The sequence below is a fragment of the Brienomyrus brachyistius genome, unplaced genomic scaffold (assembly GCF_023856365.1).
Source record: "Brienomyrus brachyistius isolate T26 unplaced genomic scaffold, BBRACH_0.4 scaffold51, whole genome shotgun sequence".
Taxonomy (NCBI): Eukaryota; Metazoa; Chordata; class Actinopteri; order Osteoglossiformes; family Mormyridae; genus Brienomyrus; species Brienomyrus brachyistius.
The window spans coordinates 838,664-948,951 of record NW_026042326.1 but is presented as its reverse complement, the minus strand read 5'-3'; the positions used below and the strand labels follow the sequence as shown (position 1 = coordinate 948,951).

Genomic DNA, 110,288 nt, shown 5'->3' with positions numbered 1-110,288 from the left:
AGCAGTCGGCGCAGTCATTGCTCGTGTTTAGTGCCAGCCCCCTTTACACTGACACTTTTTGGGAATGCCTCCTCCCCATTTTAACTTCCGTCCTGAGGTCTCAGCATCAGGCACCTTGCTTGGCAAAATAACCGGTCAAGTTCACTAAGGAGTGAATAGTATTTTGTACATTTCCTCTCTTGTATTTCTATTCTAAATGTTGCACATATAACATATAAGCTATATGAAACGTTTTTTTTAATTGACTTGACATCATTTGACTTCAGATGCTTTAATATAATCTATAGCTGGACAGCTGGTGACAAAGCAGCAGGGCAACCGGGCTTGTGTCGTATAAAACAGACTGCGAATGAATTATCATCACATATTTTAATAGAACGCTCCCCTTCATTGGTTAAAGGAAATACAACCGCCAGATAATACGTCATCTTCATTATTGCATTTACTGCAGAAAAAAGATCGGCGTTTGTTAATGTAAGGTTTGTAAAAAGCCGTACGTTTAGTGCGCAAGTGAAAGAATTTACAGGAGGGTTGGGCGGTCTCCAGTGCCATTTTTATCTTACGGTGAATCAGTGAAACCGGCTTTTCCAGATCTGTGTCTGGTTTGCCCTGCGCTTCAAGGCGCTGGGGCCGCTCGCCTTTGCGTCAGTAAACCTGCTACTACGGGAGGCGTTGCTGCTCACAATCGCACATACTGTAAAAATTCAGTAATAGTGCGCAGCCCTGCTACAAAACCGACTGGCTTTTATTCACCTGGACGCCATATGCCTTCAAGATTTCTATTTTGCTGTGAAAACCAATCCTGGTACCTTCGCCTACGGGATTCCTGACGGGAGATATCGTTCATATTTACTGATTTTTGGTCAGAAGCAAAAATTGGAAATCATACTCTAGGTAGGTTGCGTTCTCCGTTATTAAAAATAGTATGAAATAGATATAGATATCTGTGAGACAGGTGTTTATGTCTATGATTGTACATAGAAGAGATATGTAAATGATGGTACATTTTAGCAGAGTATACTGTAATACTTTTATTGCATATTACATTTTACTACATGCGCAGACTAAGACGTCTTCCTTGAAAAGAATAAATAGTCATAAGAATGAAATAAGAATGCATGTATTTTACGTGCTCGGACTAGCTTATGGTAAAAGAGACAGGGCTGGGCGTCTGAAATCTTAGGTATGAAATGTCACCGAAGCGTCCGTGTGTCTGTCACACGCTGCGGTTTTGTGAGACCAGCTGCACTCTCTGCTTGGGGTGTGAAATCATGTCCGATATCTCAGTATATTAGGCCTGTATCATCTTCCAGATGTGCCGCAGACTCCCAGCTTCTGCGATTATATTAATTTATACATTTTACACACACACACACACACACACACACACACGTATGTATAATATTATATATATATATATATATATATAGGAATGAATAGAAATATTAATTTATATAAATATGAAAATATAGGTGTGTATTTGTGTATCATTTCGAAGTATAAACGACGCACATAATTACATTACTGTATAAAAAAGTAGCAATAATTCAAGCAAAACATTAAAGACAATAATAATTGTTATTGAAACAACTATTAGTCATAATAATCATAAAATGGACACCTCACATTTTTTTTAATCTGGCCACTCATAGTTCCTTACTTCTGCATAGCAAGAAAAGGTTAGTATAGATTTTTATTTCCATGTTATGACTCCATGTAGGATATGGAATGAGAGATGAGCTTCTGTTGTGTGACAGGGAAGGCTGGGTAGAGTAGATGGGTTGATACTGAGAAGCCAAAATCTTGTGGAGGAGGGTGTGGCTTTAGATCAATTAGGGGGACTTCTTGGTGTACAAAAGGCTAAAGCATCTGGATTATCTGCCCCAACTACTGACTGTAGAGAGATGCTGTTGTAGTGAAACTTAAGTATTGAAAGGGAAAAACTGGGGGAAGACACACTGCCTGTTAGGAAGTATTTTTGAATTTGAAATGTTAATTACTAGTCAGTAGCCAGGAACATTGCTGCTATCTTCCAAGTTGGATTGATTTTCGACTGTTGCACATCACATGTGTGCAAATAATCTCGTTTAAGCAACTTCAACAAATCTATTCTTCAGTAAAGACATTATAAATAATGTTTGCCCAACCTTCTCTAAAATAAGCTTCTCTAATAATGAAGTTAATCCATTTAGAAGCAATTTTCAATTTACTTGAAGGGAAGTCTAAGTAAATAAAAAATCACTTTCCTATCAGCAGTTGCTATCTATCCATCTATTATGTGTTCAAAACAGGTCAATATAAATAAGTCAGGTTAAGGAATAAGGAAGTTTGTAGAGGCCAAACCCTAACAGTGAATAATTACTGAGGTCTTGGTGAGTTTAACCCAGCAGGTAACTAAACATCCATGCACCTTCAAACCACTTATTCCAAGGAGGAAGGCAGGGGACTGAGAGGCCCATGCAGGTGGCACAGGGCAGGGAGACTCTGGATCAGGTGCCAGTCTGTCACAGAGCACCTGAACACTACAGAAAACTGCCTTTCTTTGTGTTATGGGAGGAGACCCCTGCGATCCAGCTAAAACATGCAAACTCACAGAGAGGATGCAGGATGCTGCTCACTGACGCAGCGCGTCGCTCCCTTAGTGAAACAAACCGCACCTGCAGAACAAATAAGAGAGGGATCCTCAGAGAAAAGATGAGATATTTTAATAAGAAAGTAATAGAGTGATTAGGCTCTGTGTGGTCAGTCTTATAATGGATTCTGGAACCGGAAGAGAGAGTGTGGTGATGCTTGCAAGGATCAGTGATATGCGGGGCTACCAGAGAGTGCATTGATGCCACAGTACACACTTACAATTATTCTTGCTTATCCAAGTCCATGTACTTTCACACCAAGGACAATGAAACTGAATCCATTGTGATACTGGCCATAAAGGATATTCCAGTATGCTAACTTGTAAGTTTTTCAACTACTTTCTTTGTGACTTTGTGGGGCTATTGTCGTGATAATGCAGTTGTAACTTGAACAGAGTGTTAGCAGTTAGATGTAAGGAATCTGTGGTCCTGGATTTGGTCTCCTGACAAGATAGGCTGTTTCTGGGATACAGGCCGAAACTGTCTCCATCTATTGTTAGGGTATATGCCGTGAACAGTGCCCCATGCCGTATCTGGGTGACAGTACCCCACTGTTAATTCGGTTTTATTTTTCCTAAAGAGTCTGCCCTCTTTATTTAACATGCATACAGCACAACGGTCAGGGCCCAGCTGCAAAACAGCTGTATTATGTGGTTAAACTTGTTTATAAAATGTATAAAACTTCTCCCTTAATTCAGGTCACAAGACGAAAAAGCTTTTTAGATGTTTTTTATGCCTCTAATTGAAATACGAAATTTATGGGTAATATTGAGCAAACAGTTTGAGATGGCACTCTGCCTTTAGCAGCAGGTAGTGGCTGAGCCACCCATAGCTGTGGAGTCACCAAGCCTACAGACTCAGAAATATTAGCCTTCATGTATATTCTTGCTATTCTGGGGAAAATAAGATCATAATTGTCATATAGGTGGGTTTGGGAGAATTGTGTTCCGTGTTCTATAATCAACTTCACTCAGAGCCAAAGAAAGTGGAGATGAGTGGCATCCAGGGCTCCGCCTCTCCCTGCAGGCTTGATTCCCATGCATGACTGTGTGTATGTTTGTGTTTGCATATTAGATGCTTTTTTCTGGTATTTGTAGATCTCTGGTTTTCCCTTGCAGTCCCAAAGCATGCAGTCAGGTGAAGTGGTATTCTAAAGTTGCACATAGTGTGTTTGTACTCATTTACCTTGCTGTGGACTGACAGGCCATTTAAGCTGGATGCTGCCCTTCCAAGCTTGCTGTGATCCTGTGTCGCATAAGCAGTTATGGAAAATGGATGAATGGATTGTCTGTTTTATTGGTGAATATTCTAAAATCAGTTGATTTTTAGTAGTTGTGATTTTATGCAAATTGGATACATACTCGGTGACCTGAAGTTTCTCTATGTATCCTGCTCTTGCTGGCTGTTTCTTTAACTGTTACACTATTTGTATGCCAATTTTACACTGCTGAGCTACACCACTGTCTGCCTAGCCCTTAATAACCTATGGTATTCCTCTGGGTGTTGAGTAACTTCTTATGCTGGAAATAGGCTAAATAGGGCTTAAAGCGGGTTTTATGCTACCTCCCATCATGGGGACCTATATTTACGCACTTTTCAATGTTCCCTGGCTTCTTGGCCAATGGGAGGCTAATCCAGTGGTAGGAATGTTGCTCATCACGTGACTCTTATAGTGTGAGCCATGAGTTCAGCACAGTTGAATTGAATTGCAAGTTCCATTGACTTAAGTATATTTCAGTTTCTAACACCAGAAAACCATGTTTTTTTTCTATTTAAAGCTTGAATGAGTCCGTTTTACATTGCATTCTAGAAGGTACTTTATCAGTTATGACTGAAGTAAGTTCAACCACATGATGCTTCAGTGTTTGAACAGGTCTAATGGTATTTGCATTAATTAAATGCATTAAATCAGCATATTCATGTTGGGAGGCACATACTTACATATACCTTGTGTGCTTAATGAGATTCCTGCATCGCTGGTGTTTTCCGTAAGTGTGCTGCATGAGCCTATGCACCTGTGTGCCTTCCAGGATGCGCCTGGTGCTGTGAGCGGCATTGTGAAAATGAGTGTGACCTCCTGGTTTCTGGTGAGCAGCTCAGGCACCCGCCACCGGCTGCCCCGCGAGCTGATTTTCGTGGGCCGTGAGGACTGCGAACTCATGCTGCAGGTGAGGAGTGCGATGCACATATCACCATGGCGAAATGTTACCCTACCAACACATGTGTACATTAAGGCTCAGTCACATATCTATATGCAAGCACAACAAGCCTCACAATTTCAACAGACACCTGAAGTCCAGAGTATATATAGCTGAAGGCTGCACTGTCTGAGTCTGTTTTGACATCATTCAAAATTTTTCGATACCGGTACCAGAACGATATCTTGATTTCGATACTAGTTCCTGAACAATACTTTTTTCAATACCAGTATGTTTTTAAATCAGTTTCAACAACAACAAGAATAAATTAATCATTATAGTACTAATCTTTTATGTGATCATGTTGTTTTGTTAGTTATTGGTTAGTCACTGGGGGAATAAATCACGATTATAATGGAGCACAGCCTTCATTTATATTTTAACAGGACTCTCAAGTTTCATTAAAAGTCTGGAGTAAGATTACATCTGTTAGGGATGCAGCATGTGCCTCACGGTCAGTGTGTGACACTTTAGAGCCCTGCTCACTGCATTCATTGGTTCTTGCTCTGCAACTTTCACCTTGTCTTGTGCAGATAAATACCCCCACATGTTCCTTTAGATCCAGCCTTAAGAGAAAATGCTTAACAACTTTCATTATATTTATTTGTAGATGTACTATATTATATACTATTTATATAAATTATATAAATGTTTTGAGAAAATAGCAGCAGCCGAAACCTGCACACTGTAGGAAACACCTTTCTTATTGCTAACACAATCGACTAATATTCATTTTTTATATTATTTGTTTTGAGTGTTTTTGCTTATCCTTGGCAGTATTCACTAGTTTCGTGCTCTCATTTTAATGAAGATATCAGTATATAAAGTTATCGTGTAACGTTACAAACTGGACTTTAGAAACATTATCATATTAAATAGTCCATTTTGTAAGCAAGAATGAATCTCTTCTTGAATGTTATTTTTATTGTTTACTTATCACATACACTGAATGTGTTTGAAATTATCAGCTCTTTGTTGATGTCATTTGATGTTATGATAGTAAACCTACATTGTGAAAATATATATAATCAATACAGTACATCGTATTGGGGGAAAATTATTTAAGATATAATTAATCAGTGGAAACAGTGTGAATGTTGTATAAGAAATAGCACGGTGTAGTTTTTTTTTGGGTTGGTTTGACAGGTGAAAGTGATTGCCTTAGCAAATAACATAAGTGAAGAATAAACATACCTGTACTAATGTATTTAAACATACCTGTACTAATTAATTTAGTTTTGTTTATTGTATTAGATGGCATAGGTGTGATGTGACAGGAGGCCTCAGGTGGTCAAACTCACTTTGTTTTGTCATTTGATTCTCATAAGATATATGCATCAGTCACTATTGGTGAGCTTGTAATAAAACCTCTGCACTATCTTTTTAGTCCTGCACACAAGGTTGACCTGTCACGTATGGAGTTGAAAATGAAAATGAACTGACACAAGTTAAGATGTACCAGTAATTGTGTCAATGCTGTAAGGGAGTTCAGGCAGACACACAGTCATAGATACTAGGCAGGTTGGGAAAAGGGTCATCTGGGCTCACACCGCGGAGCAATATGATTGCAGAAGGATGCAAATGCAATCCATCTCCGATTGCACCTCCGCAAACTTAAGAAAAAGGGGAGCCCAGATGTCAGCTGATCAACCAAGCATCCAGTTATAATTGAAACACAAACTGCAACATAACGTGGTACAAGCAAGCAGAGCAAGTCCCTTTAATGACAACCGAATGAGGTTCAATGCTATAAAGTACAATAAAGCACAACTCAAAGGTCCTGTACATTGAAAGGAAAGATGGAAATCCACATCTGTCTAATCCACATCTGTCTAATCCACATCTGCCTAATCCACATCTGACTTATTCCTGCCCTAAAATGCAACAGTTTCTCTACTCATAAGGAAAATGATCACATGTTTTATCTGATAAGGTTGTCTAACTTGCATGTTTCCTGTAGTCTCGCAGTGTAGATAAGCAGCATGCTGTCATCAACTACGACATGAGCTCTGATAAGCACCTGGTGAAAGACCTAGGCAGCCTCAATGGGGTGAGTGTATGTGCCAACTATGCTAACTGTCCAAAACATTCATGAGGAATGTCATATTCTAAAAGAGAGAGCTTTGTCAATCTTATACCTGTAACATCTCTTATACACTCAGTGACAAAAAAGTGAAGCACCCAGATGGAGTGGTGAAAATGGAATTAATCTGCACTTTGTGAAAGGTCATGTGACTGTATCACAATGATTATGATATCAAATCAGAAGCTCAACAGAGTTGGTAGTATGGGCACACTGCTGGTCCCATGTCAGTAGGGTGTGGCCTGGATACATGAGGTGATACGTTGCGGAAGGGAGTCGTACAGCCGTTGTATTCATAATTGTCAGTCCATAGACATATGTACTGTGTGTGGACGGGCGTTGTCTTGTTGAAAGACTGTACCAGGGTACTGTCTCAGGTGGGGTAAGACATGTGGGCACAGGATGTCACTGATGTAGTGCTGTGCCATCAGGTCCCCCGAATCACTAACAAAGATGACCTGCATTTGCACAATATGACTACCCAGTCTCATGCAAAACCACAATATGACCTCTATCAAACGCCGTCAAGTGCTGGTAATGCTGTCTAATGTGTCTATGAGGCATCCTCTGTGTCTGGTGACTAGTCATGCCAGTTCCTTGAAAATCAAATCATTTATATACCAATCGCTGGTCTGCATGTGTACCAAATTACATCCAAATCGGACCATTACTTCTGGGTGCTAAGCTTTTTTTTGTGTATTGTGAGTAAGCATGATAAACTCTGTGACTCGGATTACAATCCTGGAATTAAAAAAAAATAGCAGATTAATTCTCAATGCACATGTCTTCTCAGAGATACTGATATGATGTCCTTTGGCACAAGATTCACTAACTCGTGTGCTAACATCAGCAGTTAGCATCAGAAAGAAGTGTGACTGAAATGGGCTTTGTATACAGGCAGTCCCCAGGATATGATCGAGATCTGTTCCCTAAATCTGTCTTTAAGTCGAATTTGTATGTAATTGCGAGTAACTTGGTTTGCGAGTGTTTTTTTTTACTTTTTTTTTTAGTAAATTTTAATTTGATAAACGAGCGAGGTCTTGCAATATGAGTATTACATATACGCTTTGTCTGCTGAGCATCACAACTGCGCCGATGGTTCTTTTCTCTCTCTCGCTGTGGGATTGTGGGTAATCTTTTCCGAAGCTTGGTCTCAGTTGCCCTGCCTCACTCGTATAATAAATATTTAGTAGAAAAGCACCACTTGAATAAGGGTGTTGCAGTGCGAGCGATGAATCTGTTTAACGACAATGTAATGTCCACATTTCCGCAAAATCAAAAAGGAGACAAAGGCAGCTGTCATTGGATAGGTTCCTTGTTAAAGTCGCATAAAAAGAAAAAGATTCCAGTGAGCCAACAGATAGCAGTGATTCCGTTACAGTTATATAGTGAAAGTCGTCCTACAAAATAACCCTCCTCTTCTCCTCTCTCTCGTCTCCCTCACACCATCCACAATTCTTTTCAAAGGTAAAGTGCAGGTTAATTTGTTTTATGTATTTTTACTTTATATTTTGTATTAATCATTTTTATATCAATATTTTTGAGTCATGGAATCATCTGAGTTTCCAATTATGCTCGCAATCCGAGCTTTTACTGCAATAATAATAATAATAATAATAATAATAATAATAATAATAATGTCAGGCTTCCATGCGTGAGGACGGCAGGCTGGCAGGAAGGAGGCAGGGAAGGACGAAGCAGGCAGGCAAAAGGCGGGAAAACTGGGGATTTGTTACGGGCGAGACGGCTACGGGAAGACTAGGACATCACAACGGTACTAACAACAATGACAGACATCGGATAGGGCAAGACGTGGACTGATATAGACAAAGACAGGTTAAAATAACAGGGCACAGCTGGGCATGATTGGGGAAGCACATGTGGATAATCACGGGGCGTGGCACACACGAGGAGCGGACGAGCCGGGCATGACAAATAACATAGCACATATTAATAACACAGCAATAAAAGAAGGAACTACATGCGATCCTGTACTTTACTTCGACCCAAAGAACCTCAGTAGCCATGCAATGTTTTCACAAGCATCACACAGTAGTGTGTGTGTTTATTATGAACCATTGTATTTAACCTGCATTTTTAATATAATAGGCTTTATATCAGTCCGTTTGTAAGTACAAGTTGTCCGTAAATGTAGCTATTGTGAGACATCCTGCTTAAAAATATAAAATCAGCAAATGTAAAGGAGAGGTCAAGTTCATTAAACAATACCCATGCATTTGTTGACTCAACCACTAAACATACCATACCATAAACAATACCTCACCAAGTTATTTAAATAATTAAGGTAATTATTTAGGTGAGTTGGTGGTGAAATTTAATGAATAAATGCCTGGAGTGAGAGGAGTAAGGTGAGAGGTTTGGTGCATGAGGTGTAGCTCAGCAGGTCAGGCTGCTGTGCCTGTCAGCAGAAGGTTTCTGGTTTGCAGGGTGACTTCGCCGCTGGGTATAGTGGATAGCTATGAGTTATGAGTTTGTAAACTACCAATTCAATTAAAAGGACCGGGATTTCACTTAAGCATTGGGTTTTAACTGTGCTGATACATAAAATCATGCATGTAAGCAGGTTAATATGAAACAGCTGAATGAGTCTTTCCATGAAGGACACAAACCAGTAAAAGTACAAGACAAGTACTTTTCAGTTTTAAAGTAGTGTGTAAAACCTGACTAGTGTCCCTCCTGGCATGGATTAGGTGGTCACCTTACTATTGGGCCCTTGAGCAAGGTCCTTAACCCCAAATGCTATCGTTCTACCCATCTAACAAGATATCAATAACTTTTTGGATAACAAAAGAAATGTTAATTGTATTGCTGTTCATTTGCATATATTCTGACATTAAATTGCGTGTTGGCAAGCTCTATCAGTGCCCCTTCCTATACGTTGAGTACCACTTTTATACTGTGATGCTCCTACAATAATGCCCAAGGCTATCCTGTGTTGTGAATAACTATCTTGTACTGTGGTCGTTATTTTTGTTTATCCATACAATGTGTCTTATTAATTTTTTTCCTACAGACTTTTGTGAATGACCAACGGATTCCAGACCAGACATACATCGCTCTCAAGCTCTCTGATGTCATTCGCTTCGGATATGATATCCTTCCATTGCATATGCAGCTTATTTTAAACATTGTGAATAATTTCTGGGCAATATGCTTAATAGTGTTGCATTATATACCATCTCCAGTAAGTTTTTTTTCTGGTGTAATGCTTTCAGACATGTGGGTTTGGCTGTCCTTCATACTATTTACAGAGGTATGAGGAACCTCAGATTTTTTTTGAATTAGCTGGCCATAATTTTTTTGGATACAGCTTTACTTAATCATTTTTAATGTTCTGTGATGGGTTGGCACCCCATCTTGGGTTGTTCCCTAACTTGTGCCCATAGCCACTGGGATAGGCTCCGGAATAGGGTGGTTTTATCATTTTCTGGCACTGGATGCTGCCTACAAACCATGCGCATGTGTGCGAGCACAAGTGGTGCTACTTTCAACATCCCGGACACACAGCTGCAGCGGAATGAAGCAGGGCAGGTAGTCTTACCCAGCAACGTTTCTTTCGGATTTATATTATGATGACTTTGGAGCCATACACTGACAGCATATTATAAATGGTGAAGCAAGGATTGTCGTCCACTGAAATTTCTACAAGGGTGTTACACCAGTTCAGGGAATCAAGGGGTTTTTCTGCAAGGAGTATAAGAAGATTTTGTACTGAACGTGGTTCAGGCTTGTGATCAAACTGACGCCTGCGCTGCATATTTGCATTTTTTTCTATGCAGAGCAGTTGTGGTCTTTTGTGTGTGTGTGTGTTTAGATTAGGTTTATATTACATGGTGAGGACTAAAGGTTCCCTACAATGTGGTAAAAGCCTGTTACTTTGACATTGTGGGGACCATTTTTTAGGTCCCCAGAAAGATCTGTGAATGCGATCAAAAAACTAAAAATGTCATATTTTGTTTGGTTACTTATGGGCTGGGTAGGGGTTAAGGTTGCCATGTTGGAATTAGAGTTTTCCCCATATAAATGAATGGGGAGTCCCCACAAAGATATAATTACAAGTGTGTGTCTGAGAAAACTCTGGTTAAAATTCTGCAGTGTTGTAGAACTAGTAAAAATATTATTATATTGTTTCCAACTGGCTCAGTGTCAGACTTGTCAAATTATTTGGTTTCTAATCAGCACAAAAGGAAAATGGCCCATAAGGAACTCTCCTGAGTCTCTCGACTTGTTTCTCGAGGCCGAGTTTTATCTTTTAAAATCGATTTGATGGCATATTGTGAAGTACATTTATCTTCCTTAACTCAGTAATTACATTCTCAAGTCTACATCCTCGAGAGGAGTCAACACAAGGTTCCAGAAGAGGCACTTAAGGTTTGTCTGTAACTCAGTCTAAGATCTGTTGTCTTTATGTCTCAGCATTTGTGTGCATTTCCAAGTATCATGAGTTTCATCTGTTTTGGTTCTATTATTCTCCGTATTTAGTGTCTAAGATTTAGAATTGTTGGTTTTCCTGTATTTAATTTGATTACTATATCTCTACTGTAAAATGCCAGTTTGAAGGGAGTGCTGGTTACATTCAGGTGGAATTCAGTCTTTCCTGAGGGAAAGAGCCTCTTTGCTGTGGATGTTTTCTTTCAGATCAGGATAAGGTCAATTGGCCAAGTATGTTCTCACATACACTCATGGATTTCAGTGGCTATCATGCATACAGAAGACAATGGACACATACAGTCTAGCCGATATATACAATGTGTGGATAACAGTTCAGGAAAACATGTCCATGCAAGAGTGGCCCATTGACCTCCTTGTACTATTCCAGCACGAGAAATACACCAGCCAGCTGCAGATGACCTTAAAAGCATCAGAGGAGAAACGGCTTGGAGAGGCAGATGGTGATGTGGCAGAAGCCCAGCGGAGCACAGAGCAGAAAGCCATATCGGGTAAGGATGCCATAAGCGCTGTGGTGTTCTTCCATCATACAAGGGGTCCTCACAGCAATGGTCCTTTTATGCTGTGGTGTTCTTACCTCATAGGAGGGGTACTCACTGGTACTCACTTGTCGTTCAGTAGTATATGTAACCGGTTTATCTGTATTGTGTCAATTTTCTATTAAACACACTCCGACAAAGTGTTGCAATAGCAAATTCACAAATTCAAACTAAACAGATTTTGTGTGATTATACACATTAAACAATATACACTGCTCAAAAAAAGTAAATGAACACTTTGAAAACAAAGTGATATCCATGCTGGACATCTATACTGATGTAGGCTGGGTAATGTGTTAGGAACGAAAGGATGCCACATCGTTTTATGGAAATTAAACTATCAACCTACAGAGGGCTGAATTCAAAGACACCCTGAAAATCAAAGTGAAAAATGATGTGGCAGGTTAGTCCATTTTGCCGAAATTTCATTACAGTAACTCTTTGTTACTTTTGTATGGCCCCCATGTGGTTGTATGCATGCCTGACAATGTCGGGGCATGGTCCTAATGAGACCACAGATGGTGTCCTGGGGAATCTCCTCTCAGATCTGGACCAGGGTATCACTGAGCTTCTGGACAGTTTGAGGTGCAACCTGGTGGCATCGGATGGGAGACACATAATGTCCCAGAGGTGTTCTATTGGATTTAGGTCAGGCAAGCGTGGGGGGGCAGTCAATGGTATCAATTCCTTCATCCTCCAGGAACTGCCTACATGCTCTTGCCACATGAGGCCGGGCATTGTCGTGCACCAGGAGGAACCCAGGACCCACTGCACCAGCATAGGGTCTGACAGTGGGTTCAAGGATTTCATCCTGATACCTAATGGCAGTCAAGGTGCCGTTGTCTAGCCTGTAGAGGTCTGTGCGTCCCTCAGTGGATATGCCTCCCCAGACCATTACTCACCCACCACCAAACCAGTCATGCTGAACAATGCTGCAGGCAGCATAACATTCTCCATGGCTTCTCCAGACCCTTTCACGTCTGTCACATGTGCTCAGGGTGAACCTGCTCTCATCTGTGAAAAGCACAGGGTGCTAGTGGCAGACCTGCAAATTCTGGTATTCTATGGCAAATGCCAATCGAGCTCCATGGTGCTGGGCAGTGAGCACAGGGCCCACGAGAGGACGTTGGGCCCTCAAGCCACCCTCATGAAGTCTGTCTCTGACCAAACAATCAGAAGCATTCATACCAGTTGCCTGCTGGAGGTCATTTTGTAGGGCTCCAGCAGTGTTCATCCTGTTCCTCCCTGCACAAAGGAGCAGATACCGGTCCTGCTGATGGGTTAAGGACCTTCTACGGCCCTGTCCAGCTCTCCTTGAGTATCTGCCTGTCTCCTGGACTCTCCTCCATGCCCTTGAGACTGTGCTGGGAGACACAGCAAACCTTCTGGCAATGGCACGTATTAATGCGCCATCCTGGAGGAGCTGGTCTACCTGTGCAACCTCTGTAGGGTCCGGGTATCACCTCATGCTACTAATAGTGACACTGACCGTCGCCAAATGCAAAACTAGTGAAAAAACAGTCAGAAAACACTAGAACTGGCCATTTCCCATATCAATAAACATCAAACTCTAACTCCAAGCAAGACGTAAGTCGCCGTGTTCAGCCCTTTTGCTTGCGATAATGTGCCATTAGTGTTAATAACAGCAGCGAATCTAACAAAAAGCCTAAATTTTCCTAACAGAGCGGCTGCTCTGTCCTGAAATCCTACAGCCGAAAAGTTCAAATGCAGTATTTTATAAAATGCTGAATAAATGGATGTAGTTAATTGGTTATTTCATGTTCGCCTTTTTACCTTACCTTTTTTTAACAATTGTCTAAAGTAATGTTATTTTTATACAAATCAACTCATGTGAAACAAGCCCCCTCCCCTTTACAAAATGAGTGTATCACGAAAACCTATATTAGTAGGAACATATCAAATGAACAGGCTCTTTCAACAATTGAACAAGCCTTTTCCAGATGCACACTTCTGCAAGAGATGGCGACATTTTACCTCCATAAAAATAGCCCTAAACGTCTATTGGTAACAAAGATTGATAGGCTATAAATCTGAGTCAACATACGACCTACAACTGGGCAATTAACCACTCCTTTTTCAATTCAATTAAATTACATTTTATTTATATAGCACTTTTAACAGCAGTCATTGTCATGAAGCACTTTACATATAAGCGGCCTGATCCCCACCAAGCAAGCCTGAGGCGACAGTGGCAAGGAAAAACTCCCTCTAGCAAGAAGAACCCTTGAGAGGAACCTAGACTCAGAAGGGGACCCCATCCTCCTCTGGGCGATGATAATCAGGGCCGCTGGGAAATTTAATCTCTAGTCCACATCTAGACAGAATGATCCTCTCTTCTGTCTCATGATTAGCAGGGTAGCAGTTGGGGTGTTTATGCCACAAAGTTTTTCTTTTTTATTTCAACAACGAACCCACCTTCACATGAAGCATGAGCCTCCTCTTGTTTTGACTTTTTATTTGTTTTGCTTGCTCCCGATTCATAATGCTGTTTGGAGGCCATCTCTCCACCTACATGGATCCAACTGCCTGTCGGTGCATTTGATCGCTGACTGGTCAGATGCTGCCTGCTGTCAGTCATTGTGGCAATGCCTGCGGTGTCAGATTACTCGTCTCTTTTTTTTTATGACTTGGTGCTCTACGCGCGCCTCACGGCAGCGATGCGCATCATTTGGAAACATGGCCCATTTGGAAAATGCGGCCCCCCATGGATCGTTGGGCCCTACGCACAATGCGTGTTCTGCTTGTAGGGAGGGGCAGCGCTGCGTACCTTCCAGTCTTTATATTTTGCTTTTCATCCTTTAGTGTCATAGGCACAGTTCTGCTGTGAATTGGGAGAGGCTTAGCTATCGTAGCATCATAAGAACATAAGAAATTTACAAACGAGAGGAGGCCATTCGGCCCATCAAGCTCATTTGGGGACATCTTAACTAATAGCTCAATAGCTGACCAATGTACCCTGTTATCGCACATTGCCAATTTCACTCAGTGACACAAACGATGGCAGCTCTGAACACAGTGAATTAATCATACACATTGTCTTTCAGAAAATTCTCATTGTCAACATATCTTTCTGTATTCAACCTTTATTCTTCAGTGACAAATTCACTTTCTGGCAGCATCTTCTAGCAGGACTGCATACTGGGACCTGACCATTAAAATATAATTTGGTCTGAGAGAGATTATCGGTCATCCACTTTATGCGTTTGAACCAGTGAAATATTTCAAAATAATTGAAGACAAACAAACAAACACATAAATAAAACTAGGCACTATTATTCATAGAGAAAGTCCAATGGCTCCGCAGGTATCACTGTGGCTTTGCACTTCCAGGATTGTGGGATTGACTCCCACCCTCAGGCCTGTGTGTCTGGATGTTGCACGTTCTCCAGGGCTTACTTGGTTTTCCTCTGTGTCCTGTGGTTTCCTCCCACAGTCCAAAACCTGCTGGTGCAGATGAATTGGTGTCTCTAATTGGCCCATATGTTCTGATGTTGAGTGATTCCCCTCTGATGGACTGGTGTCACACCCAGGGTGTCCCTTTGCCTTATGATCGGTGCTTCCTGAGACTGTGACCATGTATTTTACATGCATTACAGGAAATGGTTGGATGAATTACTTTAAACCTATTGAAACTGTAGATAGAATCGCTTCATTAACACATGACACTCTGCATGTTTGGTGTTCAGTCCTCTCCAGATTGGAGTCAATTGGATACGGTCACATTTTTTTGAGTTATGTCATCATTTAAGGTTTTAGGTCACCTCTTTCATTTTGCTCCATTTCCCCCTTTTAACTCTTGTTCATCTCCAATGTTTTGTTCACAATGTTTTTGTGATTGCTAAGAAACAGGGTTATAGTGATGAATTAAATTCTTAAACTAAACATTGTGAAAGTATAACAGTAAGAAAAATTCTGATTAAGAAATATGCATAAAAACTATCAAGAAACGTTTTATGGACCGCAGGATATATAATGATTTACTTATCGGTTTCTAGATACTTCCTTTGATTACAATGGCTGCTTTGTGTATAAAGCTCCATAATAAGAAGCAGACAACTGCATAGAATAATTCATTAAAATAAAAAAGAATAGTAAATATAGCACTACGATGGGCGGGCATCCTGTCCATGGCATACCATGGATTGTGCTCCTTGGGACAGGCTCTAGGCTAAACACAACCCTCCTTTGGATTAGCGATTACCAGAAATGGATGGAATTAATGCTGAACAGTGGCAGAATAATGTATTCCATCAAAATAATAAAAAATTCCTTTTGAACAGTGTTTACATTTGTAATGATGGCTTGGTAATAGTTTGTGTTGAATTCTTAATTCATAATCTTTACTCTGATTAGCACTGGAGTTTGAACAGGGGCAAGAAAATCATTCGGACACTCACATCTGACAATATCACATCTATGATAACTGGTTTCCCTTCCCCCCACCCCCCAGCAGGGCTGGTTGCCATGGTTATCAGCATTCTGTTCTTCTCCAGCGGGTGACCTGGACTATCAGCCACACTCTGGCAGGGCCAGACTAACAAAAACAAAAGAATGTACTGTGTAATAAAAGAGAATAGCACTGACAGATGTAGTTTGGTTGATATCAAAAGCCAGTAGCCATTAATGTTAATTAAATACCTTATTCTGTGTTGTGTAGTATCTGCTCTGTGCTATAAAAGTCTTTCTTTCACCAGTCACCCATTCTGCACACCTTCTGTTACTCTGTCGTACTCTATGCCTGCCTCTGTTTGAACGCATCTTTCGTTCTTTCGTTCTCTCTGTCGCTCTCCAGTGCCCACACTCCCTTTGTCTGCCTCTGTCTCCACTGCAGTCACATTCCGTTTCCATGGCAACTGTGACCTCACCCATAGCAGGGCACAGATGGCCCTGGTTTGCACAACCCTGCTTATGCTCATTTCAGCTTGGTTCAGGATGCGTAAATCTTGCAAAACACCGTGACTGTAGGCAGATTAGTGCTCAGTTGCGTGTTAGCTGGAACTTCCAATAATTTGCAATGACTTAGTATTTAGTCAGTGATTTGGTAACAGTCAGTGTCAGTGAGTCTTCTTGTTCTTCTCAGTGTTTGGTAGTTGCCATATCAGAAGGAGATACAACAGACATAAGAACATAAGCGGGAGAACATTTCAAGCTGGATTTAAGGAAGCACTTCTTTACACAGCGCGTAGTCAGAGTATGGAATAGCCTTCCTGATAATGTAGTGCAAGCTGAATCCTTGGGTTCCTTTAAATCAGAGCTAGATAAGATTTTAACGACTCTGAGCTATTAGTTTAGTTCTCCCCAAGTGAGCTTGATGGGCCGAATGGCCTCCTCTCGTTTGTATAGTTCTTATGTTCTTATGTTCTTATAAGAAATTTACAAATGAGAGGAGGCCATTTGGCACATGAAGCTCATTTGGGGAGAACGCCACTAAGTTGTTAAACTTATCCAGCTCTGATTTAAAGGAACCCAGGGTTTTAGCTTGCACTAAACTAACGGGAAGACTATTCCATACTCTAACTACACGCTGTGTAAGGAAGTGCTTTGTCATATCCGTTTAAAAATGTTTTCTGCCAATTTCCACCTATGGCCATGCGTTCTATTTCCTCTTTTGGAGTTAAAATATTAGAAGAAACTTTTAATGTCATCCTTAGCCTCCCATGCAGTCTCCCTTTCTGCATTCCTCTTAGTGAGTCTAATGATATTTTTTAACTTGAAATCATTAGTTATTTTCCATTTGTGGAAGAGAGCCCTTTTCCTCCTGACTTTATTCTTAATTTCCTTAGTAAACCACCTTGGCTGCAGTTTCCTAGATTTAGTTTTGCTGTAAACATGTATGAAGTCCTCCTGCACTTGCAACAATATACTTTTAAAAACTCCTATGCATCTTCAACATTTTTGCTATTTAATTCCATCCAGTTTACAGTTTCTAGTTTCAGTCTCATACCAAGTCATGTTGAAGTAGAAACTTCCTTATGATACTGTCTTGTGCTTCTCTGCATATGGGTTCATGCACGTGTGTTTGTGTTTAAACAGAGGCCCCCATGTCGCGGCCCACGCCCCTGTATGGCCAGCCTTCTTGGTGGGGGGAGGATGACACGGGAAGCAAGGGACATCTCAACAGTGAACATCAGCAACATGAAGGTCACTCAGCTCCCTTATTCTCCGGCATGTTTAATTCTGGGTAAAGTAAAGCAAGTCAGGGAGTAAAGCTGTAATTCAGGATGCTGAAATGCACCTTTAATTTCTGCGCTGCCTCAGCCATGCACAGTCAGCCATGCACAGTCAGCCATGCACAGTCGCTGAGTTTCCCTTCTTCTCTCATACCAAAAAATGTCAGTATGACCATTTCAGCCTCTTATTTAGTAAGTCTGATGGTTCACCATGGGTATGTTACTGTTCTTTCTAATCAAGTGAAAAAAAATCTGCTAGTGACCTTAAGACAATATTACTAACTAATCAGCTAATAATCAGTCAAGGTGACTGAAGCTCTTTTACCAAAGTTTTAGCTGTTAGGAAATTTATCCTTCTTCTGCGCTCAAATTATGACCATTATTTTTTTAAAGACAGTTGGGATGCAGTCATACATTATAGCTGTATTGGATGAACCCTTGTAGGCTGGTCTGTTTGTAGAGGTAATGCAAAGAAGTCCAAGTAGGTCTCCTGCACCCAGATTCTAAGAAATGCATGATCCTCCAGCTACCATGAATGTCAGTCTTTCAGTGTAGCTTGGTTAAGCTAATTATTAATTTTGCCTCGTGAGGAATACAGTAAATCTATAGTCTGACATCTTTGAACTTTTGTGTCTTCAGGCTGTAGATCTCTACATTTACATTTTTGGTCTATATTTATGAAAGGAATAAGGTTTGCTATAGTCCCATCCGATATAGACCGATAGAGTTATATAACAGATAAAAAATATTCACTGGGTGTCATAAAGATATTCCTATTCCAAGCTTGGAAGGAAAACAAATAAAAACAATTGAAAAGGTTGTACTGTATCAGAGGTATTAGTCAAAAGATTTAGAAAGGTAAGCGTCTATTTACCACTCAATACTAGTAAATATCAGTTGAACATACACTATATTGCCAAAAGTATCGGGACACTTGCTTTTACACACACATGAACTTTAATGACATCCCATTCTTAATACATAGGCTTTAATAGTTGGCCAACCCTCTGTAGCTATAACAGCTTCAACTCTTCTGGGAAGACTGTCCACAAGGTTTAGGAGTGTGTTTATGGGTATTTTTGACCGTTCTTCCAGGAGAGCATTTCTGAGGTCAGATACTGATGTTGGACAAGAAGGCCTGGCTCGCAGTCTCCGCACTAACTTGTCCCAAAGGTGTTCTATTGGGTTGAGATCAGGACTCTGTGCAGGCCAGTCGAGTTCCTTCACACCAGACTTGCTCATCCAAGTCCTTATGGACCTTGCTTTCTGCACTGGTGCGCAGTCATGTTGGAACAATAAGGGACCATCCCCAAATTGTTCCCACAAAGTTGGGAACATGAAATTAACCAAAATGGCTTTGAATGCGGCAGCATTAAAAGTTCCTTTCACTGGCTAAGCTCAACCCCTGAAAAACAACCCCACACTATAATCCCCCCTCCACCAAACTTTACACTTGCACAATGCAGTCAAGTACCATTCTATGCTATTGCTATTGACTCTGCAGACTTGTTGTCTTCTGTGCGCTTCAGCATACCTTGTCCTCACTCCGTGGTTTACCACTATGTGGCTGAGTTGCTGTTGTTCCCAATTGCTTTCACTTTGTCATAATACCACTAACAGTTGACCATGGAATATTTAGTAGCAAGGAAATTTCACAAATGGACTTATTGCACAGGTAGCATCCTTGAATTCACTGAGCTCCTGAACACTTGAATTCACTGAGCTCCTGAGAGCGACCCGTTCTTTCGCAAATGTTTGTAGAATCAGCCTGCATGCCTGGGTGCTTCATTTTATATACCTGTGGCTATGGAAGTGATTGGAACTCCTGAATGTAATGATTTGGAGGGGTATCCCAATACTTTTGGCAATATAGAGTATATGAGTACCCCAAGCTGGACTTCATAGCAATTCTCCTTTTTCCTAGATTTTCTGATGTATAGATGTACAAATGTTTTCCTGCAGGCAGCCCAAAAGAGGGTTCAGCAATCATGCCGGAGGTGAATTGTTCAGACTACCGAGAATCCCAAGACGATTCTATCTACTCATACCGGCGGGAGCCCAGCTACTTTGAAATCCCCACTAAGGAGTTCCAGACACAGCCGAAGACCCATGAAGCTGAGCTGCATGAGATCCCGACTAAGGACACCGATACCCCACCACTGGCCTCCACAATCACCCCCACACCCCCGGTGGTACAGAGCCATGCTTCCTTCACCATTGAGTTTGATGACTGCATGCCAGGAAAGATGAAGATCAAGGACCACGTCACTAAATTCTCCACTAGGCAGCTCAAGCTGCCGCGTAAGCAGCTGGCTGCCACACCCACAGAGGTGATGTCAGCAGAAAGCAAGGTGGCTGACTGGCTGGTGAATAGCAATGTCAGCATGATGAGGCAGAAGAATCCCTCAGAGGATGTCTATAGTACCAAGAGTGACTTAGCAATGCACATTAAAACTCTCAAAGGTGGGTGAAAGTGTTAACGGTCACAGCTGAACATTAAGCAAGACCATATTTAAGCATAGTTATGACTTTCTGTGAAAAAATGTAACTTATTTGAATAAAGCTTGACTATTATGTAAATAATTTTAATACTTTTTATTTATTGGGTGGATATAAGTTGACTAAACAGTAAAATATTAAACAGTAAAATATTAGTCAATATCAGCAAAAAAATCATCAAGAAGGAATGAAATGAGATCATAACCTTGATTATATATATTTTGGGATAAAAAGCAATAATTGTATGTGAAGGCTTAGACTGTGTCTTATCTGCCTGAAAGTTCTAGGTTCTTTGTGATGTTTGGTCTTTTCTTGACCTCTCTGTGTATTTGTAGGGCACCAGCACGAGGATGGGACCCAGAGTGACTCTGAGGACCCAGTCCTGAAGCAAAAGTGCAGCACGACATCAAACCTGGTGCAACCACAACCCTCTGTTCAGTCACAGCAATCTGTCCTTCGACACCAACTGCTGCCAACAAAGTTCACGCTGCCTACGCCTGCAATCTCCAAAGAGACCCAATCTCCTTCTGAGACTCCATCTTCTCCACAAGAAATAGCCAAGACGTCCCCACAGGACGTTAACCAGCAAGCCTTCATTATTGAGTTCTTTGACGACAACCCGCGTAAGAAGCGCTCACAGTCCTTCACACATAACTCCACCCATGGCGACTCCTACTCTGCCCTCAAGGCCAAGCTGGAGAGACGGAAAGCTGGAGGCCAGGGTGGGGAAAGAGTGTCTGCTTCATCAGGGCAGATCCCAGCCACGCAGCAGGTGACGATCCCGCTGAAGGGGCCTGGTCCTGGGCCTCCGCAGAGGGCCGGCTCGTTAAAGCGGGAGAAGGGCGAGGAGAGGCTCAGTAGCGCCCCCTCTGGGTCAGGCTTTTCCTCACACTCCACCTCTGCGGTTTCCACCAGACCTTTAGCAAGTGTTGCCAAGACATCCAAGCTGGACCAAGACTTTACAGGTGACTTTGTGAAGGAATGTAACAAAAGTACCTCACCCACCAAGGAGAACACACCTCCTCTACCTACGTCTGCTCCACCAGTCATGGAGACCTCCACCCATCTACAAACTTCCCCATCTCCCCATACTAGCCCAAACCTTCCACCCTCCATAAATCACGCTCCCACCCCTGATCACACCCAACCACTCAGTCATACACCCACAAAGTATGCATCTCCAGTGCTGGCCTCGGTGCCCCCACCTCCGCTGTCAGTAAGTGCCCACAGCATGGACCCCAAGGCCTCAAAGGCAGTGAGAACAGAGGAAGAAGACAGCTTGAGTGATGCAGGTACCTACACCATCGAGATGGAGGCCCCGGATAAGGAGGTAGAAGAGGCGCGCAGTATGATCGACAAGGTAAACACACTGCCGTGTTGCAGCTGCTCTAGTTAATAAAGAAATATCTAATTTTACATAGGATTAAGGATTCAAGCGTTTTATTTGTTACATGCAAGGTATACAGTACAACTGTAACCTGCAGTGAAATGTGAGGTGGTCAACTTCTAAGTAATGCAAGGTTCCATTATAATAAATATGTAATAATAACAGTAAGTTATGCTGGTAATAAGATAAAGAAGACCAGATATGTGCAACATAGCTCCAGTAAAGTGCTTGGTATGTAGAACAATATTGCTTAAGGCCTTGTTGGAACATTTGTCGGAAATACTGGTGTGTTTACTTACATGATACAAACTTACTAACGTACTATTGCTCACAGTTCATTAATCACATGGACTGGAAAAACCCTTGTTTGAATAATGAATAGTATGAATAGTATAAAGACCTCTTGGGGATACATGGCGGCTCCATGGGTAGCACTTATTGTCTCAGATCTCTTGGGTTGGAGGTTCAAACCCTGTTTCCATTCATTGTGGCTGCATTTGGAACCACACAAGTAGGCACTATGTCAGGGCTGTTCAAGTCGCGGTCCTTAAGGACCAAGCACTGCTAATTTTCCAGCCTTTCTTGATCAGTGACCCAGGTGTGAAGCCTCTGTGGCCATTCAGTAATTATAAAACTAACTACTGTACCTGGAAGAACTGAAAACAAGGCCTGGATTTTGAATCAAGGGCCAGATTTGAAGTGCTCTGCACTATGTACTTAAATGGGGAATCAGTACACACAACATAAATGGTCATTCCGTACTATGTGAGTACAAACTTAGTAAACTTTTCCAGATGCACTATGTCACATTTTAAACTACGGGACTTTAATGACCTTTAATGACGGATGTCCTGCATATGAATGGAAGTACCGATGTCACAAAGTGTTTACCAAATGCACCAAAATGCCTTCCACTTAGAGCGGGGGTGGCCAATCTTATCTGCAAAGAGCCAGTGTGTATGCAGGTTCTCACTGCAACTCCCTAATGAGGTCACTAACTAGAGGACTGATTGGCTAAAGAGTCCTCACACTTAACATCAGTTAAGTACACAAAAAGTTCCCAGATGGCACGCTACTTCTTATGGTTTCAGATGCACTAGTATATCTTGTGTACTATTTTGCCGCATGATTTAGTATGGAAGTGTGCAATTTCAGATGCAGCATGTGTGTGTGTTTGCATGATCTCCCCACATCACATGGGTTTCATTTAGGTACTCATTAAAGACTACTGCAGAGCAGGAAATGTGACATTGTAGTATCTGGCAGCTTGCAGTTTGATTTGATTATTTTTAATGTTGCATATTTTGTGTATGGTTAAAATGAGTTTCAAAGTATTCACAGTATTACATTTGAAATGGCTGTTTTACTTAAATAAGTGATTATCCTAAAGCAAATTAAAGATTCCATATTTCAGGGAAAACTAGTTGTACATGCATCTTTCCCAGTGACCAAGGCAATATTACTGCATAAAGAATGAGATGTAGCTGTAAATACCCAGATGATGTTGATCTTTCCTAGTTGACTAGGATTCTTCTTCATATGCTAGCACCTTCACTCACATGTGCCTTTTTTCTGCCAGGTGTTTGGGGTCCCCGATTGTCCCGAGTATGCTGGAGTGACTGCTCGAGTACTGAGACCCATCATAAACAAGGAGCAAGACCAACAGGCTGTCCAGCATCAAAACCAGGGTGGTGCTGGTGACTTCAAGGCAGCACCGGTCCAAGATGTAAACTCCGCAACCCCTAGTGACAGTCTCATCAGCCAGTCACAGGTAAAGTCCATTGATTTCTCATATTCATTTTGGGGTTCTGCTCAAAAAATACCTAATAAACTCATATTCCATCCATTTTCCAAACCGCTTATCCTATTGGGTCGTGGGGGGTCCGGAGCCTATCCCGGAATTAATGGGCACGAGGCAGGGAACAACCCAGGATGGGGGGCCAGCCCATCGCAGGGCACACTCACACACCAGTCACTCACACATGCACACCTATGGGCAATTTAGTAACTCCAATTAGCCTCAGCATGTTTTTGGACTGTGGAGGGAAACCGGAGTACCCGGAGGAAACCCCACGACGACATGGGGAGAACATGCAAACTCCACACACATGTAACCCAGGCAGAGACTTGAACCTGGGTTGTAGAGGTGTGAGGCACAACCACTGCACCACCATGCCGCCTCCTAAACTCATATTGAGAAAAGAAATTTACTTTGCAAGCTCCCTTCTGCTTCATTCATGAAGTTACTTTGGTAACACTTTACTTGAAGCACTCTTCTATAATGCATGATGCATTATAATGGTTGGTTTAAGAATTAATAAAGCATTACAGCATTTCCTATTGACAATCATAAGGTGTTGATGTTGTTGATTATAATACTTCATAAGCGCCAATGAAGCTCTCATCTATAATGTACTATACATACCTTCATAATGCATTAAAATGGCCAGTACAAGAATTACGGATGCTTTGTATTGCATTATGACAGTATTTATAATGCATTATAGTTGACAGCTTCATAAAGCTAAGTAAACATGGCTATAATGTATGCCTTTTTATAAATATTTATAGCCATTTTTATACTTTATGAATGCATTATAATGTGTTATGATTGTATTCATTGTATTCATATTTTTATAGACACAACATTCCTAGAAAAGTGTTATTAGTCAAACACAGACCACACAGACTTATTAGTCAAACACAGACGTCTGTATTTCAGGTGCATGCAGCCTCATCTGCAGGCACAGGTGCCTCCAAGTGGGTTTCCCGCTGGGCCAGCCTGGCAGATGGCTATAGTGAGTCAGGACCTACAGCAGCACTTTCTCAGGAGGATCTTTCCAACGCAGGTGAGTCACACCAAATGGCAGCGGCACATGACTGGAGACCACATTACAAGTATTCTGGTTAATAGTGCGTCATTAAATGGCATGTTTGTTCATGTAGATGGCCATGCCAAACCAATGCTGAGTCAATGCATAGATAACACAGATGTGGAGAACAGCCAAGGATCCAGAACAAGACGGCTCCTCCCCCAGGTACCACAAGTGGAAAAGTTGGAGAGTGCAGCTCCTACTATTGTCATTCAGCATGACCCCGTCACAGAATGTAACACATCAGAAAATGGCTCCACTAAGCCCCATCAACAAGAATCAAGGAAGTTGCACCTCCAAGATGACTTGGACCCGGACAGCCTTAGTGATGCCAGCAAGTCAGATGAGTGCTCTGTTGTTGATCGAAACAAGGGCAGTCGAGCTAGAAGGAATCAGGAGAAAACTGAGAATGAAGCCAAAGAGCCAGAAAAGACTGCATCTTCAGTCAAATCTACATCGTTCTACATTGGGTCAGAGGAGACCTACTCCAAAACAGACTTGGCACCTGCTCTGTTTCCTACTAGGAGAGAACAGGATGGACCTCCCAGAATTTCCCCAGCAGCTGTTCTTGCAAGGCATTCAAGTAACCGTGAGCCCCGTAGAGCTGTCAGGCCAAATGCTTCTGCTCCCAGCCTCCATTCACAGGGCACTGATGGCCAGCTCAAAAAGGAGCCCAACGTCTCCTTTGTCAGACAGGAGAGCTTCACTAAGGATCGACCAAGCGATGACATCCCCATCAGCAGGCTTCCACACATCTCCAGCCAGCCTGCTCTGTGTATCATTGAACATGGTGAGCTATACCAGAGCCCTTCTCTTAATGAGGTGGAGCAGAAGCATGCGGGATCTTCCAGCCACGCAGGGGACTCACTGTCTGGGGATTCTGATTTGGACACAGGCAGCACTGTCAGTCTGATCAGTAACAAAAATGCTCCCTCTGCACCAGCCAAGATGTTGACCAGTAGTATCCTGCAGAAGGGGAAATCATCATCCAGTCCGTCTGCCCAAAGTCTAGTGGCCCGCCAGCCAACCGCCCGTGAACGTTTATCTGAGAAGCGCCGTGCCCATGTCACCGACCACACCAGCAAGGGCGAGCCGAATAAACGTCTTCAGATCCGGCGAAGCACTGGGAACCGTGGCTCACTGGACTTCACGGATGAGCAGCAAAGCTCAAGCCTGCAGTACTGGCCCGAAACTGCCTCCTCTGACTATGAATCTGGTTCCCGGCTTGGTACCCGCAAACGTCTTCCAGCTGTGCTCCAGAAAGATTCCTTGAAAGGAGCGGTGTACCAAGCACTGACTCGCTCCAACAGCCTCTCCTCCCCACGACCCACCCGTGCATCTATGCTGCGTCGGGCCCGTCTGGGCGAGGCTTCTGATACTGAGGGCACAGAGACAGACCGAGCCTCTCAAGGTTCCGATATCAACCCACCAACCAAAGCCCCGGCTGACAGTAAGAAATTGTCGCGCCTGGATGTCTTAGCTTTGCCTAGGAAGAGGACAGGTTCGTTCACCATGCCTAGTGATACTGAGTCCACCAGCCGGGCTGATGCCCTTAATCGTAGCTCAGAGCTCAGTACCTCCATTCGTAAGGCAGGAACAACTGAGATGAAGCCTGGGGCCGGAAAGGCACCCAGGACGGCTCCCTCAAAGCAGCCCATCACCCGCGCTCGATCCAGCAGTGCCAAGTATTCTAGCACTACCGGTAAGTGAAAAGGTCTCCAGTGTGTTTATCTTGGCTGCTGACATGTTAACTTCGCTGAGTTTGTTGCATACATGTACGTGTTAATAGAGTTGTGCAATGAAAGAGTTTGACAGGTAACTTTTTTTGTGGAATGAATTCAACCGATTAACGAAAGTAATTCTTAGTGAATGGAATCTTGTTTTAGCATGTTTTTTTTCAAGCCTTGCTTCCTGAGTGAATAGGTGTCACCCCCTTGATTTTGTACATATAGCAGTGGTCCAGAATTAATATGCTATTGACTTAGTGTTAGTGCAGTATAATGTACTACAGTGTAGTATACAGTACCATAGCATAGTATAGTAGTATAAGTCATACATTAGTAGGTCTACAGTATATGATTTGCTTCTGCCTGGAGTTCAATATAACAACTAACACTTTCCAGTTAACACTTTTTTTGGCTGTCTGAAAACGTTAATATTTTCTGCAATAATTCATTTTCTTGCTTTGCATTTTGAACTATATTAATAATACATTAATAATAATAAATGAGAATTTCTTTTATTTACACCTTGGAGTATATTGTGAAGTGGTCATCTGGATTCACCTGAAATTGTATTTCAAAACAGATTCATGGCCTTAAAATCAAAAACTGTATGAACAAAATGATTACCACTTCAAATTTAAATTAATTTGGCTTTTGCATGCTGGTGAATTACTGTAACTATATCTGCTTATGTCCTATCTATTTTCTTCATCCCTTTACCCTAACCCTTCAAATTTTCAACTGTATATCACCAACACCTGGTGCAACATTCTCCTCAAATGTTAACATTCAATCCTGGAACCCCTCATTTTCCAAAATCTGTCCTTCAAACCACTATCAACCACCTGTTTCCTTTCCTCAAACCAACTAATTTGGGAAGGTTCTCGGCAACGGCAGAAAGGCTCTGATTATTCCTCTACATCGGAGGAGGAATATGATGCCCCTACAGGCACTGCTAAACACAAGCGCTCCCATGCTTCAGCAGCTACACAGACTCCGAGTATCACCAAGGCTGCCCCAGTCCAATCCAAAGCCAAAAATGAAGGTTCAGCAGTGGACAATGAGACCAGCTCCTTCCAGCATTGGTCCACACACAGTGCTGAAATTGCCAGGTAACTTTGAGTCATGGGGGAATAAGGAGCTTCTTTGTTTGGTGCATTGGAAGAAAAACCTGTTTATTCAACAGCACTTAAACACAGATACACATGTACACACATTTCTCATCTTGGTATTCTTTGAGAAAACAATCCAGTTGAGAATGCCTGAAGCAGTGTATGTATATGATATATTATGCATCTGTGTCTGACTGCTGCAGGCTCAGTCAGGACCTTGCCAAAGACTTGGCTATGTTGGCTCAAGAGATCCATGATGTGGCAGGTGAAGCTGACTCGGGAATGGGCACTGCAACCTCACCTGGCTCTATGCCCAACACTCCAGCCTCCACCATTTCTGCCCGGGAGGAGGTAGAGGACCACAGAGTACCCACAATCAGTGCACTACTTTTGTAGGGGATTTCTGTTGCAATTAACTTTCCAGATACAACAATATAGGCTGGTTTGGATAGCTACAGTCAGCTGTATAAAGTTGCACTAATGCTTTAAATAACTCCATGTATGGTATACATTTCTTTACCCCCAATGTAACTGTATTCTAGAATTAAACTATACGCATAAGGACATTTCACTGTTCAGATCTGCTAGGAGCGTAGATTGTCTTTCAACACGTGCTTGATCTTTATGGCCATTTTCTTTTTCTGTTTGTAAACAGAGAATATTTCCATCCTTGCAGGCCACCCGCTTTTCCCAGGTGCATTCCTCATTTATTGTTTATATGTTTTTATCAAGCCCATTTCTCACAGCTACCATACATGTAAATCCTACGTATGCTACCTGATACCCAAAATAAACTAACAATTACACTAAATAGCCATACCAAACTACAAAATGTGTACAGTACTGTGCAAATGTCTTAGGCAGTCAAATAATATATGTTTAAATGAACTTCATACACAGACACACAAACACACACACATAGGTTTGTAATTATTTCTTTGTGAGGACTCTCCATTTATTTATATGGGGAAAACTAATCCCAACATCCATCCATCCATCCATCCATCCATCTATTATCCTCCACTTATCCGAGGTTGGGTCACGGGGGCAGCAGTCTCAGCAGGGAAACCCAGACTTCCCTCTCCTCGGCCACTTCATCCAGCTCCTCTGGGGGGATCCCGAGGCGTTCCCAGGCCAGTCGAGAGACATAGCCCGAGTGAGACATGTCCGGAACACCTCACCAGGGAGGTGTCCGGGATGCATCCTAAGTAGATGCCCGAGCCACCTCATCTGGCTCCTCTCAATGCGGAGGAGCAGTGGCTCCCGAATGGAGTCCCTCCCGAATGACCGAGCTCCTCACTCTGTCTCTAAGGGAGAGCCCAGCCACCCTGCGGAGGAAACTCATTTCGGCCGCTTGTACCCGCGATCTCGTTCTTTCAGTCACTACCCATAGCTCATGATCATAGGTGAGGGTAGGAACGTAGATCAACAGGTAAATCAAGAGCTTTGCCTTTTGGCTCAGCTCTCTCTTCACCATGACAGACCGATGCAGCGCCCGCATCACTGCTGACGCCGCACCTATCTGCCTGTCGATCTCCCGCTCCATCCTTCCCTCACTCGTGATGAAGACCTTAATCCCTACCCAGCCCTAACCTTAACCAAAAGTAACCAAACAAAATACGTGACTTTTGACATTTTTTGAACTCTTTGCCTCCTTTTCCTTCACTTTCTGGTCAAACTCCACCAAATCCATTCCTACTGTGTTTACGTCAGGTGGCCTGGTCATTTGATGTAATACTATCACTCTCCTTTGTAGGTGGCTTGCTGTCTCCAAACTTTTGACTGGCACTGTATATATTGGGCTAGTCATTTCAATACCTCTTCTAAAGTCATTCCAAAAAGTATTTGCAGTAACTGTCCAACATATCCATGTATTTATTGAAATATCCACTAGCATACCATGTTTGGCTAATCAATATCGCATCACATTATGAACTGATTAATTAAATTGGTGGTGAAATCTAATGAACACGTGGAATGGCTGAGGCGCCGCTGTGCAGAGGTTTGGGAACTGAACCTGTGTTCCTCTAGCTGTCCAGCAAGATATCAATACATTTTAAGGGAAGAGAAAAACTTCATATTACTTTTTACTGTGTTACTGTTCATTTGCATGTATTCTAATGTTGAACTGTGTTTAGTTCTTTTCCTGACAAACTAACACTTACTACCCTGATAAATAGCATTAAACGCACAATACTTTTGCACAGCACTGTACATGAATGATTTCTGTGAATGTGTGAATGACTTCCTGTAATTTGACTGACTTTTGTACAGTTAATGATCTGCTAGAATTGTGAGTGCCCCTCCTGAACTCTGGAGTGCCATTTCTAAACAGTTAGTGTCCACCCCCTACCCCATACGTTGAGTAACATTTTCATACTGTCATTGTTACCCACTCATCATATAGTATACAGTATAATCCCATATCCAGCTTGTTTATGATGATAGTCTGATTAATTCCTCCTAATGGCCATTTATGTCTTCACTCACAGTTAATTCAGCACATTCCAGAAGCCAGCTTGAACTACCAAAAAGTTCCACCAGGTGCAGTGGGAGTCCGGGACCCAGACCCAAATATGAATGAAGAAGATTCCAAACGGCGACTCTGGAATCGTGAAGAGGTCATTTTCTTTCTTTTCTCAAAATTTTCATCCTGTTGGTATCTCCAGGCAGCAAAATTTCTCTGGTGTGGTTATTTCTTTAACGTTCAACTCTTTTTGTTCTTTTACAATTTTCTGTGGGAAAAAGAATACATATGGGCAATTTGACATAGGTGCAATTTGAAAAACACACATTTTTACTTTGCAGGTCATTTTAGACAATCTGATGCTGAATCCTGTGTCTCAGTTGTCCCTGGCAATTAGGGAGAACACCGAACAGCTGGCAGAGAAAATGAAGTAAGACTGTATGGACTTTTTGTCTTTTCAGAATTGATTGTACAAAGCAGGTACTTTTCTGGAAATAAACGAGAGCACATGTCTGTTTCCATACAAACATGAAAGCATGAAATGAGAGAAATAATAAAAAAAAAACTTTTTTTATCAGTTCTTAAGGATTTAAATTGTGCCTAACCTTCAAACCACTTTCAACCACCTATGTGTCTGCCTTCCTCGGACTTCTGACTTGAAACTCCTACATTATGTTTTTTATCGTTTTGAGTCTGTCCCTTCTGTGCCATTTCAGGTCATTGTTCCACAACAGGACAGAAGTGTGGGAAGAAATCGAGGCAAAGATCAGTGCTGAGAATGAAGTGCCTATACTGAAGACATCAAATAAGGTCTCCTTTGTCCTTCTCTCTGGTACCAATTCTTAGTTATTGTGAAACGTCATAGGATAGTGTATGTAATTTGTGCTATGTTATGGATATTCATATTCATGCTGTTTATATTGTCACCTCAGGAAATCAGTTCCATTTTGAAGGAATTAAGAAGAGTTCATAAACAACTAGAAGGTAAGAGCATCCAAGGTATTCTGGATGTGATGTATGGCCTGTATTCTTCTATTGAATGCTCCATTCTCAACCTGTTGACATTAAAATGTAGTACAAAGTTCTTGCTTTAAAATTGAGATTAAAATTACGATGATATTTATTGATCCTGGAGGGAAATTTGGGTGCTTACAGCAGCAAGGGTGTAGTGCATAGATAGATTACGTATAGTGCATAGACAGTCAACAGTGCAATCAGGTAAACGTGGTGCAAACAAATGTAAAAAGTATACAGTACACAAATTGAATATCCTGAAAATGGAATATTGTAAAATTATGTACATAAACATTTAATAATAATAATAATAATAATAATAATAATAATAATAATAAAATTAGTTAATGGGATATGTGCAGTTAAAGAACAGATAAGCACTAGACTGTTACTGTTGATTAGATATCTGTTGTCTTGTATTCTAATTGATAAATTGGTGGTCTTACTAAAATGTTGCTATTTGATGTAACTCCATTGCATTGTCGTGCCGAAAAGTACAGTTCCTACCAGGATATGTCCATACAATTTTTGTCCATCACTTCAATACATTTTATGAAAAATAATCCATTTCTGCTCCATGGTGCCTTTATGTGGCTTTGTTTTTCAGTGCTAAATGTGAAAATAAAAGTAACATATAGGCCTCTTATTGTGCGTATGTAAGACTAGCTGCAAGGGGATAGTTGCATTACTCCATGTCTTTCTGTTTTTAGTTATAAACACTATTATCGAGCCTGGACGAAGTACTGACCCACTCAGCAAGGTCCCCTCGGGTGGGGCAAAGCCCACATTGGCTTCCCAGCCCCCGACAAGAGGGGCCCGAAGCTCAGCTGCTAACGCTACAGGCAAGAAGCCCAGTGAGGTACGCAAGAAGAGCCTGGCGGGTGCTGGCAGCCAGAGCTGAGTACTGTGGACTGGCAAGGTCACGGTCAAGACTGTCTGGTCATGTGGAAGCAGTCTGAACCATTGAGTCATTTTTGTAAATATGGAATGACACAAAACCGAAAGGAAAGCAGAGAAGATCTCCAATGTGTGTTTGAAATGAATGTAGGGAACAAGATATAACTCATGTTAATGCAGATTGTTTTTTGAAAATACAGCATTGCTGGCCTGAGAAGAATGCTAATACTAAGTGTTCAGCAGGCAGGTTGTGCCGGGGTTGAATTAGGGAACCTCATTGTTTTGTCATTTTGTTTATCTTTTGTTTTACAATTTGTTTGTAGCATTGAACAGCTGATGCCTTTAATGGGGTCAACAAATGAATGCTATAGCTGACATCATAATACAAGAATATTATATGTGGACAGTATTTACTACAGAAATTTCACCTGGTCGTGTGACAGAGGCCTTTTAAATGACTCGGTATGCATTTTGTTTCTCCTCTATTTATCATGCATTTGTTTAATTGTTTCAGAATGACTTGAATGTCGGTAAGTGCAGATAGGTACATTCATGCTTTAAGGATCATGTGGTGCCCAAACATCCAAAACCTGCAGGAAATTGGAACAGCTTTTGTGATGTGCTCCATGTGCACTGTGAAGATGTGCTGTGCTTGTGAAGTGCTCCATCATGAGCTTAGCTGGCAATTATGAAAATTTTGTCCACAAGGCTGCATAGCATTTTTCTTTTGATCTAGTGTTTTTTCAGTGTTTTAATTTTTGAAAAGATGCTGCCTTGTCATGTATACATTTTTTTCTTCCTTAAACTGTGCAATGCTAATTATTGAATACATGTTGTTGCTTTCTACTGCACACCTAAAATCATGCTCTGGAATTAATGCAAGCAGTGTTGGCGTATTTGTATTTATAAATAAAGCTGAAGGTGACCTGGAACCTGGAGTAGAATTGGCTATGAAATGACTTAAGAAGAGTGAAGTGTTCTTTTATTTATTTATTATATCTCTCCTGCACAAGAAATGACGTCTCTCGGATATAATGGATCTTTCTACTTACCTGTATACCCATAACCTGGATGACCTTTTAAACAAGGCGAAGTACCTGTGGTTACTTCCATTGTTGCTGAAACAGAAAGGATTTTGCATTCATTGTGAATTACAAAAATCCTGCTAATGATTGGGAGTCAGAGTATAAGAATTCTGGACTGAGTCAATCAGTTAATAGACTTGTGTGTGTTTTCTGGGAAATGGAGCTCTCCCCAGGGTACGGTCTTCCAAACATCCATATTAGTCTTCAAACAACTGCTAACTTACTGTGAACGGGTTTATATGAAGGCTGTGAGCCCTTCCACTGTTTAGTGTAGGTGTTTCGTGTGGCGCCTTGGTCAGTTTGGGTGTTAGGGTAAGATGTTCCAAAGCTATGAATCCCTTTTATGTCTTTGCTGTCCAGATGCCCATCTCTGTAGGCTGTGTAGACTCTGGATATTGTAATGCTTACATTTATGCTTTAAAACATAGTGACTGTCCTGCAGTAGAACCTCAGCTTAGCTCCTCTGCTCAGCCTGCTGTCCACCATATTAAATAAACAGATTTGTTTACATTCACCAGCAGACACCTTTGGAATAAATGTGTAGAAGAGGGTTGCAGAAATGAATGATTATCGTTTCACCTTTAAAATGCTTGGTGTTAAGTATTTAATTAATTTGTAAGATGTCTCTTTGGGTTAGATGTATTGTGGTGGTGGTAGGAACCACAGGACAAAGCATGTACAGTAGCATCAACCAAAGAAGACCGAGTGTTATGTTTTTGTCAAAGGCAAGCAGACTCCGTATTTGTGATTCATGCGTATAAATTGTGCAAAGTATGACAAATTGCCCAGAACAGCCCCAAGTCCGATGTATTGTAGGGGAAACACTCCTAGATAATGTATTCCAAATACCATGCATTATAGTCAGTGTTCTGTAAATCTGACATTTATATTAAACAAAACATTTTCCTAATCTCATTGTATGTTTTCTGTTAGCTTGATATTTTGAGTTTCGAGGCAGTTGATTTACATTATCCTTTCTTTGTGTAAGATGGCTGCACCACTGTACCATTTAAGGTGTTGTGATTGAGCAAATGGAGGTAAATAAATAATCTGTACAAAGGAATAGGAATGCACTTAAAAAATTAAAGAAAATGAAAGTAAAAGATTATTTTGTGAAGATGCTGTTTTTCTGTTACCCATGCACATAAGTGTTCATTTTAAAAGGTGTACTTTTCGTAAGAAATGATGTTAGGAAAACATGCTGTATAAAGCTTAAAGCTAAACGTTAACATTCTGCTCATTTTAGAAGCATAAAGTAAAATAATCCCCACCTGTGATGGGTGATCTTTGACAGTTATCTTTGTAAGACCTTGAGGGTTATTTTGAGGTCTTGTGCTGGCTGGTGAATGTATCGATTTTTATCGCCGGTATGGACCAACACCTTTGTATTTCAGACACTTCATTGAGGGTGATGCTGTAGAGGCTGCTGCTAAGTTACAATGTCTTGAGCTTTCATTTATTTCTGCTTTCTGTTTTGTTTAATTCTCCTCACCTGCATGCAAATCAAAGATAAGCTACACGTCTCGTCTCTACATTATGTCTGTAAATCAGGCCTAGGTGTCTTTGCCTGGTTTTGCAGTTTCCTATTGTTAAACTCTATTATCCAGTTTTCGGACTGATTGCGTACTTTGGGCATTGAAGAATGTGCTCCCCTTCAGATTTAGATCCTTATTTTTAACCATTGTTAAAAGCTTTATTTTTCTTTATGAACTTCTTGTGAATGATTATTCTTTTCTGCCTTAAATAAGATATTTCATTTTTATCATGTTTTTAACATAGTAATAAATATAATTTAATCACTAAAATAATGAGTGTCCTCCAGTATTTATTTAGTGTAACCAGTATAACATAAACAGGTTAAAATTATGCACAAATATACATACTGCAGCTGAATCAGTGCGGTGGGTCATGTTTTATCTTGTTCATGTAAACAAGGAGTTCACCTTTATTAGCAGTGCACTGCTAGGGACAATCAGCAGTGGCACAGATAATGAAAGCCTATACTTCACACAATAATCACAGTCGGCAAACATCACATTCAGCACAATATAAAAACATTTACTATATACAACATAAATACACAAATGCACACATTTATTGACAGGTTATTTAATATGACAATGTGGGACAAAACAGTATTTGAATGACTAAAGTCTTTATTACCCGGCCCTGGAGCATAACAATATATTTTGTATATGAATATAGATATTCATATGTAAAACTCATTACATCTGCAGATTATATGGCTGAAACAGGCTGGTCTTTACAACATACAGATATATATGAAATAGCATACATATATTTTTTCCATTCTTCTATGAGCAATATAAATAAGCAGCTATTAAGTTTTTACATTGGATGGAGATGTCTAAGCTGAAATGGAATAAGCACAGGGTCAGTCATGTATCTGACACCCTTAAAGCATTTCAGGGGTATAACAGATGTGATGCCAAGGATGGGATTCAAATCAACAACTTGTGCATCGCAGACAAGGGCCTAATTCACTGAGCCAGTTCAAAGCGGCATCACTGGGATTCTTATTGCTGAATTCAACATCCAGGTGCCCCTGCTTCCTGATTATACCCATAAAATACTTATGGGTAAATAAAGTTTGGTCAGTTTTCAAAACTTTATGCCTTAAGGCTTCCAGTGCGTTTACATTCTGTTAAGGCTGTACCAACACTTACAGGTCAATAATTTTAGGATGTTGTGAGATGGCAAGATGGCTCTTTTATAGCCGACGATTGCAGGACCTTCCATGAGTGACATTAATGATGTACACAGACTGTGGAACCTAATGTCACCATCTGAGCCTGCAAATCAAACAAGAGCTGGATTCTCAGCTCCTGTTTCAAGAATGGTCTGGCTACACAACACTGGGCGTCCTCCACTAGGGGGATCTCCACTTTGGGCCTGAAAAGCACATGTACTGCACACCTGGCCCAGACATGACAATAACCAAACTTCAGGAACGGAAGGAGAATATTCTGCCTCTGTTTCTGAAGTTTGCTTAAGGTCATGTCCGGGGCAGGTGTGGACGTCATGTCATTTCTGGCCCCACAGTTCCCCCTAGTGGAGATCACCCAGTGTTCTGCAGCTATATTCTATTGCCTGGTTCTACCATTGCAGTTAATGCAATTCTTACAGAAGATTTTCATCCAGATGAAGAGACATGTCCAGGAATGCGGGCTCAGACATAACAGTAATTGAGATCCAGACTGATGTCCAATGGATGCAGCCCTACTTCTCAAAGGAAGCGATCTACAGTAACTAGACCACCTCAGAACATTCATGTTTTTACAGCTAAGACAATGTTGAGTGTAACACTATTCTTCCATGATTTTCCATGAACTTTTCCCTGTCAGTCATAACATACTGAGTAACAACAGTTCTATGGTACAATGCTATTAAGCTACCACCATACTTGAAGGTGGAAAAATGGTGTCGCTCACATTGCTGACTCCTGCAGTTCTGGGAAACTTCATAGATGAACAACATCCTATTCACTCCATCAGCTTCCATTGTCGGTAGTAGCTGCAACAGTAATAGTAGTAGTAGTAGTGCTGGAGTAGATTTTGGAGAGAAGGAGAAGGCTATGGCAATAATGCATCTACAGTCATGCACTGAATAACGACGTTTCAGTCAACAATGTACCACATTTACGATGGTGCTCCCATTAGATTATAATGGAGCTGAAGAATTCCTATTGCCTAGTGACGTTGTAGCCACCATAACATTGTACAGTAGCATAATTCATTACTCAAATGTTTGTGGTGATGATGGTATAAAAAAACCTACTGCCCTGCCAGTCAAGTAAAAGTATAGCACATGCAATTATGTACGGTACATATTTGAAAATGATAAACAACTATTAGTGGTTTATGTATTTACTATATTATATTTTTTAGAGTGTAATTTACTGTAGACTATGTGTTGCATGCTACACCATCTAGTTTTGTGTAAACACACTCTCTTATGTTCACACAAAGATGAAATCACTTAACACATTTCTCAAAATGTATCCCTGTCATTAAGCAATGCATGACTGTAGCTATTTTCCACTGCTTATTGTCATTACAATGATGTGTATTACAATATATTTATATATGTAAACTGGCACAAATTAGGAATGCAAAGAAGTTTAGGTTTTTGCTTTTCTCCTACCCCCAACCAAAAAAAAACACCATTCAGGACAGTCTAGTTCCTCCATACTACCATGTAGCCATTAGCAAACAACAAAGCGCCCACTCTGATGGTGTATTTATCATAGCTGGACATGTGCACATGATGTGCAAATGAGCAATAGAAAACTTTTTGTGCAAAAGTCACAACCATATTCTTTTGTACTGGTGCGCCAAGCTTCCCCGGCAAGTGCGCCCAGGGCATAATCTCCGGAGGAATGTCAACTCACCCATCCAATTTCTCTGTCTCAGATGGAGGGCACTGGCAGTGAAGCATGTCTAGGTGCCTCATGGGCTTCTATACTGATACTGAGCTCATGGCAGCTTTCTGTCCCCCTGGTCCTGATCCATTTGGCCCAGGGAGCTCACCTTCATGTGTCACACAATGAGTAGCTGTTTGGAGTGAAGGCTTACGGTTAAGTTAGCTTTCTGCATCTTCCTGATCCTAATCGGAGGTGTTTTGGAGCCATAACAGCTCATAATTATAAAGTACATAATTCCAACATAATTATATAACATATACAACAAAATTATAAAAGGTCCAAATAAACCAACCAACTGCTTTGAGGAAAACTAGGGGAATATATTCATATGCAAAGTATTACTATAGAAATGTCAAAAATCACATTGTATTTGTTATGAGAAAACTGAAGCAAATGAGTTTGAGGAGTTTTTGTGAAGTAATAACAGTATATACAAATATATTTGGTAAAAACTAACCTAACAAATACATTTGAGACTTTAAGCATTATTGTATATTTGCAAAGTTTAAGTGTTTTCAGATAACTGAACTATTAACATTATGAATGTGAACACAAGACCAGTAAAACAATAACAATAATTAACAATAATTGATAACAATAGATAACAATAATTGTAATCCATCCATCCATCTGCAGCTTTCTTAGTACAGAGTTGTGGGGTGACCTCTAAGCTAAGGCAAGAAGCACAGCACACAAGGCAAGTAAACCAGGAGGGTAAATCATTTCCATTGCTGAGCACGCACGGTTGCGTGCACGCACGCACACGCACGCACGCACGCACACGCACACGCACGCACACGCACGCACACGCACACGCACACGCACGCACACGCACGCACGCACGCACGCACGCACGCACACACACACACACACACACACACACAAACAAACAAACAAACAAACAGATTAGGCATCTATTTCTTTGTGGGTGCTCTACTTTCATTTCTATGATCATAACCCTAATCCCAACAATGACAACCTTAACCCTAGCCCCGCCCCAACCTTAACCATAAATGACCAGACAACACATTTGAAATTTTTAGTTTTTGTTTGCAGTTATAGAATTTTATAAAATTGAGGTTATCCTTGTGTGGACTGAAAAAATGTCCCCACAAGGTCAAAATAAAAATAATATGTTTTTATCACAATGTGAGGACATTTGGTCCCTACATAATTGCACATTATTGCCCATTTAGAAACACCAGGTAGCTTAATCTTGTGTTTTTGGACTACAGAAGGAAACCCACAGAACACAGGGAGAACATTAAACCACCATACATACTATCACATGATGAAAAATGATTTTCCTAAAAGTAGTTCATTGACTGAGATACTGAATATCTGTCATTGACGTCAAGTCACCCATGAAGTTATAAACCTTGTAGCAGAGGTATAACCATTTGGTCATTTGATGTGAAATGCTTGGGCTGAGACACACACTTCAACGATATTCTGAGAGACCTACCGTATAGTGACACAATGCATAATATTTATATGACGATATATTACAACCTCTGATAAATGCATACATTCTGAATGAGTAACATCATCCTTTGCTGAGGCATACAGCCCCTCACACACACTGCACTTTAAATCTGGCCTAAGATGTACCAACCGATCCTCATGATCAGCTAAAGAAACACAAGGAAGGCTGGTGCTTCTTAGCACTTGAAGCAGTCCTTAATCTCATCATCATTAGCATTATATACATCACAAAAAAAGGATCTGCATACTTGTCCACAGTGACAGTGAACGTGTACAATGTGACCAGCAAAATTAACACAGAACATTACAGCAAAGAAAGCACGCTTACGACTGTCAAAGAAGAGCCCTATGATAGCTTGACTTACAAAAATGGCTAAAGCTATATTTATCATTCAATCTCCATATATTTTATTTGACATATATACAGGTATCTACACACACAGATATACATACATACTTTTCCCACACATCAGTGAGGCTATAATCTAAGGTCACAAGAATGCTGTTTTAAACAAATGATTTTTTCACAAGTTAGGTACGAAGTTGAAAATGATTCAAAATTCTCCCAAGAGAAATTGTTAATATTCAGCATTCCACTATATGAGGCAAACCATCACATTATTGGGCGGTTAACTTCTTGACCAGTTAAGTTGTTTAAGGGAGCTTTTTTTCAGCTTGATATGTTATGTTGAAACTATTTAAATTTAATGTGTATAAATATTCAGGCAGCATGAGGATATTATATTCATATTTTTACAGTTAAGCAGCAAGAATGGCACATGAAGTTTTGCACAAAAGTAAACTTGAATGAACTGAAATGAACAGGTTTAAAGGGGCCTTCATATGCTTTGCCAGTGTTTCCCTTTCCTTTAGTGTGTTATATAGTTATATAGTGTTCATGTAATCAGTCAGCAAAGTCTTATGGCCCAAAGTGCACCACTGAAACTACTCTTCTCTAATCTGCCTGAAATGCTTCACTGGAATTCCAGTCCTTACCTGCATGACATGGTGATATCACCTTCTAACCAGTGTTAATTTTGTTGACGAAAAAGTTTCGTCATAGTTATCGTCAACGACCTTTATTTTCAGACTAAAACGAGACAATAACTAAATAAAAATGATTTCACGAGGCCTAAGACTATGATGAAGTGTATTGCCTAATGTAGTTCACGTAAGGCAGAGGTATTCAACTAAAATTTAAGGAGGTCTAGTTAGAGAACATTTCTTGAAGCAAAGGTCCAGAAGATCATAATGTCCAACTATTTAGTGTGATATATATTTATGTAGCCTATTAGGCGTGTGAACATTGCAAGTATTCAATACCTGACTGTCAAATGAAATTAATTCAGTACAATTCAAAACCTTTTTGACAATATTATTTGTCAAGTGACACAGAACTGAAGATACGTGTACTGTATGACTGCAGATTCTCTCATTTGCTGTCAAAATTAACACAGCTTCTAACACAATCCTTATTGGCTGACTCCCTGCAAGGATCTGTCTGCAGACTGCAAGACAGGGACGGAATGTGTAGGGCAAGCTGACCAATCAGGCAAACTGTCCAATCAGGCAAGCTGACCAATCAAAACTACACTGAGCTCATCTGGATTGGGGCTTGAGGCTCTAACCGAGTGTTTCAGACAGAGTGAATAGAGATGTACCGTATCAGAATAATGTTCATTGAATCATGTAAATCTATTCTAGTATACCCCCAAAATAAAATTATAAACGGTAAAAATGAGCATAATAGGGCCCGTTTAAAGCATGCTTACATTCGATGTCATACTGAGGAACTTCTCCCTCAAGTTTTTGACGTTACTCTGCTGTCCAGTGTCATTCTCCATGTTTCCTGTGTTCTCTGTGTCCTCATACTGTTCATGGAGATCTGACTGGTGGTCATTCTCCCTGCTCTCACTGCACCTCACGGCCAAAGCCCCTGTCACGCAACCATCCTCCCTTTGCCGGTACTTTTCTAAATCCCAGTTGGACCTGCTGTGTTCGAAGTCAGCCATGGCAGAGATCTTGCCTTGGCATGTAGGTGAGGCGTGCTCGTCCTTCTTCCCCCACACTTGTGCTTTGTACAGTTCTGTCCCATCTGCCTGCTCAGGTAGCACAGCAGCATTTTCTGTGGCTCGTGGCCCAGGCAGCTCACACAGCTTGTGCTCTGGGGATCCGGCTCTGCGCGTCCGCGGCTTACCCTGGCAGAACTCCCACCTCTGAGGCTTGGAGGCCAGGGCTTGGCTGAAGATAGCAGTCTGTGACCCTGAGAAGCTGGAGGAACTACTGGAGCGCCTCCTGGGGCCCCGACTCAGGGTCCCGGATGAAGCCTGCAGGCAGTCCTGGGCATGATCTTCTCCCTGGAAGGAGTACCTGGAGCGCAGCTCACGCACATCTGGCCAGTGGAAGCCCTCGGTCTGCGTGGGGCTGGGTGTGCTCATGGGGCAGGAGCGGCTGGGGGATCGATCCTGAGGGCTGGGGGACCTTGGCAGGGCTATAATCATTAATGCAATCATTTAAGAGCAGTTCACTACACTCCTCTTGGGTTTGACAATATAGTGGTCTCACCTCAAATTTTTGTTTTGAGACACTGAAAATGTATTTACATAAATATATAAATCTAGAATATGGGAATCAGATTCATCAAAAGATATATGACATATATGTTATGCATTTTTAAGCTAAAGCAAGACGGTGCAGTTCGTCAGTGTTTGAAGAGTACAAAAATCATGCTAATAGTCTCAATGCAGTTCAGATAGTAACAAACTCAGCCTGGTAGTGTCATTGGACTGATATGAAATGATAATTAAAAACACACATTCACCTATTTATCCTTCACAATTTCTTATCTCCACAAACAAAATTGTTTGCATTCTCATCAGGACAGACCCCTAATGTTCTGTTCACAAAATATAATTGCACATGCATGTGAAGTATGTTACCTACTATATCTGTTGATGCATACTGTTTTGTATTGGTGTCAACTTTTAGCATTGCCCTATAGACAGTTCCCAGGTTATGAACGAGATCCATTCCTTAAGTCTGTCTATAAGTTGAATTTGTAGGCAAGTTGGAAAAATAACAATGCCGTGCATAATAACAATAATAGTAATACAGTAATAATAAATGTAACTACATTTGGTACTGTACTGCAGGAGTCCCCAACCACCGGGCCACGGATCGGTACCCGGCCGTGGAGCATTTTGTGCTGGGCTGCGGCGAATGGATAACAGAGGCTGTTTTATTTCGGAAAACATTTCCATCTGTGGCTCATAGATGGCGATAAGGCGACGCACTTGGTAATTATAATAAAATTCCATTATAGTGGCCTCGCTTAAAACAGAATATCGGATGAGGTCCCGGCTGTACGCCTTTAAGAACATGCAGAAAAAGCATTGGATATAGCGGACTCGCATGTAATGGAATTTCGCTTTTAACGGACAAACAATTTCGTACCCAGGGCCGCTTTTAACTGTAGTTTTGTTCGGCTGAAACGAACACGCAGGCTCCGCCTACAAGGCGAGTGGTGTGCCGGTGATATCCAGTGCAGATACGTAGTCGGGATTATTAATAGTCACACATCTGGTCAGGTAAAGTTGGATTACTAAAAGTACAATATAATAATCTATACCACAAGTGTGTCTGCTGGGGTGTGGCATGAGTAAATGGTGTCCTGTAGTTGTGTTCTGGGCATACTCAACGCTCAGGCTCTCAACGGAGGCGGTCGCACTTCTCTCCCTCTCCCTCCCCTTATCTTCCCTGCTTCGCTCCTCTCGTCTCGTCTAGTCTACTGTCTTATACTGTGTCTGTGAAGAGACTCTCTCAGCCCTGCTCTCCAAACCACGAAAAATTATGGATTTGATCAGCTGGTCTCTCAACGCAATTGACACCATCTTCTCGACGAGAAGCCTAGGGTCGGGGGAACCTGACTGTCCTGCAGGAACGTACGCAGCTGGCTACACGATGGACGGATGGGAGCGGTGGAGGGTCGTGTGCCTGGCAGCTCTTTCCGTGGAGGACATTGAAGACATCTACTTATTCGGAACCATGATTACAGGTATTATGCTGATTGGCTTAGGCATTGCCCTGGTTTATCAAAGATTGAAGAAGACGGTGACAGCCTCTCAAAGCCCCACTAGGCTGGCCGGAATGATTGATGGAGTGGGCAGAGCTGTTAGCACTCAGACTGTGCAGACTGTGCAAATGGATCGCAAACTGGATAACATCATGGAGAAGCTAACAGCTTTGCAAAAATTATTGGATGGCGGAGATCAGCGTGGACATTAGAGGAGCTGGAAATTTCAGCTCCTCGCATGGAAACCCAAACAACCTTATTCTATCAAGTATTTGGCTCCCCCATATCAGCACTGGCCTTGGCCAAGGCTGCTGCTGGAACTAACAACTCCCCCAGAAGAACAAGGCAGTGAGACTCTCTTGCATTCCTCTCCCCCAATCCCAAGGACTTACCCTCCCCCCATCCCACGCCTTCGCCGCTTCATACCCCCAGCGTGAACAGGCGGGTCTGTGACCAGCGCCGTCTCTATGGCAGCAGGACCGGATGGCTGTCTGTCTCTGCTGGGTCACCTCCACACCACCTTTCCCCTACCCGTTGCAAGTCGTGTCATTTTTATGTAAGGTGTAGTGCCCATGTGCTTATGTTGCTGAGGTGTTTTTTTCGGTTCCCACAATGTACTCCCTACTGGAGTGCAATCTGGGGGGTGTTTTTTTATTCTCCTCCTCTCCCACCATGTTATCTTGTTTCTATTCTTCTCACTTCCCCTGTCTCCCGGCCGGTCTTCCCCCTACTGTGATGTCTGTGTATATGTAAGGTCGGTTGATGGCCTGCTCTTCACCGGTACTTGTGACTGGTGCCATGGTATATTGCATCAGCAATAAAGGGCTTTTCCAATCCAATCCAATCCAATCCAATATACAGCAACTCTAGATATAACAGACTCTTGTGCCAGGTCCCATGAAGTTCGTTATAAAGGGATTTTAGTGTAGTTAAATATTGCGCACCTCATTACAGTATCTTTGTTACATGTCTCCGCACTCACCCCCAACCCGGCTCGTAAGAGAGAAACAAGCTCAGGACTCCCACTAATTCAGTGGGATGGTGAGTTGTATTTTTACGCACTTTGTTTTTAGTTGTTTCTATACCGGTCCGTGAAAATATTGTTTTACATGAAATTGGTTCGTGGTGCAAAAAAGGTTGAGGAGAAGGTTACACGCTTCTGCATCTCTCTTAACATGCCCTCACCCCCCGGTCTACGGAAATGTTAACGGAATAAAACCGGTCCGTGGTGGCAAAAAGGTTGGGGTCCACTTCTGTACTGTACCTTGAGCCAATGAACCACTGAAGCCAGACAATGTTTTCACAAGGGTCACAAAGTAGTGCATGTGTTCGGTATTATGGACCATTGTATTTAACCCACATTTTTTATATAATAGACTTTATGGCAGTCTGTTCATATGTATGAGTTATCCGTAAGTTGGGCGTTCTTAACCCAGGGACTGCCTGTACTTAAATTTGCATAAATCACATTATTTATTACCTTCCATTTACTCTTCTCCACTACAGTATGTGTCTTTTGTGTTTTGTCTTTATTCTCTGTAACTGTTAGTCTATTAACATGTCCCTAACAGTAGCAGGTTACATGAATCCTACCTTGGTTCTCTGTCTCTGGCCGCTCCTCCAACACAGAAGGCAGGTTAACATCATGCAGGTCGTCCAGATCTGGGTTGTTCTGTATAGATTTTCTGGTGGTTTTCATGCGTTGACTGTATTGCCGGGCCAACTGAAAAACTGTAGTTTTTGCTTTCTCCTCATCCTGCATCTGCCTGTCTTCTTCGATGTCCATCTGAAGAAGAACAGGCCTGGAAAGTCGACCCTGATGGCTATGGACCCGGGATGGGTCTTCATCCAGGTTGACTGAGTGGCCTAGGATTTTTCGGGGTGCTACGCATCCATGTATGTTCTCAAATATTACTAAAGACTCAATCTGAGAGCTAGGCACAATGTCTTCGGAACTCATGCAGGATTTTGCACCAAAGCCAAAGAATTTAGGCTGTTGTGTTTTATCTAAACCTGTTGTCTCAATTGCTTCACTGGGTGTAGAAATACTACTGGTGGAAGGAGCTGAAATCATGATAGGGGAACACTTTGTCTCCTTAGCAAGAGCTTCATCTTTGGGGATGCTGTTGAGTTGGCTGACAGAGGTTTGGACCAGGCCTGTGGGAATGGAGGTGAGACTTTCTCTACGTGTGCGACTGACGTCGGCTTCCTTGTACTCAGCATTCTCATAATAACATCTTATTTTGTCAATGAGCAGTTGGTCCTGTCTGGAGAGGCTGGAGTCTTGCCTCCGCATTGGTATACCACTCCCCTCAAAGAGGTCGTTTGCTCTGGGACAGTTTGTGGTGGTGGAGTCCCGATTGCACAGGTTCTGTCGAGCTTCCACAGGGTTATTGTGGAGCCTCTGCACCGTCTCTAGAAAATCTGTGCTCATACTCATGGTACTGCCACTCCGGCTGACGTGCTTCTGGCAGGGCCCACCCACAGAGTGTAGACTCCCTCTCCGGGTGCTGTTGAGGAAGTGCTCGACAATGACAGCAGCCTGGTTCAGCACAGACGATGGCAAAATACTGTCAGATTCACTCTCTGGCCCTGCTACATTCCCCTCTTCCTCCGATTCCGATGATTCTTCCCTGCTTACAGATTTCACCCCATCCCGCTGTGTGGCATGCTTCTTCTCCCGCTGCTTTCGTTTCTCTGCATTTTGGCTTCCGCTGGATCCCGGTTTTTTCGGAACCGTGGCTGTGATCGGAGTGGTCTTGGTGAGGACCAGCAGATCTGATCCAGTTAGGTCTGGTTCAGGTCTCTCTGGGAGACCAGGCTGACTGTCATGGCTGTCTAGCACTGACCCATTTGATGCAACCTAGCATAAGAGACGTGAGTTTAATTACCTTACTCATAGATTAAGAAACTAAACTCTCCATTTATGTCATAGTATAAAGCCACAAACAGTAAGGCATGATGGTCATTAGCCTCTGCTGGATATAGGATGTTAAGCATCCTGAAGCATAGCAAGACAGCTTAAAAACAAACATCTTCTTTGATATATATGATATATACTGGTTCCTCAGTGGTTTTTACAAAAGTGCCTATAACCAGTCAGAGCTTTCTAAAGTGCAGCATACTCTAGAGCTCACAATTAATTATGACTGAGGCTATGAAGCGAAGCCAGGTAAAAAGGAAGAAGGTTACATGAAAGGTATGACCATCAATCAGTGGTTTTGCAGTGTACAGACTAAAACAACAGTACCAGAGACTCATGACCCCTTCACATGACCAGATGGTCCCCCACAGTACAGTAAATTTTCTTAACATTTAAAAATTTTTATAATAAAGATCCTGGAAAATGATCCAGGCCCCACACTGGGAATCCTTTGTCGATATATCTTTTTTATCATAATAGCATAATTTTTAAATGGCATCTAAAAAAGATGATCTCATCGTCTTTAATGAGATTTCACCATTACCTGATGTGGCCGAGATAAATCCAAGGGTGTCACACCTAACTCATGCTGGTAGGATGTCTGGAGGTTCTCAGTGGTAAACTTGTTCTCTTCCAAGATGCCATCCTCCTCATTATCCTAAAAAAATAAGCTTATTGTAAGAGCCTTATAAGAGTTGTTACTAATTGATAATAATAAAATGCTGATATGGTACTAAAATGATTAAATTATTGCAACAAGTTGATCAATTTTTTCATATACATATCAATTTTCTTATTTCTAATTTCCATAGTGACACCATAGTGAACAAATGACAAAAACTTCCTGTTTTTTTGCCTCTATTTTGATCTTTTTTTATATTAAAATAAACATATACTACAGGCCAGAAGTTTTGGCACCCCCTCCGATTTAAAAAAAAATAATGCTTTTCAAACTTTTATTACAAGAAAATATTAGAGATACTTAAAAAATGTAACTGACTGGTTTTTGAAGTGTAATGTAGCAGTTGTTGATCTTCAGACTTTGATGTCACTACTTGCCCCAGACTCTTATTGGTTACTGTTGCTTCCTGTCACTCTTTTTCTCTGTAAACAGTAGGTCCTCTATGCTTAAAAACATTTATTTAGCAATGAGAGAACCCTTCTTCACTCGAAATTTCGAATTGAGCCGTCTGTTCAATTGTTAGCTGTGCCTTTCTAGCCATTTTCAGCCTTTGTGGCTAAATAATGTGATACTACAAGCCATAAAATGCTGAAAATCAGTCACATTTGTTTTAAGTACTTCTTATATTTTCTTTTAATAAAATTTTGACAAAGTAGTGTATTGTTTTGTTTTTTTTTTAATGAGAGGGTGGGCACAAACTTCTGGCTTGTAAAAAGTATTATATACTTTTTCAAAACTTTTTACAAAAACAGCAAACACAAAACAAATTAATTTTCAATGGTTACTCAAGGAATCCAAATAAAATACATACAGTATATAAAATAAAGTAGTACAATATTAATTCAGCCATTAGCTGTTCTAAACATTTCCCTTCATTGAACAGCAGTTGTTTGAATGACAGAGTAGCATTTATAGGATGAGTTAGCAATCATTGTTTGAGCATACAGAGAGACATTGTGTCCTCAACACAAATGTAGGACAGGATTTATAAATTTCTGACTTAAATTAACAAACTGAAGTAGGGTTGAAAATATCTGGAATACTGTATGTCTCCAGACAGAACATGGCAAATCAAAGCTATACCTAACACAGAATATGGAAAATCCAAGTAATACCTAACACAGAACACATCCAAGCTAAATTAACACAGCATAGCACATGTATGCTATACCCAACACACACAACACGGCACATGCATGCTATACCCAACACACACAACATGGCACATGCATGCTATACTCAACACAAACAACATGGTGCATCCATGCTATACCCAACACAAACAACATGGTGCATCCATGCTATACCAACACACACAACACAGCATATGCATGCTATACCCAACATACACAACATGGCACATCCATGGTATACCCAACACACACAACAGGGCACATCCATGCTATACCCAGCACACACAACATGGCACATCCATGCTATACCCAACACACACAACATGGCACATCCATGCTATACCCAACATACACAACATGGAACATCCATGCTATACCCAACAAACACACACCACGGCACATGCATGCTATACCCAACACACACAACACGGCACATCCATGCTATACCCAACACACACAACACGGCACATCCATGCTATACCCAACACAAACAACATGGCGCATCCATGCTATACCCAACACACACAACATGGCGCATCCATGCTATACCCAACACAAACAACATGGTGCATCCATGCTATACCCAACACACACAACACAGCATATGCATGCTATACCCAACATACACAACGTGGCACATTCATGCTATACCCAACATACACAACATGGCACATCCATGCTATACCCAACACACACAACATGGCGCATCCATGCTATACCCAACACAAACAACATGGCGCATCCATGCTATACCCAACACAAACAACATGGTGCATCCATGCTACACCCAACACAAACAACATGGTGCATCCATGCTACACCCAACACACACAACATGTTGCATTCATGCTATACACAACACACACAACAGGGCACATTCATGCTATACCCAACACACACAACATGTCACATCCATGCTATACCTAGCACAGAACACAGCAATGTTCACACAAATTTTTAATACGCATGTTAATTCCTTACGAAGGACTTGCTTCATACAGTTCAGAAATATTTCAAGACTACGCAATTTTGAACTACTGAGTGTAATGTATAATGACTTCTCTCTGAAACCGAAATACTCGAGCAAGAGGATCAACATACTCCCTGACAGAGGGATAAGCAGAAAACCACCATTCAATAACAGAACTGACAAACTTAGGTGTAAAATAAGGTGCACAGGGAGGGTGTGGTGGCTAGTAGTTGTCCTCCAATTCCCTCTTCTCCATCTTCCATCTTTTCACTCATGGTTATCTTTTTAATCGTGCATGCTGGAAAGGGTGCTAATTGAACCTAAATACCAGCATGCAGAGCAGTCCAAATATATGGTAAGATGCTGACTGTAGCTTGTAATTTAAATAATAAAATTATAAATTATATTAGTGCTACCATCTTCTGTATATATAAATAAAGTTAAGTGACCATAAAATTTGCAAAAACCAAACAGTTTGGTTGATGAGTAACACAAACGAAACAAGAAGCAAAGTGCATATTCATATGATAGGTATAGCAATGAAGAACACGGACATTAAAAAGCACCTCACCATAGTGGCCTGGTTTGAAAGCAAAGCCCTCACTCTATAGTGCCAGCTGGAGATGGCGGCCAGCATCGAGCTGGCAAAGTCGTCCATTTGGTCGTCCTCCATCAGTATATCATCGCTGTCGCTCTCCCATTCCTTCTCAACCTTTGAGGTTGGCAGCCCTGGATCATTACTGCCCTCTCTCAGGCCCATCTTCTCCTCTTCTTCCTCCTTGTGAGACCCCACATCCTCTAGGCCATGTAGGCCAATGCCCTGTTCACCGGCACTAGTGTAAGTCTGCAGGGAGAGGGCACCATCCAACGGTGTCCCACCAACCCCTGCGGGCTGCAGCATGGAGTCACAGAAAAGAGGCTTGTGATTGTGCAGCTGACTCACTTTGGTCTAACAGCTCTAATGTGTAAATACTAAGCATATTTGAATTTTTTTTTTTTTTTTTTTATAAAACTTTGTCATTATATTGAGAACAGAAGGATGGCAAAAGATAAAATGGCATAGCAGAAATATTTCAAAAACCTTAATCATAGTGCATCACCTTAATTCTAGCATACTAAGAAACTGAAGATGTAATCTACATAACAAGGAATGCAAATACTGCTTGCTAAAACAGGAATTGGTGGCAGGACTGTATAGTAGACAAAGATGAAGTGTGTTTAGATATACACTATTATTATTAGAAAGTGGCTTAAATGTTCACTAGGAATCTGTAAAATGTTGTGGCAGAGGGAAACAACAGGAATGTGGTTGTCAGAGTGGATGTAGGCTTGTTGGGATTTAATCTGGGATTTAATCTGGGATTTAATCTGTTCTAGACTTTGCAAGTGTTTTTCTTTCCCTTAGTCTTAAAACCACCCAGCACTTAAAGCCCTTGGATGTCACTTTTTGGAGGTACAGGCTTATCATGTTAACAAGCCATGATTCCTAAAAACATTATCATCACAAAGGAGAAAACTTGCACTGCTCCACCGCACATAAGTAAGATAATAAATAATATTTGGTATAAGAGGGGATCTTGTCTTACCTTAAAAGTATCTGTTTTACACAAGAGATGCAGAAGAGAAAACATAGGAAAAGGTGAAAAAGCCATAATCAACATTAAACACACAGAGGCATATTCAAACATTCAGACTGTTTAATGCATTAATAATAATGGCTTCAAGCTGTCACCCGCTGCTCCCAAGTCAACATGCTCCTCACACGGCATATATGCTGTAAAACACAGAGGGGAAGGGGGTGTCCAGAGGGGAAGGGGGTGTCCAGAGGGGAAAGGGGTGTCCAGAGGGGAAAGGGGTGTCCAGAGGGGAAAGAGGTGTCCAGAGGGGAAAGGGGTGTCCAGAGGGGACAGGGATGTCCAGAGGGGAAAGGGATGTCCAGAGGGGAAAGGGGTGTCCAGAGGGGAAAGGGGTGTCCAGAGGGGAAGGGGGTGTCCAGAGGGGAAAGGGGTGTCCAGAGGGGAAGGGGGTGTCCAGAGGGGACAGGGGTGTCCAGAGGGGAAAGGGTTGTCCAGAGGGGAAGGGGGTGTCCAGAGGGGAAAGGGGTGTCCAGAGGGGAAAGGGGTGTCCAGAGGGGAAGGGGGTGTCCAGAGAGGAAAGGGGTGTCCAGAGGGGAAGGGGGTGTCCACGTCCCAGGGGCGTCGGAAATGGGGGAACGGATCACCCCCAATATCTTCAGACATCTTCACTCTGTCATCCTGTCACTCTTACTCCTTCACACTTCATTTACACTTCATTCTCCTTAACTCTAACTTTCCCTCTACAGCTTTCACCACATCCTCAGTAATGTCACATCAGCAGATATCTATTTAGGGCTGAAAAATATTGAAGGAAAAAAAATTTGGGTTTTGCAATTGCCCTTCATAATGGTGCTTATTGCTATTTAACACATTTCTAGAGGGGTATAAATGAAGCAAATAAGACAAATTAAGAATATGTTTCTTATTTTTCATTATCAATATTAAGGTAAATTCGCTGAGTGTGCAGGGCACAAGGGCAAAACATATACCGGACTGCAGTCCTATATCAGACAAAATCATTTTATCATATGGATTTCTTCAGTTATGTTTAGCTGTGAATTTCTTCTGCCCTTCAGAGAGTGACTGATACCTTGCTGGATGGCTAGATGCACACCACTTCATTTCCCAGACCTCAGCGCACCTCAGCCATTCCAGGTACTCCCTACTCATTTTACCACTGGCTCAGATAATTAAATTAACATAAACTTAAAATTAAATTTAGTTCAATCATTTTAGGAGGTTTTGACTGGCCTAACATTGTATGGTAATAGTCAAGTCAACAAATACCTAGACATTGGATGGTTACTTCTGATATAGAGACGATTTTCAGAGAGGTTTTGAACTGGCTAAGCTAAGGTTTTTTTAAAGCTCAACATGAAGACAACTTAATTTTCTTCAACAGCCTAATCCATTTGCATTACATTTACATTTAATTATTCATACTGTTCATGAAGATATGATGAATGGCAGTTATGGGAAGATATGATGAATGGTGGGGGGGGGGGGGGGACCACTTAACAATTTAAATACAAAAACCTGTTTATAACTAAACCCCGGTTCCTATGCCTCTGTTATATCCATAATAATGGCAAGATATCTTGCTGTTTTTGCTGACTGACTCTTGGTGAGTTCATTGTTTCTGTAGTTTCAGATATTTAGATATTACTATCTTTTTCGGTCATCTTCACAAACTGCACTAATAATTTTGGAGCCAGCTGGATTCGGGCTAGGCATTACACATATAAATTAATCTGCAGGCAGTGTAACCCTTCTTACCTTTAGTGCTCTGTATGATCTGTTTGGCTGGTTCTGTTGGACAGACAACAATGAATAATTCACATTTTAAGATTCCAGTTAACCAGCCATTTAATATATTCAGTCTCCATCCATCCATAAATCCATCCATCCAGTCATCACCACAAATATAGCACAGGGCTAGACTAAGCATCAGACAGAGAGGGCACAATATGCATCTGCTCACCTGACTGTCGTCGTTTTACATGGACCCCTACGTCATCTGGTTGGCAGGACATGGCTTTCTTCATTCTCTCTGGGCTGTAGCGATACTTAGGGTCTGGAATACAGGTGGAGTGTAAATGGAGCAGGGACTGAACCAAAATAAACATTCCGAGTGACACAAATAAAACATGTCACTCTGTCTGTCAGGATATGGCTCATTAAGTATGTTACACTGCCCATCAAGAATGACCCAAGAAAGGCATCAATTCCAGTACTAAACAGGAATTCCCCCAGGTCATGCAAGTTCCAAGTTGTTGTTCAGGCCTATTTGATTTCTGCAATTCTTTCAAAATAACGTATCACTATTAAGATCTATGTTGTTCATGTGAATTTTATCAATTGACCTGGGGCTAGAACAGCACATATACTTACACACAGAATCCATTTGTAATGCATCCTTTGCCTGAGAAAGATAAAGGAAAAATAGCTTTTGTTGTACAGCAATTGTTTTTATTAACTCAGCAGAAATTATATGAGCAAAGCAGGGTCTGACTTGCCTTCTGTGGGATAATGGCCTGGTGGTTTTCCAAAATAAGCCTTTTAATATGATGGGCCCACAACTTCCTCTCCTCAGCAGTCTTAGCCTTAAAGTCATAAAGAGAGCATCATGAGATTGCCAGGACACTTCAAAGCTGTTTAAATATAAAAAACAAAGTAAGTAAATATACCGCCGCTTCATACCCCCAGCGTGAACAGGCGGGTCTGTGACCAGCGCCTCCATGGCTGCAGGACCGGATGGCTGTTTGTCTATGCTGGACTACCTCCACCTCCCCATTTCCCTCACCTGTTGTAAGTTGTGTCATTTTATGTTGTAAGGTGTAGTGACCATGTGCTTATGTTGCTGAGGTGTTTTTTTTTTGGTTCCTACAATGTACTCCCCACTGGAGTACAGTCTGAGGGCTGTTTTTTTATTCTCCTACTCTCTCCTCATGTTATTCTGTTTCTTTTCTTCTCTCTGTTTTCCCCTGTCTCCCGACCTGTCTACCCCCTACTGTGATGTTTGTGTATAGGTATGGTCGGGTTGATGGCCAGTTTGTTCGCTGGTACTTGAGACTAGTGACATGGTGTTTTGCAATAGCAATAAAGGGTTCTCTCATCTCATCTCATACAGGCTCCTAATATCTTTCTCTAAAGCCACATGGATTTCAAAGTCACTGTTCATTCAGCAAGTCCAATACAATAATATTTATATAGTGAAAGCGATTTTAAAGCGAGATCAAGTAAAGAACATTTTAGATTTGTTCACTACCATTGTCTGTTGGCAAGCCTACACAACTGAGTAATTCAGTTGTTTTACCGATTAGTAAATTGGGAGCACATCTGGACCTACCTGGACAGTGTGGGGCTGCTTAGGATATCTGTAGTGCGTGACACTGAAGCACAGGGAGTCTTTGGCACTCTCAATCAACATCAGCGTTGAGCACTGGAGTAGGTGACATAACCAAATGTCAGAACATAGCTTTGTCACCCAAAGAAATCAAAATTTAGCCCTGCACCCCAAGGACCTGTCCAATAGTACATTGTCCTGCCTGTCAATGCATGGCCCTGCTCACCAAGAGACTGCACAAGGGCTTGTCCTCTTGGCAGCGAAGGCCTTAGCTCATCCTGGGTCACTCACTGAGATGTGTGTCTTGTAGACATAGTGCTCCCCATGCTTCTTGGTGATGAGGAGCATTTTCTCAAAGAGGAAGAGCGTTCGTTCATTCTTGGAATGGTGCACACGGAAAGTGCCCTCCAGAACCAACTCCCCGTAGGTTGTGAGGTCCGGCCCCTTCCAGTTGATCAACAAAGACTGCACCTCCTAGAGATAGGACAAAGAACAGGTTTATCACTACTCCTGGAATCAAGATTACTGCCAACACCTGAGTCGGAGACTCATATGGGAGGCGGCCCAGCCAGTATCAAAGCCTCCAATGAGGCTTCCAATCAGCACCATCAGCCACCGGAATTACTGCTGATGTCCGGCCCTGCCTGTAAGGCCCAGACACAGGAGCCAATGCCCACTCTGAAGGTGGGAGCCTGGCAGGCACAGCTAACCCGCAGGTCAATACCAGCCTCTTCACTTTAAGTACTGCTGGTGCCAGGTGTTCACAGTTGAAAGCGTAGCCAGGATCTCTAGCAGATTACCCTGACCTGTGGCATGGCGATCAGACAGAGCTGGTGGTGGTCTCTCAATCTCATGTGGACAATGCTCACCATGGTTAACATGCACACAATGAGAATGAGTGTAACAGAAAAAATATATAATTGTTTGAGAATGAATCCCTTTTATCCAGAGCACTGGTATCAGAATGCCCTCTAGTAGTAAACGGCACATCTCAGTGTTTCCATATCTCTGCAGAAAGGAGTGACTATCCTGTGGGTGTGTGTATTATTTTGTTTCGCTCTCACATTTCACTTAATATTCAACAACATACTACTCCAATCAAAGAAAGCACTAGTTGTTATCAAGGTGATGCACAATAGTGCATGTTTTAATGATACCTGCCAGGTTTTGCCTGTATTATGCCTGTTTGCCTTTTAAGCTTTGATTTAACGTTATACCTCAGGAGCTTTAAGTTCAGTATACACTGAAAAAAAGAATTCTGCTTAATTGTTGGTGTTAAATTATGTTGATACAATGGAAATGTATTAATTTTTATGCAAAATTCTTTGAATGAACTCAACTTGAATGAAATCATGGACAGTGCTTCCACCCAACTCGAATGAGTATTTTGGAAATATAACATTTTTTTACGTTAATGCATTGACTTTGTGTTCTGAGAACAGAACATAGTTGAGCTAATCTCACTAAATTTTCTAATGTCTGATTAAACCAGATGAATAACTTTCATTCTATTTAAGTTACATTATAACATCAGCTGTGACTTATTTCACCCACCACCATGAAGAATATTGACCTTACAGGATGTTCTCTATTTATAATAAAATTTGGACAAATGTGGTTGTTTATGAAATCCCCCACCCCCCATCCCTGCACTGGTGATAGTATATTTCTTCATATAAAGCCATTACGATTACCAGGCTTGGCCTTGTTGATTTATACAGTGGTATGGAAAAGTTTGGGCTCCCCTGATAATTTTCATGTTTTTCCTTTATGAATCACTGGTTGTTTGGATCAGCAATTTCAGTTAAATATATCATATAGCAGACAAACACAGTGATATTTTAGAAGTGAAATGAAGTTTATAGGGTTTACATAAAGTGTGCAATAATTATTTAAACAAAATTAGGCAGATGCATAAATTTGGGCACCCTTGTCGTTTTTTTTTATTTGAATACCCTTAGCACTAATTATTGGAACACAAAATATCTTTGGTACACTCATTGACCCTTGACCTACATACACAGGTGAATCCAATCATGAGAAAGGGTATTTAAGGTGGCCAATTGCAAGTTTTTCTCTTCTTTGCATCTTCTCTGAAGAGTGGCAACATGGGAGCCTCAAAACAACTCACAAATGACCTGAGAACAATGATTGTTCAGCATCAAGGTTTAGGGGAAGGATACAAAAAGCTATCTGAGATTTCAGCTGTCAGTTTCCACTGTGAGGAACATAGTGAGGAAATGGAAGACCACAGGCACAGTTCTAGTTAAGGCCTGAAGTGGCAGGCCAAGAAAAATCTTATATACGCAGAGGCGAAGGATGGTGAAAACAGTCATAGTCACCCCACAGACCAGCTCCAAAGACCTACATTATCATCTTGCTGCAGATGGTGTCACTGTGCATCGTTCAACTATTCAGCACACTTTACACAAGGAGATGCTGCATGGGAGAGTAGTGCAAAAGAAGCCTTTTCTGCACACATGCCACAAACAGAGTGGCTTGAGGTCTGCTAAAGCACATTTGGACAAGCCAGCTTCATTTTGGAATAAGGTGATGTGGACTGATGAAACTAAAATTTGGACATAAGGGACGGTATGCATGGTGGGAAAAGAACACAGCATTGCAAGACAAACACCTGCTACCCACAGTAAAATTCCATCATGTTGAGGGGCTGTGTGGCCAGTGCAGGTGCTGGGAATCTTGTTAAAGTTGAGGGTCACATGGATTCCAGTCAATATCAGCAGATACTTGAGAACAATGTTCAAGAATCAGTGACAAAAAGTGAAGTTGCGCTGGGGCTGAATACTTCAAGACAACGACCCTATACACTGCTCAAAATCTACTAAGGCATTCATGCAGAGGAACAAGTACGGCGTTCTGGAATGGCCATCTCAGTCCCCAGACCTGAATATTATTGAAAATCTGTGGTGTTATTTAAAGCAGACTGTCCATGCTTGGAAACCATCAAACCTGACTGAACTAGAGATGTTTTGTAAGGAAGAATGGTCCAAAATACCTTCAACCAGAATCCAGACTCTCACTGGAAGCTATAGGAAGAGTTTAGAGGCTGTTATTTCTGCAAAAGGAGGACCTACTAAATATTAATGTAATTTTTCTGTTGGAGTGCGCAAATTTATGCACCTGCCTAATTTTGTTTAAATAATTATTGCACACTTTCTGTAAATCCTATAAACTTCATTTTTCTTCTCACATATCACTGTGTTCGTCTGCTATATGATATATTGAACTGAAGTTGCTGATCCAAACAACCAGTGATTCATAAAGGAAAAGCATGAAAATTATCAGGGGTGCCCAAACTTTTCCATACCACTGTATATGCAGAAAGGTGTTAGGAGAGTTCTCCTATTATGATGCTCAGTGGTACTGTGGGTGACTGACCTCCCTGGGGGGGGGGGGGGGCACCGTAGTTTTCCTGGGGGAGAAGTTTTTGAGCAACACAACTGCCATATTTCAAATGTCTGCAACTGACAGCTTAACCCTGACTGCTCCTCCTAAGGTACTGTATACATTCAAGAGAATCCTCCTGGATTCCTTCGGCTCTACACACCAATAAGTACTACTACAGTTCAAAATGAAAGGGGCCCACTGGCACATACCAAATTAGTCTGGCAACCCAAAGAATCATAAAAAATAACTCACAATAATGTTTAGTAGAGACTAATATCCATGGCATACCATCCCCAATCACAGTGGGCTTCTAAATATTAAGCCTGAGTTTCAAAAAATGAATCCTAGTAAAAATCTGAATATAAAATAAGCAAAATGATATGATTTGTTCTTCTATCCCATAACAGAGCCTCATACATGATTTTTCTTGGTCAGAAGTGCAGCGTCATTTCCCATCCGACAATGTGTCTGGCCACCCCTCATTTAAAAAACACCACTCCTGAGAGTGTGAAGCCGGGGCAAAAATCATTTGTTATACCAATGCGCTGGTACAAAACTTGCAAAACCACTTTGTGTTGTGCTTTGCACCGATGGAAAATAGGGCACTTAATGTTATGCAGTCTAGCAACCAATTCACTTGGTTTAATTAGACATGAGAAAATTTTGTGAGATTAACTGAACTATATTCTGGTCTCAGAACACAAAGTGAATGCATTAAGTTAAAAAAGATTGTTTCATTTTTAACATGCTCTTTCTAGTTGTGTGGAACAACCATACATTTAGTTGAGTTCATTCAAAGTAACATTTATTCGGTGTTGAGTTCGGTCAAAGTATTATGCATGAAAACAAATACATTTACATTGCATTAACATAATGTAAATAAAACCATCAAATCAGTTGAATAATGTTTTCAGTGTTTACTGGCACTCCATATATTGCAGGGTATAGGAGACAGTAAGCTGTGCCCTATTACTTTGAAGGAGTGTTTGCATTTTAGTTCTCCCTGTACAGTTTGTCATATCTGCAGTAAGAGTGGTGTAATGAAGAAACGTTTTGCATTTGATGTCAAAGCTCCAGCAGTGTTCATCATGTTCCTCCTTGCACAAAGGAGCAGATACTGGTCCTGCTGATGGGTTAAGGACCTTCTACGGCCCTGTCCAGCTCTCCTTGAGTATCTGCCTGTCTCCTGGAATCTCCTCCTTGTCCTTGAGACTGTGCTGGGAGACACAGCAAACCTTCTGGCAATGGCACGTATTGATGCACCATCCTAGAGGAGCTGGACTACCTGTGCAACCTCTGTAGGGTCCAGGTATCGCCTCATGCTACAAGTAGGGACGCTGACCGTAGCCAAATGAAAAACTAGTAAAAAAACAATCAGAAAAGATGAGGAGGGAAAAATGTCAGTGGCCTCCACCTGTTAAAGCATTCCTGTTTTGGGGGTCATCTCATTGTTGCCCCTCTAGTGCATCTAGTTCTTAATTTCATTAACACCAAAGCAGCTGAAGCTGATTAACAACCCCCTCCGCTATTTAACTGACCAGATCAATATATCAGAAGTTTAACTGACTTGATACTCTGATTAAAAAGTGTTCCTTTAATTTTTTGAGCAGTGTATATTAATAAGCAGCACTATAAGAGTATAGGAGTAAATTACTTTCATGGCCATTGATGTACAAATTCATAGTATATGCACATAGAATTAATTATTATTATTATTATTATTGTTATTATTATTATTATTATTATTATTATTATCATCATCAACATCATTTCTTTGTCATATGGGGTGAGTGACCTTAGCAGAGAGGAGCATCTGTGCTGTTTGTCCCCTTTCTGCAGTTTGCCTGTTTTAGTGAAGAAACTTTTTGTATTTGATGTTCTAGTAAACATCAGAAAAATGCAGTCCTTTGTCTGTGGTGATTTTCTTTGTGAGTGATTTGTGATGAGTCTGACAGCAATGATGATCTGCTAACAGTCCAGCTGAGGACCGATACATGAGCAAAAGCAAGTATATAACTACCTGGTGTAGCCGCAAGAATTCCAGCAGTTCCAGGATCAAAGAAATTCACCACTTCATTGAGGCACTACCTGATGTAAGGGTTTGTCAGTAATCTGACTGCATCCCTGAAGCACTCCCATGCGATATGGAAGAGGACATGCAAAACATTACCTAGCTAAGTAATCGTGAAATCCCATAGTCCAGCCAAAACAACTTCCACCAACTAAACAAAGTAGACAAGTTTAACAGCTACCACATGCCCTGTGTGAATGACCTAATTGAACATTAAAGCCCCATTCAGACACACTGCCACCTTGAATATTTCTAGATATTACCTGGAGAGACTGCATGTGTGAAACCAAATATCAAAATCAATAATTTCAAACGGTAGACAGACTTTCTCCGGCTATCTCTCTAGTAGTCCAGGTAATTTCTGATTGACCCCCTTGTGTAATTGGAGCTGGCAATTATCTGGAGACTTCACTCTGACCGAGTGGGTGAGTTGATGACATTTCTATCATGCAACTGGGGTGGAAACAAAAGAATACAAACATCCGCGGGTGAGGAATAAGGGTCATGTACTCGAAGAAGACCCTAACAAAGATGGCTAACTGGAGAGACAACAAGATTCAGGATGTTCTGTCAATAGTGCTATAAACAAAACACTGCAATTTGCACAGTGAACTTTTTGCATCATGCCCTGCATGCTCTACCCAAGAGGAGTAACCAACTGCAGTATTTCTAGTAGGTGTGAATGCATCTGACACGGACAATCTCCTGTTGTGTGCCACATGTGTTAAAGGACAATTCTGGAAAATTTCCAGACCTGATTCAGACGATTCTCCAGGAGTTCATGTATGAAAACAGCTTTAGATAAAGCCCATTTCATCTCTGCCCTGGATCTAACCATGGTGATATCAGCAAGTGCACCTGACCTAGGAGAGAAATGAAGTCACTAGCGGTATGTGGTGTTTTGCTTCGGGGTCCAGAGAGCATTTGTCATTTTCTGAAGGATGATATATATTATCCTTCATTCTCATCAAGGGTTTGTCGCCGATGATTCACCAAGACGATGGACCACACCCTGCCACAATGGATGACGACACAAATACTTGTGTGACCCAGTGGTTTCTGCCTCTGCAACTCTACACCTTTGACCTCTAGAGCTGATCCTGGGCTGCAGATGGTTCATCTTGGACAGATTGCTTATAGGGCTCCTTAAGCCTGGTTTGCCTCCCTCTTACCCAGCAGGCCATTGTTCTGTGCTATGTTATGTCCTAAAACATTCTTAATTATTTGGTTGTTGGTATCAAGATGTTGTACATATCATGGATGTATCATTTGTGATTGTGGTGTAGGTTGCTTGTGGTGTTCTGTCAGTTCTCTGCTCCCTTCTTTTAACAGGCAATGAAGACAACTAGGGGGTGGAGACTTGCTTGTTAACAAGACCGGATTTGATTGGGTGAGGGACACTGAGGTTGTGGATAAAAGCCTGGCTGCTCCTGTTCCTGACACAGAGATGACTGCAGACGGCACTGCAGACGGCACTGCAGACGGCACTGCAGACGGCACTGCAGACGGCACTGCAGACGGCACTGCAGACGGCACTGCAGACGGGTTGTTGGTTGAGGTTATTTTGCACGGTTTAGAGTAGGATGTGCTGTAAGCTCAATGTTTATTTTTTTGTAAATAGGCCTTTTTGGGAGCTTGGTAGAGAGGTGGGTGCCATTTTGTTTGAGTTTGCTTTTTCTCCTGTTTATAGTTAGGGAGTTTAAAACAACTGGAACAATGGTAAACAAGCCTGGACGAAGACGCAAGGTTATTATGCCACCACGTACAGTGAGGAGGATGGTAAGAGAAATAAAAAGTTCTCCAAAGCTCACTGTTAAAGAATTGCAACAAATGGTAGCATCTTGGGGTCACAAAGTCTCCAAAACAACCATCAGGTGCTATCTACATGCTAACAAGCTGTTTGGGAGGCATACACGGAAAAAACCTTTTCTCACTCACAATCATAAACGCAAACATCTGGAGTTCGCTAAGCAGCACTGGGGCTTCAACTGGGATCGTGTGCTTTGGTCAGATGAGACCAAGATAGAGCTTTTTGGCAACAAACACTCTAAGTGGGTCTGGCGGAACATAAGTGATGAGTATGCAGAAAAGCACCTCATGCCCACTTTGAAGTATGGGGGAGGATCGATGATGCTGTGGGCCTGTTTCTCTTCCAGAGGCCCTGGGAGCCTTGTTAGGATGCATGCCATCATGAATGCTTTGAAATACCAGGACATTTTAAATCAAAATCTAGTGGTCTCTGCCTGAAAACTGCAGATGGGTCGTCACTGGGTCTTTCAGCAAGATAATGACCCTAAACATGTGGCCACATCTACACAGAAATGGTTCACCAGACACAGAATCAAGCTCCTCCCATGGCCATCTCAGGCCCCAGACCTCAACACCATTGAAAACCTGTGGAGTGAGCTGAAGAGGAGAGTGCAGAGGAGAGGACCCAGGTCGCTGGTTTATTTAGAGAGATTGTGCAAAGAGGAATGGTCGAAGATCGCTCTTTCTGTATTCTCCCATCTTGTTAAACATTATAGGAGAAGATTAGGTGCTGTTTTGTTGGCAAAAGAGGGTTGTACAAAGTATTAACATCAAGGGTGCTAATAATTGTGGCACACATGATTTGACGTAAAAGAATTAGTATAATAATTATGTGGGATTTTTTCCCCACTGAATAAATGCACTTGAATTAAAGGTTGGATTTTCCTCTTTTTTCCATTGTGGTCCTATATTATTTATAAAACAAATGAATTTTTTAGAAGCTAAAGAACACATCTTAACCAGGGGTGCCAATAATTATGGAGGGCAGTATACAGCATGACTCAGCATTAGAATGACGAGGATGTGTGATCTAAGTGATTTTAAATGTTGTGATCTCTGTTGCTGGACATGGTGGTTGCAGCATCTCAGGCACCTTCCTGAGGTTTTTGTGTACTACAGAGACTACATTGACAGAGTTTAGAAAGAATAGTGTGATTAAAAAAAATGTACAAATAAAACACCTTGTTAACGAGAAGGGTCAGCCTGCTATAGTTAACAGGAAGGCCACATGCACAAAAATCACAGCTCACTACAATAGTGGTGTGCAGACAGCCTTTTCTGAATGCACTCATCAATCCTCCAAGTGGTTATAGAGAGTTCCTACCTGTAACTATACCTGATTAAGTGACCACAGTATGTATTTGTGCGAGAATCAGTGTGTGAATTGAATCTCCTGACCTGCAGTCTCACAGCATGTTCATGTTTCCTCTTCATGTCATTGATGTACCAGGCTACACCTGTCATGGTGTAGATGGCCTCTTCTACCACTTCATAGCCCTCCTCCTCAGCGTCGAAGTGCTTGGCAATCTCCTTCAGGGGTTAACAGTGGATGTGTGAGCAACAGTAGGCAGTACATCTGAGCCAGTAAATGACTGGCGGGAACGCCTTGTACCTGGAGCAGCAGGTGGTACTTCAGTATTCTCTGGACCGGCTTGAGCAGGTAGGAACCGAGGGGCAGCGGGTGCTTCAGCATGGCCTGTCGATCGTGAAAGAAGTTCGACAGAGTCTTGTTCCTCATGCACTCTGTCAACACAGCCACTGAACTGTGAGGAGGAACAAATACAGGGACATTTCAAAGCACATATCCTTTTATGGGACCCAGATCTCCACCAAGGTGAGTTATCATCAATGCAACTGGCTGTTTGTAACACACATGCATCTCCAACAGAGTCAGCCTGTCCACCATCTCTTGCTACCAACATCCACCCTTCTCCACATTTCTTTGTATATCCGGTTCTCCTCCACATTGCAATAGTAGAGACGTCAAATTAGTAATAATGCACATATTACCACCACTAGATGGCAGGCATGCATCACTCAAAATGTTTACAATTCCAGTAGTGTACAAAATGTATCCGTTATTAAGGTTGATTTTTCAACAAAAAATGGCACAGAGTTGAAAACTAGAATTTTCATTCACTAATCACACTGCTTGATGTACAAATCATGAGTTGGTGTTTATAGCCCTCTGCTATGCTGGCAGCCCTTACTTTGGGTAGTTGGTGCAATACTGTGTGTAGATCTCAAAATATTCAGTCTGTGGAGAATAAAATGGGAGGGGGAAGAGCATTTGCTGATATTTTTATATCATGATACTCATTTCACACACTAACACTAATCACACACTAACACTAGTCACACAAAAACATGATCTGATAGAGCGTCCCTCAGGACTCCCCCACCTTCTGCACAAAGCACCTGGCGATGGCCACAGCATCATTCTCACACATGTCTAGGGACTGCAGCAGTTCACTGGAACACAGAGCAGATGACTAGTTTGGAGGCTGGATCGCATGTACAAACTATGAAAGCCAGGACAGTAGCAGGCTATCAGTTGAGTGTATTGTGGCTATTCACCTAAATTTTTAGAAACAGAAATAGAACTCAGAGCAAACAGATTTCTCAAAATCACGGGCTTGTAATGCCTCAGAAATCTTTAACTTACTGCCTCATATTTCAAGATAATTACAGCTTGCTTTCTGGAAATGTTAAAGACTAAGTATGAAACGTAGACAGATGACAGAATGTTAGATTAAAAAATAGAACGCCACAACATCATAAAATATGCAGGTAATAACTGCGTCACGGTGGACACACTCATGGTGACACACTAGGGTCTAGGACTTGCCTGTTGAATTCGTAGATATCCTCAATGTTCCCAAAGAGAGCACCCACTTGTTCTGGGAGAATGGGCAGGTTAGTGGTGTCAATGATATGAGCCAGGTAGTCCTGGGGATTGGCACAATGATGTGATTAATGCACTACCAAAACAAATTTACTCAATATAACCTAGCTACGAATCATATACAGAACGTCACATCATGCATGCCACGTAGTTCTTGTCAAAGACCTGCAAACATGGTCAAGATGCTGAAGTACAAAACACTGGCCTACACACTGCCATTGTGGTATGCTAAAGGTTTCTTGATAGAGGTCCATCACGTCACACAGTTACACAAGTCACCACACAGTACCAACTGCAGAAGGGTTGACTCACAGTGAGCCAGTGCCCAAGTCATCACAGGCAAATCTGCAAATGAGAACACTGGATTGAAAATGTAATTCGATGGCCAACTGTCCTTTATGTTTTTGAATTAATCTATGCAAGTCTGCTATGAGAAACACAGTGAAAAACGTTATGCACAACATTATAGCAATAGATTTTGCTGCTTATATGGTAGGTAGGTGTGGGTAGTTCACCAACTCCTCAAATCAAAATATACCCATAAGAAAATAGCCTCGCCATATCCATGGCTTTGCTCATACAAAACTGGCTGCTGACAGTTCAAGGCTTTGTTTCCCTGTCAGGAAGCTTTGAGAACATATGGTGTGATATTTCCTAGCTAATAGCGAATATTGCAGGTCACGATCTGCAGATTGCAACAAAGGAGCCCATATGCTAAGGATGAAACTACATTTGACACAGTGCCCATGGTAACAGTACATAAGGTTGCAGTGCTTGTAGTGGAGAAAAACACTGCCAATCTCCCCCTTTTCTTGAAGATTACTGCTGATTCTACATGATATCTCACAGCAGCAGCAATCAAAAACCTGGGGTTGTCAGCCTGTTGGTGTTTCACAGGTAACAGGAACGAGTATCCTGCCATCACAAAACTTGAAAAAGAGGCTGATCTTGAGAGCAAAATCCATTTCATAGTTGAAGACAGGGAAGACAGGTTCTGGGGCGGAACTTAAGTCAGTTGACAATCACTTCATTCACCTGAAGACCACACACCCAGCCCTCTGTACCATCAGACTGTCTGGCAGCACACAGGCACTGTCTAAAACTGCAACAATTATCTACAAACCAGTCTATCAACAGTGCCGATGTGCAAAATATGCATAACAAAGTGGGCTAAGACACAAAAACAAAATTGCAAAGCATAAACAAATAAGTTAATGTACAGAGAAAGTCACCCAAATCTAAAAGGCTGTAATTTATGGTCCAGTTTCTCTGGCCTCCTCAACCACTACACTGACACAATATGAACAAAGGAAAACTGCTGCCTTTGTCATCCATTCTTCAGTTTTGAACAGTAGAATTGGCTATCCCATCAAGGGCAGGTGTATCCTATCAAAGGTGTGTATCCACATAAAAACAAAAATAGTTAAAATGTCTTTCAGCTGATGCTTTCAGAGAATATGGCATTTGCGTGGGACATGGACAGTGGCTGTAACGAGAGAGCAGGTGCACCTAACACAGCTCTGGGTTTCATGGTCAGGTGTCCTCCAGCTAAACTTCACCTGCTTCCCTGTAATGGAGACTTTCAGAAATACAATAATGCAACAGACACTAGAACTTTGCCCAAAACATGTAGCTCAGTTTAGATGATTATGTATCATTTTAACAATAGTAGTATTCATTTCATTAAGGAAGCATCATATAAATTCCTTAGAACATAATACAGAGTTTTTATGAAAACACAGTATTGTACTATATTTTACATGTGATTCTTCATGACAGGATGGTGGCTCAGAGGGTTACATTATTACCTTACAGCTCTGGGGGTGGGGAGTCAGATCTCGCTCCTGCCATGTGTGTAAACCTTACATGTTTTTGCAGTGTCACACAGGTTTCCACCTACAGTCAGAAGACTTTTGCTTGTACTCTGAGATGGACTGGCATTCTCTGGGGTGTACTCCAGCCTTGTACTCTATACTACCTGGGATAAGCACCAGAATACCCTAACCAGAAGATGGATGGAATTTCACTGATACTAATGTATATGTCTGTGATTTTAAATTCTCTATGGTGTAAGAGAGGACACTGTGGGAAACAATGATTCCCATGAGGTGTATGCACTTTTAAGGTAGTGACTCACCTCCACAATGCCACGCAGATCCCTCACATACATGCGCTCTGTCTCCACGATCTCCATGACAACCCGGTCCAGGTACGTGAGCTGGGGGCTGGGAGCCATGGTTTGGGCTTCAGGGGATGAGCAGGGGACCTGGTTGGAGTGATCAGCCCAGAGTGGGACCACAGTCTTATTGTTCTTCTGAACAGCTCCCTCTGCACTGCCCTCCCCAAGGCCAGCCGGCCGCTCCTCGCCAGCGGGGCCCGGCTCCAGGTCTATGCTCTGTATGGAGCTTCTGTAGAGACAGCGCTCCTCTTTGGAAGAGCTTGAACTTGAGGATAAGGTGGAAACAAGGCTCACAGGACGGCCATTATCAGGGAGGTCCCCACCAATCAGAACAGAGCTGTCTGATATGGTGCTGGTGGACAGGCATTCGCTGAAAGACGAGCCAGTGGACAAGCGGGGAGACTCTGAGCAAAGGACAGAAAGGGAATAAGTTTAGGGGAATTCTGTATTTGAACACTGCATGCACTCTACCGCTCTTCAGGATGATGGTATCAAATGTCTCTAAAATTGCTATACAGTGAATTGTTCTACTGCCAACTATTTTGTACTCACAACAGACTGACCGCATAAGGTAATACGGAACAAAACAACTGATGAGACACTTGAAATTGCAGAGTTGGCTGAAATGGGATGTCCAGAGATAGCCTAAGCCAGAGGTCTCGCAGCAGCAGCGCGCGGGGCAGATCTGGCCCCAAGGTGGCTTTACACAGCTCAGTATTAATCTGTTATTAAAATCTGGCCGGCAGCCCAGTCTTTCATTTAACACAGAGAAAAAAAAATGACCTAACAATATTTGACAATCTTCATTGCCATCACCCCCATCCACAATCTTTACTGCCGAAACCCCCAACCCCCCATCCACAATATTCACTGCCGACACCCCCCATCCATAATCTTCACTGCCGACACCCCCACTCCACCCCTCAGTACAGGTACTGATCACCTGACTGTTGATGTTACTCTCAGCATAAAAAAAAACAGCTCAGGTGGCCTCCCGTCCAGTGGCCCCAGCTTAATCACTACAAGGTGTGAGGAAGTGGTAAAATAGAAACTATATCTAACAAGACAAATGTCCGGAACGTGGAAAAATGCATGTGTCAGAATGTGAATCCTTTTGACCGTTTTGAAAACCTGAACTAATCAGTATCTTTGGCGTGTCCATCTCTTTCCCACGTGCATCCACTGCAGAGAAGCGTTAAGCTGGGAGCCTATGCAGGAGTTGGAAGTTACTCTGCTCTGTACTGAAAGCTCTGGAAACTGCAGTTTTAGTTCAAAGCTAACATTATTGTTCAGAAGCAGCTGCAGTACACCATGTCGATGCTCGCCAATCAATGGTATCAAGAAACAAACTATACTCCAATTGCTCCATCTCGATTATGAGTCCTAGTCATCAATAGGCTTTTCCAGGCCAGGGCACAAGGTAAGAGAATAATGCCAGACTAGTGGTGAGCGATATTTTATACTAGCCGTTTATAACTGTACCACACAGTAACAAATAGACAAAAGATACTTTGGAAAATGTAGAACACCCGGACATGTGTTATTTAAATGTATAATATAAAATTCAAACTCTTCATGATTTTTTTCTCTGCATACAAGCAGACTATACAAGTGAATTTCTTTGTTTCCAGCATTGTCCCCCAGAAGTTCATTGCTGCAACGAACAGTGATGGGCAAACGGTGGCCAAGGTCACGGAAAGATGTTTAATTCTTGCTAATTATCTTACCAATGATTTGTGGTTAAGCCCACTACAAGCTTAATGTTTCACAATTTTGGGTTTGGCCCATCTTTCTTTCACAAGAATCTACATTTACGTTTAAATTTACTTTAGCAGATGCTTTTGTCTAAAGTGACAAAAAAGTGAGGCAACTAGAACATTATAAACATAAAGCTGTCAAGGAGTCAAATAGGCATAAGTGCGGCTAAGCTGAGCTTCCAATGAATACCCAGATGCAAGTGCACTACATAACACTGTTATTATAATACCAGAACAAATTTTGACCCCCTCTTCTCACCACAATTGTTTTAATTCATCCACATTGGAGGGTTTTCAACTATGAACTGCCCACTTAACATCCTCAATGGGGTTCCAGGACTTTGGCCACTTCAAACCTTAATTTTTTTTACCACCGTTCAGAGGAGGATTTGCTCTTCTGTTTCGGATCGTTATCCTGCTGCAATAACCCATTTGTTTTGGCCTTCAGATCATGGTCTGATGGCAGGATTTTCTCCTGCAATACTTTCTATTAGACAGTTGAATTCATGCATTCCTCAATAATGGCAAGTTGCCGAGGCCCTGAAACAGCAAAGCATTCCAACACCAACACACTACCTCCACCATGTTTGGCTGTGGGCATGATGTTATGTGTGGAAAGCAGTGTTAGCTACAGTATACGCCGGATGTAGCAGAACCCATGTCTTCCAGATAGTTCCACTTCTGACTCATTAATCCATGGAACATTCTCCCAAAAGGTTTGGGGTAATCACGATGTTTTTTTCAAAGTATTAGACCTGCATGTGTCTCTTGTTTAGCAGTGATTGTTGCCTTGCAACAATCTCATGGACACCATTTTTGCCCAGTGTATATCTAATCATGGACTCATGAACACAGACGTTAACTAACCTGAGAGAAGCTTGCAGTTCCTTAGATGTTTGTCTGGGGTCTGCTATGACTTCCCTGAATGAATTTTGTAGGGCCAGCCACTCCTTCCAATTTTTTTCCATTTGGAGATTATGGCTCTCATGGTGGTTCACTGAAGTCCAAGGATTTTAGAGAGTGCTCTGTACCCCTTTCCTAACTAATGTATTTCAATAACTTTCTTTCTCAGGTCTTCAGAAAGTTCTTTTGATTGAGGCGTTGTGTGCTCCTTCTTGAGACCCCATATCCTACTCCATATTACTGGAGTGTTTCTATTTAAGTGATGTGCAGATTAAACAGGGCTGGCAACAATCAAGCTAGGGTGTGTCTACTTTAATTTAACTCATTATCATTCACATTTGGTTCACTGATTGATTGAGTGACTAAGGGGGCAGAAATTTAGGCACACAGGGTGGAGAACATGTTAACACCACATCCGCCAAGTGGGGGTAGGAATCCAAAGCACAATGCCAGAATTAGGTGGTTACACTGCTAAACATAGAGATAACATAGTGCTGCACACTGAGTGCAAACCGAACATTACAATAAAAAAACACTGCTTGTGTTTGATATCCTAATAATAGTCATGCATTTGGATCAGGAAACTGACTCATCTCCCTGACAATCAACTTATTTGCATTTATCAGAGTTTATTGAGTTGATTATTTGAAATCACATATCACCCTTTCAACTCAATGAAAGCAGATTTATTTGTAACATATCAGCTGAGGAATATGATTCTGCTTTGAAAGTCAATTTTTATTTCATAACAAATGAGACAAAAACCATTGCTGTAACTGTACATTATCCCAAGTAAACCGGCAAAGACTAGCACTATTTTACAAGGGGCAGGACTATACTATTAACAAATTATTATTAATAGGGTTGTGTTGTAGTTTCAAATCACCCATTGTCCAATCACTGACTTTCATTAGTAACCTAATGGTTCTTCAGAAAGTCCTCCACGTATCTCCACAGGTAATGGTGACTACAAGCAACTGTAGGAAATTTTATTCTTCAGTCCAAAACAAACTCAACCACACTGTTAACATCTTACAATGCATTTAAATATCCCACAATGATGACTGCTGTTGAGGATTCATTCACATTAATGTACAGAAAGAGTAATTGCTAGCTTAAGGCAATTTACCAGCAGGACTTTCATTGATTGTTCTCGAATAAAAATTAAGCACCAAACATAATAATTTTTTGTTTGTGGATTCATGCTGACAGACACCACATAAAATATCATGATGGTACTGGAATGACTCCTTTATTTCTCACATACTTAGTAAAAACCACAAAACCAAGTGATACACTTTCAAATGGAATATTTGACAGATTATTGCCTTAGTTAAGTCACTTCTTCCGTTTAGATTTTTGACAGCCCAGCCGCTGACTTTAACAGACTGTTACTTCATGTTGTATAATGATATATGGCTTTATAACAAGAAAAATCCTCATGTGATTTTATTAAATAAACCTTTTAATTTTTGATTTATAACTTCAAATAACCACAGTCAAAGTATGTATACAGATACAAATGACTTGTTTATCTGAACTAGAAAAATCTTTATGGTGAAACTTCTAGAACATTCGTTTTTCTGCACTCTATAGGGGGACATGTTCTTAAAACCCGGCCTCACACACACAGACACACATCAGTTAATAACCCTAATGGTAACTCATAAGTAACTGATAAAATAAATGCTTCTTTAACAATACCTTCTGCCAGGCCATAAATCATACAGGTGACATTTAAAAATAAACACAGGTGATGTAATGGCTTATGGAAAACGAACACTTCAGCAAGGTTTTCAAACCAGTCAGCTAGCTTAAATGTATGCTACAAAACATAAAAGCTGCAAAAATCAAAACAGAGCCCAAGCCTACCCAGCTTTTGTGTCTAGCTACCTTAGTAACAATAGGAAGGATTTATCCTGGCATAGTTTAGTATATAAAGGAGTGCTGGGTCCACCTGACAGGAGAGCTAAAAAGAATACAAGTCTCCTTTAGAAACAATTAGGCTTTCAGATAAAAAGATATTAAATATAAAAATATAACAAAACCTTAACTAAAAACATATCACCTTCATATAGACATCAACATGTTAACAGCCACAAGTAGTATTAAAGTGATCCATACTCAGTTGATGAAGGAATGTGTTTTGAAGTGTGTGGTTGATGTACATATATGCTGATAAGTGAAGATTTGCATCTGCAATTCCAGGTAAACATACTGTAGTAAGCCTAGTGTGCCCCCAGTGGCTACAGAATGAAGACTTTGAAGCCTGTGAGGTTATATGTGCAGCTGACTTTCATGTACCACACAGTGTAGTGCACAAGAATGTGGTAAACATGGGGCTCAAAGCCTACTGCCCCCTACTGCCACCCCCACCCCATATACTTCCATATGAATTTAGAGAAGATCAACTTCAATGCATACCTCTAAAACCAGATTAGAGTATGTGATCTAATTAGAATTGTGGATTTAAAATACCGTATAACAAGAGACAGACATTTCACACTGTGTCTGCTACGTTGCATTATCGATCTGATGACATCACAGAGCGAAATGTCTAGAACCGCAGATTTACAAGGACAGATGTTTATTCTGATCGCCCCATCTCTGGCTCTCTTTCAGAAGAATAATGGGACTCTGTTGCTAAATCACAAAGGTTCTTTTTTCTTCTTCTAAGCCACAACAGGAACAAAGGATTCCCATTTGTCAAACCATGAGCTGATTAATAGGGGGGTGGGGACACTAGCCATTCAAATGGCAACCTTAATTCTTGCCTAGTCTTTGCACAACTCACCCCTTCAAGTGTCCAAACTTCTCTGTCTCCACTGTTTCTGAAGAATGAGCCTAGCTTAAATATGCTGCACTGGGACATTAAGGAGATTAAATAAATCCTTCTCACAGGGCCCCAGACATGCGTGGTCTGACATGAATATTAACATACTATGACAGTGTGTATTAAAACTAGGTTACTGCCCCTACTTGTTTTAAAAAAATGAGATGAAAAAGATGTTTAAAAAAATGAGATGAAAAAGATGTTTAAAAAAATGAGATGAAAAAGATGTTTTTACATCTTCAACAGACAGAAACAGTTCTTATAGTGCCTTTTACAAAGAAATGTCACGATGTTTGCTGAACGGAAAGCAAATGCACCTGCGACTGTTTCATAAAATTTCCATCCATCCATTTTCCAAACCGCTTACTGGGTCGCGGGGGGTCCGGAGCCTATCCTGGAAGCAATGGGAACGAGGCAGGGAACAACCCAGGATGGGGGGCCAACCCATCGCAGTGTTTAATAAAATTTGGCTGCTAAAATTCTCATCACAAGGGAAAAGGAGCGAGGCCTAAAATAAACACATGATTATTGCCTTTCCTAATATGCTGTAGCTCCCCCAAAAAAGCAGACTATAGGCAGGCCCTCTTTCTCATACACCCCTGGGCAGGACTGCATTAACCCCCACCAAGGGTCATGCCCCTCTTCCCGTCACTGTGTCAGTGCATGTGTCTGCTAGTTTACCATTATATAAAATAAAGGCCTAAAATAACTGAAGTTAAGTCTTTAAATGCTTCAGTTGTTTAAGAATACACACATTTCATAACGTGGATTTCACACTGATCCAATTCCTTCACCTGACATTAACAAAAGTGATTCTGATTCATCTGAAATAAGTAGCTGCTTCTATAGGTTTACTTTCCTGATGATATCTCGGTTTCGCAGTTTAGCCTGGCCCACAAGCAGCTACTGAAAGATCTTATTTTTGACAGGAACCAGGATGGAGTTAAATAGCAAAACGGTTGAAGAGGCATGGGAGTTTTTTAAAAGCACATTGTTGCAAGTGCAAGAGGACTTCATACCTGTTTCCAACAAAACTAAATATAGGAAACTACAACCAAGGTGGTTTACTAAGGAAATTAAGAATAAAGTCAGGAGGAAAAGGGCTCTCTTCCACAAATGGAAATTAACTAATGATTCCTTGTGCCCTTGCAGGTACCAAGCAGTCTAATCCAAGGGCCTCCCAACCCCCAGGTCAAGGGCAGTGTTTTCAAGCCACACTTTTTTTTATGACCTCTGGCATTCATGCATTATAATCACATCCTAAAACACTTAAATCTATTAAATCTGGCCTGCCCATGTGTCCACCCACTCCAAGTCAGCAAGTATTACTGCCAATCCCCCCTAAGCATTACTATATTAGACTTTATTAGCATATTAGATGAACATACCCTCAATACGGTCAGGGCATATCGCTGTTACCATTGACTCTTTTCTGAACTAGCCTTGTATCTGACGCTGATTCTTGGATTATGTCACTGGTGCTCAACCACTAATCTTTCTGGGTTTGCACCTAGATCTTGAAACTTTGTCATTACATAACCATCAATATCGGTCATCCTGCGAATTCATATATGATAGCTATTTTCCATTTACTGCACATTTTAATATTTAATGACCTTTATTTATATAAATTATGCATGTAAATTTGGCAGTAAATTTTGCACATGGCACAAAACCAAATAACAGCAATTGCTAATCCAGCATCCAGTTTATGAATCTTTTATCTTCTGAACCCATACTATGCACAGACATGTGTTAACTCCAAACAATGTCCTACCCTCTCCTTAATATAGCTATAATCTACCTGATCCATTTACTGTGGATTAAAAGCCCAATGTATCTACACTACCTCCATAGACATATACTGTATGTCCTCCCACATGGAGCTGTTGATATGGAAAATACTTGGCAAAGTAATTAGAACATTCTAATGTGTCTTCTTTTTGTGGCAGATCTACACTGTTATAGGTACAAAGCACAAGAAAGCTCTAAGAAAGATGAATATTAGATTCATATCAGTAGGATTTATCAGAGGCACTTGATTACATCTCAGTGGTCCTAAAAGATGTTAGCTCAGGGTAATGCACATCTCACACTCAATGGAGACCTCCTTACACAGCCTGAAAATGTATATTATCATCCATCCATCCATTTTCCAAACCGCTTATCCTACTGGGTCGCGGGACCTATCCCGGAAGCAATGGGCACGAGGCTGTATATTATTAATCTAGAGTAAACAAAAATCTGTGAAACTATGTCTTCTTTCTACTTTGAAAGACCTATAATCTGTAATCCTTGATGTCATTATCAGTGGCGGAACAACTGCACACAAGGCCCCGGGGCAAAACATCGATCTTGATGTATGTCGTCTGACGGATGTTAGGCAGCCTTTAGATCCTACCCATCTTGCACTGCAGTTTTTTGCAATTCCTCAAATGGGAAACCATTAAATACAAAAGGAACAGCTTAGTTTGACATCAAAACGTTACTATTACTTTTAACTGGCAAAAGAAATTTTAAAGAAATTATATTAATTTAATATGTGTGCGGAGTTGGCATGTTCTCCCCATGTCGTCGTGGGGTTTCCTCCGGGTACTCAGGTTTCCCCCCACAGTCCAAAAACATGCAGAGGCTAATTGGAGTTACTAAATTGCCTGTAGGAATGCGTGTATGAGTGTCCCCTGCGATGGGCTGGCCCCCCATCCTGGGTTATTCCCTGCTTCGTGCCCATTGCTTCCGGGATAGGCTCTGGACCGCCCGCGACCCAGTAGGAGGGGCAGTTTGGAAAATGGATGGATGGATGTATTTAGCATATGGGAGGGTCCTCTTTTTGTTGGGGGGAGGGCCCATTACGATCCAGGGGAGGGCCCGGGCCCAAGCGCAATGGCCCCGCCCGCCCCGCCTATAGCTCCACCCCTGGTCATTATACTTGTAAACAAAAACTTGTGTTTGAACAACTTTCAGGTCTTCCCACCATGTGAAGATGCGTTTTTCTCTGCAACAAACTCATGTGTTTGTTGCATGGCAGTTTTTGCTGCTATTGTAATTTTGCTGCACATCTGAAATTATCATTCCAGCTTCCACAACTTAGGTTAAATACCATTAAAAGTTTGAATCTAAGCAATGATATGTCTGATCGCTTTAACAAATAATTCAATTTATTCATCATATATTACCTGCAATGAAGAAATAGAATTTAGAATTTAATTTTCAAATTTCACATTTCCCAATGTCTCCAGGTCCAAATGTGATAATGACATCAGTAACTCATAGGAATTACACTTTAAAACCTCCATGTTTGCATGATTTCTGTGTAGCCCCAATTATGGTGCCCTGACTACCACCCCCCCCCCCCCCACACCCAAACACACACACATCCAGCATCCTTCATAAACTCCAAGAAATAGAAAATATTGTTGTTCATGCAGCGCACAATTTATAAACTTACTTACCACAGACTGGTAGTAATTCAGCTGTATCTGTTACCACCATAACCAAATTAAGAAGGATGTTGTGCTCAATTAGCCACTGATGCCGTACTGTAGCTGCTGAAAATCAAAGGTTGCTGTGCAGTTTGTTTTTGCAGTGCTAACCCTGGCCTTCTCTTAATTACATGTTGAAACAGCATTGTGTTTTAATTAATAAAGGAAATCTACCTGTATATGACTATTGTCACGCCCAGCTTGTCCGATCCTCGTGTACCACGCCTCCTCATCATCCACGTGTGCTTCCCCAATCGTGCCCAGCTGTGCCCTGTTATTTTGCCTTGTCTTTTTGTATATCAGTCCATGTCTTGCCCTATCCGATGTCGGTCATTGTTATTATTGTTGTTGGAATGTGCGTGGTTCTACCTGTCACTCCGAATAAACCCTTCTCTGCCCTTATTCCGCCTATCTGCCTCAACCTTCGCCACTTCCAGCCTGCCCGTCCACCTGGGAAGCCTGGCAACTATGACAGGTGTAACTTTTATTTATTGTAAACTTGCTTGAGCCAGTATCTAATGACAAAATTCAGGACTGACCTGGTTCTGGGTGATTTGAGATTCCCTATAAATTCTAACCAGCTGATAGGAGAGTCAGTATCAGGAATGAGATGAAGACTGAAGTGGATGACTGCAGTCGCTTTACCTTCACCCATTGGGACGGCAGAAGGTGCACTCCACTCAGGCATGGCAGTGAGGCTGATGAGCTGTAAATACATGGGTGAGATGCATGATGGGTAACAGACACAGATGGGTCATCATGACATGTAGCAGGTAAAGCTCAGTATCAGCCCTTTTTAACATTTTAAAATAGAATAATTAAACAAAGAGAATGATTGGTTTCTCACAAGATCTGCAGCCTTCCGTAGTATTATTTTAGTGCTCTGTCCTGTTTTGCCATTATACTCACCTCCTGGGATCACATCATGGTAATGGAATCTCTGCACGGGGTTCACAGGTCAAAGTGCCTAAAGGTGCATTCCAGTTACTCCAAATGCCACAGCACTCTTGCAGTAGGCAGAACTCTGCAAGCTAGAGTGAGAGAGGTAAACAACACCATGATTGAGATATTGATCCTTAACCTTGGTCCATGGGAGCCGCCATGTCTGCCAGATTGTCAAACAACTTCAACAAAGTTATTCTCAGTTTGCGAGACAAACTGAATGCAACTATAGCTAAACACAGCACATTCCATCTGACAAACTGCAGCTAGGAATTGTATATCTGACATGACCACCTTAACTGTAGATGGAGTTCATGCTTCCTGCTGATTTGTCCAGCTGCCCCTCTATCCTGTGCACTTCTTACTATCTCCAGCCAAATGCATGGTTAGAATGTGCCATTGGTATGTGAGCAAATATATGAGGATTTAAATTAATGCAATAGTGGTTTGTGCTGCAAATTCAGATAACCTGTCTCTAGTGACACAACCACAAACCTTGTGAAGTGAATGCATAACTTAGTCTATGTTTAAGCACAGCAAAGCACTGATTAGCTATGCAAACAAAAAGAAAAACAAAAGAAAACTCATACAGCTATTTGTTTGTTTTTTTTTATCTCACTGCAATTCCTTGCTGTCTCTGACTGGTTTGCTACAGGTAAAAATCTCCATTATGATGGAGCTCAGGGAAATTCAGCTCTCTTTAGCATTCTCCTTGTTTGACATACTAATAAAAAGGGCATTTCTGACACCATTCTGAGGTGGAACTCACTATGCACCCGGTGATTGCGCTAGTCCCTCCAGGCGTTTGAAAGCAGAAGAGTACTCCTGATTGCGAAAGTATACACACAATGAAGTGCAAAGTTTAAAAACGTATTAAATGTGCATTGATTCTCATTGACCCAATCAAGCCATTTAAATTGTCTGTAAAAGGATGGACAAAAAGCAAATGGTGAGAAATCCCAGTGATGAAGAGAATTTTGTGCACAAGGTGAAAAAGCTGCCTACAGTGGAAGGAGAGTTTGTATGTGTGATGGAAATGCAATGCATTAAGAACAGGAAGAATTTAAAAGGCACCTATATTTTATTTTAGAAAACATTCCTTCAATACCAATGTTTCCTTTTAGTCAGCAGGCCTTCAAAATGCATCACTAGTTTGGTAAAAAACCTTTCTCAAAATGCAGGCATTTAGTTGTATAATCTGCACACTGGAGTCCAAAGTTTGAAGCACAGATGTTTCAAATTTTAAACCAAATTGTGAAACCCTTTCTGTACACAAAGCTGCCCAGATGACCTAAAGGATTGGCTGAATGGATGTTATAGCCCATGGTTGAAATGTAACTTGATAAGAACCTGCACTCTGTGTTGTACATGGCAGAGATGACATGTATTTCCAACAATGTAGGGCTGCAAAAAAAAACAATTTTGACAATCTCTATCTCAAAATTTTATTAAGGGCTATGTCGCAGGATACTGACTTCTTAGATGATGGAAAATTAAAGTAATTCCACACTTTTGTTAGTTTGGTCTTACGTTGACCCTCCACAGAAGAAGCCACGATATTAATCTTGCAAACAGCAAAAAAGCAACCAGTTGATGACAAAATTTGTTGTCAGTAATCTTTATTAGACTAATATTGATTTTATCGATTAGTCATTGCATCTCAATAGCAGTGTACAGTTCCATCTCATTTTCAAGAGGAAGCAGAATTCATATTAAAAATGCTAATTAAACCCTGTTCCTGGTTACTTGATTTAGAAAAACTCAAATCCTAAACAATGACAATCTCACCAACATCCTAAACGATGAGTGCTTCTCAATACAAAGAAAGCAAAGACCATTCTTGTGGTCTTGGCAAAAGCAGTCTTGCTAACATGCATCCTAAAAAACTTGAGATGCAATGAATCATGGGACTGTTCTTGTTTGGTGAAGACTGATGCATTTTTGAAATTTTAAGCAGGGCAAGAACGACATCCAGGGACTATTACCATCCTCTGTTCTTAGCATTTGAACCAGCAATCGAAGGTGAAACTGATAAAACAGATAAGCAAAAACCCAAGTACGTTAAAGTATACATATTGAGAAACAATAAATGACAATATACTAAACATGGTTGCTTCAGTTATAGTTATATTACTCACCAGATTGCTGGAGTAAGACCTAAGACGGGCCTACAGTGGCGGTCTGAGGTGGGTGGTACAGTAAAGCCCTAGCAGACTGTTCAGCTCCATAATGCGGGGTGTCACAAAGCTACATAACATTAGAATGCAAACTATTAGTTTACTGAACACTAACATAGCACAGCCATTTCAAGAACCTGTGTTAAGTGAGCACAGTTCTTAGCACCTCACAGCTGTAACTTACTCATACAATGTAAACAGAAGATAAATTGCATAATTTGCCCAGTGGTGACAGAATTGACGACCTAAAAATACCCAACAATAAAAATGAAACCTACATTACAGCTTTCCAGCATAATAAAATGCATTTCAATTTAACCATGAAACACAATGAATATATAGATTTTTCTATTCATCTATCTTCCATAAGCACTACTTCAATGAAAGGTCGCAATGTACCAGGAGTTTGTCACAGGCAACATAGGACACAAAGCAAGGAAACAATGCGTAAAGGAGCCCAGGCGATTGCAGGGATCATGCACGCATACACACAATCCTAATCCATGGGTGAGATCACAGTTCACCTGACTGCATGTGGATTATGGGAGGAAGCTGTGCATGGTCATGGTAAGTAAGTACATGCAGATCGCTCATACAGCTCCTACATTACCTTGCATGTTTAGTCCTATACTGAACTCCCTGATCGCTACACCTTACTGTTGCTTTAAGTTTAAGATTCGTCCAAATTTTACAGTAACCTACCCGCACTTATACTACAGAGAATGTTTTTGCATTAAAGCTCGCAAATACTAAATTTCGATTCCACAGTTATGGCTTTAGATACCTAGGAATCCTGGTATATCATACTTATACAAAACTAATTATGGTAAATTACTATGTGAAATTAAAAAAAATTATCTCCAAAGATGGGAAATCCTCCATCTATCCTTATTGGGGAGAGTGGCTACATCTGTATTTAATTATTTAATTGAGCTGCTGGTGAAATTTGACAAAGCAGAGCTAATGAAGATATTAAACTTAACAAGGGTCTGGGTCAAATAAAAGTTAAACAGCTGTGTAACCCTAGATCTGATCATATTTTACGGTATAGATGCAATCTAGTCTGGCATATGCATCCAAACCCACCAGTGATGTGTACGGTCCATGTGTTCTGTTTTTATCTCCTTAATTAAGTAAACCATACAAAACACTTACATATCTTAGCTCATTGAAATAAATGCCTTTTTGGGAAACCCTTCCAGACAGCTTACTGTTTAACTATAAACAGGAACTCTGTGACACCAAGATGCATCCAAGTTCTGTAATTAAATAAATGTTCCTCCTTTCTGTTTCACAAATGATTACTACACTTCTAAAGATCTGAAAGTTGTCCCTTGTTGAAAGAATTCTTTACTCATTGTACTCATTTCCATATTTGTAAAGCCATTATTTCTTTTCAATTTCTGAATATTCTATTTTTCCCATTGCATAAGATCTAATGCATGTCACCCCATTTTGACTTTTTTGCATTTTACTTATTTAGAAGACAGTGTTTTCCAAAGCTATATCCTTTTTTGTTGTTGTTTTTGTATTTGAGAAAGCAGGGTCAGGCAGTCCTTACAGCAACTGGGGGTTAAGGGTCTCCTTTAGGGGCCCAATGGTGACATCACTCTTTCGAGCACTGGAACACTCACAGCATCCTAATCCACACATAAACCCCAAAACAGTGTTTTCACCCAGTTTGAAGTTGAGGACCTTTTTCTTGTTAGGCCAATGTAAAAAGCACTACACTATGGAAACTGAAAATTTATTGCATCCTCCTCCATTTTCACAGTGCAACTTGAAAATAATACTTTTATGAGTTATTCGGTGATTTGTTCATTGTTTTGTGGGCATGAATCTATGCATCACACATGCAGCATCCGTGGACTGAGTGACATGTTTTGTAGAGAAGCTTCTGCTTTGATTTATTCACTCTGCATGTGACCATTTTCTGTGAAATCTCTCGTATTCAGAGCTGTAACACTTGCTTTCTTAGCCACACTGAGGTATAATTGGAAGGACCCATTAATTTTAAGATTCAAAGGCCAATCTTTTTATTTTTCTCAATAGATTTATTGTGCACTTCAGTAGAGTGACTTTAAAAGTCATTTTCACCAGATATGCAACATGTTACTTCAATACTTTCTGTAACTGCGTAGGCGGCTCTCAGAATTAAGTGGAGTGTCTTGTACTGGTTGGTTTGGTATTTGAATTTGCTATAACTATATATAGCTGTTATATACTCATAGGCATCGGAACCTGTGGCAGAGGGGCAATTGGCAGGTGGGAGATGTACCCCCCACCCCCAAAATAAATAAAAAATATATATATAATAAAAAATTATATATATATATATATAAATATATATATAAATATATATATATATATATATATATATATATATATATATATATATATATATATATATATATATATATACAGTATATACTTTGTTATACAAATAGACTTTGTTACTTTTAGATTGTTTCCCCTACCCCCCAAATATCAAACTGTTTCCTTCAACACCGGTGAATACAGTATAATCATAATAATATTAATAATAATAATAATAATAATAATAATAATAATAATAATAATAATAATATACTAAACACTGCTCGTTATTAGTTATATGCGTACAGCATAATTTTATATCGGTTATTTTAATAAGTCACAGTTAAAGTCAATGACAACACATTTATCTGCAGACAGAAATGTGACGTATATCCGTTAATGCTGGTAATCCTACATTTCTCTAAATGGGCATTAAAGATGATGGATAATAGTAAGATTACTCGACGATTTGGTTAACTTAAAACCAACAACTGAAAATTATGTATTTATCTGCGAGATTCAAGAAGATATAAAAACTAAAGAAAACTACATAAATGTATTTCCCCAGTTTAACATTATAAAGTCTCTCACATACTAAACGGACAATGACATGCAGTTTCAAGTTTTGTTATGGGTAAAGTATACATTCCACACACAGAATACATTCAAAACCATTAATTTTATTTAAACCATAAAACTGCAGCATGACGAATATTAACCGTAATACCGCTGTCCAAAATTTTAAGACTAAAACATATTGAAATCAAGTTATTAAGTCAATATAACAAATGAAACTCCATTACATACCGCATTTGGGAACGTGTTTACTTTTCTTATTGAACGTTTCCGACGAAAGCTATGGCTTGAAATGACATGCCTCGCTCTATCCATAGAAGGATCCACTGCAGCTAACCTATTAACCAGTAACCACAAAGAAAACAAAATACACTAACTGCTTCAAATCCGATAAGCAGCATCTCGCCTACAGCAATCGCGCCTGCGCCTAAAATAGTAAGCTTCCTACGCTCACTTTCTTAACCGTTAAGCAGCTGTAAGATCGTACTCATCACGAGCATAGCAAAACAAACTAGACAATCGAATATTTATACTATTCACAAAGAATATTTTTTTCGCAATATGAAGCGGAAGAGAATACTTAAACGCACTCCGATGCTGTTTATTTCAATATCTTATTGTAAGCTATAAATGTGATTAAGTTATATTTTTAAAGAAGCGTTTCAACGTCCATCAGAAGGGATATGAGAAAGGGACTCGTCTGGTAAGCAATACAGAAAATATGATTTAGACTGAAGAACCGGGTAAAAGAAAATATTTATAATGAAAACTCGTGTTGTCCACCACGTGGTTTTGAAAAAGGATTGAAAGTGATGTTTTTTTCCCTCAAAGGGAAAAATATTCTAGGGACGTCAGCCCCAGGACTGTAATTATTGTGAGCAGGAACCAATAAAATTCAGAAAAATAAAAAGAAATACAAAACTACTAGATGGTGACCTTGGATGTGTGCATGGTTGTTTGCATATGTGATTGCTTGGTGCCATCTGCAGGGGGTACCCAAGAACAGATTCTGGGCCCCTTGCAGTTAAGACAAATAAGCAGTTAAAGACAATGAACGATAATAATATACTTTACACTAGGGTATGTGTGTGTGTGTGTGTTTTTTTTTTTTAACCAATGGTGTGCAGGCAGTCCCCAGGTTATGAGCGAGATCTCTTCCTTAATTCATACTAAGCCAAATTTGTTGGTAAGTCACATACATATACAGTACATAATAATTCCATCCATCCATCCATCTTTTGAAACAGCTTATCCTGTTCAGGGTCGCGGGGGTCTGGAACCGATCCCGAAGGCTACAGGCACAAGACGGAGCAACCCAGGATGGGGCACCAACATAATAATAATTATACAGTAATAATAAAAGTAACTACATACAATACTGCACTGTACCTTGAACCCATGAATCACTGATGCCACGCAATGTTTTCATGTGCATCACAAAGTATTATGAACCATTGTATTTAACCTAAATATTTAATATAATATATTTTATGGCGGCGGCATGGTGGTGCAGTGGTTAGCACTGTCGCCTCACACATCTGGGACCCAGGTTCGAGTCTCTGCCTGGGTCACATGTGTGTGGAGTTTGCATGGTCTCCCCATGTCGTCGTGGGGTTTCCTCCGGATACTCCGGTTTCCCCCCACAGTCTAAAAACATGCCGAGGCTAATTGGAGTTGCTAAATTGCCCGTAGGTGTGCATGTGTGAGTGGATGGTGTATGAGTGTGCCCTGCGATGGGCTGGCCCCCCATGCTGGGTTGTTCCCTGCCTTATGCCCATTGCTTCCAGGATTGGCTCCGGACCCCCCGCGACCCAGTAGGATAAGCGGTTTGGAAAATGGATGGATGGATGGATATTTTATGGCAGTCTGTTCCAAAGTATAGGTCGTCTATAAATCAGACATTCTTAACCCGGGGACTACCTATAATCACAGAATGAGAGCCGAATAAGATAAGATAAAATAAGAAAAAACGTTATTTATCCCGAGGGAAATTCTTTTGTCCTTCACATGCTCAGTGCAACAATAGGAATAAAGGTAAGGTAAAGAGTATAAAGGGAACAGAAGTAATAGTCATAGAAATAATAGTGCAAATAACTATGAGTAATACTTTGTATTATAACTATATAAATACTCATAAATACTCGTACTCTGTACAAAGTAAAAAAAAACTAAAACTAAGCTATACAAATATAATAAAATAACAGATTATTAGTGCACGTGGTAATGAAAAGTGTCTTAGTGTTGTGCCTTGAATAATTTAGATAGCAGCATGTGATGATGGGATAAAACAAACATTCAATACCAAACAGATATGTAATATTGCACAATCCAAATAAGGATTAATGACAGTTCTGAAAAGATCACCTACAAAATGAGGAAGAGTTATACAGTCTTATTGCCACAGGTAGAAAGGATTTCCTGTGTCGTTCGGTTCTGCATTTGGAGGCAATTAGTCTTTTGCTGTGGGAGCTCTGATGACCCATCATGGCTGCGTGCATGGGGTGGGAGGTGTTGTCCATGATACTGAGAAGCTTTTTCAACATTCTCCTCTCAGACACCTCCACCAGGTTCTCCAGTCTGACCCCCAGGACAGAATCAGCCTTTTTAATCAGCTTGTTCAGCCTGTTGGCATCAGCTGCCTTCACCCCATTGCCCCAGCACACAACTGCAAAAAACACTGCGCTCTCCACCACAGAGTGATAGAACATAGTCAGCATTTTCCTACAAACATTGAAAGACCTGAGCCTCCTTAGTAGGTAAAGCCGGCTCTGCCCTTTCTTGAAAACAGTATCTGTGTTCTTGGACCAGTCCAGTTTACTGTCAATGTGTACCCCCAGGTATCTGTAATCTTTGTGCTCGGGCCTCCACTTGCCTTGCCAGAACCGTAGCCGAGATTCCAGGTGAACTTGTGAAAGATTGAGCTTCACTCACCATAACATCACTGTTCAGCTTGGATCATCAGCACTGCCTTCATCAAGATCTGCCAGGAACTTAGGGGTAATGATAGATGACCAGCTATCCTATGCTGACCACCTAGTAGATTCACTGTGTATAAAATCAGGAAGATTAGGCCTTCTTTTTCCTTGTAAGCAGCTCAGCTTCTAGTCCAGGCACCTGTCATCTCACAAACAGAATACTCTAACTCCTTACTGTAAAGGCTACCAGCTTATGCTATAAAACTGCAGCAGCATGTCTGGAATTCAACCAGTCAAAAGGCTCTAATGCAGGGTTCCTCAATTCTGGCCCTGGTAGACTAGAATGAAACAGGTTTGCATTCGAGTCCTTAGCACTGGCTTTCAGAGCCATTAACAGAATATCACCTGTTGCCATTAAGTTGCTCCTCAAGACCTACAACCTATCTCACCCTTTTTAGTCAGCAAACAGCAGCCATCTGGATTTCCCCTAGCTTTTGAAAATAAGTCTAAGTCCAGATGTTTTACATATGTTCAATACACATCTCTGACTGGAGCACTACAACTAGCTCATCCAACCACTGACCTGGTCTATCTTCTACCCGCCATCTATCCTGAATCTGGATGATATGAATAGGTCTCTTGTCAGGTTCTTTTAATGTTTTTTAATGTAATACAGCTCCTCCTCTGATGCCTTACACTTGTGGCTGGAAATTCTATGGAAGCTCAGCCTAACTGCACTTATGCCTAGTTAGTTCCTTGACAGCCCTGAGACATTTTCCCTCTTTGCTATTTTGCTTTGGAAAAAAGTATCAGCTAAATAAATGTAAATAATACTCTTGGTATGTTCAATTAACCAATAATATTTCATGCCAATGCAAAAACATCTTTGCAAAAAGCCAAAGCCCTCCTTTAATGGACACACCACCAGAATTGAGCCTCTGCAGCCTCACAGCTACTTGTAACATGCTGAGTTTACACTGTCTGTAAAGATGCAGTATCATACAGGAGCGTGCAGTTAATTCTCCATGTGTCATATCTTCTGTAAATAAAACCATCGAAAAGAGCATTAAGTGCTTGACAGCTGCAATATATTTTAACATTTCTATTAGGGGGCAGTGAGCAGCTCAGTCCGCTGAGCCTCTGTACCAGTGATTAGGTCGCCAGTTCAAGCCCAGCCTTAGCAGTACAGTTACATGCCCGTCGGCCCTTGGCAAGGCCAGTAACCGTTGTTCTGTTCTACATACACAATGAATACATCGTTCATGATGGCAGCACTTCCAGCTCTCTTTTCTGAACATGAGTGGGTTCAGAGCTGGTTCAGAGCAGTGGGCATCTCCATCAAGCAGCACATACGAAAACAGTCAATTCAATTTTATTGATACAGCGCTTTAAACAACAGTTATTGTCACAAAGCACTTTACATATAACTGGCCCGAACCCCACCAAGCAAGCCTGAGGCGACAGTGGCAAGGAAGAAACCTTGAGAGGAACCTAGACTCAGAAGGGGACCCCATCCTCCTCTGGGTGACCGGGGAGGATGAAACTGTATTTACATTGACATTAATTTCAGTCCATATAGTTTTAAAAGTCCCAGTTGGTTTCATGTAATTATCTCCAAGGAGTCCAGGTGAGGGCTCAAGCGTTGTAGTGTCGGCTCGGGATCAGCTTGGAAAAGAGAAGATGGAGTTATTGCCCTACACATAACCTCCGGCAGTACTAAAGTAACTATGGCAGCCTGGCTAAAAGAGAGACCTGGAAGGAAGCATGGACATGAGGATTTGCAGGGGTTTTGGCGTCAAGCCAAATTACCGTCAACAGCTTAAGTGATCGGCCAGAGTGGCAGGACTACAGCACCAATCCCCCCTTTCACCTTTAATCTCAAATGACCAGAATCTCCAGATTTCCCTTCACCTTAAAAAAGGGGATTTTACTATCCATAAAACTGACTAAAGAAGTCTTAAGCCTTGACTTAAAAGCAGAGATTATGTCTTAGTTCCAAACACTAATAGGAAGTTTATTCCATAACTGTGGTGCTTTATGAGCAAATGCTCTTCCCCCAAAAGTAACGTTCTGTATTCTTGCAATTGAAGCGCACGATTCAGAATGCAGTTGCAAACGAGGTTACTCACATGCTGCGGTGCAAAACCATTTACAGCTTTATAAGTTGAGTAGTATTTTGTAGTCAACACGAAATCTAACTGGCAGCCAGTGTAGTCAAGATCAAATTGGGGTAATTCAATTCAATTTTATTTATTTAGCGCTGTTAACAATAGTCATTGTCAGAAAGCACTTTACATTTAACCAGCCAGAACCCCACCAAGCAAGCCTGAGGCGACAGTGGCAAGGAAAAACTCCCTCTAGCAGGAAGAAACCTTGAGAGGAACCTAGACTCGGAAGGGGACTCCATCCTCCTCTGGGCGACCGGGGAGCATGAAACTGCATTTATACTGAGATTCATTAGAGTTCATATAGTTATGAAATCCAAGTTGGTTTCATGTTGTTATCTCCAGGAGTCCAGGTGCAGGTTCACACGGTGTAGAGTCGGCTCGGGATCAGCTCAGAAAAAGAGAAGATGGAGAAGAGTTATTGCCCTACACCTAACCTAACCTCCGGCAGGACTAGAGTAACTATGACAGCCTGGCTAGAAGAGAGATCTGGAAGGAAGCACAGTCATGAGGGTTTCCAGGGGTTTTGGCGTCAAGCCAACCCACCGTCCACAGCTTAAATGATCAGCGAGAGTGGCAGGACGACAGCACCAATCCCTCCATTTACCTTAGAAAAGGGGATTTAACTATCCAAAAGACTGGCTAAAGAGGTACGTCTTAAGCCTTGACTTAAGCGTTACTCGCTGGATTTAACATGATTGTACATTTGGCATAGAAGCAAGTTGGGGAGTTCAATATTTATCTTGCTCAAAATATTAACATGATGATGGTCAGAGATAATACTGGTCTGAGGCAGTAGAGTTACATTACCTATATCAAGACCAAACAATAGGATTAAATCAAGGGTATGACCACAGTTATGGGTAGGCCCAATAACATTTTGAATGATACCCATAGAGTCTAGGATATTAGTAAAGGCTATTGTCAGGGGATCTTGTTCATTGTATACATGAATATTAAAATCTCCCACAATTATTGCTCTCAGTTTAAATAACTAGGTGTGAAAGGAATTTTGCAAATTCAGCTAAAAATTCTGAATAAGGATGTGGTGGACAGTAAATTGTAGTGAGGGGGAGAGAGAGTTTTAGATTTTGACTAGGTGCTTGAAATTGAGGAACAATAACTCAAATGATTTAAATTTAAATTCTGACTTCTGCGTTATTAGAAGTGTTTCTTCATAAATTGTTGAAATGCCTCCCACCTTTTACCATTGAGTTGGGGTCTGTGCTCATAACTATATCCTGGAGATGTCAACGCATTTAAAGCAAAGTACTCATTAGGTTTTACCCATGTCTTTGTTAGACAGAACATGTTTAGGACATGGTCCGAAATCATTACATTTAGAATAAGTGCCTTTGTAGTTAATTATCTAATATTTAGTAATCCTATTTTTAGCTTAGCGGTGCAGGTGGTCTGCATCAGAAGCTCTAACATAATACAAATTAAACTTGAAAGGGATGCTTTTTGCAGTCTACGTGTACTATTTGCCAGAGTAATTAGGATCCCAGTTCAAAAGTCTCACAGCAAAGAAAGTTACTTCATAAAATACATAAACCTCAATTCCAAGCTGTTCACAAATCATTACGCTTCCAGAATAGATTTTTTCTATTTTCTATTATTACAAATACACACTACTGTTCATTCTACATATTGCAAAGAAATTAACTGTAAAACAATACATCAGTATCAAAGTCTACTCCACTAGATTCTACAGAAAGAATAAAAATGGCACAGAAAAAATTCAGAGCCAAATAAAAATTTCTTACGAGTGTTTATTAAAAAAAACACACACACACATAAAAGATAATCCTACTATTATTCCTACAAATGTGAGGCAAGAAGACATTCAACCTTAAGGTATATGAATACGTATATACATGGATAGGTATATACATACATAAGGTAATAAAAACATCTACAAGACTGAGAAGTGAATTCTGACTGAAGCTCAAGTCATCCACTTTTCATTTGCATATATTTAGACAGAAATTGGTTTACGGGGATGTTTCACAAATCATTTATACAGATTATTTATAAGCATAGGGGATATTGTAAGCATCTGAAAATATGTTAAAATTGGTAAAACAGTTTCTCTTCAAACAATATTAATAAAAATACATTTATTTTTGTTAGTGTTAAAATTCTATCCTCCAAATTATATTCTAAACACCATCTTCCCCATCCCTGCAAATATGTACATGGACTCAAACATGCATATCTTCTTTCAACCAAACAGCCACTGTAAACAGTCACTCTCTGTGTACCATTAGTCTAGTAAAAACTCCGTCCCTCGTCAGCCGCGCTAGAGGCAGTACTGCATAATGGGGGGGGGGCAAGTGTCCTCCCAGCGTAAATTTCAAAATAAATACATCTCATATCAGTGAAGGTAGAAGGAAGTCTTTCTGTGACCAAACAAAAAGCAACAGGAACATCCTCAGGATTTTGGCTGAAAATCCCCTTACTCTGAGACCAACATCTCACAAAACACCAACTCAACTCCCACGCCCCCCCCCCCCCCCCTCAAAAAAACAAAACATGTAACAATAAATCCTAGCAGTGCATAATACATAAACTGGACTGTAAAACTGAGTCACATGCACTCCTAGGAAATGAACTGCCAAGTAAAATGTATGTTCACCAATATAGCTCACAGAGAATGATAAGTGTAGGAGAGTGTTTCTATGGGGGGGAGGGAGAGTCTACACACTCAGAGGGGCTTGGTAGTCGTGTTGTAGACCAGGTGTTCTGCATCGTCCGGGACAGGCACGGGGGTGGGGTCAACAGGCACACGTTGGTGATGCACCTCCTCCTTCTTGGTCTTGAGGGCGCGGTACACCAGGACCGCCAACAGCACCGCCATGATTCCACCCAGCAGAAGGCCGATAACAACACCAACTGAGGAACAACACAGACAGACACCAGCTCAGGAGAATGACCAGTGTTAATGACAGCACTGACGACCAAGCAGGATCTTTTCAGTTTAATGTCTTTGCTGTCAGCATTAAAATTACTGCCTTCTCAGTTTGCAATCTTTTTTTCTGGGCTTAAATCTTCAGGCTCCCATCAAACCCATCAATGGCAATTGTGGACAATTGTCAACCCCGATACACACACTAAAGTATGTCGATGCTGGATTTACCACCATCAGACCTTTTCTGAGTGTGATTTGGACTTGCATTCCTCTAGTGCAGTCAAAGCAACACCATTTACCCTGTTGACGCACAGCTGAGATCTCAAGCGAAGGCCTGTGACTGAACCCCAACGCTGGGCTGTAACTGATCACCGCAGAATCCAAAAAAGACTGCGATTCAGTTTCTTTTTGTTATTTGGAAAACTACTTTTTCATGACCTCATACCTAATACATGCACACACACGCACGCTTGTATATTCAGTTGTTAAGAGAAATGAAGATTCTATTTTAGGCCTGTCATTACAATTTCACTAACATTTTACTTTTAGTGGCCATTCTAGCTTGCGTTAGCGGCTACACCTGGAAGAGCCACCTACCAGAATGGCTTTTTTCCTCCTTGGAGCGCTCAAAAATTCCCCGCAAGAAGACGTCTTCCTCTGAAATAGGCACAAGTTAGTTTAGAGCATGGTCTGCCCGGTTTCAGCAGCCCTGAACGTCTGCGGCACTCCTACCTGTGATGGATTTGCAGGTGTCCAGGCAAGTGCTCTCTACGTCAAAATTGTTTGGGAAATTTCCGCAGCCACCGTAGATGAACTCGAAACACTTCCGGTGGATTGGGTTATAGAAGAAACGGGTCATGTAAGCCCGGCAAGGCCCAGTCTCCGGAGGTACCGTGCAGCGCACTGTGATGAAGAGGACACTGCTATGAGTTCTGTGGGGTTTCAGGGAATAGGTGGAACCTCAAACTTAAACGATGAGACTTACCTTCCAGTTTATCCACAGGGATATTCAGCAGGTGATTTAATGTTGTGTTTACTGGAGACAAGAAAAGAAGTCAGGCTACTCGCTTTGATTTCACAACAAGCAGCAAATACGCAAGCATAAGCATCCCACTATATTAGCAGTCCAAAGACCACAGGTATATTTTTCTTTACTGTTTTTCACCAATATTTAAACCGCAGATTAGAAAACAAACATTACACTTCTGCAAAAACCTTGGAAAGATACAAGTTGTAATTTTTTATTCTAACCCACAAACTTTATTACTGTATTCAGAATATCTATCACTGCAGAGTTAAACTGATGCAGAGTAGGAGCATAAAACATTGCAATGGCAGGTTTTTAAGCTTTTCATAACTATAACTAAACTCTTCCATTGAGAGATTCTGGATGCCTTAATCCAGTTGCTGGTTGGTGGTTTTGAAATCGGGGAAGTGGGAACAGAGAAGACCAGCCAGGACGACACTTACAGTGCTGACAGGACGCTTCATCACTGCCATCGTGGCACTGACTCAAACCGTCACACTCCAGCTCAGCATCCACACAGCAGCCGTCGGTGCAGGGGAAACACTGCGCTCCGCAGGGTTGGCCACATACAGGGGCTGGTCAAGACACGGCAGCACAGTGACCAAAGAGTGAGAGACAAGTACACGCTATTCATCTTCATCACCTTTCACGACAATAGTGTTAAAGGTGTCCCAAAAGACAAGATGAGGCACATTTGACATTTCCTCTTGTTCCAGTATCGGCCTAGCAAGTTTACCTTTGGTTTCAGGCGGATGGAACCCCCTACTGGCAGGAGTAGACACTTCTGCAAGACAGGACAAACAGGAAAGAGGGAGGTACCGGAGATTATTCTACAGCAGCATATTAAGGACACTTTATATTCCTTTGTAGACACATGACACACATGCTGACACACGCACACACACACACTCGTGCGAACTGTTACCGGACACGCCTGTGCAGGTGTTGTTACACTCCGACTGGGTGAGGTAATTATTCAGGTTGCCCTTGCACCCTCCGTACACGAAGCTCTCGCACATTTGCGAGGAGATGTTGTAATACCAGCGGGGGAAGTAGGCCCGGCAGGGTCCGACCTTATTGGGGACGAGACAGTACCCTGTAAGAGACAGACGTTTGGTTTAAGTCCGGCAGATTCCACAGCACTGTGGTTCATGGCGAGTCACTTTGCTTGTGACCAGGAGCTCAGCCCATCATTCACAATAAGAATCTCTAGCTTTCCAGATGGAAACTTGAAGACGTTTTACATTTCCTAGTGACATTCTCTATAGGTAAAACTAATAACACACCCATCCCTACATTTCAGAATATTCAGTATCCTCACTTTCACTTATGAGAAATTGAAGAATTTGTTTGAAATTATTCTATGCCTGCACAGTTTTGTTCAAAACTGCCCCGAATTGAGGATGAAATTCAGTTCTCTTCCTCTCACATAGAAATGAGTTTCCTTTTACAGCAGTAATTGTTTAATTGGTCACCTTATTTTGTTCCAGGTATGACTTTTCATGCTATATGACTGTAAAAAGAAACAAATGGTGGGAGACTCCAGTCTGCATCCAGACAGAAGCAATGTAACCTGACCCACACAATGGAACCCTCCCCCATCAGCAAAATTAACTTAGAGGGGGGAGGGGTGGCAGGGCTGTCACTTGTTCAGTTTGGCCTTTGGATGAATACCCCTTGGCATCAATACTACAGTGTATATCACAACAAAATACCCCCACAAACTTCAATAATTACCATCCAGTGTCATTAGTCATTATTTCCATAAAACAAGTACAAATCCATAATTCTTGAATAGTTGTGCGTGTCGAGGTCATACCCTAAAGTAGTGCGTCTAGAACAGGTAACTAAACATATATAAAATGACAGTTTCAATATATCCATGCATACATCCATATTCTAACCGTTTCTCCTTGGTAATTTTCGCCCAATGAACTGAGGAACTAATCAGGTTCATAAATTAGGGCTCAGCTTTTTGCGTGTGGATGTGACAGTGCTCCTCAACGATGATGTTCAAACCCAGTGCTAAACAGTAGCTAGCAGTATGTCTAAGGTAGGGCGCACATACACAATCCATAAGTTTAATAGGCATTGTGGCATTGGAAATACTCAGAAAAGATCATACTCAATACATTTTAATGGATGTGAAATAATGCAGAAAATTTAACCTGTTCCAAAAACTTTACTGACAGACAAAAGTTTGAGTGGGTGTGTAAATGTAACTGACATGAGGTGGTATATATTTTTAAAAGTGCAACAATTTCAGATGACAAACATGGACTTGCTGTGCAATGGCCTCCCGTCAGCTGCAGATTCCCAATGAAGTCCCACATTGACTGCTATACAAACATATTACACAGGAAGTCTAAAAGCCAGCAGTGACCCGGCCTGTTAACGAGTTACCAGACGCCAGTCGGCTGGCCTCTCGCCATATGTGGTTAAGAACGGCCACACAATGCTAAGATGAATGACAGGTCAGGATGCTGCTGTCACCTGGCTACAGCTGCACACCTCCCAGCTGCACATCCACAGCATCTGCGCAGCCAAATCACACGGCATATTCAGCAGATAACCCCACTTCACCTTTTCTCACAGAAAAGTATGTTCTCATAGGAATCACTTCTGAGCAATACCCCTCATTCCCTTCCGAACATGACTGAGTGTCAAAGAGATAATGAAAACTGAGATGCATCGTGCCCATTGTCATGCCACCGGAGTCAGTTAAGAAGGCAGCCATGACACATCTAACTAACGTGAGAGCGTGAAGGCACTGCAATTACCCCAACAGCAAATGCAGCCTTGTAGCTTGCAATGTGGTTCTGCATTAGATCCATTTCCAAGAGGATAGTTTTTCCAGTCTCGTAGGGGGTCAATGCAACCCAAAGCCTTTAAACAGGCAACGGTAACAACAAGCAAAAAAAATTCAGGTAGACTAAGAGCCGAGCAGTACTACTGTGGCAGGAACTCCAACATAGCTTTGGCCCTCAGTGTAAAAGGCCGTCTCATTTCGGGTGTTCCTCCATTTGTGAAATCGCAATTCAGCCAAAAAAACCAGCCCGACGAGTTCCAAACAAAAGGAGCGGCTTCTCTCGGCTGCTGATGGGAACACTTCCTATTCCAGAAGAAACTCCTTGGGAAGAACAGAGATCCATCTTATGTCAGGAATATACAATACGCTGAACCAGTTTTCATTTCCTGCCTTGGATCTCATGCTCTTGGAGGGTACGACTATAACTTAAAGCATGATTCCATGTTGAAAAGTTTCTTGTCAATGGTGAGGTGACAAATGAATCACATAAAAGGAATGTGTAACAGAAGTAAATAACACCCACATCGCATCATAGAAGTTTGCCGCTCCTCCAGTATCAACTGATCTGAACTGAACAACAGATTCATCGGAAATACACAGGAAGTCCAGTGAAGGTACACAAGGGTTCAGTATTATCAAGCATGTTAGCACACGACAGCAACACATCAAATTACACAAAAGTTTGAAAAACTAGTTCACTGGCATGCATTTTTGTCAGACGAACAAAATTTATTTATAAATGCGAGCACTGGTTGAACCTGAATGTTATTACCCTCGTATTTGCCAGTGGTCACTAGACGAGGTTGTCGCTAAATGAGGAGAGGGTGTATAGGTGATTTATGTACAAGAGAACTGATAACGGAAATGACATCTAAAAGTGTCAAAAATACTTTTCTTCATAAAACAAATATGAAAGGACAACTCCATACGATATGGGTCATCTAGCCTATAGATACAGGCACCTGCCACTCAACATATTACAACATTGTTCCAATGTGCTTCAACCTGGGGCTCAACAGCTGACCCGTAATCAGCACTCCATCTCCACAGTGCAGTGATATGCTTTGCTAGGTTCTCACCTGGCTTTACCATATTTACAGGCTGACCACACAGCTTCGTTCCGTTGTTACAGTATTACACTACACATCAAATTATTACACTTGGGATCAGACAATATGATCACCACCTTGCAGATCAGACAATTTAGATCAAAATTGCTAATTGCAGTTAACTAATGATGACGTGGCAAAGACAATTAAGTGATGTGGTTGACTGGGCAGTGGGGGTCTAATGGAAACGCACTTATAATCAAATGATTGCTGGTTTGAATCCCTGACCAGAAAAGTACCAGTGAGTATGTTTACATGCACACTAAGAAAATCACATCATTGTGTTAGTCTGACTAAAGCTGTACCTTTAAAGTTCATATAAACATCTTAGTCTGACTGAAATCAGACCAAAACGAATTTCTCGACATCGGACTAAGAAACCCAGATAATGCGATGATGGGAATCGATTTACTCCTGCATGTATACGCTCAGACTCAAACTGGACTAGGCGATCTATGCATGCTCCAGTTTCTTCCCCAATGCTGTCACCCGGAAGTAACAAGAGAAGTCTGCACACAGAAGAAGCCTGGAGTATAGCAAAAGGCATAAAGCACATACGAAATGTACAGAACTGTAAAACTGTCCAATTCACTGCTAAAGTATGGTACTTCAATAAGTTGGTTTTTCACTGGCATAAAAACTGACTTCACAGTGCCAGGAATGGTATTTTGTACTGAATATGGAAAATGGCTGTAATAGGACTGGGTGACATGCGATATTAATACCAACATTGCATGTTATGCAAATGCAATTCTTACATTGCTAGACAGCTAGATTAAGATTAGGCTTTTTCTTACCTTCAATTTGGTATGAATATTACAGCGCAATCTTGCTAAAATATTTTTACTCAGTTATAGGAAAGAAATCTAGCAAGTTTTGCAATTGTAATAATTAATTCATTTTCAGTATTATCTAACATATATTTATAATCAGCTTAAAGTTTACCTCCGCTGTTTTTGTCTGAGCAATGCATGTGGTCTCAGAAACAATCATTTTCATCCTTGCTGTTTAAATCACTCCTAGACAGGTTTGCAAAAAATTTATGTTGATCTCCTTTGTTTCATATATACCCCAATATTTATTCTAAACAAAATTACATTGCAATATCTGAAAAATTTCCAGTACCGTGCTGTCATAGTATTATACAAAATGCTTTAGTTCTTGTTATGCGATCCTCATCTTCTATCTGTTCTACCAACCAGGTTGCAGTTACGTCTTGTGTCACTTCATTTGTCCACGCATCCATTATTATTAATTTTATTATTTTTTTACGCATGTGATATAATAGGTCAACTGCAAAAAGTCCAATACAAACAAGCTGAAAGGAGCCATATCGCCACCTATCACAGTGGAGTCAGCTCAATAATTCGCTTCCCCTCTCGTGCATGTATACTGGGACAAGGACAGTATTCCGATTAAATGGCGTAATTGAGCTATAAACCATAGCTCAACTAAGCTATGCATGTAAACAAAGTGACCGACATGCCTTGTGCAAGGTACTGCCCCCAAGCACTGTTACCTGTGTGATGAATCTGCTGCCCCCCTGCTATGTCTCATGTGGTTAAATGCAGAGGACACATTTCATTGTTGTGCGCCGTGTGTCGTGTTGCGCCAACAACGACAACTAATCACTTTCACTTCACTTGATTGGAACCTACAGAGGTGGATAATTCTGATCCATAAAGTAAAAATCCAGACCAAGATTTTGTTTCAACTGACAAGTACAGAGTCACAGTCACAAAGTACTAAATGGGTTGGATGAAACAAAATCTTGGTCTGGATTTTTACCTCTTGGAAACCAATGATCATTGTCAGTATGTAATGAACTATAGCCAAGGAGAGAAAAGGCCCCTGTACCAACAGGGGGTGACAGCAACAGTGTCTGCAGGTCTCCGTTTTCTTATGAAAGTAATATCACCGATAAGAGATGCACTCTGTGCACTGCTTAATGACAAGAGGAGGCAGCCCTAATCCTAGAGTGCCAGTATCCAGCAGGTTTGCCATTCCACCTAGTATCTGATAAACCACACCTGATCTCAGGCAAACGGTAACTCCTCAGGCAGGGCAGAAAACCTGCTGGGCACCAGCATTACAGGATCAGGGATGCCCACCCCTGGTTTATTACATCATAACACTAACCTCTAACAAATTAGTGGGCCTGTAGGTACTCACGTGCTGTTTCCTTGTGAGACAGGACCCGTACAGTGACCTCGGCAGAGTCTGACTGGTCCTTGGAATCTGTGACTGTCAGCTGGAACACGTACTCGCCCGGATGCAGGTTGGAGAGCTTCATCTGGTCCACCAGCTGCGTTTTCTGGAACACCAAGTTTCAGCACCGCAATGCTTTTGGTACTATATAAAATGGCCATATCACCAAAAAATGTCCTTTAGACCAGGGGTGGGCAATCTTATCCAGAAAGCACCGGATGTGGGTTTTCGCTGCAACTCCCTGGTTAGATTACTAATTAGAGGACTGATTGGCTTAAGTCCTCACACCTGGATTTGAACAGCTGGCCTAAAGCTTATCCCAAACTCCTGCATACACACCAGCCCCTTTCAGATAAGATTGCCCACCGCTGCCTTAGACTATAGCGCCATGACATAATAGTTCAACCTACCTTGTTTATAATCTTCATCTTAAGCAGCACACGTCCCAAATACTTTAAACTGAGGTAACATCCTTTACAAATAAAGCCATGTACATCTGCACAAATACTACACTAGCCTATAATAATTTAATCAATGTCACAGAAGCGTACAGTATTAAAGCATAGACTAGATGTGTAATTAAAAGGAAACAAAACCTGTACTTACTCTGGATTACCGACAGAACATACCCATATACGTTATACGTAAAATGGCATACTGATCGGATTTTTGCAACAGCTGATTATTTACACCTAACTGGACAGAATAATCTTACCTCCAGAGTGACCGTTTCGTTCCCACTTAACAAGGTCCACTTATAACTAACGATCTTGTGATCATCTCGGCTCTGGAAGCCGTTCAGAAACACATCGGTCGTCGGTTGAACAATCATGTCCTCTCCAGCGTCGGCCACAGGAGGCCGGTCATCTTTTCCTTCAAGAGGACAGACAAGTCCATATTGAAATGTGCATTGCCAACTGTTATTCAAAAGGTAAAAATCGGAATAGAGAATAAAACTCCTTTTAGAATAGGCGTGTTTCTTTAGCCATCTATCCATCTGCTTCTTAATTCGCAGTTACCGAAAAACAAACTTACAGACATTTAAATAGTTCTCAGGATGTTTTGAAATCCTTTCCCCACCCAAAAACAAACATCGCCGAGACTGATTCAATCTATGGCTTTGCGAAGGCTTGTGAAGAAGGCACGTAGAACAGGTACTCACTTGGAGTTTTTGGGTGGCCGTCCAGGTAGTTATCGAAGACACTCTTTAAGATGTAACTGTTGAATCCCGTACGTTTTACAAACGTGCAAACATGTCTGTTTGCGTACAAACAGTCGAAAAGATAGCAGCTTTTCACGGCGTCTCCCTCCACATTCTGCTCCAACATGGCCAGGTTACAGGTGCCATATTTGCAGCAAGCTTGCGCACAATCTTCGGCGTGCTCCACGGATGGGGAGTCGATGAAGGTGGCCCCGTTCTTAACCGAATCTGTTACATCCACGAAAAAGTCTTTTTTCCCTTTCTTGAATTTATCTAGGCAGTGCTCGTCGACGCACTCGGAAAATCTCTGAATTAATATCAGTGCGAAGCATAATAACAATCCACTGAAACACTGAGTCATTCTTTAGGTGAACGGCCTTTGTTTCTTTCTAAAATAAACGCAAAAAAATGCACAGAGATTAAAAATTTATATCAAAAGCGAACGACCTAGATGCTGGTCTGGTCATTCGTCTTAAAGAAACATTTTAGATAACACATGAACGTATAGCCATAATAAGTTTAATATACAGCTTATTTATAACTAATAACTTGTAGTATAGTTTGTATACTTACATGGCTGGTAGCCTGTTCTCTAACGAAAACAAATAAAAAGAACGAAGAAAGATTGTCACGATTACAATTGCGATAGCGACACGGCTTCCTCCCAGCTTGGACCTGTTGAGTTGAGGAAGTACGCTGTAGCGCCGCTCCTTGTCGTGGCTGTGACGTAGACAGCTTGGGGCACACCTGCGAGCGCCCTGATGTCAGCGGGCGGCGAGCGCGCCGAAAGCTGCCAAAAGCCTCAGTCCAAACACACTCTCGCATTTTAGGACCACACAGCAAGCCAGGAAATATGGAGACATGGAGACAGGGTCCGTCAAATACGTCCCTATGCGTTGTGGATTTTTTTTGTTGTCGTTTTTTTCTGCGGTTTTACTCATAGAAAGTTTCCCATTATGTACGCTACAGTGTTTCCGAATCGCTGCATTCGGCGTAGGTGGATTTGTGACAAATATGAGTTCTTTTTTCAGTTTGTTTATTAAGTCCAATTTTTATTGTTTTGAATCGTAAAACGTGGTGTGTTGTGTGTGTGTGTGTATGTATATATATATATATATATATATATATATATATATATATATATATATATATATATATATATATATACACATACATACATACATATATAAATATATATATACATATACATACATATATATATACATATGTGTGTGTGTCATGCCCGGCTCGTCCGCTCCTCCTGTGTGCCACGCCCCCTGATTACCCCCGTGTTTTCTCCCGATTGTACCCAGCTGTATCTAGTTAATTTGCTCAGTCCTGTGTATTTCAGTCCGTGTCTTACCTGAGTCCTTCGTCCGTCATTGATGTCTGTTGCCGTCCAGTGTTCCCTGCCCCGGATATTCCCAGAATAAACCCCGTGTTTGCCCTGATTACGGCTTGTCTGCCCGTTCCTGCCTGCTTGCCTGCACGATCGCCGCTCTGCCCGCGACCACCCGTGACAATATATATATATATATATATATATATATATATATATATATATATATATATATATATATATACACACACACACACACAAACTACCTATACCTATCAATAATAAAACTCTACATGTGTATAATATAGTAAGCAAAATAATAATTTTAGCTATACATATGGTGAGTTCACACATTAGTAAATGGTGTCATACTCCCGGATTTTTTTACAACGTCCAACACCTACGGGACTGCGTGTGTCATTTCATCTCATCTTCTGTTCGTTTTGAATGTGATACTTATTGCAGATTTTGGAAGATTTCATTTTATAGACAACTTTGCACGTATTTCCAAATATTATACTCAAAACACGTTCAAGGATACAGTATTAACAGAAGTTTCCAAGTATGTGCCCAGCGGATCCCTTCCTGGGATATTCCCTGCTTTGCGCTCGTAACTTCCGGGATAGGCTCCGGACCCCCGTGACCCGGTACAGGACCGGCGGGTATAGAAAATTGAAGGATGGATGGACGAACGTACGTACACCGTTGAGGGTTATACCGCTAAAAAGTAACATTTAGATAAGTTCGCAAGGGGGCAGTCACGAGCTTACATCAAATGTGTGCATCTATCTTTTATTTATCTCATGCAGTACTGAAGCTTAAGCCGGGAAGCATATGGAACAAGGCTGGGAAAGCCTGAACAGGATGCCAGTCAATTGCACGGTATATACAGTGCGCAATTTAGAGACAGCAGTTTGCCTGAACAATAGTGTCTGCCAAATTAATAAACAAACAAATAAATACAGTGACGATTAAAATTAGAGAACAAGAGACGCTTTCGTAACATGCAAAGTCACAGCTTATCTGAATTTAAAGTTATTTAAATCTGAATAAGTGCATTTTAATGGTATTTCATTGGTGAAAACTAAGCCACATCACAAAAGTAAACAAACAGTTTAAACAGAAAAAGAAATGCGATCAAAATTAGAGAACGATTTGCTTGCTTTTTTTTGCTTGGTTTTTGGATCAAATCTTATATCTGACAACCCAATCTACTTGGCAACATTGGTAGGGATTTTGCAAGGTGGTGAGCCTCTCTAAGGTGACACATTTTGTGATGTCAGGTTGTTCAGATGAAGGCTGAAAAGATGACCCTCTTAGCTATTCAGAGAGAGTTATAGTCATTCCATGAGCTTCATTTCTTGAATACTGAAGCTGCACAAAGAAACTGAACCATTCAAGTCTCATAAACTGCCTGGTCACCCACATAAGACGAGTGTGCAAAGGAACAGGATGATAGGGAAACTTTCAGTGGGGGACCAGTCCAACACTGTAACTGGAATTGCTCGCCAAATCAGTTCTGGACAGGGCAAGAATTTGTCTTGACAGGGTCTTGCTGTCTGGAACAATATGGACTAAAAGCCCACTTCACAGTGACCGAGCCGCTCATCAGCAAGAAGAATGAAAAGACTACCCTAGCCCCTTGCCGAGGAGTATGCTGTTTGGACAGAGGAGAACTGGTCCAAAGTTCATTTCAGTGATGAAATCAAGTTTAATTTAGTTGGTTCAGATGGGGATTTATGTACCTGCCTGCTGCTGATGTGCCAGTTATTGAAAGCAAGGGTCTCTAACTATAAATTTCTGAAAGTTGTAACCATTAAAAAAAAAGTTGACAGAATTCATTTGTAAGCTTTTTTAAAAAAAATAAAATAAAAATCAACCGTTCTCTAATTTTGATCGCATACCTACTTCAAATTTCTTGTTTAAACCATTTATTCTGTGACATGGCATAGCTTTCACTGATGAAATATGATTAAAATACGTGTCTTCTATTCATGTTAGAATAACTTTGAATTCAGATAAGCTTTGACTTTGCATATTACAAAAATGTCTCTTTTTCCTTAATTTTGATCGGATTAGTAAATAGATGTGAATGCAATAGTAAATGTGAAAGTAAATAAATGTGTAGATGTGCAAACTTCACACAGTGGATAGAGAGGGATACTTTTCTACTTTTACTATCTTTTGACTCCATATCAAGCTCAGGTTGGTCGTGCAGCTATTTCAAAAAGTACGTGCAGATAAAGCATCAGTTAAATTCACTGCTTTCAGTGACAACACATTTCTTAGTTACTCTCTGACATTTAATGACATTTAATAATCTTAATTCATTACTCCATTTATATAATTTTTTCATAGGTTAAAATGTCATCATCCTGATCCTTTCTCTTCTACCCCGACTATCTGATAGCTCTTTGTTCTCTATTCGTAACACACACAAGATCCTTTTATTAGCATCCTTCATAAAGAACAAGGAGCAAGTGAGCGGGGGATGGAGAGAGGAGGGAAAGGAGAAAAACAACAGTTTGAGAGGAACTCGGAGGAGAGCGAGGGAGGATTCTCAGTTTCCTCTGCTGTTTCCCAAGGGACTCAACAAGCATGGCATCGGAGGCGAGCTCTCAGCCCAGAGTGATGTTCCACACCCAGGAAAAGGAGAAGGAGGATGAGGAGTGCCCCCGGTGCACACTCGTCAAGCTGACAGTCAAGTACAACCGCAAGGACCTGCAAAAAAGGCTCGACATTGAGGAGTGGATAGAGGGCCAGCTCCACCTGCTCTATGACTGTGAGGTAAGCACACAGCCAGGCCTGTGCTCAGGACAAGCACAGGAATGATTGCAATGTATTTTACAATTATACAATTAAACATATTTAAGGAAGTCTGTGAAGGATACTGCTTAAAGATACGGTGAAGTAATAGAAACACATCCAATTATTTTAGAAATATTTCCATAACATAAATATTGTAGTTATTTTACTTGCAGATTCATTTAGATATTTAAATGATATGTAGATATTTTTAAATATGTTTTATCTGAAGACCAGTGCTGATAATTGAAGTTCTTCAAATACACCACAGAACAACTATTACAATATAAATTGTACATGGACCATCAAGTTATATTTATTTCATGCACAATATTGTTGATTCTCAGTGTAAACTCTTGGCTGTTTGTTTTTGGACAGTATGTTTGTATCTCAGCAGTTTATGCAGTTTGCTGCTGTATGCAAAATAATTTCTCATGGGATCAATAAGAGTGCACTCTTATCATTTAATAATGGAATACAAGGCCTGAATTTTAAATATTACCGACAAAGATATTTTCACTGTTTATTTGCTCATAGGTGGTGTCACAGTAGAAAAAAATTGTTATCTTGTACTCAAGTTACTAATCACGTGCTCTCGGGTTAGTAATTCATGTTGAGTGGTGATTACTGTAACTCAAGAGTACAAATTACTAACTGGAGAGCACATATGAGTCACTCCATCCATCCATTTTCTGAAACCACTTAATCCCAGCTGGGGTTGTGGGGGCGACGGGACCAGAGCCTATCCCGGGAACAAAGAGCATAGGCGGGAACTATCCCAGGGCAGTCACCAACACAGGGCCGATTTAATGAAGGAAGGAAGGCCTACAGTACCTGCCATATAGCAAACAGCAAAACTACAACCAACATTCATTGACATCCAACAAAAACTACAAACAACTAGGGAACTGAACAGACTAACAAAGGGCAGGTGAGATCAATCAACAAGGTTTGGTAAAACAGGTCACAAGTGAAACAAATTAACTTCAGGTAACTAAACAGAAAAACTAAGACCTAACAAAGAAATAGGAAAAACAGAATCTAACGCTGGGAATAACAAAAACTGATAAAACACAACTAAGGCTCAAAGCAAGAAACCAAAACCGAACACAAACCACAAGACTAATACTAATACAAAAGAAACCTTAGGAACAAAACATAAAAACAGAAGAAGTGAGATTCGAACATAAGACAGAAGGGTTTACAGATAACCACATGCTCAACGAGCTGAGCCATGCGGCTGACTGGAAGCAAGGAAAAACTCAAAGACTGACAAGAGCTGACCCTGACAGTGGGAGGAAATTGGCAAAAATCCACATGAACACGGGGAGGGTATGTGAACTCCACACAGAAAGGACCCGGGACAGGACGAGACCCAGGACCTTCTTGCCATGAGGCAGTAGCACTAGCCACTGCACTACCGCTCCACCTGTATGAGTAGCTCGACAGCATAATATGTTTTTCTATCATGACATCTTAGGGGCTCCATAGGGCTCCGTAAGTACGTGCTCTCGAGTTAGTAATCCGTGCCCTACTAACTCGAGTGTATGCATTACTAACTACAGCCGAAAAGTTTTGAGAATGAAGTATTGGTTTTCGTCGTTTGCTGCTTCAGTGTTTGTAGATCTTTCTGTCAGATGTTTCTATGGTATACTGAAGTATAATTACAAGAATTTCATATGTCAATGACTGTTATTGACAATTACATTAAGTTTATGCAATGAATCAATATCTTTTTCAAGACCTCTACAATTCACTCTGGCATTCTGTCAGTGAACTTCAATTCCTGACTGATGGTAGCCCATTCTTGCATAATCAAAACTTGGAATTTGTCGGAATTTGTGGGTTTTTGTTTGTGTACCCGCCTCTTGAGGATTGACAAGTTCTCAATAGGATTAAGATTTTGGGGGTTTCCTGGCCACGGACCCAAAATGTTGATGTTTTGTTCCCACTTTGCCTTATTGCACGGAGCTCCATCCTGCTGGAAAAGGTATTGTTCGTCACCAAACTGTTCTTGGGTGGTTGGGAGAAGTTGCTCTCTGAAGTTGTTTTGGTACCATTCTTTTTTCATGGCTGTATTCTTAGGCAAAATTGTGAGTGAGCCCACTCCATTGGCCGAGAAGCAACCCCACACATGAATGGTCTCAGGGTGCTTTATTGCTGACATGATACAGGACTGATGGTAGCACTCACTTTTTCTTCTCTTGGCAAACATTTTTCCGGATGCCTCAAAGAATCAGAAAAGGGATTCATCAAACAAAATGACTTTACCCCAGTCCTCAGTAGTCCAGTCCCTGTACCTTTTGCAGAATATCAGTCTGTCCATGACTTGGAGAGAACTGACTTTTTTGCTGCCCTTCTTGACACCAGGCCATCCTCCAAAAGTCTTTGCCTCACACTGCATACAGATGCACTCACACCTGCCTGCTGCCATTCCTGAGCAAGCTCTACACTGGTGGTGCCCCGATCCCACAGCTGAATCGACTTTAGGAGATGGTTCTAGCGCTTGCTGGACATTCTTAGGTACCCTGAAGCCTTCTTCGCAACAATTGAACTTCTCTTTTTGAAGTTCTTGATGATACGATAAATGGTTGATTTAGGTGCAATATCCCAATTACTAGCTGCAATATCCTTGCCTGTGAAGCCCTTTTTGTGCAAAGCAGTGATGACTGCAAGTGTTTCCTTGCAGGTAACCATGGTTAACAGAGGAAGAACAATGATTTCAAGCATCACCCTCCTTCTAAAGCATCCAGTCTGCTATTATAAATCAACTGGCATGACAGAATGATCTCCAGCCTTGTCCTCGTCAACACTCTCACCTGTGTTAACATGAGAATCACTGAAATGATGAAATGAGCAGGTCCTTTTATGGCAGGGCTGAAATGCGGTGAAAATGAGTTTTTTGGGATTAAGTTCAGTTTCATGGCAAAGAGTGACTTTGCAATTAATTGAAATTCATCTTATCACTCTTAATAGCATTATGGATATGCAAAATTGCCGTCATAAAAACAGGGCCAGCAGACTTTGTGAAGATTAATATTTGTGTCATTCCCAAAACTTTGGACCACGGCTGTAGAGAGCATGAATTATTAACTCGAGCACACGGATTACTAAAAATGATTTTTTCTACCGCGACATCTGAAGGGCTCCCTACATTTGCGTATTTGAAATTTAAAGACATATCACCATATGTTGCTCACAGTGGTCTAGTTGAGGGGGTGGCATGCTGCTACAGTGGTTTCGTTGCCTCTTGCTTCTGGGTCTGGGGTTTGAGTCTCCACCAAGAGACATGTGTGGAGCATGTTCTCTCTGTGTCATCGTGGGGTTTCCTCTGGATTCCCCCCACAGTCTAAATAGTTGCTGAGGTTAATTGGAGTTACCAAATTGCCCATAGGTGTGACTGGTGTGAGCTCCTTGCCATGAGCTGGCCTCTTCTGGGCTTTTCCCTGCCTTGTGTCTGTAGCTTCTGGGATTGACTCTGGACCACCCACAACCCTGCACAGGACAAGCAGGTATGGAAGATGGATGATCTGATACAGCTGAACTCCCTCCAGGTCTTAGCATGTTCTTGAACCACGTCGGTGGCATTCATATGGCAGTATATTCATTACCCAGAAACAGGGTGACCCACAAACAAAGGGTGTGACAGTGAAGTTGGAGCTGTTCTTCAGCACAGAATGCTGAATGTTGCCAGGCCAATAAAATTAATATGAATTTATGCAAAAACACTTATGGGAATGACTAATGATACTTAATTTATTGGTACATTCTCTTATTTTGTCCCTCTCATACTGCCAGGACAGCTATTTCAAAGCCTCTGCGAACTCACAGTATTATTCAGGATTAACATATAATCCAATAGGTACAATCCAATTCCTCACTTTCTTTTCTCAGTATAACGGCTTTTTGAAGTGATTGTTTTTCATTTTTTAAATTGAGAGGTTATACATTTAGTATAATTTACTCATATATTAACACATTTGTGAAACATTCAGTATAGGAGCAATTGCGTAAATATTGGTACAATTTGTTTAAAAAGTAAACTGAATGTAAATTAAACACTACATGTTTATGAATTATGACATTTAAAACTGTTATGAAACAGAATAGGGCTTTGGACTCAAACATGTCCTGTCAGGCCATAAAGTTCAATCAAGCTCCCATGTGTACAAGTACACAAGAATTTCACATCTCCTATCATGCTCTCCTGTGAGACACGCATACAGGTGAGGGCAAAGTGGGCTCCCCTGAAGCATTATTTAGGCTTATGGGCCCAACAGTGATATGATCACCCTGCCGACTATGGGATTCAAACCAGTGACCCTCCAGACACCGGTAAAGATTCCTGACCCACAGAGCCCAACACTGCCCCTACTGGCATGGGTCTTTCATTACGCAACTTAATACATTTCACAATGGCTTTATTTTGGAAATATTTAGTATAATAATACAGAACTGGTATATATATATATATATATATATATATATATATATATATATATATATATATATATATATAGCAATAATTCGCAGTCCAAATTTACTTGTGAAGATTAACTTGTTTTGTTTGCACCCTTATTTGGTAATTCTACACATTTGAGATAATTCCAGGTAAAGAAATGGAATATTTTCTTATATATAATAGTCAATGACTAGATATCTTTTTTGATGTATACTTTTTGAGAAAAAAAAGAAAACCCTCATTACAAAAATGAACCTAGCGTAAGTATCCATGCTGTAAATTCAGATGAAAAATCAGCAGTATTACATTAGATGGTATTTGGGCAAATATACAGAGAAATATTGGGACATGCGTTGCCATGGTTACTTGAATTGCCATCAGAGAGATGCAACTGAATCTTTCTGTCTTGGGTACAATTCATAAAAAACAGTCTGGACTAAAACAGACAGTATATAGAAAGAGTTAAGACAGGAGTCTAGAAATATTAGTAATACTAATTGAGTATTAGTTGGCAGTTTTTACTTTAATAAGTCCTATCTATCTATCTATCTATCTATCTATCTCTTTCTCTCTCTCTCGCTCTCTCTCTCTCTCTCTCTCTCTCTCTCTCTCTCTCTCTCTCTCTCTCTCAGGATATTCTTTTTCTCATTCCAAAAGTCTCTGGCTTAACTCTCATCTGTGTTAAAACAAGACCCATACATTTACTTCTGCAACTACTTTTCATAAGAGCCTAATAGTTAACAGCATGTCCTTCTGCAATATTACACCATAAGTGTTCTAAGTTCAGATATCAGCAGGATTGCCAATGGTTTGTCCTTGAAAGGATATTGTTCCATTTCCATGTGTAAAGTATGAATGTTCTAAGTTATATTTTGTAGTATCACACTAAATGAACAGTAAGTGCAGAAACCTCAAAAACTACATAAAATTCATAAAAAATTACTAAGTAAATTGACTAATTAAAATGACTAATTATGAGTACCAACTGTTCTACTAATCAGGACAAAACAGAGCTTTGTCTTTCTAATGTTATGCTAAATTGTTTCAGTACCCTTTTAATCTACAAAATTTTTCATTTTACAGATAGAAAAATGGCCACACAGCCCATTAACTTCACATCCATAAAGAATGTGCTTGATTGACGTGTATTTGAATGCAGCTATAGTATAATTGCTGTTCTCTCTGATGTGTCTGTCCAATAATAAAAATGTTCCCCTGTATAACCATTTCCTCATTAAAGGGTGTTTTCTGCTTGTGTCTCTAGGATGATGACATACCACAGTTAGAGATTGACATAGATGAGCTGCTTGAGCTGCCAGATACTGAGCAACGATCAAGACTGCAAGTAAGAGTCATCAGGCCCTGCATCAATCTGTATCCTTCTCATTCCATATTCATAGAAATTATCAGCCAATCATCCATCCATCCATTTTCCAAACCGCTTATCCTACTGGGTCGTGGGGGGTCCGGAGCCTATCCCGGAAGCAATGGGCATGAGGCAGGGAACAAGCCAGGATGGGGGGCCAGCCCATCGCAGGGCACACTCACACACCGTGCACTCACACATGCACACCTATGGGCAATTTAGCAAGTTCAGTTAGCCTCAGCATGTCTTTGGACTGTGGGGGGAAACCAGAGTACCCGGAGGAAACCCCACAGACGACATGGGGAAAACATGCAAACTCCACACACATGTGACCCAGGCGGAGACTCGAACCCGGGTCCCAGAGGTGTGAGGCAACAGTGCTAACCACTGCGCCACCATGCCGCCCCCACCAGCCAATCAGTATCCTTCCAATTTGATTTTCACAGGGATCACCATCCAATCACTATCATGCAATCCCTCATCAGTCATCAGTATCCATACCACTCCACTTTCACGGAGATCACTAGCTAATCAATATCCTTCCAGTTCCATTTTAACAGAGATCACCAGCCAATCGGTATAATTCCAATACCATTTTTACAGAGATTACCACCCAATCACGATCCATCCCATTCCTTTTTCACAGAGATCACCAGCCAATCAGAATCCATCCCATTTCATTCATGCACTTAAGTTTTTATTCACTTCTGCATAAATTTGTTTGCAATATCTTCCCAGGAACTTCTTCAAGAATGTGCAAAGCCAAAAGAGGTAAGGGTATACAACATTGCAACAGTATTTATGACTTTATGTTTTTTTATGGGAGCTGTGATAATGGAGGTTATTTCTCTGCTCTGTTCTATATTGTTTGAGCTCTTTCAAAAAGGAGTCTTTTGTTCCTGCTAGGAGTTCATCAATGGACTGCTGTATCGAATGAAGGGACTGCGCAAGATGTCAGTAACCTTGAAAAAGTGAGCGGATTAGAGGGGGCCGATTTTAGGGCCACCGTAAATGCCTTGACCTCCACTAGACCCTTATCTGGACAGAAGATGCTGATTTGGACTGTCTGCATGGTCTTTGCTTATCCTGTTTCTGTCAAGACCACAGATTGCTCTAAAACCGTCATGAGTCAGTGTGGGTCTCAAAGTGAACTATCAGACAGTCATTCTGTTAATGTTGATCGGCCATGATGAATCTTTCTGTTATACATTTTTTGTTTTTTTTTGTCAATAAACAAATGTGAGAAGTCTTTCTTGCTTCATGCATGATATTCCAGTATGTCCTATAATCCAGCAAGGAAAAGTAATTTTTCCAAAGTATTCCATAATGTGTTAAAAAAACTATTATGGGTAGGTTACATCATTGCCAAAATTAGCTTTACATTCTTTCTTTGGCTCTGTGGTGCAAACATTTTTAAAAAGCCCGCTTTCTAGGTAAACGAAGTGGTCCAGTAGTAGTTAAAATTAAAACACACTTGTTTTTGTCAGATTTTATTTCCACTCTTATATTGATGATTAAAGCCGTGTAGAATGTTGAATGAAGGTTTATGTTGCAGAAAGCAACAAAAAAGGAAATGCTGGAGGAACCTTTAGACTCAGTGGCCTTATTGTCCCTATGAAATATAGTACAGTGGCATTCACAGCTGCCGTTCCAGGTCCCTTAGTGACTGGGCGTGGGGAGGAGGGGTCACAGCTAGAGCTTAGCTTCAGTACTGCCTGGTACTGCTGCTCTGCCAAATCACAGTCTCTGATTATAGTACAAACAACGGCAGTGGGTCTGTGAGCACAAATTGACATCTCTCTTTTTTTCTTCATAGGAGTTTTATTTAATTATTGTTTTTTTAATTGGTTTCATTAGGAGTACATTTTTAGCACTGTTGAATTCCATTACAATTGCAATTGTTTGTTTCTTGAGGTAATCATGGTACTCTCTCTGATAAATCCTGACTGTTCTTAATCCTACTTTGAATTTACAGTTATTGTTCATTGTTAATAGAAAAAAAGTGGTGTGGATCCAAAATGAATTTTACAAACATTTTTGTTTGAAAGGTACTGCCTTGTACTGCGTAATGATGAGCCAGAGAATGTCAGGTTATCCAGAAGCGCGACAGGGTATAACTTAAAAGCTCAATTCAACCAATTAAAATTCAGGTATTACTCCTACAATAATCTGAAACTTGTCTACATACGACAGATGGGCCATGGTGGTGATTAAATATGTACTTGTCTGTTTTCCAGGCCTGATTCCAGCTGCCTATAATTGGGTGGGCCAGGGGGATTTTTTGGGGGGGAGGAATAATTATATAAATATATATTCTGAAGAAAAAGGATGCTTTGAACTTTTTCCATCTTTCATCAGCTGTGCCAGCAGAGTGCTTCTGAGTGTTGTGTTCGCTGACAGCGGGTAAGGCACACAGACAGGCAGGCAGGCAAGGTCAGGCAGGCAGAATACAGGGCAAAACTAGGGGTTTAATCAAAGGACTCGGGGCAGAAAACATCAGACGACAACTAACATCAATGACAGACAAGGAACCAGGGCAAGACGCGGACTGAAATATACAAGACGGAGCAAAATAACTAGACACAGCTGGGTACGATCAGGGAAGCACACATGGATAATCAGGGGGCGTGGCACACACGAGGATCGTACGGGCTTGGGCGTGACACTGAGACTGTAGGGTTAGGGTTAGAGTGTAGGGTTTTGAAGGTGTCTGACCAGAGAGTGAAGGAAAAGCAGCCACTGAGTGCTCAGCATATGTGGGACCTCCTTCAGGACAGCTGGAAAAGCATCTCAGGCCACCTCATGAAAC

At 41.1% G+C, this 110,288-nt stretch overlaps 4 protein-coding genes across 6 annotated transcripts; 2 read left to right on the top strand and 2 right to left on the bottom strand.

Moving 5' to 3' along the window:
* The first annotated feature begins 402 nt into the window (after positions 1 to 402).
* LOC125723783 (centrosomal protein of 170 kDa protein B-like) lies at positions 403 to 34,278 on the top strand. 3 transcript variants are annotated; one of them, XM_049000524.1, is made up of 20 exons: positions 403 to 894; positions 4,664 to 4,801; positions 6,792 to 6,881; positions 9,949 to 10,029; positions 11,250 to 11,306; positions 11,755 to 11,875; positions 17,978 to 18,085; positions 20,077 to 20,577; positions 20,949 to 21,973; positions 23,580 to 23,771; positions 24,723 to 24,849; positions 24,947 to 26,575; positions 27,583 to 27,709; positions 27,913 to 28,060; positions 28,365 to 28,403; positions 30,202 to 30,330; positions 30,518 to 30,606; positions 30,893 to 30,986; positions 31,109 to 31,160; positions 31,901 to 34,278. In XM_049000524.1, the coding sequence occupies exons 2-20, from the start codon at positions 4,697 to 4,699 to the stop codon at positions 32,089 to 32,091; spliced, it is 4,905 nt and encodes a 1,634-aa protein (XP_048856481.1). In that variant the 5' UTR covers positions 403 to 894; positions 4,664 to 4,696; the 3' UTR covers positions 32,092 to 34,278. The 3 variants fall into 3 exon arrangements, with proteins under 3 accessions (XP_048856481.1, XP_048856479.1, XP_048856482.1); XM_049000522.1 differs by having other exon boundaries at positions 404 to 894; positions 27,580 to 27,709; XM_049000525.1 differs by lacking the exon at positions 28,365 to 28,403 and having other exon boundaries at positions 404 to 894; positions 27,580 to 27,709.
* A 5,207-nt stretch (positions 34,279 to 39,485) lies between these two features.
* On the bottom strand, positions 39,486 to 81,518 carry LOC125723822 (pleckstrin homology domain-containing family G member 3-like). The gene is made up of 21 exons (XM_049000620.1): positions 81,394 to 81,518; positions 78,232 to 78,340; positions 76,061 to 76,182; positions 75,797 to 75,857; positions 66,135 to 66,580; positions 63,941 to 64,041; positions 63,495 to 63,564; positions 63,303 to 63,349; positions 62,705 to 62,855; positions 62,491 to 62,622; positions 54,096 to 54,278; positions 53,808 to 53,900; positions 52,975 to 53,061; positions 52,850 to 52,880; positions 52,440 to 52,532; positions 52,235 to 52,267; positions 50,468 to 50,478; positions 49,453 to 49,773; positions 46,641 to 46,754; positions 44,767 to 46,036; positions 39,486 to 41,592 (listed from the first exon to the last, which is right to left on the bottom strand). The coding sequence occupies exons 4-21, from the start codon at positions 75,837 to 75,839 to the stop codon at positions 40,859 to 40,861; spliced, it is 3,960 nt and encodes a 1,319-aa protein (XP_048856577.1). The 5' UTR covers positions 75,840 to 75,857; positions 76,061 to 76,182; positions 78,232 to 78,340; positions 81,394 to 81,518; the 3' UTR covers positions 39,486 to 40,858.
* A 6,478-nt stretch (positions 81,519 to 87,996) lies between these two features.
* On the bottom strand, positions 87,997 to 98,237 carry LOC125723770 (kunitz-type protease inhibitor 1-like). The gene is made up of 11 exons (XM_049000504.1): positions 98,081 to 98,237; positions 97,469 to 97,896; positions 97,022 to 97,179; positions 96,271 to 96,412; positions 91,106 to 91,276; positions 90,917 to 90,964; positions 90,624 to 90,755; positions 90,139 to 90,189; positions 89,886 to 90,056; positions 89,751 to 89,810; positions 87,997 to 89,137 (listed from the first exon to the last, which is right to left on the bottom strand). The coding sequence occupies exons 2-11, from the start codon at positions 97,866 to 97,868 to the stop codon at positions 88,950 to 88,952; spliced, it is 1,521 nt and encodes a 506-aa protein (XP_048856461.1). The 5' UTR covers positions 97,869 to 97,896; positions 98,081 to 98,237; the 3' UTR covers positions 87,997 to 88,949.
* Positions 98,238 to 100,229: 1,992 nt separating this feature from the next.
* On the top strand, positions 100,230 to 108,697 carry LOC125723826 (protein phosphatase 1 regulatory subunit 14B-like). The gene is made up of 4 exons (XM_049000625.1): positions 100,230 to 101,633; positions 107,378 to 107,458; positions 108,218 to 108,250; positions 108,386 to 108,697. The coding sequence occupies exons 1-4, from the start codon at positions 101,445 to 101,447 to the stop codon at positions 108,452 to 108,454; spliced, it is 372 nt and encodes a 123-aa protein (XP_048856582.1). The 5' UTR covers positions 100,230 to 101,444; the 3' UTR covers positions 108,455 to 108,697.
* Positions 108,698 to 110,288: the final 1,591 nt, after the last annotated feature.

Bases quoted from the DNA above. Each gene is read 5' to 3' on its own strand.
- LOC125723783 (XM_049000522.1), top strand. From the start codon at position 4,697: ATGAGTGTGACCTCCTGGTTTCTGGTGAGCAGCTCAGGCACCCGCCAC. The intron at 10,030-11,249 runs ATCCTTCCATTG...CAGTAATTACAT, and splicing joins TCATTCGCTTCGGATATGAT to TCTCAAGTCTACATCCTCGA. The intron at 30,331-30,517 runs GTCATTTTCTTT...TTTACTTTGCAG, and splicing joins GACTCTGGAATCGTGAAGAG to GTCATTTTAGACAATCTGAT.
- LOC125723822 (XM_049000620.1), bottom strand. From the start codon at position 75,839: ATGCCTGAGTGGAGTGCACCTTCTGCCGTCCCAATGGGTGAAG. The intron at 66,581-75,796 runs GTAAAGCGACTG...TCCTTTGCTCAG, and splicing joins TGCCGTCCCAATGGGTGAAG to AGTCTCCCCGCTTGTCCACT. The intron at 53,062-53,807 runs GTAGGTCCAGAT...TATGACTTTAAG, and splicing joins AGCAGCCCCACACTGTCCAG to GCTAAGACTGCTGAGGAGAG.
- LOC125723770 (XM_049000504.1), bottom strand. From the start codon at position 97,868: ATGACTCAGTGTTTCAGTGGATTGTTATTATGCTTCGCACTGATATTA. The intron at 90,190-90,623 runs GTAAGTGTCGTC...TCTTGTCTCCAG, and splicing joins TGAAGCGTCCTGTCAGCACT to TAAACACAACATTAAATCAC. The intron at 90,057-90,138 runs GTAAGTCTCATC...TCTTCATCACAG, and splicing joins CCCTGTGGATAAACTGGAAG to TGCGCTGCACGGTACCTCCG.
- LOC125723826 (XM_049000625.1), top strand. From the start codon at position 101,445: ATGGCATCGGAGGCGAGCTCTCAGCCCAGAGTGATGTTCCACACCCAG. The intron at 107,459-108,217 runs GTAAGAGTCATC...ATATCTTCCCAG, and splicing joins AGCAACGATCAAGACTGCAA to GAACTTCTTCAAGAATGTGC. The intron at 108,251-108,385 runs GTAAGGGTATAC...TGTTCCTGCTAG, and splicing joins AATGTGCAAAGCCAAAAGAG to GAGTTCATCAATGGACTGCT.